Source organism: Pseudorca crassidens, chromosome 5 (genome assembly GCF_039906515.1).
Source record: "Pseudorca crassidens isolate mPseCra1 chromosome 5, mPseCra1.hap1, whole genome shotgun sequence".
Lineage (NCBI taxonomy): Eukaryota > Metazoa > Chordata > Mammalia > Artiodactyla > Delphinidae > Pseudorca > Pseudorca crassidens.
In genome coordinates this window covers 97,394,079-97,538,257 of record NC_090300.1, presented here as the reverse complement: position 1 = coordinate 97,538,257, position 144,179 = coordinate 97,394,079, and the positions used below count along the sequence as shown (strand labels likewise).

At 36.4% G+C, this 144,179-nt stretch overlaps 1 pseudogene; it reads left to right on the top strand.

The window, feature by feature from the left end:
• The first annotated feature begins 28,900 nt into the window (after window positions 1–28,900).
• Window positions 28,901–93,232, top strand: LOC137224302 (large ribosomal subunit protein eL18-like; annotated as a pseudogene).
• The last annotated feature ends 50,947 nt before the right edge of the window (window positions 93,233–144,179 follow it).

The window sequence follows — 144,179 nt, the reverse complement described above, 5'->3', positions numbered from 1 at the left end:
CTGAAGAGAAGAATGGAGGCACACAGTGAGAACTTCAACAAAGGGTTAAAAAATATAAAAATCAATCAGAGCTGAAGAATATGGTAGCTGAAATGAAAAATACACTAGATGGAATCAATAGCAGATTAGATGATACAGAAAAATGCATAAGAAATCTGAAAGAGAGAATAGTGGTATTCACCCAAACAGAAAAGCAAAAGGAAATTTTAAAAAATGAAGATAGTTTAAAGGACTTCTGAGACAACATCATACTAACATTCGCATTATAGGGATCCTAGAAATGACCAGAGAGATAAAGGGGCGGAAAATTTATTTGAAGAAATATGGCTGAAAACTATCCTAGCCTAGGCAAGGAAATAGATATTAAGGTCCCAGAATCAAAGAGAATCCCAATCAGAATGAACCCAAAGAGATCCACACCCAGACATGTCACAACTGAAATGGCAAAAGTGAAAGATAAAGAGTAAGTTTTAAGGCAGAAAAAGAAAAAAACTAGTCACATACAAGAGAACCCACATAAGGCTATCAGATGATTTTTCAGAAGAATCTTTGCAGGCCAGAAGAGAGTGGAATGATATATTTAAAGTGCTAAAAGGAAAAACTTATAATCAAGAATACTATACCCAGCAAGATTACCATTCAGAATTGAGGAAGTGTGAGAATTTCCAGAGGAGCAAAAACTAAAAAATTTGTTACCACAAAACCATCCTTACAAGAAATATTAAAATGTCTTCTTTAAGCAGAAAAAAAAAGGCCATAACTAGATATAAGAAAATATATGAAAGAAAAAAATCTCACTGGTAAAGACAAATATATAGAAAAGCAGTGGATCACCCATTTGAAAAGCCAGTATGAAGGTTAAGACAAAAGTCATAAAATCAACTTTAACTACAATAAGAACACAAAATTTAAAAATGTAAAATATGTCAAAAACATTAAACATGATGGAGGGGAGTAGATATACAGCATTTTTACAACGCATTGGAACTTGAGTGACTATCAGCTTAAAATAAACTGATATATATATAGGACAATATATATGAACCTCAAGGTAACCAAAAAACCTACAATAGATACACAAAAAATAAAGAGAAATGAACCCAAACATAACATTTAAAAAATATCAAACTACAAGGGAAGAAACCAAGAAGAAAGGAACAGAGAACCAAAAAACAACCAGAAGACAATTGACAAAATGACAATAAGTACATACCTATCAGTAATCACTTTAAATGTAAATGGTCTAAATGTCATAATCAAAAGACATAGGGTGGGGCTTCCCTGGTGGTGCAGTGGTTGAGAGTCCGCCTGCCGATGCAGGGGACACGGGTTCATGCCCAGGTCCGGGGAGATCCCGCGTGCCACAGAGCGGCTGGGCCCATGGGCCATGGCCGCTGAGCCTGCGCATCCGGAGCCTGTGCTCTGCAATGGGAGAGGCCACAACAGTGAGAGGTCCGCGTACCGCAAAAAAAAAGAAAAAAAAAAAAGACATAGGGTGACTGCATGGATAAAAATACAAGACCCACCTATAGGTAACCTACAAGAGATTCACTTCAGCTCTAAAGACAGACAGACTGAAAGTGAAAGGATAGAAAAAGATATTCCATGAAAATGAAAGGAAAGCTGAGGTACTAATACTCATATCAGACAAAGTATATTTAAAAGTATATTTATATTTAAAGTATATAAATATATTTATTTATATTTATAATTTATTTATATTTAAAGTATATAAAAAACTCTATAAAAAACAACAAAGAAGGGCATTAAAAATGGCAAAGGGATCATCCAAGAAAAGGATATAACATTCATAAATATTTATATACCCAACATAGGAGCACCTAGATATATAAAGCAAATATTAGCAGACATAAAGGGAGAAACTGACATTAATACAATAATATCAGGGGACTTTAATATGCCACTTACATCAATGGATGGATCACCCAAACAGAAAATCAATAAGGAAACATTGCCCTCAAATAACACATTACAGCAGATTAAATTAATAGATATGTACAGAACATTCCTTCCAAAAACTACAAACACACATTCTTTTCAAGTGCACAAGGAACATTCTCTAGAATAGAGCACGTGCTAGGCCACAAAACAAATATAAATAAACAAGACTGAAATCATATCAAGCATTTTTGTGGGACCACAGTGATGTGAAACTAGAAATCTTTTACAGGAAGAAAACTGGAAAAACACAAATACATGGAAGTTAAACAACACGGGTCAATGAAGAAATCAAAGAGGAAATCAAAAAATACCTTGAAACAAATGAAATGGAAACACTACTTTCCAAAATCTATGGGACACAGCAAAAGCAGTTCTACACAGGAAGTTCATAGCGATACAGGCCAATTTCAAGAAACAAACAAACAAGAAAAAAACTCTCAAAGAATCTAACTTTACAACTAAAGTAACTAGAAAAATAGGAACAAAGTACAAAGTTAGGAGAAAGAAGGAAATCATAAAGATCAGAGTGGAAATAAATGAAATAGACACTCAAAAAGAAAAATAGAAAAGATCAATGAAACTAAGAGCTGGTTCTTTGAAAAGATAAACAAAATTCATAAACCTTTATCCAGACTCATCAAGAAAAAAAGAAAGAGCTCAAAAAAAATAGAATCAGATATGAGAGAGAAGTTACAACCTAAACCACAGAAATACAAATAATCATAAGAGACTATTACAAATAATTTTATGCCAACAAATTGGACAACCCAGATGAAGTGGATAAATTCATAAAAATATACAGTTTTCCAAGAGTGAATTAGGAAGAAACAGAAAACCTGAACAGACCAATTACTAGTAATGAATATGAATCAGTAATCAAAAAACCTCCCCCCCAAAAAAGTCCGGGACTATACAGATTCACAGGGGAATTCTACCAAACATTTAAAGAAGAGGTAATACCTATCCTTCTCAAAATATTCCAGAAAATTAAAGAGGAAGAAATGCTTCCACCTCATTCTATGAGGCCAGCATTACCCTAATATGAATATCAGACAGACCGTGAAAAAAGAAAGTTACGAGCCAATAATTTCTAATGAAGAGAGATGCAAAAATTCTCCATAAATTATTAACAAACTGAATTCAACAATACTTTAAAGGGATCATACACCATGACCAAGTGAGATTTATTCCAGGGATGCAAGAATTGTTCAGTATCTGCAAATCAATTGATGTGATACACCACATTAACAAAATGAAGGATAAAAATCACCATAAAGCTCCTAGAAGAAAATATAGGCAGTACACTCTTTGACATCAGTCTTAATAATATTTTTTTGGATTTGTCTCCTCAAGCCAGGGCAACAAAGGCAAAAATAAACAAATGGGACTACATCAAACTAAAAAGCCTGTGCACATCAAAGGAAATGATCGACAAAATAAACAGGTAACCTACTAAATGGGAGAATATATTTGTAAATGACACGTCCAATAAGAAGTTAATATCCAAAATATATAAAGAACTCATATAATTCATTGTCAAAAGAAATCCAATTAAAAAATGTGAAGACCTGATAGACATTTTTCCAAAGAAGACATGCCAATGCCCAACAGTCACATGAACAGATGCTCAACATCATTCATCATCAGAGAAATGTAAATCAAAATCACAGTGAGATATCTCCTTGCACCTGTCAGAATGGCTATTATGAAAAAGACAAAAGATAATGCGTGTTGGTGAATCCTTGTGCACTGTTGAAAGATTTACTGGGAATGTAAATTGATAGAGCCACTATGGAAAACAATATGGAGGTTCCTCAAAAAATTAAAAATAGAACTATCATACGATCCAGCAATTCCACTCCTGGGTTATTTACCTAAAGAAAAAGAAAAGACAAATTTGAAAAGATATATGCACTCCAATGTTCACTGCAGCATTATTTACAATAGCTGAGATATGGAAGCAACCTGTCTAATAGATGAATGGATAAAAGAACATGTGCTGTATATATGTATTTGTGATATACATGCATAAATATATATATATGTACATATATTTGTGATACACACACAGGAATATTACTCAGCCATAAAAAATTAAATCTTGCCATTTGGGACAAGATGAATGGACCTAGAATACACTGTTCTAAGTAAAATAAGTCAGACTGAAAAATATAAATATGGTATGATTTTTTTTTTTTTTTTGCGGTATGCGGGCCTCTCACTGCTGTGGCCTCTCCCATTGCGGAGCACAGGCTCCGGACACACAGGCTCAGTGGCCATGGCTCACGGGTCCAGCCGCTCCGCGGCATGTGGGATCTTCCCGGACCGGGGCACGAACCCGCGTCCCCTGCATCGGCAGGCGGACTCTCAACCACTGCACCACCAGGGAAACACAATATGGTATGATTTTAATTATACATGGAACTAAAAAAACAAATGAACAAACATAACAAACCAGAAGCAAACTCATAGATACAGAGAACAAATTACTGGTTGTCAGAGGGATTGGAGGTGGGGGGACTGGTGAAATAGATGAAGAGGATTAAGAGGTATAAACTTCCAGTTTTAAAATCAGTAAGTCACAGAGATGTAAAGTACAGCATAGAAATATAGTCAATAATATTGTAATACTTCCTATGGTGACAGAGGGCAACTAGACTTATAGTGATGATCATTTTGTAATATATATAAATGTGGAATCACTACGTTGTACCCCTGAAACTGATATAATATTGTAAGTCAACTACACTTCAATAAAAAATTATATCCATATGATTGAATACTACTCAATAATAAATAAGAACAAAATACTGAAACCTGCAACAACAGAGATGAATCTCAAATTATGCCAAATGACATAAGCTAGTCTCAAATAGCTAGATACAGTATGATTCCTTTTCAATGACATTCTGGGGACAGAAAACAGATTCCTCAATTGTCAGGTGCTTGAAGTAGGGAGATGAGTTTGACTACAAAGAGACAGATAGCAATGTTTTGGGTGAGGAAACTATTCAATATCTTGATTGCAGTGGTGATTATATCACTATAAACATTTTTCAAAATTCTGTGTATAAATAATACTAAAGGGGAAAGAAAAGAGGATGAAGAATAGGAGGAGGAAAGGGAAGAGGAGGAAGGGAGGAGGGCTACAGAAATGTGTGAGCCTGGTTTCAAGATTATTTCCAAGTGATCTAGGCCCCTGGTATTTTACCCTGTGCAGATCACTCCAATGAATTGGGGCTTACCATGTATGAACCAACAAAAATATAGTAGAGGATATTACTTAGTTGCAAGATTTTTGAGGCCAAGTCGTAAAAGACCTTGCTTTCTAGCAACAGTCATTCAGAGAGCCCTGAACTGCAATGTAAGAAGTTTAACTACCTTGAAACTACCATTGTGGACAAAATACACAGGGAAATATACTTTAGAAATTCAAACTAGGAAAGGAGAGAGGGCTGCCTGCTCAGCCACATCGTAGGTATTGTAGTCATCCTGGAAATTGTAGACCAGAGACCATTTGTCCTGCTGAAGCCTGAACAAATTGAAGATTTATGAAAAAAAGAAATGGTTGTTGTTTTAAGACACTAAGTTTTGGCATGATTTTTTATGAAATAATAGATAAATGGAAGAGAAAATTGTAAACTAAAATAATAATCATTAAAGGGGTGTAAGCAATCAGGATAAATGCTCATACCTCAGAAGCAAAGAAAATTTTATAGAACAGAATGATCAAGAAGATAATTCCTCCCATTTGGGGAAATTTTCCCCCACCTTTCTTTTTCTAAAACTCCTTGAAACATCTGTTAATGGGGATCACGAGATTAAAAAAAAAATTGCTTAAATTTAACCTTAATGGAATCAAGCCTTCTTACATTCAAAGGGAGATCAACCAACAGTTTAGATATGGTATTCCTGAATTCTGATATATACATTATGATTCACAATACAAACACTCTTAAACATCATGCCAAATCCAGTCTTGAAGTCTAGGAAATATAGTTAAGCATTTGTATTATAAACTGCGGGATAATCTGCAAATTGCCGATATATTTGCCATCATCCTATTTTGCCCAACGAAGTTAAACCCATTTCTTTGCTGGGCCCAACTGTCAGGATTTGGTTATGAAAATACGATAGTCATTGACCAGTTTTAAAAAATGGCTTTTAAGGAAAATGTAAAAACCTCTTAGAGGGGGTCTGTATATCTTTAGTCTTACTTTTTTTTACATGGTACACATACAAAATTAATTCTATCTGCCAAATAATAGGAATTTTTCTAGATGATAAATAGCAACATACAGAGGAGCACAGATAAAATTTGAGGGACAATAGATGCCAGCATTGAGATTTCTGATAAAAGAGGCCAAGCTGACTTACTGTGGGCACTGCTAGGCCTAACTATTGGGGCCACACCAGAGTATGACCATATACAGCCAAATGACATTCCATAGTAGAATGTCAAGTCAAGATGGCCCCAGGTAGAACAATGAATCAGATATTAATATATTGAAAGTAACATCTTGACAATTTAGAAGACAAAATGACTTTAGTTCAAATAAAGACTGATTCTTCTCCACCTTAAATAAAAGATCACATTCTTCCCTAATTTTCCAATCCATTTTATCTTACCATCTTTCCCCTTTAGCCATCATTTTGTGATAGAATGCACTTTCTCAAATTTCTATATCTTCTTCAGCATAAAACCTTTCACAGTGAGTTAGAATAGAGATTCATAATAAATTTACTGCACTGACATTTACTAACCTCCTGGTAATTGCTGTCCCCTTAAGAAGACAAGAGTCTAACTCAGAATGTAAAAGAATAATTACAATAAGTTGTAGTAAATGCAACAGAAGGCTGTACAAGGCACAGATGTAGCATCAATGCATAACTGATTCTTCCAGGCTACAGCAGGCTTGCTGGACACATCAGATGGACATTTATTAGACATTTATATGAGTTTGCCAAGAGGACAAGTGGTGAGCAGAATGTTCCAAGCAGAGGGGAATAGCAGGTGCGAAGCCAGGAGGCTAAAAACTGCATGATGCTTGGTATTTGATAAATCCTAAGTATGATTAGGGGAGTAGCAGGAGATAAGAAAGGGACCAAATCAAAAAGGGCCTTGTATTTTGTAGCAAGGCAAGAGGGAGAGAGTGAAGTTCTTTAACTGGAAGAAAAATGTGATTAAATAAACATTTTTTAAAGATCACATTAGCAATAAAGTGAAGTATGGCTACAATGGAGGATATTTAAAAACAAAGAGGCTATTTAGGTCACAATTTGTCTCATCATAAGATGAAAAAAAGCCTGAAAAGTGGCAATAAAAGTGGCAAAGGCATAGAGGGGAGAGGCTAGTTTTGAGAATATTTAGAAAGAGTACAGTTTGATAACTAATTAGATGTAGACATTGAGGTCAGCTCGGGTTCTGGAATAACTCTTAGATTTTTCCTAAGGTAGTGAATAACTAGTGAGTCATCATCCAATACGGGTATAGAGAAGGAACACATTTGGGTGGAAAGGCGAGTTGAACTTTTGAAATTCTGAGGTTAAAATGACCATAGAAAATACAGGTAGAAATGAAGATAGGCAAAGAATAGTTGCGACTCCCTCTAGCATTTGGGACTCCTACCTAATCAATGACATTTTCAGATTTCATTATCTATTAAGGCATATTTTCTATGAGCAGCTGCATGAAAATATCATAGGTTAAGAGCACAGACTCTGAGGCCAAACTGCCAGGATTCCTATACTTGCTCTGTTACTTTGGGGCTGCATGAACTCCAGCAATTGCTTAAGCTTTCTAGGCCTCAGTTTCTTAATCTGTAAAATGGAGATAATAATGATATTGTTTTCATAGGAATATTATGAGAATTCAATGAGATATTACCACTGCACTAGTGCACTATGTGCCTGGCACACAGTGAGGACACTGTGGTTGCTAAATAAGATAAATAAGGCAAAGAGAAACCATTCATTTCAATATCATATTATTTTGATCTGGTATAGAGACATACCATGACTAAATTTTATATTGATTGCATACCATAAAAGCAAAAAAGGGTTTTTTGTTTCTGCTTTTTTAAGTATTTTCTTAAGAGTTGATAAAGCATTGAATTATATGCTTCTGAAAAATAAGGAAGAGGGCTTAACATTTATTAATTTGTTTTTCTGTTGATTGCAGTGTGGTTTACAGGAGACACAAATCTCATTAAGGCTGTTCTGATTTGAAATTTAGCATTTAAACAGCTTACTATTTTTCACAGAGGTCTTCAAATATGGAAAATAATTTTTCATAATTTAAACTTGGTCTAATTTAACATTGAGGCAGAGGAAAAGAATACCCTTGCTTTAGGCCAATAATTTTCTGATGGGAAGAATATAATTTTTAATTCAGTGGAAATGTACCAGGGTTTTTTCCAGAAAAAAGTGAATGTTTCACAGTCTTACTCTATTGTATAACCCAGAAGAATGGTTCATGAACTTTTCTTTCTGTCAAGATGCCTTTTCATCATCTTATTAAAGTTCAGTGATTCCTTTCAGCATCCCTCTGAACTCCCACACTGCTCACTCTTGCCATCTCATTAACTAACTTCTGCACCTTGCCCACCAGTCTGTGGTTTTTGCCTTTTGCTGTTCTGTCTCCCAATGCCTTCAGGAGTTAAACATCTTACTCCTCTACAGACACTGCATAAAGCTGGAAAATTAGGAGAAAAATTCCCTTTTAGAACAACGTCACTGTAAATACTACAGTTATAAAGATGACTCTGAACATAGGTCAGAATTACAAAATTGGAACTGATTTTGTCTGAATTAACGGCACTTTGCGGGAAAAGAATCATGGAACTGGTGAACTTTTCACCTCAACTCATTTCTAGAATATTATCTGAGTTTAGCTAGGAGTGATTAGGTTAGAGGAATCATTCTCTTGGTACTGGAGGTAAGGAGAAGCAGAGATCAGCAAATAAGGAGGAAAATTAGTCTTTTGGATACAGTCTCAACTGTTTAGTAGTTTCACCTTTACATAAAATTCATTTTCTTAAATAACTTCATGTTTTCTTATGGAATAAGAAACTTGGCACTACACTCTTGACTAATTCTCAATGCAAGATAAAACAATGGATACAATGAACAAAATGTCAGTTCCAAAACCTTCCTATTTTAAAATAATACAGCAGTGACATCCTTGCTAGATACTGGCTACAAAGAAAGCCCCAATGTTAAAGCATAGACAGGGTGATTAAAACCTCCATTCTCATATCATAACTTTAAAATAGAATTGTTGCTTATATTAAGAAAGAAATTTGTTTCCATTATAAAAATTTAGCAGGCTGTTGGAGAAAAATTTTCTTGGCCCAGGTCTCTTTTAAAAAGCTATCCAAAGGAACATGAAATTATGCCATCATTTTATACATTTCCCCGTAGCAAGCAGAGCATTCAAAATCATTTCATTTGTTCAGACTTTGAGTACTCTAAAGTGACTTAGACCTTTACTGCAATCACAGCACCTGCAGAATTTATTCTGGGGCTCAGCACACACCTGTGAGCCTTCATCCAACCACATCAGAAAGACTGCTTAAAACCAGGGCAGAGGGATTATCAACTCCATCATGGGATTTGCTGCCGTATTTCCACTGCACACACGATTGAGAGATCCGCCCACGCATTCAGGTTCTTATCTTCTAGTCCCAATACATTCGTCACCTTTTCCTTCATAATTGCTTAAGTCCCGAACTCTGTCCTTACACACTGTTGCAGCTTCAGCTCTCCCTCTGTCCTAGACTGCCTGACAAGGACCTCAGCCTTCACACATAACATCATGGATTCTACCTGCGGATGTTTAGTTTGAAAATTTGGCAAGTACATTTATTTTTTTTTTAAATTATTTGCCCTCGGAAATATGCTTGATGATGCTAATTTAAAAAGTTCTTTTATATACGCTGTTTAACTTGAAAATCATAACCATCCAGTGTGATAGAATGTCAGCCTTTGTCACAGCCCTTGCATTTATCTTTCTCTTCCTGGCTTCCAGGGCTGAGTACACTTCTGGTCCCCACTTACAGATCAAGACTGAGTTTAGTTCCTGAGCCAACCAGCAGTGGTGGAAAGCAAAAGTCCATTTTAATGGAGGTTGTAATTAAGTTATGTATATTAGACTCAGTGATTCAGCCAAGATGTCTGGGTTTCCTGGTGTTCCAAGACTCGTTCGTACATTGATGGAGCTTTTAGTTGGAGAAAAACCCAACATACCCTTGTCCTTACAAAGCTGCAGCCAAGAGTTGGCCCTGTTCACAAGTGTGTGCACATGATGGGGTTCTCCTCTATAATTTCTTTCTGTTTACTTGGTGCTCTACTTTATGACCCCAGAATCAGGGTCCTGCCTTACACCCCAGACGTTGATAGACTGCCTACCTCCTGTCAGATCGCCTCCCAAGAAGCCAGCTTCTTTTCACTGTGTGTCCCCTCATGTGGTCCCCGACTAGATCCCTGAAGAACATAGATTGACTTCTTGAAGCTAACGGATCCCTCCTGAATTCCTAGCTGTAGCTATGACTGAAATTCCTTGCCAACTTTACACCAGCCACCCCCACCAAGTGCACCTAGACTATTGCAATAATGATGATGATGATGTAATAATAATAAAAAATTCTTGAAGTTTTTATGTTTGCCAGCCACTATTTTAAGCTGTTTATATGTAGTAATTATTCAATCTTCAAAATAACTCTATGAGATAGAAAATGTTATTCTCTTCATTTTATAGATGAGGAAATTGAGGCACAGATGAGCTTAATCAAATAGTCAGGAAATTGTGAGCTAGATTTTAACCCCAAAGTTGTTTGGCTTCTAGAATCCATGCTCTTAACCATGATTCAGTAAATTCTGCATGGGCATGGACTTTGGATGTTGCAACTTGAATCGCCGGGTTTCTTTTGCAGGGGAGGTTACTATCATCTCAGCACCATCCTATGTCCAAGTCCCAGCTTTAGCACTCTCCTGCTTTGGTAGACTATTTTCAAATATGATCATAATAATATCTTCCATATTATATACCTTCTGCAACAAGACTTCACCACTCCTCTTATCCAGTGGTGGCGCTGACTTTTTCTCCCCTTGAACGTGGGCTGGCTTTGTGACTTGCTTTGCCTATAAAACATGGTGGAAGGGACCCTGTAGGACTTCCAACATTATCCTTTAGGAGCTTCGTAGCATCTATTCTTGCATTCTTAATATCCTCCCTATTGGAACACTGCTTGAGATCAGGAGGCAGTGAGAAAGCCCAATCTAGCTCCATGGAAAGGCCCTATGGAGGAAAACAGTCTCCCAGGCTAACAGCCCAGCTGAGCCCTGCCCCTAGTCAATCCCAGAGCTCGAGGCAACATGAATGATCTAGGTCAGATCAGCAATAAACTCACTCAGTCAACCCACACAATCATGAAAAATAAATTGTATTGTTAGAGGACAGTAAGTTTTGGGGTGATTTGTTATGCAGAAATAAATAACTGAAACATATTCCCAGTCTTGGGGTGCCTGGATTCCAACATATCTCATACCTGAGTTGCCTGAAATAGCACAGGTATGAATTTTAGAAAAGATGAAACTGAAGCTCAGAGGGATTTAGTGAACTGTTCTAGGTTATATTTGTGAGATACAAAGCCTAGACTTCAACCCTAGCCTTCTAGATTTTAAGTGCCATAGATTCTTAAACCCACTGACCTCCCTATAACAATATACCATCTTTATCACTCCATCCTTAAAAACAACAGGAAACCACATTCTAGTAGCCATGAAACATCTCTAACCAGCTTATGTTTAGGCCTTTGAATTTTACCTGATATGTTTCCCAGACATAGTGCCTCCTGGAATGCCCAGTGAGATGACTGATACCCCTAATCTTATAATACTTCTCTAAGAGCTAAAGTGAATGCTTTTTGATGAAAAACAGGAAAATGCTTCTCCCATGGACAACCACTGGTAAAGTAAGAGATTAATACAACATTTTTCACTTTTACATTCTCCTAAGTCCTCACTTTATTCAAAAGAACAAGTGAAACTATTTAGCACCAATTCATGAAAAGTTAAGACTTACTAATTGATTATTATTGCCTTTGTAGAAATCCTATTTTATCACTTGTTCACAGAACAATGTGTTCTATCCTATTTTATCACTTGTTCACAGAACAATGTCTTTGAGAGGCCAGAGAAAAATAAAAATTTCGTCTTTTGCATAGAATTTTAAGTCAACTTCTGAGAAGAATTTTGTGTTCTGGCCATTCAAGAGTTGTTGGTTTGGAATAGTCAAAATCCTGTGAGGAATGGGTTCTAATTAATTAAACATCATAAGATAAATAACACTGGTGAAACTAGAAGACTTACTATGTAACCATGCAAATCTGAAAGGAATAATTAAATTTTATTGAGTGCTTTTGGTGGGAGTTTGGATTCTGTGCTACAAGATTACATTCTAAAATGTTTTGATTTTCTAAGAAAACAATTTGGAAGAAAGTAATATTAGATTGTCCTCATTATTTTTCTAAATTAACTTTCTTCTTGCTGTCACAATTAAAAAACTTTATTACAATCGACAGCAGTCACTTGTCTTATATATTCTTTTTTCATGTGATTCTTTTGTAAATGAGATTCATTAATATAAAGCTAAATGTGATATAGGTTTTCTAACTTTGCAGTAAGTTTCATATTTTTTTTAAATAATAAAAATTTAGTGTAGGCCAGGTCACACAATGACATTTTTTATTAAGAAAATGTTGGAATCATGCATATATCATTCTGTCCTCATGTTCCAACAAAAACAAATTTAGGAAAAATAGATGTACCCTATACTCCTAAGGCTTAAATAGATTAAGATTATTCTTCTGTCCAGGGTTATATTCTTGGAAGCAACACTATAAGGGAAGCATGAAGAATTCTCTGCTATAAAGAAACACCATATGTGTTATTTCCCTATTTGAACAATAATATATTGTCATGCTTCATTCTCCCTTATTGACTTATAATAGAAAAGCCATCTCAGCAAATGACTTTAAATATTATCAGAAATTTTTAAAATTGCATGCTCAACTACAAACATAGTGATGGAATTGCCATAAATGACTCATACATTTTAAGCCATGTAAATTAAAGCTAATAAAGATAAAAATGTACCTTTCACACAGACATCTCTGATGTAACTATGGATAAATTACTTTATCTATTTGTAGCTCAGTTCTCAAACTTAAGTTTTCTTCTCCAGGGTACTTGCTTATAAAGTACCGTACACTCATGCATACTTGCTATGTGCAATATTAATGATTCCTCTGTAGATGATAATGAAAGTAACAGGTGTTCTCCATGTATACAGGCTAAAAATAAAAATTGTAATTGTGAAAGGGCTGTGTGCACTGTAGAGAGCTCTGAGAACGCTTTAATTATTTAATTTACTTAGGACAAAGTAATAGCAGCATCAGTCAGACATTCAAGCATTTATCAGTAATTTAAATGCAAAGACAGCTGTTGGTCAGTTCTGTGCATCTCATCACCCTTTCTGACTGAAGTACCACAGTTAAAAGTAGAGTCTAATTTTAACAAGTCAGGAAGCAGATGATTTTTCTTTCTGCACCTTCAGCTTTTCAGGACTACTTTGCCCTCCAACTTCCACTTTCTGATACCCATGCCATGTCCTGCTCCTACAGGATTGAACGTCTACTGGCTTTCCACCATGGGATTAACCGATATTGTCTAAGGTTTTCTAAGATAACTTGCAATTTAATAGCTGCACTTTTGAAAACTAAAAACTTTTCACACCAAAGGAGTGAATCTAGAATGGCAAGGACAAGGTGTTGGGACTTATATTAGTACAATGATTTCTACCTGCAACTCCATCAACTCCTAAAACATAGTTCAGCCCCCATTCTGCTTTGAGGTCAGCTCTGACAAGGCTTCCGTAATGCCTCTTCCCAGTGATCACATTTCTCACAGGAGAAGGATTTCTCCTCTTTTATTACTAAGAGGAGAAGCAATTAAAAATTTGAGCAAGCTCACATACAACTTTTAAAAATAAATATGGATAAATTATACCAACATGCTAAGTAATGAAAAGCTGAGCAACTCTGTCAAAGTTCTATCACCCTGAAAAAGTATGCACTTAACTTGAAGTTTCCTTCCATCAGGTATGGCATTTCTTACCTGCCAGGTGGCAATTAATTTCCTATTAAACAAAACCTGTGTGGGCAGAAGGCAAAATGTGATGACTCTGGGCGAAAGTTAATGATTCAGAAGTCAAATAAGGCTTAACTTCAAAAAGGTCTTTGAGGTTCATATCAGATCATATCCAATATGAACAAGAGCAGATGGCACGTCAGCAGCAGACAGGGCACCAGCACTGTGGGATTATCTTGGCAACTCTGTAAGTATTCAGAAATGGGGATTAAAAACTTCCAGGTTGGCAGATACTTTCCCTGCTCTAACACTTTAAATGTCATACAACTTCATCCCGGCTAAACATAACAGATGATGTTTCAATTCCCCTTGGATTTTGCCTTGCATTATCATTGCAAGAAATGTGGCAACAATCAAGGTATCTTACCTTTCAATATCAGCTTGATCTAGAGCTGAAAGAAATATAAAAATGACTTGGAGCCAAAATATCCATAAAGAGAAATTTGACAGCCCTCTTTGGGCTTACCCTTTGGAAGTTACTCTTTGCATACTCTCTACATGCATCTCTCAGCCGTGAACATAAACCCTGGAATGTGTGCTTAGGAATGAGAAGGAACCTGTGCGGGTCAAATGAAAACCAGACAAAGAACAAAATGAAAACCAGACTATGAGCCTAACTGACAGAGGAACTCTGTCTTTCTAGTCTCTTTTCATTTTACTTTCATGGTCTCTTTGGAAAGTATCAGTGCATCTGCTGCTGCCAGAAGTTTGTTGCATGATAAAAGAAGATGGAAGTAGCCAAGGAGGAGGAAAGTATCTGGGAATAACTGCCGGACAGTCAAATGCAAATGTTGAGAATCAGGTGGAAATCAGTCACTCAGATTACTTTTTAAAATGTTTTGCAAACTAGACCCAAACCTTAATGTGAGAGGAGGAAAAGGAAAGGAAGCAATAAATAAATAAAGATAAATTGAATTAATTAACCAAAAAAGGAAAAATAAAACAAGGATCAATGTGACAACCCCTCGGTCATATTAAAAAGCCCACATAGCTCTGTTACTTTTCAAAACCTGAGCTGCTATTCTACTCCATTGCCCAAGTATAAAACCGCTAGTGTTGTGAGCAGCGACACATTAGATGTAGCCACTTAAAAGAGAGAACTTCACAGCATAGAGGGTCTCTCAGAAGACAGAGACATTCAAAAGGAAAGTTATTGTAGTGATTTTCCTTGAAATAAAACCTGGCATCATTATTTGATGTTCTCATTCATTTCTAGGCTGTGCTCAGCATTTCTGTGGCAAAGAAAAAAACAAAGAAAAAAGACCCATGTTCAGGAAAGAGGGTTGCTTTCAATAATGGAAGCTCGATATTGAGAGGGCAATCCCACCACTGTTTTGTGCATAGGAAACGAAGTATAAGGTTTGATACACTCCTTTAAAACTGCATTCAAAGGTTTCAACTTTGAGCTGCAGGTGGTGAAAGAATCCCCTGAAACAGAATGCTGAATGCACATGTAACTTTTGGGGAGAAAGAGTGTCCACTGCCTTATATCAGAATACAAAGGGATCTATGATCCCAACAAATGTAAGAGCTACTAAACCAGAAAATCTATGAAGTTCTCCCTAATTCTATGATTCTGAATTTTAAACTCTTTATGTCAAAATAAAATAAGTTGATATTTTCTGCAAAGTATGATTATAAATTATAATAGTACAAAAATGAATTTTTTTTTTAGTATTTATAGTAAGCTGGGCAGTTGGCTTTCTAAACACTATCTCATTTAATATGCAAAACAGGCCTATAAAGCAGACATTTTTATTGTCATTTACAATAGGAAATAGGGACTCAGGAAAGATAGATGATTTTCCAAAGATCAGACAACTGGGAAGTAGAAGAACCTGTCATAAAACCTACACAAGTCTGACTCCAAAGATGGTGCTTTCATGACTACACTTTATAACATTTCATAAAGATGTGATCATGTAGCCTCTTTCAAGAAACAAACAGAAATGAGAATTTTCCTTGAAGGTCCAGAGCCATACATGGGACGCAGAATAGGGAAAGGGAAAAAACTCATTTTGCCTGCCAGTGTTTTAATTCATGTATAGTAGGACGAAAATAAGTAACAAATGGTAAAAGAAAGAAAGAAGAAAACACAGAACAGTGTATGTGGATTTGGTGTATGGGCTAGACAGTCAGAGCCAAAACAAGATCATCATGTGTTTGGGGAACCAGCTCACAGATAACATCAACAGTGCATTCTCCAAGCCTCCCAGGATCCCATCTTTCCTCTAAAATGCAATGGAGGTACATGCTTATTCTACCTTAGGGACAACCCTGCTACTGATCTTTGGGAGACTGCAGAGTCAAAGGGGGTGACCTTTGCAGAACCAGCTTTACAGTGTGAGACCTGAGACCATGCTCAGAAGGATTCTGCAATTTTAACACTCTGTTGTGCCATCTTGAAAATTTTAATAATTTTTGGAAAAGGGGCTCTACATTTTTACTTTACAATGTGCACTGAAAATTCTGTAGCCAGTCTTGGGTCTCGGTTTGAAGTTCATGTATTACCTATTTTTTTTTCTTCATTTAAATTGAATTATTAAGTTTTATTTACATTACATATTCCAGCTTAGTGATGGGGGTAGCAATAGAGAGTAAGAAGGGGGACCCTTTGCTGTCCATACGGTACCATTCACTGTCCAGCCATCCATACGGCTTACTACAACCCATTTCATCCCTTTAATCCAATGCATGCTAAAGGTGAGAAAATGCCTTAATCTTCATCAAACTGATACTTCCATTTTTATGGAAAATTGATTCACTTCAGTGAGGCTGATTCAAGCCATGAAAAAAGAAGATTCAACTAAGCTGTTTCCCTTCTGGTCCTGAAGACTGCCTGTCACACACAGAAACACAATCTGATGAGAGAGGCTTCATGCTTGATAGGTTATCTTCTGCAGGTGGCCAAGGCCTACTAATTGTATCTGAACATGCCAAAGCTGCTTAATCCACCTACTTGTGTTTCACAGTCCCTGAAGTGCTGAAATAAAACACTATATGCCCAACTAAACATCTATTTCCTGGATATTATTAATTTAGGGGGCATTGGAAACTTTATGCTAATTCAGTTTTTCTTAAACTTTCCAATACAAGAACCACTTCAGTAAATGAAACAGAGTCTGCATTTTCTTGCATACACCACCTAAATAGTCATGGAACATTTATTCTCACAACAATTGTAATTTAATTTAACTACAGATTAAAATACATTTAACCCATTTTCTCTGGGTTAAATTAAGGAAATCTATTTTTATTTGTATTTTTGTACATGCCATCTGACGATCTTAAGAATCTTAAGAGAAATTCATAGAACTCTCGTAGAGAACGACTAATTAAACATCTTTCATATATGATATCTGGATGGAAAGAATACATTTTGAATACCTTGAAAGTTGTGGAGAGTAATAAAACATTGATTGCTCTTCTAAGAGTAATTATTTTTATTTCCTTTCCCAGAAAAATGCATTTGTAAGAAATGTCAACTTAGACACTGAACAGCTTATTTAAAGTCATGTAATTATTTTGTATGTTGTAACATAAGCTCTGCATTGAACAATAAAAAGGATGAAGCTGGAGACCTTCAAGATGGCAGAGGAGTAAGACGTGGAGATCAACTTCCTCCCCACAAATACATCAGAAATACATCTACATGTGGAACAACTACAGAACACCTACTGAACGCTGCCAGAAGACCTCAGACCTCCCAAAAGAGCCGTGTGGCTGACAGGGTCTTGGTGCTCTGGCCGGGTGTCAAGCCTGTGCCTCTGAGGTAGGAGAGCCGAGTTCAGGACATTGGTCCACCAGAGACCTCCCAGCTCCACATAATATCAAATGGCAAAAGCTCTTCCAGAGATCTCCATCTCAATGCTAAGACCCAGCTCCACTCAACAACCAGCAATCTACAGTGCTGGACACCCTATGCCAAACAACTAGCAAGACAGGAGCACAACCTCACCCATTAGCAGAGAGGCTGGCTAAAATAATAATAAGGCCACAGAAATCCTAAAACACACCACCAGATGTGGTCCTGCCCACCAGAAAGATAAGATCCAGCCCCACCCACCAGAACACAGGCAACAGTCCCCTACACCAGGAAGCCTACAAAAGCCACTGAACCAACCTTAGCCACTGGGGTCAGACACCAAAAACAACAGGAACTAGAAATATGCATCATGTGAAAAGGATGCCCCAAACACAGTAAGTTAAGCAAAATGAGAGGACAGAGAAACACACAGAAGATGAAGGAGCAAGGTAAAAACCCACCAGACAATAAAAATGAAGAGGAAACAGGCAGTCTACCTGAAAAAGAATTCAGTAAAGATCATCCAAAATCTTGGGAATAGAATGGAGAAAATACAAGAAGGATTTACCAAAGACCTAGAAGAACTAAAGAGCAAAAACAATGATGAACAATACAATAAATGCAATTAAAAATCCTCTAGAAGGAATCAACAGCAGAATAACTGAGGCAGAAGAATGGATAAGTGACCTGGAAGATAAAATTGTGGAAATAACTACTGTAGAGCAGAATAAAGAAAAAAGAATGAAAAAAATTGAGGACAGTCTCAGAGACCTCTGGGAAACATTAAATGCACCAACATTCAAATTACAGGGGTCCCAGAAGAAGAAGAGAAAAAGAAAGGGACTGAGAAAATATTTGAAGAAATTATAGTTGAAAACTTCCCTAAGATGGTAAACGAAATAGTCAATCAAGTCCAGGAAGGGCAGAGAGTCCCATACAGGATAAATCCAGGGAGAAATGCACCAAAACACATATTAATCAAACTATCAAAAATTAAATACAGGGCTTCCCTGGTGGCACAATGGTTGAGAGTCTGCCTGCTGATGCAGGGGACATGGGTTCGTGCCCCGGTCCGGGAAGATCCCACATGTTGCGGAACGGCTAGGCCCATGAGCCATTGCCACTGAGCCTGTGTGTTCAGAGCCTGTGCTCTGCAATGGGAGAGCTCACAACAGTGAGAGGCTCGCATACCACACACAAAAAAATAAAAATTAAATACAAAAAATATATTAAAAGCAGCAAGGGAAAAACAACAAATAACATACAAGGGAATCCCCATAAGGTTAACAGCTGGTCTTTCAACAGAAACTCTGCAAGCCAGAAGGGAGTAAGTAGCAAGACATATTTAAAGTGATGAAAGGGAAAAACCTACAACCAAGATTACTCTACCCAGCAAGGATCTCATTCAGATCCGACGGAGAAATTAAAACCTTCAAAGACAAGGAAAAGCTAAGAGAATTCAGCAATACCAAACCAGCTTGAAAACAAATGCTAAAGGAATGTCTCTAGGCAGGAAACACAAGAGAAGGAAAAGACCTACAATAACAAACCCAAAATAATTAAGAAAATGGTAATACGAACATAGGTATAAAGAATTATCTTAAATGTAAATGGATTAAATGCTCCAACCAAAAGACATAGACTGGCTGAATGGATACAAAAACAAGACCCATATATATGCTGTCTACAAGAGACCCACTTCAAACCTAGGGACACATACAGACTGAAAGTGAGGGGATGGAAAAAGATATTTCATGCAAATGCAAATCAAAAGAAAGATGGAGTAGCAATTCTCTTATCAGACAGAATAAACTTTAAAATAAAGACTATTACAACAGATAAAGAAGGACACTACATAATGATCAAGGGTTCAATCCAAGAAGAAGACATAACAATTGGAAATATTTATGCACCCAACATAGGAGCACCTCAGTATATAAGGCAAATGCTAACAGCCATAAAAGGGGAAATTGACAGTAACACAAGCATAGTAGGGGACTTCAACACCCCGCTTTCACCAATGGACAGACCACCAAAATGAAAATAAATAAGGAAATATAAGCTTTAAATAATACATTAACCAGCATGGACTTAATTGATATTTATAGGACATTCCATCCAAAAACAACAGAATACTCTTTCTTCTCAAGTGTTCATGGAACATTCTCCAGGATAGATCATATCTTGGGTCACAAATCAAGCCTTGGAAAATTTAAGAAAGCTGAAATTGTACCAAGTATCTTTTCTGACCACAGTGCTATGAGACTTGATATCAATTACAGGAAAAATATCTGTAAAAAACACAAACACATGGAGGCTAAACAATATACTACTTAATAACCAAGAGATCAGTGAACAAATCAAAGAGGAAATCAAAAACTACCTAGAAACAAATGACAATGAAAACACGACGACCCAAACCCTACGGGATGCAGCAAAAGCAGGTCTAAAAGGGAAATTTATAGCAATACAGTCCTATCTCAAGAAACAAGAAACATCTCAAAGAAACAACCTAACCTTACACTGAAAGCAATTAGAGAAAGAAAAAAAAAAAACCTTCAAAATTAGTAGAATGAAAGAAATCATAAATATCAGATCAGAAAGAAATGAAGGAAACGATAGCAAAGATCAGTAAAACTAAAAGCTTGTTCTTTGTGAACATAAAGAAAATTGATAAACCATTAGCCAGACTGTAATTAAGGAAACACTCCCATTTACCATTGCAACAAAAAGCATAAAATACCTAGGAATAAACCTACCTAAGGAGACAAAAGACCTGTATCCAGAAAGCTATGAGACACTGATGAAAGAAATTAAAGATGATACAAGCAGATGGAGAGATATACCATGTTCTTGGATTGGAAGAATCAACATGGTGAAAATGACTATACTACCCAAAGCAATCTAGAGATTAAATGCAATCCCTATCAAGCTACCACTGGAATTCTTCATAGAACTAGAACAAAATTTTTCACAATTTGTATGGAAACACAAAAGACCCCGAATAACCAAAGCAATCTTGAGAAAGAAAAATGGAGCTGGAAGAATCAGTCTCCAGGACTTCAGACTACACTACAAAGTTACAGTAATCAAGACAGTATGGTACTAGCACGAAAACAGAAATATAGATCAGTGGGACAGGATAGAAAGCCCAGAGATAAACCCATGCACATATGGTCACCTTAGTTTTGATAAAGGAGGCAAGAATATACATTGGAGAAAAGACAGCCTCTTCAATAAGTGGTTCTGGGAAAACTGGACAGCTACATGTAAAAGAATGAAATTAGATCACTCCCTAACACCATACACAAAAATAAACTCAAAATGGATTAAAGACCTAAATGTAAGGCCATACACTATAAACTCTTAGAGGAAAACATAGGCAGAACACTCTATGACATAAATCACAGCAAGATCCTTTTTGACCCACCTCTTAGAGAAATGGAAATAAAAACAGAAACTAACAAATGGGACTTAATGGAATTTGAAAGCTTTTGCATAGCAAAGAAACCATCAACAAGACAAAAAGACAACCCTCAGAATGGGAGAAAATATTTGCAAATGAAGCAACTGACAAAGGATTAATCTCCAAAATTCACAAGCAGCTCATGCAGCTCAATATAAAAAAAAAAACAACCCAATCCAAAAATGGGCAGAAGACCTAAATAGACATTACTCCAAAGAAGATACACAGATAGCCAACAAACACATGAAAGGATGCTCAACATCACTAATCATTAGAGAAATGCAAATCAAAATTACAATGAGGTATCACCTCACACTGGTCAGAATGGCCATCATCAAAAAACCTACAAACAATAAACGCTGGAGAAGGTGTGGAGAAAAGGGAACACTCTTGCACTGTTGGTGGGAATGTAAATTGATATAGCCACTATGGAGAACAGTATGGAGGTTCCTTAAAAAACTAAAAATAGAACTACCATATGACCCACCAATCCCACTACCAGGCATATACCCTCAGAAAACCATAACTCAAAAACAGTCATGTACCACAATGTTCATTGCAGGTCTATTTATAATAGCCCGGACATGCAACCTAAGTGTCCATCGACAGATGAATGGATAAAGAAGATGTGGCACATATATAAATGGAATATTACTCAGCCATAAAAAGAAACGAAATTGAGTTATTTGTAGTCAGGTGGATGGACCTAGAGACTGTCATACAGAGTGAAGTAAGTCAGAAAGAGAAAAATAAATACCGTATGCTAACACACATATATGGAATCTAAAAAAAAAAAATGTTTCTGATGAACCTAGGGGCAGGATGGGAATAAAGACACGGATGTAGAGAATGGACTTGAGGACACGAGGAGGGGGCAGGGTAAGCTGGGACGAAGTGAGTGAGTGGCATGGGCTTATATATACTACCAAAAGTAAAATAGATAGCTAGTGGGAAGCAGCCACATAGAACAGGGAGATCATCTCGGTGCTTTGTGTCCACTCAGAGGGGTGGGATAGGGAGGTTGGTAGGGAGACACAAGAGTGAGGAGATATGGGGGTATATGTGTACATATAGCTGATTCACTTTTTTATAAAGCAGAAACTATCACACCATTGTAAAGCAATTATACTCCAATAAAGATGTTAAAAAAAAAAGGATGAAGTTTCCTATTGTTTGAGAGTTGTGGTAAGGTCTCCTTGTGATGAAGATTCTGTCCCACAGGTTATGTACCATACCTAAAACATTATCACAAGGAACACAATTTTTATAGCTCAGAAGTCCCGGAATGACTTACCTGACTCCTCAACACAGATTCTCACAAGGCTGCAATCCAGTGAGACTGAGCTGCATTCTCATCTGAAGGCTCAACTAGGAAAAGACATGTTTCAAAGCTTGCTCCGTCTCTTCTTGCTTGCCTTTATCTGTGTACAAACACTGAATCTATTAGTGTCTACTAGGAGAGGTAACACATTAAGGAATATGTTGAATTAGTTTAAGCTTTTCAATAGCTAGGTAAGTGCAAAGCCCAGGAGTAGGGAGTGGCATAGGGATGAAACAAAGTTTATTGTTAGTTTGATATACTAGACTATTTTTCTAAGGGGAATGGACACAAGGAAAATGTTTAAGAGGGTCCCAGAGTATAAAGAGAATGGCATAATGCCCCTAAATGCTGACGAGAGATATATAGATATATTATCAAGGTGGGTGTTAAGGGAGGAGGTCAGGAGCAGAAAGGAGAAATACTTTGCCATTATTCCCTCTTCATAGTTTTTTAAAAATTTTTTTAGTGAGAGTCACTCCAGACTGAGATATTAACATAAATTCATCATAAGGAACACGTGTAACACCTGTCAAGATAGGTACGGTATATTTGCTGGTTCCTCTGGGTTGAGTCTAGGAGACAAGGCAGGGTCAGAAGATCTGTTACTACCTCAGAAGAACCTTTCTTTACTAGACATGTCAGTAGAACACAGTAATGGTTCCTATATAAGCAGAACATGTATGGACCAAGATCTTCATGTCTATAAACTCTTTTAGTCCTCAGAGAGCTGTGTGGATATTACCATCTGTGACAGACACACTCAAAGGTGACCCCCAATGAGTCATGTACTTGTATAATCCCCTTCCACTAAGTACAGCTGAAATCTATGACTGGCTTCTCACCAATAAAATGCAGCAAAAGTGATGGATGTCACTCTCTTGATTAGGTTACGTTAGATGTCACTTCTATAATTATGTTATATACGATTCTGTTTCAGTAGAATAGACCTAGAGTATCTCCTTGCTTACTCGATGAAGGAAACAACCATGTTGAGGGGGTCCCTGTGGTAAGAACTCATGGGCAGTCCCTAGGAACTACAGGACCTGAGGACAGTTAACAGCCAATAGTCAACAGAAATCCATGGTCTTCATTCAAACAACCTAAAGAAAATCAATTCTGCTACCAACCCCAGTCAGCCTCCAGATGAGAATGCAGCCCAGCCAGCACCTTAATTGCAGACTTGTATGACCCTGAACAAGGGATCCTGCTAAGTTGGGCCCAGACTCCTGATTTACAGAAATTGTGAGATGATAAACGAGTGCTTTTGTAAGTCACTAAGTTATGATTTTTTTAATGCATTAATAAAAAGATAATACAACATACTATTTTGTAATGGGACTTAAATATCAGATAAGTTATGAATCCTCATCCATCTAGAAATAGGGATCAAATCTACATCTGTCCAGTATCCAAGTCTGTGTTTCTTCAATTCTTATCTACACAAACATCGGCAGTAAACACTTGCACTTTTCCCTGAAACCCCGATTTCAGAGTTTCCTACAACTATCTTGCTTTTTCTCCAGCTTCTCAAATTTCAGTTGTACTTTACAAGACATTACCCTCCACCTCTACTCTCCATAACTGTCTGTTGAGCCCAGGCCTGGGATTAAGCTTTGGGTGCTTTTGGTTTGGCTAAAATCTGAAACTATTACAGATGGTTTTTTATGGCTTACCCTTTGTACTTAGAACAATCACAGAACATAAATTTGAAAGATTATTAACTCGTTTTGTTCTAAGATGCAAAATGTACCATAACTATTTATAAAGTTTTTGTCCTGGAAAGGAGCAATTTTCAAAGCTAGAGTTTCTTTCAAGTTTTGGACAGAATTAATGCCTTTTACTGTTACATTTTTTCACTTTTAAGGAAAGAACTGACTTTTTTTTACTTTTTATTTTATATTGGAGTATAGTTGATTAACAATGTTGTGTTAGTTTCAGGTGTACAGTAAAGTGATTCAGTTATACATATACATGTGCCTATTATTTTTCAAATTATTTTCCCATTTAGGTTGTTACATAAGATTGAGCAGAGTTCCTTGTGCTATACAGTAGGTCCTTGTTGGTTATCCCTTTTAAATATAGCAGTGTGTACATGTCAATCATTAACTCCCAATCTATCCCTTCCCCCCACCCTTCCCCCTCAGTAACCATAAGTTCAAGGAACTGAATATTTGACAAAATATATTGTACATTGTTATTGACTTAATGTTTGGTTCTCCCCATAAGTCGTATGTTGAAGCCCCAATGCCCAGTGTGGCTGTATTTGTAGATGGTGCTTCTAGTAATTAAGGTTGAATGAGATCATGAATAGGGCTCTGATTTAATAGGATTAGTGTCCATATAAGAGACACCAGGGAATTCACTCACTCTCTCCTTGCATGTGCAAGAAGGAAAGGCCATGTGAGGACATAATGAGAAGGTGGCTGTCTGCAAGCCATAAAGAGAGTCTTCACAAGAAACTGAACCCTACTGCTATCTTGCTCTTGGACTCTCTAGCCTCTAGAACTGTGAGAAAATAAATTTACATGTTTAAGACACCCAGTTTGTGGTATTTTGTTATGGCAGCCTGAGAAGACTAATACATATACCTTTCATGAAAATAAAAACACTTCAGAATTAGTGTACAAGAAATTATTTCTGCTTCAACATTAAGGCAGATACAGTCAAAGCTTATCATGTCAAACTAACTGAAAATCTTCTGTAAAATAAAGTTCCCATTTATTCTGATTTAATAAATCTTGGGTGGGATCCAGGTATCTATATGTTAAGAAATATGAAGACCAAAGTATACTGGGTGATTCAATACTGGGTGATTCATTGCTGAGATGCTTGAATCATACATTAAGAAGTATTACTCTAAGTATTCTGAGAACACTAAGAATATCTAAGTATGTATCTCTAATGGACTGTGATAATAAAATAGGGAAATGCTCCATGTAATTCAAATGCATACTTATTTTTCAGGATGAAAAAAGATATTTATTTAGAGCTAATAACTTTCTGAATATATGTATATATAGGCATCTATGTTCAAATTTAATAACTGAAATTCTTTCTCATACAATAAAACAAAAATGTTGTTTAAATTAATTTTTCTATTCCATTTGCCATGTTTATTTTTATTCCCACATAAAATATACATGAGAATATTATTTTTCATGATTATTTTACAAAGTTAATATACATTTAGCATTACAGAAAAGAATCCCAGATCTAGGAAACTGAATAAGAAACAGATGTTGGGAAATTAGTGAGATATAAAATGCAGCCTACCTTCATTTCTATTATAAAGAGACCCACATCAGGACCCCTGTTGTGGCTGTATGCTCTTAACAGAAGTTTCATTTGGATTTTTTTCCAGTAATGAAACCCAAGTCAAGAAGTTTGCAAGCTGCTGATACTCCTACAAAGACTATAGATTCTTTTAGGCAAGTGTTATTTTGAAAATACCTGTCCCATTCGAAAGATTGCTTCAGGGCACCAAATCAATAGAAATTTTTCAAGCCCTGCTGCCCCTATCACACCCCTTCTGGTGCCCAGCATGATATTCTGTAAGCAAATACATGAGCTATTTGCTAAAGAAGTGCTCATTTTAAAAACTTATTATTTACTAAATCTGGGGGTTTCTCAGAACATTACCTACACATGCCCTTCAAATCTTCAGCCTGTGGATTCTTATCTGAGATGACAACTATGGGTATATTAAGAAAGACCTACTTTACTAAGACTCCACTGAGTGGATCCTTGTTCTGAAAGAGGTAGCTACCTGATCAAAATGAAACCACAGGTCATAATTTTTATGCATTAATTTCCAGCTGGGGTTAAGAACCATACTATTCTGGTGTCTTGATTTTCTAAAAGAAATTTCTAGTTTAAGGCAATTAATGATATAATCAGTCAGGAGCCCAAGCAAGGTGAAAGAATACAGCAGACATACCAAACATTAAAGATTATTTCCCCACATTCCGAAAAAAAATTGTTTTTAAAAATAGTTTTTAAAAATGCAGGCCTAGACAAAATAAAGTTGAGGATTAAAACAGCTAACATTCTCTTACTATTCTGTATACTTTTTTACAACGTCAGGAACTAGTTTTTTCTTTTACCCTTTGTTTTTGATGTATTTTTCCTCCTCTCTTTTAATTGTGATTGGTACTTTTCTTAGATTGCAGACTTTTATGATTTAAATGTAGTTCTGGCTTTATTTCTTTCTTTTCTTTTTTTAATCAGTTTGAACTCCCCTTTTTTCCACTGGTCAAATCTCCTATACACAACCACCCCTACACATTTTACTACTGTCCTACTATGCTACATCAATACTCCAATGCCAATTCCATAGATGAGTTAACAAAAGTCACCTACCCACCTTCTGTAAAAATAATGTCCTCTCAAATTTGCATGCTGATTATTTTAAATATAATTTTTATTAACTTACTTGTGAATTTAGGAAATTTCTCCATGCAATAAGAACAACAATAAAGAAGAACAAATAAACTGGGCCCTAACGGTGAGAAACTGATTTAGATGTTCTCTCTATAGTCCATAATGTTGTGGTTAATGCTTCTAAATAACTATATATCATCTCTCTGGAGCTATAGCTCCACATCATTTTTCTCAAAAACTTGTTTGATGAAACAATACTTTCACAATATGCTAATTGGTATTAAGGAAAGAAAGAAACATGAGAAATACTGTTACAGTGAAACAAAATTTATCAGATTTATATATTTTAAAATTTATCTTGGAATAGGTAAGACATATAGAAATATGCAGTGCTTCAATGTTCAGTGCTTCAAAATTATGTGCCATGCCTATACAAGGACTATGCTATTATTCTGTTCCTTTGCACGTTTTAGGTATATGTGCTGAGTAAGCACAACTGATATACTTTTTGTAAGGCATTGTAGATCACTGAATACACTAATATATTTTCTAATTTCCAGTGGGAGGAAGAGAATGCAGCCAAATATATTTGACCACAATTCCCCCTCATTCTCCCATGTGTTGCCCTTACCCCCTAACCCCTAGAAAGCTTTCTTAGAAAAAAACTCTTTTGTACACAGCTAAGAAAATCTACTCTAGACTGAACATTCAGAGTGTGATATGCCAAAGAAAACACCATAAGCACAAGGCAGCACAGTGGAACTTCGGAGTCAAACAGAATTGGTTTTGAATTCATTTCTCAATTATACAACTTACTTGCTGAATTACCTGAGGATGTTTTTTAAATCTCTCAAAGAGATTTAACTTCCAAATCTATGAAATGGAGGAGACAATGAAATGCATCTCGTTGAGTTGACACAATTTTCATAAGGTAACTTGTGTAAAAAAAGTCCTTGTATATAATCATGGCATTCATAGAACACCTACTAAATGCTGTAGTCAGCTTAGAGCATATTAGTAAGTATAACAGTAAGTCAGAAAATTAGATTACAGGTTATTGGTTGTGAAATTTTGCTGGATTTCAGCAAATGCTCACTTCTTTATAGTAAATTTGTGATCATTTTTAATCAGGGTTTTTTTTTTTTCTGAGTTTCAAGCTCCTTTAAAACAGAGGTCACATTTCATTCATCTTTTCATGTACTTGAAAACTAGTAGCTAATCAATTCTGGTAAAATTAATTGAAAAATGTAATATTACCATGTCAAAATGTCATCAAATTTTCAGAAATGAACAATTGTCACAAATGATCACTAACTATAAGTCCCTGAAAGTGTCACCATTTACAAATCAACAAGCATGGATTTCACATGATCGATGATGTTTGTGTATTCAGTGTCTACAAACCATACCTAAGTGAACTACCGACAGGAGGGTAAAATGATGCCCAGGAAGACAGTGAAAAATAGAATTTAAGTGCTTATAGAGAGAAATTTGAATACTACAGTCTATTTTTCAACTCTGAGGTCTAGGCATTCTCAGAGCCTTCAGATTAAGGTTCAAAGATTTCAGTACACTGGGACCTAAGATTACATGGTGATAACATGAATTCCATACGAAGAGATAGAGCTGGCAACAGAACATGTAATTTGTGCAGTCGTTCAAGGGTCCTGCATTTGGTTCAATGTTCTGCTCTTACTGTCTTGAAATTCATAACTTTAACCTTAAACTTGTGTTGTAAGTCAAGTCCAATGGGACCATGGAGCATGCACATGAGCAGAGGAGATACACTAAGTGTAAACACAGGCTCAGGGCAGAGAGTCTGGTGGGCAGCATGCACACCAAGCAGGTGATCTGGCCACATGGTGTTCATGTCTGGGCCAGTCCGTGGCACTACAGAGCTCCAAGGGAGCCACTTGGACTGGGTCCTGGATCCAGATTGGTGGCAACAATAGCAGCAATGGCGGCTGAAGCAGCAACGGTGGCAGCAGTGATGGAACACCAGCTTTTCCATGCACTCCCACAGCCCGTCCCTGCCACATCTGCACAAATCACAAATATTAACTCTCTAGCCTAGGTCCTGAGACAAGAACTGCCAGTGCTCATGCTGTAAACTTTGTCAGTAAATTGTAACAATTTACAACTCTACACACGAACATTGCAATAAAGCATATCAGAAAACTATTAGAATTCTTCAAAGGGTTTAGACTCAGGCTGTGAAAACTGCTATAACATTGCAAAGCAAATATCCATAGGCATAGAAATTGTATTTAAAGGTTGTCACATTTGATGAAAAAGAACACTATTTTCATGTGAAGCTTCAAATGAACCAATTATTTACAAGGAAGATAATTCTAAATTAATTTTTCTTGTAATTGAAGACACAGTAATAGAAAGCATAAACAGGCATTTTGAATTATAAACAAAGCATGAAGTTGCTTTTGTTTTTTTGGGTAACTTCCACAAGTTACAGGAAATGTCAAAGATACATTAAACAGCCATTTTACAAATTGCAGTTAAAATTAGACTTACATGAAATCGATTCTCATGAAGAGTTAAATATTTTTAGGAAAATTATTTTTCAGGAATCATCAGCTCTAGATATAGTAAAGTTTTTATTTTAAAATAATTATTTGAAAGTTATTCCAGCTCTAGTAACAGTTGTATCAGCAAAAAGATTCTTCTAAAAAATAAAAATTATCAAAAATTACTTGATGACTATTTATAACTGATATTACTTTCATTTATATAGATTAAAAATGAAGTTGCTAAAAGTACAAATTTGATGACCTAATAAAGTTTAGAAAAGCAGGTCAGAAAAATTAAGCTACAACATTAATAAAATATTATCAATATTTATCACATATAATAAAGTCTCATTATATATATCTCATTATCATAAGCTGTAAGACAACTTATTTTTTCTGTAATTTTTAAGTTTGTTATTACTTATGTATCTCTACTACATTTTAGCTATTACATTTATAAGCAATAAAAATTTTTTTAAAACAAAAAAGGTTTATATTTTAGCATTCTACTGAACTTTTCCTTTTCAGCTTTTTGAATAAGGGTCTCTGAATTTCATTTTGTATGGGGCCTACAAATTGTGTATTCAGCCCTGTATACAGATATTTTAATTCATTTCCACCTATTCTTGCTATCTCATTTATTTCACTAACTTCTAAATTCTCCTCATCAAAAATTGTGGAGTTTTTAACCTGGCATGGTTACCCCTAAGATAAAATAATGATGGATATTATAAACTAACTTTAAGCAAGGCACATGATATTTTCAAAATCTTAATTTCTTCACCTATAAAGTTGGTTGGTGAATTATACATTGTAACCTTTAGTGTTCCACAAAATACAGGTACCTTGAATGGTAAAATATATTTTGTATCTTTGAAAATACCCTCAGTATATTGTTTTGGAAAGTTGTTATGCACATCAGCACATCTAAACCTCTGTGGAGTCCTGTAGAAACTTTAATCCAGGATCTGCACAAGTATCTGTCCATGGCCCTTTTTCATATAACACTGTCAACTCTCTATGGGCTGGTGTTTCCTGAACATTCTCTGACAAACATGTATAAACACAAGGGTTCCTTCAGTTTTAAATTTAGCTTTAAAAAAAAAGTCAAGGGCTTCCCTGGTGGCGCAGTGGTTGAGAGTCCGCCTGCCGATGCAGGGGACGCGGGTTCATGCCCCAGTCTGGGAAGATCCCACATGCCGCGGAGCGGCTGGGCCTGTGAGCCATGGCCGCTGAGCCTGCGCATCCGGAGCCTGTGCTCCGCAACAGGAGAGGCCACAACAGTGAGAGGCCCGCGTACCACAAAAAAAAAAAAAAAAAAAAAAGTCAAAATGCTTCAGAATATAGGCTAATTTTTATATTGTTCAGGTAGGATGGGTGTTTGTTTTTGGTAATTTCTAATAAATCAAACTTGAAAGACATTTATGCATATATGAATTTCCAACCACTAAACTATACCAAAAATAATTTTTTTCCTGTCATGAACACTTCAACTTTCAGGGAAGAAACACAAGAAAGAAAACCTTACCAGTCACTCAGTTATTTTTCTTTATAGGATATATACTAAAAACGTAACCTTTTAACCAAAGGTTACAATACATAAATTGTCCATCTACTATAAATAAGGAGCATGTAAATATGTATAAGAATAACTGTATCTTTTTAAAAATTTATAAACATTTTGAGAACTTACATAATTTTTAAAATGATCAGTAAATCATATTTACAGTTCTCTCTGATTATGCACAAGGGTTATTCTTTCATAAATAGTTTTTCTAAAATAATCAATCCTCCAGTACTGATGTGGAAAAGGGTAGGGTTAATGTAGCTTAGGAGTGCTAAGGGTGAAGTCATGTTTTAGCTTGGCTAGATAACTTTGCTGCCAAGTTATATGGGGAAATTTATTTTAAGGTAATTTATTTATATATAATGTGAAGATTAAAATAGTTCCTATCTCTTAAAATTGCTTTGAAAATTAAGCTGAAACATAAAAACACAAATGAGATCAAAATGAAAAGAATAAAAGCAGGAAGAAATTGAGATAAAACAAGGAATAGATAAAAACCTAATGTAGTATAAAAACCTAGCAGATTAAAAATCTTTTAACTATGGACAAAGAGGTAAAAGAAAATATAATATCCATGAAACATATATGGAATGCTATGTTTTAAAAATATATGTAATGTACATATTTTATTCTTTTATTGTATATACAAATACAATACATACATGTACAATGAAAGAATAAAATATCTTGTAAGAATTTCAATAATGAAAGCAGAAATAAAAAGAAAATGAATAAAAGAGTTTTAAGATAAACCTGACAACACCACTGAAAAAGTAAAAGAAAAGAGGAAAAAAGAAAATAGAAAGGATAATTAAAATCAAGAACAATCTGGGAGGTGCAACATATAAATAAGTTGATTTTCAGAAAAAGCAAGTAGAGACAATGGAGTAAAGAAGTAAAGAAAGACATAATTCAAGAAAATTCCCCAGAATTCTCAAGAAGGAGATAATCTTTTAGTTTTAAAGTGCATGTTAGAACAATAAATGAAAAGAGACTCACACCAAGTCACATTATCAAAATGTTTCAGAAATGGTGGTTGAGTGAAGAACCAAAAACTTTGAAGTAGAAAAGCATATAATCTATACAGGATATGGAATAAATTGCAGCAATATAGCATGAGAGAAGAAAGAAGCATTTTTGTCTATCCAAGTTTTCAAAAAATGTACTTCTACTGCCTGCAGCTACTAGATTCACCCATCTGGAAGTTATAAGATGATTCAAGGAACAAAAAAGTGAAACAAACAAACAAAGTCATCTTGAAAACAGAGGGCCCAAAGAAAGAAGGAGGGGAATAGAATTCCCAGGATGGTGGTGAAATGAAGTCCTCAGAAAATATCTGTTCATCTATCCTAGAGGATAGAAAGTCCAGATCTAGGCAGACAGAAGTCTTCAGGAGGAATCTCTTTAACAGAATATATATGGAACTGATAGAATCCTCATGATATTGGACTATTAAGTTGTGTTTCAGGTTTTTTTCTGGGGAATTTGGGATAAATTAGTAATAGGCATAAAAGAACAACAAGAAACGATGAAAAAAGAGGGGATTACTATCCCCCTAAAAATGATGCACAATAACATAATGTAATTGTTGAAAATTCCATGGATAAGAAAGGAACAATATTCTTATAGTTATAAATGTAAACACTGAATGTTAATTTAACAAAAATTGTGATATGTTTTGGGAGTATGGGGTAAGGGGACAGCAGGAAGTGGTCAGGAGGGTGATACAAGCAAAGTAAAATCTCAGTGTCAATTTAAAGTCAAAATATAATATCAAAGTTTGAAAAAGCAAGATATATATGTACGTGTGTGTGTGTATATATATACACATACATACATACTACAGAACAAAAATGATTTAAAATGGTACCCTCTGAAAAGTAGAATTTGAGAGTTGGAAGAGATAGGGTAAAGGAGTCCTGTTTATCTTTATAGGACTAGTAGGACTATCTGACTTTGTTTAAACTGTGGACATATATTATCTGGATAAAATTAAATTAGAAAAAAGACCCAGCAGTGTCATGCAAAACCTTTAGTACAACTGTGCCCAACTGAGGTTACTTTTTTTTTTTTAATCTATTTTGAACATCCCTCTGTAAGAAAATCTTAAACCTAGGGGATTTTTTTCATGCCATTCATAATATGAGACACATTTCTTTTAATCCAGCAGTATTTAATCAAGGAATACAGATCATTTAACTAACACAAAAGAGCATTTTATACACTGCAGAGTCAATAAAATGAATATTATAATATCTTCTCTTTTACATTACCTATATGAATGTTTTTTTAAATTCATTGTGTACATAAATTACCAGGGGATCTTGTTAAAATGCAGATTCTGATTCTGAAGGTCTGAGGTAGAGCCTAAGTTCCTGTACTATAAACAAATGCTCAGATGATATTGATTCTGATGGTCCCAGGACTATACTTAAACTACCAATACCACTGTATACCATTTTGCCTCTCCACACTGAAAATAAAAGTTGAATGTGTTTACTCCATTTCCAAAGGACTTAATAATCAAATTTTAGAAATTTTAGGTTAAACATTAACTTCAGGATTTTCAAAGATGCTAATGGAGATTATGAGTCTCCAAGTTAGGGATAGAGGAGAAGACAGTTTCTATATTTTTTTGGCCACTGTTAAAGAAAAAATTATTCATGACACTTGTTAAAGAATACTAAGGCAGACTTATTCACTGGTACTACTACAGCAGGATTTTACAGTTGGGGAGAGAGATTGAGCTCAATTCCAAATACAATAATAAGAAGTAGGGATTTAGAGCCAAGGAGCAGGGTAAAGGGTCAGTGGGTGGAAAACTTAGTAAGAGGTAGGGTAATTTTCTGCTAAACAACTTAATAGGATTCTTGCTGAAGTCAGGCCAGGGCCACTATACACCGAGGGTGGAGGATTTTCCCTAAACTGGCTCATCAGGATTCTCCAAAAATCTAGAAAAACTGGGCCAGCGACAGAGCTCAAGGTTGAGGCCTAGTCAGAAAGAGGACTCAGAGGAATCTGACTAGAATTAGGTCAAGGAGAGAGTCTTTGTCATAATATAATCCGTTTTTTGTAAAAAATTTCTTGGTTTTTTGGCCGCACCGTGCAGCTTGCGGGATCTTAGTTCCTCGACCAGGGATTGAACCTGGGCACTAGGCAGTAAAAGCATGGAGTGCTAACCACTGGACCACCAGGGAATTCCCATAACCCATTTTTTTTTAAACAATGATGTATTAGCTTTTGATATTACTTATATTCCCAAGAAACTTAAAGAGTGTTAAATATCTTTGTACTTTATTTTACTTGAAGAATATACAGAATAAAAGTAAAAATCTTTCAGATACAATATCTTAGATGAAGAAACAAAAGCATAAAAAATTAACTCTTTCTATAATTTAAGCCTTCAATTAACAAATACTAATTGAATACTTCCTGTTTTTCAAGTGAGTTATACCTAAATATTACACAAAAGAAATTAAACCCAGTCTTAGTAACAAGAATCGTAAACTGTTTTGGAAAAATCTTGGAAACTTGACAGGCCATGATTTTCAGTTTCAGTTTTCACTATAGCAGGAAATATGAAAAGATTTCCTCCCTTCCACAAGCTCTGCCTTTCAGGAAACTATTGTCTCAGGTGGCCTGCTTACAAGCTCTTTGACCCTAAATTGAGCCACTTGTTCCTGTACATACTTATGCATCTGAATCACTTGGAAGAGATTTAATAAAGTATAAATTGCTGGGCCCCAATTTACTTCAGAATCACTAGCTACTACTTACTTTTAGCATGCATACTGGTTACCACTGAAGTAGCCAGCATGGGAGTACTCCTTGGGCCAGCATTTGATTAGCAGTAATTAAACTTACTGAATAGCTAGAGGTATAGTGTCACAGTGCCTGAAACTCACCCTGAAATGGTTTAAAAGTGTGGGTATGTGGAGAGAGTGTGTGAGAGAGACATAGAACACTAGATAGAGAGAAAAATTTAACAATCGGTGACTCTATGTGAAGGATATATATACTTTCCATACAACTATTTTTGAAGTTTTAAAATCCTTTAAAACAAAATGTTGAGAAAAATTCACAACTTCCCTCTCCACCACCACCAGCATCACCAGCAGCCCCCACTACTCTCCATCCCCTTTATCCTACTCTATTTCTTCCTTCCACAGCATTTATCATCTTCTAATAAACTATTTTACTAAGTAATTTACTTATTCATGATTTTTTTGCCTGTTGTCTGTCTTACCCCACTAAGAAATAGACTCCATGAGGGCAAAGATTTTCTTCTCTTTTGTTTACTGATATTTTCCCAAAGCCTTGATCAGAGCCTGGCACATGGTAGCCACTGAGCACAAATTTTCTCATCTCCAATATTAAAAAATATATATTATTGCAAAGGTATAACATGCCTATCAGTATTTACCTTCAAGATTTTTATGTATTGTCATAACTCCTTTACAAGTTACTTAATATTTTAATCAATTTTAGATTAACTCATTTTTATTTGCTTGGCCTCATTATAAGCAAAAATATACGTGAGATTGTGATTTTTATGTTCTAGCTATACTTCTAATAAATATTAAAATTTAAAATATTAAAATAGTAACTACCAGAATAGTTTCTAAAATTACCTCACATTTTACCAGTGGTGCTGGAAACGCAGAGCTTTGTGAGAGCACTGAACACAGTGACTAGTTCATGATAAACTCTCAATAAACATTTAAATCTAACTGAAATCCTTTTTAATAAATACCTTTTCATTACAAATAAATATATAACAGGACAATCACCAGAAAAATTAAAAATGTGCAAAACTCAATGTGAAAAATGGAACAAAGAAAACTTGCTCAATCAGAGAGAAGGAAAAAAGGAGAAATAATAGAAAATAGAAAATCATTAAAATACAGTAAGCATAAAACAAATGTATTCATCATAATAAAAATATGAGTGAAATATATTTTATATTAAAAGACTCTCAAATTAAGTGTTTGTTTTACTTCTTTTTAAAAAAATCATCAGTATACTGTTCATAGGGGAAAAATATGACACAGAACGGTTTAAAATAAAGAGGTGGTACAAAAGATTTAACAGATCAATGCCAGCCAGTAGAAATTAAGTGCAACACAGCTAATATCAGATGAAGTGGAACAAAAACAGAAAATCTTAAATAGGATAAGAAGTCAAGCAAAATTAAAAATAAAAACTGTCATGGCCCAATATTCATCAAACAATATAACTTGCAGTAATATATACAAGACTGGTAAAACAAATTAAAAATTGACACACAACGTGAGATTTTAATACACATCTCTGAAAATCCAGAGCTCAATGAAACAAACAGGATAAAAATAACTAATACTATAGACAATTTGGGTAACACCATTAAATGTATTTGCACACAGATAACTTTTACAGTCCTATGGAACAGCCAAAATCTCAATAAATTCCACATGGCAGAAAATAATTATGTCACTTTTATTTAACACAATGCAATATCATTAGAATTCTATTTACAAGTAATATTTAGTCAAAAAATCAACTTTCAAATCAGAAATTTATAACATTTCTAGACAACTCTGGAAAAAAAAGTAATTAGTGGAAATGACAGATTATATATAAGTGAAGATCAATTAGTTTTACATAAAAATCCTACAGGATATAGACAAAGAGCTATTCGGAAAAATAATAAAGCTATATATAAACTACACACACATCCATATACCAAGAGGGGGCAGTTTGAATGTAAATTAATAATGCCTTTAAAATTCATTAATCCAGAAAGAAAAAGGTATTTTTAAAAAACGGTTTTGCATCCTTGGCTCTTCTGAAAGGTTTAGCCATAGATATCTTCTCCAAACCTTCCTCTAACCCACCTTTCAGTCTTGCTCCTTTCAAATCCCAAGCCTTCTAGAATATTATTATCCACCACTCATGAATAAGGTGGTTCCTGTGTCCCAGATGAGTGATCACTGAGAAGCCACCAGTAATGAGTGAAGCTTACGCACAGGCTCAGCGGCCATGGCTCACGGGCCCAGCCGCTCCGCGGCATGTGGGATCTCCCTGGACCGGGGCACGAACCCATGTCCCCTGCATCGGCAGGCGGACTCCCAACCACTGTGCCACAAGGGAAGCCCCCAGTTTCCCCTATGAACCTTTTAATAACCAAATCAACAAGGTGAATAAGCCAATTCTTTCCCCTAGCCACACCAGTACGTGCTCAGTTAACTAATGGTGAAAGTAGCCCTGTGGCAGAAAATACGCCTATGCAAAAACTTAACACAGAGAATCTCCCTCCATAAAGATGACTTGGCTATCACCTCTCCAGAGAACCAAATAGTTCAGCATTAGCAACCAACCTCAAGGTTCTATCTCAGTACCAATTATTAGGCTTTTGGGAGCAGATAGAGTTGATCCGACAGGGTGGCATATTGAACACCTTGAATCTAGGAAAAAGAACGAACTAAACTCATTGAAGTACACAATATTCCGAAATGTCATGGCTGAGGATTTATTCCAGGAATTCAAGAGTGTTTTATTATTAATCTATTAACAATTCATTACATACATAGGTCAAAGGACCCACATACTTCATTTTCCCAATATATGCCCCAAATTTATCAAACAAATTCATCAGATATTTCCACTAAATGTAATAGGTGAAAATATAATCAGAGGAAACTATCTAAAATAAAATATAATTTCCCCAAAATTTCTGTTAGGATTTAAAAAATGGGACAAGAGTCCACAATATCTCCACTCATTTAAAGTATTTCTGTAAATGCTAGCACCCATGTAATTAAAAATAGTAAAATAAAATAGGATGAGTAAATACTATGTGGGTCATTTAAACAAAAAGAAAATATACATGGAAAACAGGAAAATTAACTGAAAAAATTAGAACAATTCGAGAGGTTAGTATGGAAGCAAGTGAAAAAATTAACAGAAAAATGTCACAGCTGAACAGATAAATTCAAGAGCAAAGAATAATATTCAAGTTATAAGAATAAATATTTCTAAAATGGTATCAGTCTGTTTGAAATGCACAAAGACATGACAAGGGAATCCTTCATAAACATATACAAACACATAAACATATAGATTCCTGGACAGGAATCAAAGGAGGAGCTTCAGCATAAGCTCCAAGAAAGAGCACTGATTATACTTAACTGTAGAACTTCAACAAAAAGATGAATAAGGGCGATCGAATAGGACATACACTGACTATGTTTTTTTAAACATATAAAAATGCCATTACTAACAAGGAACTGGAAGAAGAAAGGGAAGAAAAAGTGACAAATAAACTAAACTTTCTGACTTCCTGCTAAGTCATAGCCGAGAAAGTAAGGAAAGTTTTTGAAGTTGATAAATTAACTGGCAAGAGTTTAAAAGGAATCACTTTTACCGGAACTGTTTCAAAATTCACTGCAAAATGCACCTCCCATATCCATAAATGAGTTTTGTTAACAGGGTAGTACATTCCTGATATTGACCATTCTGGGTACTAGAGTTGTCAATGTGATTCACAGACTCTTATTGCTGTTGCTGGCAATACCAGAGAGAAAATGTATCTGCAGACTTTATGGAGACAACCGAAAATTCATTATGGATGCACTTTTAATAATTATAATCAAACTCTAAGTCATAAAGTTTTTGTTATTATTATCATTAATTTCTAATTCCTCCTGCGTAGAATTAGTGAAAACCCACTAGAAGATTTGGAGAACTCCCCATGTCTAAGACAGCCTGACTTTCTTAGTCATCTGTGATCTATTGTTTCTCTTGAAAATGCTCCATGAAATTCTTCCTGGAATTATTTAAAGCTTGTATCAAGACTCTCATTACCAATCACAGAAACTTCTGGATCCTTATTCTTGTCAGTAGCATAAAGTTTGTTGTCTTGGAAGGCTCCCTAATAAATGCCGGCCACCTCTTACCAATGACCTTGAGGATGACCTCTCTGTGGGTCAAACTGAAGCCCTGCTAAATCCTTGCAACTGAGTGCATGCTGTTTTCTGGCCTCTGCCTCTTTTCAAAGATCTGTCCTCACCAGCCTGAAGCAATGTGAGGGTATGTGTGTCTACACTGATCATTTTTTTGTTGGGAAGAATAACAAATTTTCCCATTGGGCAGGAATATAGGCATCGGGAGACAGAGTGATGAACATTTATCCCTCTCCTTAACTTACCCTGCAGTGTAAGAGATTAAGAACTTGCTTTTTTAACTATTTTATGTCCTCTTCTGTGTGAGCTTGAGGCTAACTGGTGACATTCACCCAATGTTATATAATTTTAATATAGCTAGGTAACATTAATTCCTTGAGAAAAGAAAGGATGTTCTCTTTATTGCTTCCTATTATAGCATCACAAACCACTCATTGCTTTTAATAGAAGAAGTATATATCAGAGGAAGAAAAGGAAATTAATTCACACCATCACAGACATTATTAAATCAGTGATTTTCCAATTTTCAAGTGTGTAAGAATCATCTAGGGATCTTGTTAAAATTCAAATTATAATTCAGTGTGTCTGGAGTAGGGTCTAAGATTCTGCATTTCTAACAATTTCCCCAGTGATGCTAACGGTTTCTATCTTTGGCCCATACATTGATTTACAAGGATTGAGTAGCCTTTCAAAAACCTTTCTGCTGACCCACCACCAGTCCCTCCCATCAGGAAACTTGCACAAGCCTGACCTAAGAAAACATTGGTAAGATTTATGTCAGAGAATGTTTTTTCTATGTTCTCTTCTAGGAGTTTTACGGTGTCATGTCTTATATTTAAGTCTCTAAGCCATTTTGAGTTTATTTTTGTGTATGGTGTGAGGAAGTCTTCTAACTTCATTGATTTATATGCGGCTGTCCAACTTTCTCAACACCACTTGCTGAAGAGACTGTCTTTTCTCCATTGTATATTCTTGCTTCCTCTGTCGCAGATTAGTTGGTATAGGTGTGTTGGTTTATTTCTGGGCTCTCTAATCTGTTCCACTGATCCATATGTCTGTTGTTTTGCTGGTACCATGCTATTTTTATTTTTTATTTTTTTGCGGTACGCGGGCCTCTCACTGTTGTGGCCTCTCCCGTTGCGAAGCACAGGCTCCAGACGCGCAGGCTCAGTGGCCATGGCTCACGGGCCCAGCCGCTCTGCGGCATGTAGGATCTTCCCGGACCGGGACACGAACCCGTGTCCCCTGCATCGGCAGGCGGGCTCTCAACCACTGCGCCACCAGGGAAGCTCTACCATGCTATTTTGATGGCTGTAGCTTTTTAGTCTGAAATCTGGGAGGGCTATGCCTCCAGTATGCAAAGCACTTTAAATAAATTATTTAATACTTAAAACCTCCCTTTGAGACAAGTATTAGTAGTAGCAGTCCCATCAGTAGTCCTCATCCCTCAGATGAGAATACTGAGTCTCAGAGAAATTATATGTTTTCCAAGGTTATACAGCTAGTAAGTGGTAAAGCCAGGATTCTAACCTAGGTCAGTATGATTCTAAATGATGAACTTTTAAAATATGTTGTACCATTTCCAAAAGTCATTCTGTATTGATTCTCAAAGTTTGTTCCCCATAATAAAAAACATCAGCATTATCTGGGAACTTGTTAAAATGCAAACTCTTGGGCCTGTCTCTGACTTTTTGGAACAGAAAATCTAGGAACAGTCTCCAGCAATCTGTGTTTTAACATCCTCCAGGTAATTCTGATGCATATTATAAAATTACAACCAGTGGTATTAAGGGGTTTCGCACCCAATTTCACTATGGTGGCAGTGGGAGAGAGAGAGTTTCCCCATACCACCAAACAATTCTCCGACAATCCAATTTAATTCTGATACTATTTACCTGGAGATAGAATCAGATTCCACAGGCTAAGCGCTCAGCCCCACAAGACTGCCCCCTCCCCTTCAGATGTCAATCGCAAGTCCAGCTTTGTTACCTGTGCTTCTGACTGACTGGCTATAAATCTGAAGTTCTCAGGACTCTTTTCTTTGGTTCAATTAGTTTGCTAAACCAGTTCATAGAACTCAGGAAACCCGTTTACCAACTAGATTACTAATTTATTACAAAGGATATAAATCAACAGATAGATGAAGAGATACAGAGAGCAAGGTATGGGGAAAGGATGTGGAGATTCCACGCCCTCTAGAAGCCACTCTCCCCCAATCTCCATGTGTTCACTTACTTACTTGGAAGCTCTCCACACCCATCCTTTTGGGTTTTTATGGAGGCTTCATTATATAGGCATGGTTGATTTAATCATTGGCAATTGGATATTGAACTCAGTCTCCAGCCCCTTTTCCCTTTGGCGGGGAAGAAGTGGTTGGGGGAGGTAGGGGTGAAAGTTCCAACCCTCCAATCACAGGATTGGTTCCCCTGGCAACTAGCTCTCTTTTTTAGGTGAGTATTCCAAAAGTCACCTAGTTAACATAACAAAAGACACTTGTTGCTCTCCTCACTTAGGAAATGCCAAGTGTTTTAGGAGCTCTCTGCCAGAAATTGGGATGAAAACCAAATATATATTTATTATAAATCACAATACAATAGCACATATTAACATTAAGATCAGATTTAGTAATTTGATTTTCCTTAAATGTGGCATGATTAGAGATATATATTTGGACAAAGCAGAAAAATGCCTAAATGGAATGATATTAAAGATTCTGGGGAGCTGTACCTACACAAAAGAATTTCTTCTGGCTCAAGGTTAAACTTCTTTTAAAAAGAAAAATTTATTTCATACAATTAAAATTAAGGCACAAATTTTACATTCTTACATTGCCTAGAACCCACATTCCATGCTGCTACTTATAATTGATATTTTTTGTACTTTTTGTTTCTTACTTTTTAAGAACTGAAGTCTCCTAAAGTGTCATTTAATTAGATACACTTATTGTAACATTAACTGTCAATGAAAGTGTGCCTTCTGTCAAGAACCATGAAGGGTCTGAGAATATACCCTACTTTTAGACTAACAAATTAGTCTGCAACTCTGTGAGACGAGTTACAAGACAAAGGACCTTACTACTCACAGCAATAACAATAGCCAGAGAATTAGCTTTTTCTTTTGCAGGTTCCTCAAGCCCCAGTTCCCACAGGGTGATGCAGAGAGCCAGGTGATACTTGCACACACAGTGAATTGCATTACCTGAGAGGAGCACTGAGCTTAGAGAAAATGTGAACCTTTCATTATGGGCAGTAAACATGCTTGCTCTTCACTCCAGAAGGAGCCACTATTTCTACCTTTCAAAGTTGTAAGCCAATCTGCCTTTTTTTTTTCTCTCTGGAGGGAGACATTTCTCTACCTTCTAAAATTATTTGTTATACAAGCATCCTTGAAAAGAGAGGCTGGATAAAATGCTTTCAGTGTCTCTGCTTACAAGACATGCAGAAACACCAGAGACCAATAGAGAATTGTCTCCACACACCTTCATTCCATAAATGTTTGGCAGGAATGTCCCTCTCCATGAAAATGCCAACAGGACATAGCTAATAGTTGCACAACAATAAAATATTAGATTTGTTTGTAATGCAATTGCTTATTAAACTTTTAGAAGATGACAGATGCTATGCACTTTAAAGTCTTTTGTAACTTGAAAGAAAACACATCTTGATTAGGAAATTTTCTAGATTGTATGAAACAAGTTCTGCTTCATATAATTTAAAGATATCATGTATACATACATGTCATTTAATATTAAATTAAGATTGAGATTTTTTAAATCCACCACTAAAATCTCAGAATTCAGCTCTTCTCACAGTGTGATGTTGCTTAGCAGCAAGGCCTAGCAGCACATTGCTTCTAGAGAGGAGCCAAAGTATCAAATTGGAGTGTCCCAACAAGAGGCATTAAGAAAAATAGCAATTATTTGCAGTGCAAGATATTAATGTCTGATACAGTTAAGAGCAACACTTATTTCCCATCTTGGAATCAATTCTCTGACTTAAATGTTCACAACTTCTGCCTGAATCAGGGGGGAAAAAAAGGGTAAAAGCTGGCTTCGGAAGTAAATCGGGTGAATTAGTATGGCTCCATTTATATTTCTTCCTTTGTAAACAAGATCTCTTTAATTCAGGCCTATAACCTATGAATAACTACCCTGGATGTGTTTTAGATTTTGATATCAGGTGATAACTATTGTTTCTGCCTTTCGTTTCCTGTTCTAATTTAATTAACATGCTCTCTCAGTTGCTTTCTAAAGAGACATTTATTTACTAATAAGATTAATTGTAATATCCTATCACTCTTCAAATACCTCTCAGAACAAAGAGTAAATAAATTGAAATGGTAGAAGGACAGTGAGAAAGGGAGGTGGGAGAGAAGGAATCAGAAAATAAAGAGAAAATAATTTAAAACAATTTAAAATACATAACTATTTCTTCAATGATTAAGATGAACATTGAAAGAGACATATTAAAAGAAAAGAATTTTTTTCAAGTTAAAAACATTTGTTTGGGATTTTGGCAACACTTTATCGTAGAAACAATAGTTTAAACAACAAAATTTATCTACTGCACAGTAGTGCTTAAAGCTTGCTAACAGAAACTTCAAATAACCTTGTGGCTTCTTAGTCTTCCTGAGAACAAATTCTTATTTTCCTTAATATTACATTAGTACACCAAGCTTTCCTTTCTCCAGGTCCATGTCAAAACTCATCCTTCAGAATTACCTCTCTGATAAATTCTTTTGCTTTTCTTCATCACTTTCTAATGTTGTCTTCGGTGTATATGTCCATGTATGTGTGCAGAGTAAAACATAAATTATTTTATAGATTCTTAAGTACCCTTAATTATAGAACTGGATTATTGTATCAGTGTATAAGGACAAAAACTCTTCTGATTATTTCCTGTTGTAAAGCCCAAGAAAGTGAGAGGTGTGTATTCACACGCCACCTGCAGATAGTACTCAATACATATCGCTACTTATTGCACCAGCATGACAGTAATTTTAAGTAAAAATCAAGGTAAGATTGTTGCTCAAGGAACCACATGAAGGAGATTCAGTAAATACTACGAATGTTGTTGAATCATGTATTGTGTAACAAACCACCACAGAATGTGGCTTAAAACAATAACTATTTTATTGGGTCATAATTCTGTTGGGCTAGGTGCTCACCTGGGCAGGTCTTCTGCTGGTCTATTCTACCGTCATTCAAATGGATGAAGTCATCTGGTGGCACAATGAGGGCTGGAAGACATAAGATAGCCTCAGTCACATTTCTGATGGTTGCTGTTAGCTGGTTGGTCTTGAACACGTCTACTGTGATGGCTTATCTCTACTCCACGTGGCCTTTCATCTTACAGTAGGCTAGACACACATGATGGTAGAAACATTCCAAGAGAGAAAGGGTGGAAACTGCAAGGTCTGTTTGGAACCAGACTCAGACATTGCACAATGTCACTTTTGCCATATTCAAAGCAAGTCATAGATGAGCCCAGATTCCAGGGGTGGGGAAAGAGATTCACCTTTCAATAGGAAAAGTGCTTAAGTCACATTGCAAGGGGGCATGCACAGAAAGGTAAGGAGAATTGTTGCAGAAATCATTACAGGTAATCTACCACAGGACTGATTAAAAGTTTATCCTAATATTTATAACATGCTTAAAAATTAGAAACAGACTAATCACACACACACACGCAGAGACACACAATGCGCTTCCAAATTTAGGGAACTAACTATGAGAGTCTCCATTTCTTTTTTATTTCATGCTCTAAGAGAAAGCACAGGCCAATATTATGGAGACATTTTGAATCCATCTTTAACCTCTGACATACATACTTGGTGACATGACACCAAGTGATATGCATAGGATGGATCACCAAATATTTTCAAGATCAAGTTTTAAATGGAGAATCCAGAATTTTGACTAAATATACATAAGTACACATCTTTGCATTGATGCATGGTCCTCTCTGATGTGAAAAGATTTTTACTTTTTGAAAATCTATGTCTAAGGCAGTTCAATAAATTTGTTCTCTCACCACCAACACAACCCTGCCCTCAGAGTTCCCTGCCCCTATTTCTTTTTTTTTTTTTTTTTTTTGCAGTACGCAGGCCTCTCACTGTTGTGGCCTCTCCTGTTGCGGAGCACAGGCTCCGGACACGCAGGCTCAGCAACCATGGCTCACGGGCCTAGACGCTCCGCGGCATGTGGGATCTTCCCGGACCGGGGCACAAACCCGTGTCCCCTGCATCGGCAGGTGGACTCTCAACCACGGTGCCACCAGAGAAGCCCCCTGCCCCTATTTCTTAAAGTAAATCCCTGAAGACAATGCTTTGATCATAAAATATGATTATACACATTTGTGGAATGAAGTCTTGACCACTGTCCTAACCTACCTATACCACTCAGAGGAACTTACACCATTTACCCAGTCAACCGCTGATGAGTAAAGCTATCAGACAAGACAATTCACCTATTTTTAGTGGATGTACAACACAGACTTCTTCATAAAAACAACAGAAATTAGAAACTCAAGATTTCAGTTCAGGAAGCATCCTGTCAAGGTATCTATTACTATATTTTTACTATATTTTTTTTTTGTTTGTGATGACCTCTTAAGAGTCTGAAGTTAAAATGCATATTCTTAAGAACGTTCACTCTGGACAATGCTAGAAATAGTTAAAGCAGAAAATCTAAAACATTTTATTATGAGAGCTCTTCCTTTATTTCTCTATTACTGTAGTAATTTTAAATTGAACGTTGCTTTTTTACTTTCACAATCTGGCATCTCTTTTTTCCTAAATCCAGGAATAAGCATCTTTTTATAAAATGTCTACTAAAATGAGAAGAATCCAAGTTCCAAATTCTGTATTCATTTCCTAAATATTCCTTCTCAAGATAGGAAACACAGAACTTAGAGCTCACCTGGTCTCAGCACAAGATTGAATTTGAAAGTCAAATTTTTAGTGATGACCTTAAAAGGAGGCACATATGAAGGCAAATAGGCCTTGACACCTCCACCCAAATGTAATAACTCCAGTCAAGTGGTAATATTATCTATTAAATATTAGCCTGTTCTTTAATGCCATGCAGTACACAAGAGAGATCAGTCCTTGACCCAGGGCATATGCTTCTAATTATGCAAGTGAATCCATTTGAGTACAAATTTGAGTACAAATTTCTTCCCTATTATGTTGTATTGCAATATTTTCCTCTGTTGATATGTTTGGTAAAATAAACATTTTTTTCCAGGATCTACAGGTTGAAAACATAATATGAAGAAACTAAGAGGTTTTTGTTATTAAAAATTTTTACAGGGGTTTTCCACAACTAAAAATATTGACTTGGAAAAATAAAGTCAGAGGTTTTACATCCATTAATAAAATAAAAGATTGACAAAATTCGAAGGCTTTACTGAAATTCTAGAGTCAATGTAAAAGAATAGAAAATAAGATGTGGAATTATCATGGATTCTAAATGGAAGAATTCACTTTGTTTCGTGGAATTCTCCTACTTTCTCTTTTTGTCAAGACTTCAACCCTACTTCCTTTTAGAAGAGGAACCTAGGCAGGTTTCCACATTTTTTGTTCTGCCGGTAAAGTGTTACCCCTGCTACATACCCAAGAATGAGATGGAGCCAGCAGGTCTCTTAGAGACCAAGAACTTTTTAAAGTCCTTTGTGGTAAATGTTCTGGTAACAGAGGAAGAGCAGTCATATGACAGGAGGTATGAAGACTAGAAAGTAAACTCTTCTGTCCTTTCATGATCTAAAATAATTCACTAAATTAGCCCTAGATATCTTCTAATACCAAGAGGGAAATACCGTCCAAAGGTTGAGGTAGAGGTGGATGTGACAGAGTTATCTGAAGTAGTATGTGCTACTTGCTAACGTCTCATTATATAGAAGTCTCCCACATTTTGCACATAATTTGATTTTAAACCACTGGAATACAATTTTTTTTTATTTCAATTTTGAATGATTTCTCCCGTAGACCCCTGTGAAGGGTAATCTATATGCTAACACTGATGTTTGTTTTGGATCTATATTATCTGGTAAGGTAACCAAGGAGAAGATCCATTCAGGCAATAATTTATAAAAAATGCTGGGCCACACAAGGGGGACTAGAAAAGTCTAGAGAGTCCATCAGTTTCTGTATCTCTCCCTAACAATGATAAACTCTTTTTCTCTTGCAGTAAAATAAATATGGCAAAATAATCAGTTTCTTATAATTGACTCATTATGGTATTATCGACAGGCAATTTACCAAGCAGCAGTTATATCAATAGGTATGTTAAAGCTACATACTATTTTTGGGGTCTTTTAATCATCTAATGCCTACTACTCATTTTTATCTTTGATTTTTTTTCAGTTTGAATATGATATGCTTAGGTGTAGTTTTTTTGTTTTCTTATTTTTTGAGGTGGGGGTTGCATTTCTGCTTCTTGGTGTTCTCTGTGCTTCTTGGATCTGTGGTTTGGTATCTGATGTTTATCTGGGAAAATTCTCAGTCATTATTGTTTCAAGTATTTTTTTCTTTTCCTTCCTTTCTTACTTCTCCTTCTGATATTCCCATTACACATATATTACACTTTTTGTAGTTGTCCCACAGTTCTTGGATATTCTCTTCTATTTTCCTCAGTCTGTTTTCTGGTTCCTTTTTAGTTTTGGAGTTTTCTAATGCGATATTTTCAAGCACAGAGATTCTTCCCTCAGCTGTGTCCAGCTTACTAATAATAAGCCCATCAAAGGCATTCTTCATTTCTGTCACAGTGTTCTTGACCTCTACCATTTCATTTTGGTTCTTTTTTCAGAATTTTCATCTCTCTGCTTACGTTGCTCACCTACATGCTGTGTACTTCATCTATTAGATCCCTTAGCATATTAATCATAGTAGTTTTAAATTGCTGGTCTGATAATGTTCACATCTGCCATATTAGCATCTGGTTCCAATACTTGCTTTGTCTCTTAAAACTGTCTTTTTTGCCTTTAAGTATGCCTTGTAATATTTTCTTTATAGCTGGATGTGATGCACTAGATAAAAGGAACTGTGGCGGTGAGGTGTGGGGGAGGGGAAACACTCTACAGACCTATGATTAGGTCTCAGTTCTGTAGTGGGTATATGCCTCTGGACTGTGGACTTCACAAGTGCTTTTTAGTTTTTATTTTTAATTCCCCCCCTCTTGGTGGGACAGGATTACTCAACTGGACTGGAATTGAGCTGTTCTTTTTCCCAGGTCAGTTGGGGCCTGATAAAATCCCAGCGAGTTAGGCTTTGGTTAAATGGTTTCTCCTGAGGGCAGACCTTGTTAAGAGGAACAAAGTGCTCAGGCATGGTTCCTTTTCCCCTCCCCTTGCCAGAAGCATGAGGGTATATATATATATACTCACTTTGAGAACCTGGGTCCTGATAGAACTCCTGGAGATAAGAGTCATGAAAATGGCAGGGGCCATGGGATTTGACTGGGTCTCCTGAACTTTTTTTTTCTTTTGTATTTTGGTGGCATGCAGGATGGTTCCCCAACCCGGGATTGAACCCAGGCCTCTGCAGTGAAATTGCTAAATCCTAACCACTAGGCCACCAGAAACTCCCCCACTGAACTTTTTAATTCTCAGAGTTGTCCACACCGAGCCTCCAGCAATTCATCAATTACAGTTCAGGTTTTCCTCTCCCTGTACTGGTTCCCACTAATGTTTCTACTTGTGGGTTTCTGCTCCAGTAAGTACTGATTTACTATATTTGCCTGCCAGCCTCTCCAATTTTGAAGGCAGTGATTTGTCCTGTGACCTCATTTCCCTTACAGATCTAAGAAGAGTTGTTGATTTTCCAATTTGTTCAGATTTTAACTTGTTAGGACAGAGTGGCAACTTCCAGGCTTCTTACATACCAGACTAGCCTACTACTCTCTATTAAGCAATTCATATATTTTATCTCATAAAACTCTCACAACAATCTGTTAAGAAGTATCATTAGTCCCATATTAAAGATAAGGAGTCGAAGCTTTCAACAGTTAATTATCTTGACCAAGATATCCCAGGTAGTTCCTGACAGAGCTATCATCAAACCCAGGAATGTCTAATACCCAAGCTGCTACACCATATCTCTGCACCCTGTTCTATCCTGCATTATCTTCTGATTTCTTTCTGAAAGTAGTCCATGACTCAAGCTTTAGAGTCAGAAAACCTTAATATAATGTAGAGCAATATACAACTTTAGGACTCATTTAAGTTACTTACTCATTTAAGTTACTTAAGCCCCAATTTTCTTATATATAAAATGAGAAAAATAATCATCATGGAGAGGCATTATAAAGATTAGAGGGAACATGCAGAGATAGAGATAGCAGTATATCCATTAGATGATTCATATATTTATTTATCTATATATCTATATTCATATGTATGTGTATTAGGCACTTAACACATCTGTTAGCCAGTATACCTTAAACACTGCCTACTTACCCTAAATCCATATTGTTTCAAACCAGAAGAGTCACCTCTGTCCTTCAAGCTTTTCATCAACGCAAAGTAGTTCTGCTATCATCCACTTCAGTAAGTCCCTATCTTACTGAGTTCCATAGCTTTAAGTGAAAAAAGTACCTTCTAGACTGAATGCTAACTAGAAGACCATCCTTTATTTAATAAAAATACAGTTGCTGACTGTCTTTAAAAACCAGAACAGTATCTCACTGCCCAACCCATAGCTGCAGAGAATCATTTTATTATTAATAATAATACTATGCTTAGGTAACTGCTGCCACTTACTGTTGACAAATAGAATACTCCACACTGAGCGAATATTATTTTGCATAATTTATCCAGGTTACTTCTTGACTGATGGAGATGTTGCTATATAATCATTTCATGCTCACGTATGCTTGAGTTGTAGTAGAAAATTAAAGATGAGGAATAAAAGTAGATAGTGAACATTTGAACTCTCATTAAAGAATCTTGGATCTGGAGTTTTAAGCAAGGGACTTCTGCATCTACCCACTGGTAAATGAGATTCTCCATAGGGCCCTCCTTTTCCAAAATACCAGATCCCAAGTACATTAGAATAAGCACATGTGGATTTTGGTTCCTGAAAAGACACCTAATTGGGAAACATGAAACTGTTCTCGGACAACCACACACGAGAGCTGTTTACAACTGGTCTTCACGATTGCATCCTGCAATTGGCATTGGGCTTATTTGTTTTCTTTTTGGTTCACTGATATTCGAAAAAGGGACTTGGGTTTTATTTTCCTTACCACCCTGCCACCAGGTCTGGGATTACACTTCACAAGTCTGAAGTGACAAACTTGATTATGTGTCATCATGATGTGTCTCTTGCCGTTTTGGAGGCTGCGTATTTCAAACATTGTCAGAGCTTTTATTAAAGGCATTTGCCAAATCGTAATCTTCTTTTCACAGCACCGTGTGATTGTTGGACTTAGGTCCCTAATATAGCTTTGTTAATTCAAGCTGAACTGTGCTGTTCATACTTGATTACCAAAAAATAACCTATAAATCCTTAAACAGGAAGAGAATTAAAGTCACATTTTTGAATGATAGGATAGCCCCTGGCTTAAACAGAAATAAATCTCCTGAAAGGGTGATACATTAAATAATTAGCTCTTCCCAAGTAGTTTGAATTTGTGAATCAGATTCAACAGAGCCATTGATGGGGGAAAGGAGGGAAAAGGAAGAAAAAGTTACAGAGTATGCCAAGGAAAGATAAAAATAAGGAGTTAAAATGTTGGACCTCTGAATACAGTGGACTGGCAATGTCAAAATAAAGGGAAGCACTAATACAACATCCACAAGAATAATTCTAAATATTTCAAAATTTTGCCTAAGGTTAACCCTGAAAGACAAGAACGTATCTCAGAAAAGCTGTCAACAGTATAGGAGAATTTCTACCTAATGGAAGCAAGTAAAAGGAGGTGTGCTGAGCTGCATTTGAGGTATATTTTCTTCCTCTAGTGTTTGTGAATGTATCAAACACATGCTAAATTTTTTCTAACTTCTTTCTAAATATGTCTAAATACCGCCTGTTTAGGAGTCTTAAAGATTTCAGTCTTTTCATGCACGAGCTATCTTGCTCTTATTAAGTTAGTACCTTCAGAAAACTAGAAAAAAAATGGAAAAAGAAAGTGTTCATCCACACCTTAAAGGTGAAGAGGTTGAGATAATTGAAATAATTAAGTTCAACTTTTGACAGTGTTGTAGTATTTGTGGCTGTACATCCTGTTGCTTTCAAATCCAAATACTGGAAGAGTATGGAAGCGAGGTATATTTTAAGATCAGAGGATTGTTAGGGGATCCTTTGGCTCCTCTGTGTTTACACTAACCTCAAATTACATATCTGTACATTCTGTCACATTAATTTAAATCTTCACTCAACTTACTTTGTTAAAAGGAATAGACAACTTGTTCTCAAGGTAAACCAGTGATGAAGAAAACAGAAAAAATCAGAGACCTACTGATTCTCTAGACTGATTCCTTACTGCTTTGGAGACAAACTTCAAATTATAAAAAATTATTTTGAGCCATGTTAGAAATCATAATCACTCTCACGTTTGGTAATCTGAAGCAGTTTTAATTTTTTAAACCAATGGCATTGCTAGAAATTACCTGACCCCTAAATTTTAAAATGTGTTCATTTATTCAAAAATTATCTATTTGTGACTACAATGTACCTGGAACTCTTTTAAGTTCTGGGTGTACAGCAATAAAGAAGAAAGTCTACATGCAAGGAATTTTCTAGTGGGGTGAGGCGTGTGTGTGTGCATGTGTATAGGAGTTACAGAACATGTACTATAAATAAACAAATAGGAAAAACACTAATTTGTGAAAAGTACTGAGAGAATGATTGAATCACCAGTTAAGATTTGACAGACAGGAAACTTGGGTGATATTTAAACCAAGATCTAAACGACAAATGGAGCCAATGAAGCACAGATTAAGAGGAAGAGTTGGCACATGGGTTTTTGGGTGGGAATGAGGAAGGAGTATCCAGTTTAGCTCGATTGTAGTGGAAGAGAGAAAAAGTTGTACAAGAAATATCATGAGTTGGCCAGAGGGTAAGTCATATAGGATTTTCTAGCTAAGATAAGAAATTTGGATTCATCCTCATTGTGATGGAAGTCATGAAGGGTTTTAAGGGTTAATATGACTTTAAATTATATATTTTTAAAATATTTATTTATTTATTTCGTTGCACTGGGTCTTAGTTGCAGCAGGCAGGCTCCTTAGTTGTGGCCTGTAAACTGTTAGTTGCAGCATGCATGTGGGATCTAGTTCCCTGACCAGGGATCGAACCCAGGCCCCCTGCATTGGGAGCATGGAATCCTAACCACTGTGTCACCCATTTAAAACAGCCCATTGGTTTCTGTGTGAATTGTTAGTTTAAGGATAAGGAAAAGTGTATTGTTGCTTCTTCAAAGTGGTCATTCTCTTTTGTTCATTTTCAAAATATGAGTGCCAGTTTGGGGACAAACACTGTACTCCTTGCTAGAGATACAATGTGAGCTAATATGGGTCCTTATTTTCATGGGTCTTACTGACTGAGAAGGGACATAGTTATTAATTAAATAATCACACTAAGGATATATAAATACCATCTGCAAAAGTGCTCTGAAGAAACGGAATAGGGTTATATCTGAGCATGCAACAAAGGATACAAATCTGACTGGGAAGTCATAGAAACCTTTCCATGAGCTGTGATCAAAAGAATGAGTAGAAGTAAATTGATTTTTACCTTAAGTAAGATGAAGATTTTAAGCAGGATGATGTGATTCAGTGTGAGTTTTAAAGTGATCATTCACTCTGACTTCTGTTGAAGAATAGATTGGAGGGAGAACAAAATGAATGTAGAGGGACATGTTAAGGAGGATCTCCTGAGAGATAATCATAGCTAAGAACAGAGTGAAGGTAACAAGGAAGAGAAAAACAGATTCCACAGACACTGAGATGACAAGACAATTGGTCTTGGTGACAGATTAGATAGGAGGAGTGAGGGATACAAAAGGGAATGGCCTGAGCTAGTGAATAAATGATGATGCCATTTACTGTGAGAAGGAATAGTGAAAGAGGACAAGGTTTGAAGAGAAAGACCACGAATCTGGTCATGTACATCGTAAATTTGTGATATCTTCAAACTATCCAAGTGATATGTCAAGTCAGTAGTTGGATATACTGATATACCAGAGAAGAGTTCTGGGCTACAGAAATAAATTTGGGCATCCCCACGATAACTAGAACTGTGGATTTGTTGAAATTTCCTGGTGAGACACTATTAAAAAGGACTCTTTCTGACCTTTAAGAAACTCCAGAATTTGATAACCCAGTAGAAAAGGAACTGCTTGCAAAGGAAATCTGAAAGGCATGGCCACAATGGTAACACTTGAAGAAACTCCAATAATGTCAAATGATTATGAAGAGCTATGAAGAGTCTGAGAGTTTTCTCTATGTGCAAGCTAAGAAGCTAGTCTGTTTCTGCTTTATGAATGCTGGCAGAAGACATTTATTATTCACAGCAAAAATAGTAGCATGATGCCCTTGCTGGTTCCCCATGTGTCCTAAGTCCCATGGAGTGATGTGAAGTACCCACAATGGATACCTGCACATGTAGTGGGTTGCATTATAGGAGAGGAACACTGAGCATGGAAGATTAACCATTTTTATATAAGGTGGAAGCAAGCATGCTCTTTATCTGGAAGAAAGTGTTACCTTATTCCTCAGGGTTGCTTGCTAGAAACACAATCCTGAGAAATGGCCCAAGTAAAGAATAGTCAGAAACTTGGTTGCTTAGCACAGCCAGGAAGAACATACAGGCACGTCTAAGGTCTGTTGGAAATTGCAACTTCCAACAATGGCCCTGAAAAGACAAACAAATAGCGGGCAGAAAAAAAATTCTCAAATGGATTTAGCAAAATGGAGATCATCTTCAACCTTATTAGGAGCTATTTCATCAGTATGGTGTAATGTAAAAACATATTGTGGGGTGAATGTGGGGTATGGAAATGAAGATCACAAACAGAATAGTTTTTTTTAAAGAGGTTCAAATATAAGAAGAGAAAAATAAAAATTGTAGCTAGAGGTGGTATATTAAAATGTGGAAAGAAGTTGTTTTTTTTTTTTTTTAATAGGTCTGGTCTTGAGTATGTTTAAATACTGACAGAAATAAACAAATGAAATGTTCTACAAATATGAGAATATAAGATACCATTAAGTTTACATTAATCCTGTTTAGGACATTGTTATGGGTTTAATTGTGTCCTCCCCTAAAATATATTGAAATCCTAGCCATCAGTATTTCTGAATGTGACCTTATTTGGACATAAGGTTTTTGTAGATGATCAAGTTAAGATGAGATCATTAGGGTGGGCCTAATCCAATACGACTGCATCTTTTTGAAAAGGGGAACTTTGGGCAACATTCATAGAGGGAAGCTGGTGTGAACACATAGGGAGAATATCGTCTTCAAGCCAAAGAACCCCTGAGGTTACCAGAAGTTAGGAGAGAGGCATGGAACAAATTCTCCTCACAGCCTGCAGAAGGAACTAATTCCACCTACAGCTTGATTTCAGACTTCTAGCCTCCAGAACTGTGAAAATAAATATCTGTTGGTTAAGCTACCCAGTTTTCAGTACTTTGTTACAGCAGCCCTAGGAAACTAATACAAGCATCATTTTCAGAAAGACTGAATTATGATGATAAGAAACGAAAAGCAAAAATTAAAACCTTATGAACATTTTATTTCACTGAATTTCAACAGAAAAATGGTCATAGCATATGTCTTTTTTCAGGACCATATCATGTTAAGAGCACTACTAAAATGTTCATTCTTGGAAAAATCTCAAAAAAAGGAAGTAAAAGAAGAGGGAACAAAAACTCTTGCGAAAATTTTCCCCTAAAAAAATGAGAATTAAATGAGAATTCAATGTAAGTTAGCTTATTTATTGGATATTCAATTATCAAATTCTTTGTATTTGTTAATATAATTTTTTAAAAGACAATGGGGAATACAATTTCTTTTAAGTATACATTAAAAATAACTGTGATCATTGAGGAAGTGGTTTTCTGAAATGGTCTAAGCCCATCTATAGGAACAGGAAGCTTAAGCAATGACTCCTCCAGACAAAAATAAAATCACTTAACCGCTATGGTTTTATGTTTCCTTGTCTGTACATAAAGAATTATATTAGATCACCCCCCAGAATGATTATGGGAATTACTTCAAAACATATGTTTTTAGTATAAGTGCCTTTTCTTGCACAGATTAAACACATAACTAAGGCTGAAACCATTCCTGATTATCTACTAGTAACCTTTGTTCTTGTATGCAATTCACTTGTTATCTATGTTTTTTTCTTATTCCAGTTTCCCTTAGAATGCCTTTCTGGGGTTTGCTTTGGACTCCATCTGGGGCTTTCTTTAATTCTTTCAGAGAGAATGCTCATCCATTCACATGGGTCCAGCTACACCTAGTTAAAGGAAGCACACATCTGCACCTACAGCTGGACAAGGGCTCTCCAGTGCGCCAACTATGGTCGATCTTCCACAAGTTTAATATAAATCAGTTTCTACAGCCCCAGCTCTAAAAAGTTTTTTTTCCTATTTTATAATTATTATTATTTCTTTGAAGAAGGTAAAATATCTCATATTTCCTCTAGCTAAACAGTCTTTGAGACATTTCCATTGCCTCCAGATGTCACATGGGTTTCTCTTTACAGCAGAACTGAAATGTAAGTTAATGTCTCTCACCACATGATCAGAGAAATACTCCAACAAAATCAAATGTAAAGATAATGTTCATGGACAACCCAGAGGGACACATATCCATTTGAGCAAACGGAGGAAAAAAATTGGTCCAAGTTGTTGAAGTCATTTCAGATTATTGCCAGCTCCTCAGCATGTACACTTCTGTGATGAAAACAAAACCAAATACCCATAGGAAATTTACAATTAGCTATCTTGTTTCCCTAGCTCTTTAAAAAAACATTCCAGGGTGGGCAAGGAAAGCTACACCCTCATTGTTCAGGTCAGTGCTTATCAAATCAAAAGTGGTTCAATCATCCGAAAAAAATCTTCATACAAAAAGCAAATAGCAGACATACCAGCCTATCCTTGCACACTGGCTATGTGCGCAGCATAACTTCAAAACAGCCTCTGGTCATAATAGTGCCGGAAATACGTTGTGGTGTTTTCAAGACAAATAAAACATGAAAAGTCCGTTTATTTATAAAAATAAACCCATCTTAACTTTTCATTTATACAAGTATGCTTTTGTACAATGGCTTGCTCTTCAAATAAATATAGCTTACATTTAAGAATGCTGTAATATCAAGGTCTAAGTTCCTAAGAGTTAGTTTTATCTTTATTATTATTATTTAAAAGCTATTTGGTTTATTAGGCACTAGAGATGTAATTACACACATACACACACTTCAGTATAATTTTAAAGGCCATATTAAATTGTTTTAATTACATGCATTTGGGTGTAACTAAAATCCTAGAAATTAATCTAGTATTTTTCTCCATATAACAGTAGGTAGGCTTTGGGGGAAGAGAGAGAGGAGAGTGATATACTATATAAAAATAATTTAAATATTTTGGGAACAAGTTCTTCCAATTCAGTACCCTAGAGTTCACATTTAATGGTCTTTCTTAAATTTAATTCTCTGTATATTAAATTCAGATAATAAAGTACTATGTCCATTATCAGTTATTTTCCAGTAGCTCAGCACATTCTCAAGAGAAAAACATACTATTAAAATTATACAGGATATTTGTTACATTTATTAAAAGAAATAGTTAATTTTTTTTAAATGCATGGATTTTATTATTTAATTGTAGTTACTTGTACTTGAACATACAATTCTAAGTATACTGAAAGAATATAATATAATTCTGTCTTAAATATTTCAAAATATAACTGAGGAATATCCCAGGGCTTCTTTGGTATAATTAAGAATATTATATCATCCTGGCTATTACTTTTTTTTCTGAATTGTGATCTCACATTGTTCTTATTGACAAATAGATTGAAAATAAGGAATGGGGGCCATTAAAATCAATATGTATTTTCTTAAGCTTCCCATATGAAAAGGAATCAGAGATGACTGCCCTTATACAGCATCATGAACACATTTCCTTTGGAATGATTCAACAATTATCTGAAAATGTAAAACCATTTAAGAGGATAAAGGGGCTGTGACAGATTTGAATGTTATCCAAATAACAGGGAAATTAAAACTGTGGAAAAGGAAGAAGAACTCTAAGGAAGACATCATAGAAGAAAATCATTGGGCCAATGTGCAAAGCTTGGGAAATGTCACCTGAGTCATGCATATGTCAGAATATGTATGAAATTTTTGATATTTCAGATAAATTTTCAGGGACCAGGCTTCCATGAGAAGTCACAGTACAATAAGCCTATGAGGAAGATTAAGGAAAATTGTCACTTTTACCTTTTTAAAAAAGTGCAGATGTATCATTGATTCTATTATAGATTTTTACATATAAATGCTACTTTGGGTTTTTTGGACAATGTCTAGTAACCATACAAGAACTGAACTTACTAAAATTATAGTATTGCTCTTTTTAACATGCCAGAAGTGTGGATTCCAGCTCTACAGTTCTCCTTCAATATAATTATATTCATAGACAACACGTACATTCCAGCCACACTGCTAGGACTCAAAATACACTTAAAATGTCTTCCAAGCCTATAACATAATCTTCTGAATACTTTGAGTAGTGATAAACTTCCTTTTGGAGGTATGCTTTATCTTTTGAGACAATGATGTAAACACAGTTTGTAGTTTAAAACTATATACACAAAATAATTTAAAAATATTAATTAGTAGTTCCTCACCATTTCGTCTTCATTTCCTCTCTCATCTTTGCCTTTCCCCATTCAAATACCTAACCAGATGTTCAAAGCTGACTACACTAAAGTGCTTTTAAAAAATAGTTTTGCCTGCAATACACCTCTGGGGGTGGGGCTCACACACTGGTATTTTTCAAAAGTTCCCAGAGATGATGCTTTTGTGCAGTCTATGTTGAGAAAAACTGATTTGGGTGATTTTATACTTATTATCTCAAGAAGGTGATATGGCAGAACTGAAAAAAAAAAATCTTGAGTCTCTTTCTAATCTTTGTATTTCCGTAGTCTACATCCTTAAGGAAAAGTTGGAAGGTTTAAAAAAGGCAACTCCTCCCCTTGCACTGGGAAATGATAAGAGAGATGAAAGGGTTCCTGGAAGAGAAGGTTAAGAAAAAAGAGGACAAGGCACAGCCAAAGGACAATGTAAGGAGTACTGACCCAGCATTAGGGGACTGTACAGTCACTTAAGTCAGACTAGATAAAGGGTCACAGCTCCACATAAGTGAACCCCTTAATCACTCACACCAGGGCTTACATTAGCTGTTTTGTCCTATCACATCCATTGGCAACTTCCCTTCTGTAGCACCTCACACTTTTCCTGGATAAAGCCTGTCTAGACCTTGAGAGTTTGGGTCTGCCCTTTCTCTTTCAAACTAAACCTGCAACTTCTACTTGTAAACCCTAGAGAATGAATGTGATAGTCTTTTCCTTCAGAATAACTTATGTCAAATTTTCAGAAGGAGGAGACAGGAAAAAAAAGAAAATTTCAATTTGAGAACATATTGGCTTCCTCTGTTTATTTCCTCTGTCTTTAAAATGTATGGGCAATGAAATATTTTCTAATTATTTAGTGCTTATATTACAATAGGTTTACCTCATTTTATAGATAAGAAATATAGAGAGAATAATCAGGAATCATCCTTAGTCACAGAATAAAACAAGCCCTGAACCTATCCTTTAGCCTATGAAATCTCTCTCATTTGGGAACTGAATTTTATGCCATCTGGCTCCAAAACTAGAGTTTGCAATGTCAGGCAGTACTTGGAGGAAACAGCTGCCTACAGATCACTCTGAAACCCTCATAAAAATATACAGTACTATCATTTTTTTCTTTTAAAACATGTTTTATGGGATTCCCCATAGTATCTTTTGCTAGTCTTGCTGTAAAAATAATGTTTATGGTGATTGAATATACTTTCAGTAAATAGCTTCCGTGGCTATCAAATGACTGTTTTTCTTCTGCATTTAATCACCTAGGAGGAAAAAAATGATGGCAAACAGATTTCACTGCCTTAAACAATATTTGTTAAAGAAAGACTTTTGCCCTGGAGCATCTTACTCAGAAAGTAATTTCCTGCTTTGAAGCCATTGCCTTATTATTTAGGATTTTCTTTCTTCAGCATGAATCAGCTCTTTTTTTTTTTGTCCTTGTCTGGCCACTATCTACATAGTCCTAAAATGACATCACAGGCTTTAAACATCACAGTGAGTGAATAACATTCCCAATTTGTCTGAGGCTCACCAGACTCAGATATTCCTGTGCTAATGATGCTGTATCTTATTTTGTATTCTTAAGAGTCCAGTGACCTTTGAGTAAACTGTAGATTCACATGGATCTATGTGGATCAACTTAATTGTGTGGCTTTCAAAATAAGATCCATCCTGAGCAGTCTTAGAAATGTGTCACCCAGAATTAAAACGTGACCTTCCTCTGAAATTAATTTATTAAGTGAATTAACACTAAAAGTTAAATAATCCATTTTTCAGTCATTTTAATATATAAGATTTCATGTAGATTTCAGATCTTCTCACAAGGTCTGGTAATAATATTAACGATGACAGTAATAAAACTACAACAAGTATTTTGTGATTTTATACAAAGTAGATTAGATATCAACACTGAATGGCAAAAACTGAGTTATACCAAAATAATTCCAAGGGGGAACCAAACATTAGCTAAATAAAATATAAAATAAATTATAGTTTTCTGAGAACTAACCCAGCCTCGTAAAGAATGCTGCTAATATGCAATGGTATTTAAATGAAAAAAAGAATATCACTAGTAAATCCAATCCTTACAATGCTAATATTTTGATTATTTTGGATATTACCATCATTCTTCTGTACCAACTGCTCTGTAAATACATTCTCAGGATGAGTTAAAATTCTGCCTTTAAAAAAAGCAAGAAAATTATTTTTATAGTAATTTTTGTGTAACAGCTGGTTGAGGAGAAACTTCGTCATGATTTTAGAGACTGGATGATTCTGATCTTGGCTTCTCCTATCTGCTACCCAGCTATAAAAACTACATCCTTATCTTTGACTAATTTCTTTCTCACCAAAAAATATGGGTTCACTCTTACTCTTTATGAGTTTGTTCAAATTAAGAGTAAAATTCTACCAATTGCTTCAACTTGAGAACATCTATTACTTTTTCTTTTAACATCTTTATTGGAGTATAATTGTTTACAATGGTGTGTTAGTTTCTGCTGTATAACAAAGTGAATCAGCTATATGTATACATATATCTCCATATCCCCTCCCTCTTGCGTCTCCCTCCCACCCTCCCTATCCCACCCCTCTAGGTGGTTACAAAGCACCAACTTGATCTCCCTGTGCTATGCAGCTGCTTCCCACTAGCTTTGAGAACATTTATCACTTTTAAGAACACTTGTAACAATGCAATAATATGTAAGGCAGAGTTGGATCCATGGCTATTATGGCCTCTGAAGAATGCAAAGATTTTACCCAACATCTCACATTTTTGCCATTGCTGCACCATTTCAGTCTGAACATTTTGCCTTCAGGATATAGCAAAGAGCTGGTTCTCTGTAGTGGTGACCCTAGCAGCTCTTGCCAGTCATATGGCTTCTGCACAACAACTAGGCTGTACTAAATAGAGTCTCCTGTCACATATTCACTGGTGTGGTATATTTGCTCCTCTAATCTGTAGCAAGCAAAGAAAGGTGTCAAGGTCACCTCTGCAAGGGAGTAAGGAAAGTCAAGGATTTGCTAATTAAAATATTGATTGGGTCACAAACAGACCTGGAAAGTAAGGAGTTAGAATTAACAGGAAACAGAGTTTAAGGGAAAATAGATCCTTGTTCTTTATATTTTCTGATAAAGATAAAGAAGGTGGTCTGAGAACCAGGTCCATTTCCCAAGTTCCAAAAGCATAATCTTTAATGACACAAAGGGCACAATATTTGTATCTTTGTAGTCTTCTTTCTTTTTTTTTTTTTTAACATTTATATCATAGCATTTTACAATAAGTGCCCAGCATATATGGGCACGTGTGTATGTGTATGTATGTCTGCATTTAAAATAGATAGGCTTGATAAACCCACGCACCTATGGCCACCTAATTTATGACAAAGGAGGCAAAAATATACAATGGAGAAAAGAAAGTCTCTTCAATAAGCGGTGCTGGGAAAACTGGACAGCTACATGTAAAAGAATGAAATTAGAACACTCTCTAACACCATACACAAAAATAAACTCAGAATGGATTAAAAACCTAAGGTAATACCAGATACTATAAAACTGTTAGAGTAGAACATAGGCAGAACACACTTTGACATAAATCACAGCAACATCTTTCTTGACTCACCTCCTAGAGTAATGAAAATTAAAACAAAAATAAGCAAATGGGACCTAATTAAACTTAAAAACTTTTGTATAGCAAAGGAAATCATAAATAAGATGAAAAGACAACCCTCAGAATGGGAGAAAACATTCACAAATGAAGCAACTGACAAAGGATTAACCTGCAAAATATACAAACAGCTCATATAACTCAATATCAAAAAAACAAACAACCCAATCAAAAAATGGGTGGAAGACCTAAATAGATATTTCTCCAAAGAAGACATACAGATAGCCAAGAGGCACATGGAAAGATGCTCAACATCACTAATTATCCAATCAAAACTGCAATAAGGTATCACCTCACACTGGTCAGAATGGCCATCATCAAAAAATCTACAAACAGTAAATGCTGGAGAGGGTGTGGAGAAAAGGGAATCCTCATACACTGTTGGTGGGAATGTAAATTGATAGATCCACTATGGAACACAGCATGGAGGTTCCTTAAAAAACTAAAAATAGAACTACCATATGACCCAACAATTCCACTACTGGGCATGTACCCAGAGAAAACCATGATTCAAAGAAACACATGCACCCCAATGTTCATAGCGGCACTATTTACAATAGCCAGGACATGGAAGCAACCTAAATGTCCATCGACAGACAAATGGATAAAGAAGATGTGGTACATATATACAATGGACTATTACTCAGCCACAGAAAGGAATGAAATTGGGTGATTTGTAGCGATGTGGAGGGACACAGAGAGTGTTATACAGAGTGAAGTAAGTCAGAAAGAGAAAAGCAAATATCATATAATAATACACATATGTGGAATCTAGAAAAATGGTATAGATGATCTTATTTGCAAGGCAGAAATAGAGACATAGATGTAGAGAACAAATGTATGGATACAAAGGGGGAGAGGGGTGGGGTGGGAGGAATTGGAAGACTGGCATTGACACATATATACTATTGATACTATGTATAAAATAGACAACTGATGGGAACGTACTGTATAGCACAGGAAACTCTACCTAATGCACTGTGGTAACCTATATGGGAGGGAAGTCCAAAAGGGAGGGGATATCTGTGTGTGTATGGCTGATTCATTTTGTTGTGCAGTGGAGGCTAACACAACATTGTAAAGCAACCATACGCCAATAAAAATTAATTAAAATAAATAAATAAAATAGATATGCTTGACAGATTATTATACTGACCAAGTATTACCACTTTAAAAACTTTATTTATTAGTCAAGTTACTGACAAATATTTTGATACAAAATAAAAGTAAGACTTTAGGATCCTGCTGTGTTTATACAACACAGTCAACATTATCTTATTTAGTTCCAAAATAATCATTTGTGAGGGCAAAACAATGCCAATTATCAATCTGTTCCCAAGTCAATGTTTCAGTGTCCAAAGTATACTCTGGGGGAGAGTGAGTATTTTCAGAAGAATGTGTTTTCAAGCTGTACTTAATGATGACTGTGTTATGGTTTTTTACACTTCAAGATTAAACAATATCTACTAAAAATAGAGGTGTGAATAAAGCTAGCTGTTGAAAGAACACACAGCTCATGTCGAAAGCAGTCAGCGCTGATACACTGACACTTAACATCACCAATACGGATAATGACAAGCATGCTATGAAACACACAAATGAGCTATGTTTTCCATTTCCACCCCAACATCTAACTTCTCATATAGAATTCTATCCTCTAAGGTTATCAAATAATGATATCCAACCAGTAAAGAATTCATACTAAGGTTAATGCTCGTAAAGCTCAAAATATTTTTCTGTAGTTTAAAAACAGAAAATGTAAACTACTAAAAACAAACTTCAGTTTTGTAATACTTCTGTATATATTAACAGTTAAGGACGACTGGCCCCCAATAAGCATGTCTTTTTCTTTAATATTTTATGTTTGCCAAGATCACAGACAATGGTGTATACAAATTATCATCAGCCAGTGTTGCTAGAGGGCCCACTGGCTGTGTGTTTAGATGGTTTTGAGGTGAATACAGAATGGAGTTTAATAAATTTCTACAGGAAAGGGCAATTTAAATTAAGGATTAGGTAATGAAGTATCTTATAGCTCACTTTAATTGTCTCAGAGATGTTATTAAAAGTTATGTATATTTGTAAAGCACTTTCTAGCTTTCTATTGTTGTATTTTATCCTCATAAAATTCTGTAAGGTAGGCAAGGCAGAAAGTGTTATCCCTAATGCACAGGTGAGCAGATTGAGGTTAGAGAGGTCTGATGATTTGCTTCAGGTCTGCAGATTTTTCAGTGTTGTAGTCAGCATTTGAATCCAGGTCATAATAACATAACAGCATGAACTTGCAAAAATCATAACAGGGTAACAGTTATTATCCTTGCCCTGCCTATCATCCCAAGACTACTGGGGATTGCAAATATACATTCTATTAGGTATAATCATTAATAGACTGATCCAGATTTCCTGCCCCAAGAAAATATCTCAGTGTATAAATAAGAGCCTATCATGAGTCAGAAATTCTACCAGGTGCTCTCAAAACACTGATGGTTTAATAAACAATTATAATACAAAAAAGTACATGGGAACCATAAAAAGACAAGGAGAATTCTTGAAATAATTTTGCTGTGAGCTTGCATGACTTATTCGCCCCCTTCCCAAACTTATATTTCTACTTTCAAAAACCCACTGGACACTTGAACACCTCACAAAGAGAAACTGCTATGCAGCAAAAATTTGTCTGGAACATCCAGAACAAGCTTCATCAGCCAAAGGAAACAGCCTCTTCTTCCCGGCAAAACTAGAAGTGTCCAATTGCTGGTGTTCTCCAAGATGTAAAAGAAGAATGAGAACAGAGAATAAGAAAGGTTGTGAGGGAGAAGAAAATTATAAAAACTTATAACTAAGTGTCCTCTAGCATCCCCCAGTATTGGCCTCATAATCAAGGCAAAATTGTTTCTATTTTATCTGGGTCAAATCACCTATTTCTGCCTCCATGTCTTTCTCTCTCACCATTATCTCTGATTAAATGTCTTCATGGTCATCTTTAGGGATGAAAATGTGCAACAGATATGCCACCGATCCTTCACCCCACACCTATAGCAGACACAATGGAACTCATTCCTCTTTCTGCATTCTTACCTAGGCTGATAAAATAGCACAAGAAGTGCTGGAAATTTTCCATCTTTATATACACCATCTTGAGAATAAAAGGAAAAATTTGGTTGTTTTTTCCAATCCCCTTGTTTACTCGTTCCCATAGCAGAGGAATAACTTAGTGAGACTGAGGTACAGGGCACTACTCATGCATGGTCAATCATACTGACTCTTGCTATCCCTCCGGAATTCACCTGCCTATAAAGAGAGTATGCTCCTTTCCTATTCTTGCCCTCTAGGTCCACATGAAAGTAGAACATATTCTTTGCCCACTTTTGCTCTCTTTTTATTTCTTTTTTTAATTAATTTATTTTTTTAATTGAAGTATATTTGATTTACAATGTCATGTTAGTTTCAGGTGTACAGCACAGTGATGCAGTTATATGTATATAAAGATATATATATATATATATCTTTTTCAGATTCTTTTTACTTATAGGTTATTATTAAATATTGAATATATTTCCCCATGCTATACAGTAGTTCCCTGTTGGTTATCTATTTTATATATAGTAGTGTGTATATGTTATTTATTTATCCCACATCAACTGGTTGTGAAGCATCCTGAGGTTTTCCAAGCAACTGGTTAGAAAAGGATCTGTTCTGTTCACTCACATATCTCCATAGGCAAATCCCAACGCTTAATTTTTTTTTTTTTTTTTTTTTTTTTTTTTTGCGGTACGCGGGCCTCTCACTGTTGTGGCCTCTCCCGTTGCGGAGCACAGGCTCTGGACACGCAAGCTCAGCGGCCATGGCTCACGGGCCCAGCCGCTCCACGGCATAGTGGGATCTTCCCGGACCGGGGCACGAACCCGTGTCCCCTGCATCAGCAGGCGGACTCTCAACCACTGCGCCACCAGGGAAGCCCCCCAAGGCTTAATTTTTAAGAGGAAAGTCATAGGAAATCAAATTTTGGCCTTGAATAAGAGATATACTCTGCAAACCAATTTTCTGATCAATAAAGGTGATATTTTGATACATTGAATTGGTCTCATAATCTTTAACATTGATCTGGGGAGCCATTACCTATTAATTGGAATTCTCACTTAACTAGAAATCACATTCTTTTCCTTTGAAAACCAGCTTATTTCTAAATTTTTAATGAAACTTCCCTCCCGATTACTTCAACTTATTTTAACCTCCCACTACTAAATTCCAGTGTCCTTCACTGACTTTACCACTTATTTAGTACTTAGCACATCCTACCTCATTATGTGAGCTATATTTTCAAATATATCTTCTCATTCGGTAAATGAATCATAAGCCCAACCAAGGGAAGCCCTGCTTCTCATGCTCTTTACACCTCTGGAGTCTGACATTCAATGTTCAATTAATACTCCCTGACATTAATGATGAGATTCTAAGGAAATTACCATGACAGACAATGGTAATAAATGATTTGTATATTAAATTGCCCTTGATTCATTTTATACATATCAGCCTGAACTTCCAACCTTCTAGACAGATTAAGTAAAGCAACATAAGGAACACTTCTTTAGAGAAGTCTCCATTGTAAGGATGGTTAGAAGTTTATTCTGTCTAAAATAGAAGAGGCAAATATAACTTGCTTAAATATTCAGAGGCCACACATTGGTTCCTTTGAAATTAAGGAATTAGAATTTGACTTTCATTCTGGCATCTCTGGAAAATGCTAAGGAATATGTTTTCCTGAGTGTGTGGAGATTAAAATGGAGAAAATATTGTTAAATATCGCTATATAGTTCTAAAATCTCTAGATAATATTTTTCCATGTTTGGGAAAATTATAAAGGAATAAAAGTAAAATTTGGTATGAGCTACACTAAGTATACCTGAATGAACCCTTTTCTCTCAGTGACCTTCTCAAGCAAAATGTCTTTTCAACTCTGGTGGTCACTGACTTTGCCAACCCAATTCACCAATTCTCCCACCAATTCATTATATGTATAACCTTGAGCAAGTCACTCTACCTCAAGTTCATTCCTGTTCTCTAGCTGTAACATGAAAATATTAATGCTTCCCATTTTCTGGATTTCATGGAAATGATATGGAGCTCAGGTGACTTTCAGAAATACTTTGTGTTCTTCAAAAGAAAGATGTTTAAATAGTCACAAATCTTTGCTTTCAACTAAAAGATTTAGAGAATAACACTACCAACGAGATACTAATATGTGAGCTAATTGCTCAGTGGATTTAACATGTTTTAGAAATTTTAAAATTTAGTAAATATAAGTTTATCATTGTTATAACTTATTCCTCAGTGGTTGTCTTTGTAAATAGACCTATTGAATTCATTTGAACACCTTTATAAGTTTTCTGTGGAAGAAAGAATTTACTCTGTAATTTGCATTAGAATAGGATAGAAATTTGTGTAATAAAAGCAAAGTGGAGAGCATTTTTACATGTTGACAGAACATGTTTCTGCATCTAGAATCTAGATAATATTTAATATGTAAAGTTAGCAGCAAACATAAGTAAAGATAGTTATCTACCATGTGTCACCCTTGGTATAATTAACTTGTGTATTTACCATCCTCCTAGTGACATAAATTCTTCTTGTGCAAACATTCAATAAATACTGCCCAAGGTTAACTCTAAAGCTCACAAGCCAGCAGAATAAACTCACAGTATCTTAATCCTAAAATAAGCTAAATTTTAATGTGATATCAGAAGGAAACAATACCAACAGCAACAACAATAAAAACACTGTAAAGCACTGCTGAAAAATTTCAGAAACTTTTCCCTAGGTCCATATAACCTAAATACTTTGGGGACATGAGCATATGTACCCACAAAAACATATAAGCAGAATGGAGAAAAACTCTACCCTTTAAAATTACATTAGAAAGGTCAGAGTAGAGAACCTAGAATCAAATCAAGGAAATTTTATAGAGAGATACAAATAATTTTTTCACTTATTGATTTATGAACTGCTTACATTTGAGACTAGCATTCACTTCCCTCTGAGGTGTTACCTTGTGCCCCTTTGTCTTCTTTTCACTAGCTATTAAATTAATCCCTCACCATTAATCTTCCTAACTAGACTTCATCCTTCTGAACACGAACAAAAGGATGCTAATTTCATTCAAAATGTCGATAGTTAAAATGTTTTCAACCTGTCCCCTGTCCTTCTTCCTTTTCTTCCCCCACTTTCAATGCAATTATCATTTATAGCTTTAATTTACTTCCATGGAGGACCAACTATGCGTCAAATACTCAGAGAGCTTCACACTTACTTGCACACTGCAATCACATATGCAATTATATATGTACACAATCACATACATGTGAACCACATATGCATAGATATACATACATGTATACATAACCATATGCACACCTTCACATACACAATTACATACAGTCCACAATCACATAAGCAAGCACTTATACATAATCACACACACAATTATGCACATCAAATTACACAATCATATAATAACATTCATATACAACTACACACATGTATACAATTTAATCCTCTTAAAATATGAGTTTGGGTTCTATTATTATCATCCTCATTTTTCAGATGAGGAAGTGAGATACAGAGAGTTGTGCAACATTACACAGCTTGCAAGTGATGCCTGTATTTGAAACATAAGCAATTTGACTCAGAGTCCACATTATTAACCAAAATTCTTTATGGTTTTGTACCAACAAAATGTCTGTAGCTCTTAATTCTAATAACTGATTTCCCTGTCACTACTTTGTGTTTAGTCTGTAATTATTCATTTCCTAACCACATTGTTAGTCCCAAATCATGACCTCTCAGATGGCTGTACCAGTTTTTATATAACTCCTTTTATAAAACACATTTCCCTGCATTGGTAAATATTTAATAAAGTATATTTTGACCATTATTATAAATTTAGGTAAGTGAATCATCATCTCTGAATGTTAAATATTTTCAAAATAATATTTTACTAAATTTGAAATATTTAATGATACCTATGTGTATCCATGTATTGTTTCTTCCATAATATTCCAACTTCACCTATTTTCTTTACTCATGTGTAGTATTCTCCGCCCTTTTTTAGTTCTCTCTTTTCTATATTCTCTCCCATTCATTTTATTTAAGCACAGGAACATGGGAAACAAATAACATTGTCTCACCAGGATCATGTCCACCCTGAATCTTTGGACTCTGTGTCTGGACAGTATTAGAAAAGCACTATTAGAAAAAACAGCCAAAGCAGTCACTGGAATATATGATCCATTTATTAAAGTTTTAATTTACTAAATTGATTCTAGTAATTTTGGCTTCTTTTATTTTTTTTTTTACAACACTTGAAGATTTTTAATTGTTTCATCTATTGACACAGGTTTTCTTTTGAACAATAAATACCCCCCCCAAAAAATCTAGGGATATAATACATTTATCAAGTCATTTTGCAAAAGGAAAACAAAGACAAAAAGAAAATACAAAACTTTTTTAGAACATTTTACCTCTTTAACAATATGGTAAAAGTAGTTCTTAAAAAGATCATGTTTATCAATTAATTTCCTTGTCTAAATCTTACTTATTTATAAATTTACCAATTATTAGAACATTACATAGGCAATGCTTTAAAATTTTGTTTTCTAGCAATAACAATCTTAATTATATCAATAAAAAAGCTCTCTGCCTTTCCATTTGGGAAGGAAAATGTATATTTCATGAGAGCAAGAAGCTGTCAGATAACCAATTTGTAAACTTAGAGAACTATGAAAAAAGGATAAATTCATGCTCAGTTTAAACTATCCCTCAGAAATTTATAATCCTGTAAAAATAGACAATAAGCTCAAGTAATATTATTCAGTTCCCTCTCCAGCCCTCCTCCTTGTCAAGCCCCATTTTATAGACCAAGAAATCAATGTGCAGAATATTGTATACCACTTATTAATTTAAAAAAATAGTGCATCTATCCCAAATTTCCATGTCTTTATAGACTAAATTTCTTCCATGTTTCTTACAAAGCAAATTTTGCCTTAAAATAATTCTCAAGACTCCCTTTCTCAAAAAAAGGGTCCCTATATAGCTTATTGCAAAAAAGATACATATATACACATATGTATAATCAATATTATATTCAAACTACAAAATCTGTATGGAAGTCCATATACTCAGAAATATCAGCAATGATCTTAATACAAATTTTAATATAAATTACTAATTCATGACATTAAATTACCAACAATAGGGGCTTCCCTGGTGGTGCAGTGGTTGAGAGTCCACCTGCCGATGCAGGGGACACGGGTTCGTGCCCCGGTCTGGGAAGATCCCACATGCCACGGAGCGGCTGGGCCCATGAGCCATGGCCGCTGAGGCTGCACGTCCGGAGCCTGTGCTCCGCAATGGGAGAGGCCACAGAAGTGGGAGGCCCACATATTGCAAAAAAAAAAAAAATTACCAACAATAAATGCACCTTACCAAGGACACACTACAATTTTAACTGCTGCATTTATTGATAGACATTTTCTTTTAAAGAATAAATGCACAAAACTCCAGGATTTTAATATATTTTCAAATTATTTTACAAAAAAGTAATAGGAAAAAAAATCAAAAATCTTCAGACATTTACCTCTTTAGCTAAGTAGCAGTGTGTTTCATGTAAAAATGTCAGCAATGGGTTGTTTAATGAAAATAAAGATCTTGTTTAGGATCTTCTTGTGTCATGGAAACCACTCAGGTTTCTAAGCTTGATGGAAATTCTGATCTATTCATGTGCAAATGATATTCTCTACCACCTACTCTTATCTGGTATTTTGGGTGTTTTCTCCCAGTCACTCCATCTGACAACTGTTTAGGAAATATTTTCTTCACAAGCATATGTCTAGTTTAGGAAATGTCATTTCCTCTGTAGTTGAGGTCATGAACTTTCATAAAGGAAAAACCATTCTCGGGTCACTTAAGTGTGAGTGCATAAATGTTAACACTACTGAGCATCAAAACAGTGGTTAATTCAGTGATATAATAACTAAACTGGTATTTTGGTACTGTTTTTAAAATATTGAATATTGTCTGAAGTTTACGTTTATTGCCCAGATGGGTTTAGCAGAGAATTAAAGAGGTATACATTAATTATTTATTTCCAAGACTTATTTTAAAAATTTAAACGTATAATTTTTGTTAATCAAATTAATACTATTCTAATGGGTTAAAAACATTGAAATTACTGAAAAGGAAAGGTAATAGAATAAAATCATCCATCTTCCCCCACTAAGAAGGTTTGTACTACCCTGTAAGCAGATTTCCTTTGTAATATGCACATGACATGATAAACCTTCTAAAGTAGAAGCAACAATGCAAAAGCTAGGAGATTGAGTAAAAGAGCAAAACAACAACAACAAAAATCTATGCAACTACAGCAAGTTTCCATATATATATCTATTATATATATATAAAATTTGGGTACTTGGAACACAACATCAACAAAATACCTCATTTAATCATTAATTTCAACTGTCAACTGTCTTCTTCATCAAATTTTTGAAGAACTTTCTGAAGAAAAAGTGGTAAGAAATAGAGAAACTTTTGTAAGTCAAGCAAAGGGAAATTAAAGAAAATGACTTTGATGAAGCCAGAATAGTCCACAAACTAAGTAAGCAACCTCTAAATGTTAAAAAAGAGACAATATTTATCTTCTAGTAATGAATATGACTTATTTAAGTTTAAAGAACTCCCTGATATTTAAATCTTACATCCAGTTTTCTCTTAATGGCAATAATTTCTAAAATGTTCATTGCACAGTAGCTAATGGTAAAATCTAGAATAAAATTTCATTATACTGAAATTTCTAAGTGCTACAATTTTGAGGTTACATGAATATATTTCAAATATAGTTCATTGTTGACCTTTCAAGAAGAGGCTCTTACTTTACATTCATTTCTCAATCCCTTCAACTGTTTTAAACCAGAAAGACATTCAATTATTGATTGCACTACAGCTGCATGGCCCTGCAGTAAGCAATAGGACAGGAGAGCAGTGAGTAGGTAACATATACATCACGGTCCTGGTCCAAAGTGACTGGCACTTTGTACGTGCTCAGTAAATTTAGTTCTCTTCCTTTCGTTCATAAAATAGATTTGCTCTCTGTTGACAAGGCCTGCCTTTCTTGTCTGCTGCTTTTTTCTCTCCACCTAGCCCAATGCTTGGCACAAAGTAAGAAATCAAAATACATAAGTAAACAAATCAATGAAATAAGAGGGTCATCTATGGATTTAGCTTTAGAAAGCTTCGTTATGTAGTCTTTTTCATGGATCTTCAAAATCATGATAATTAGCATTTTGTCACTTAACAAATTGGTAGTTATTTTGAACAGAAAAGTATTTTTAATTTATTGCCATGATACAAATTGACTGTCTAGGTATTCCCAGAATACCACCACACATATCTCAGGGTGCAGATGTTACCCTGAGTTGGAAGATATCTGACAGGCTTTTAATAGAGTTAATGAAAGATTATTACTTGCTAACCTTTAAATAATGCCAAAATAATCCCAATTTTAAAAATCTATCTTTGTTATTTAATAAGAAATGATTATTTAAGGGACATATATTTACCAACCCAAAATGAATATAGGACCTTCAATGATAAAATACAACTTTTATGATATTTTGAAGGCCATGCTTCACTCTGACTGTTGTTTACATGGAGACATTGACAGGGTATCTCCAAAATTCATGATGGGAACCTAAAGTCTACTGTTATAAATTTGAAGGATTACAGCAATTTATTCACAGGCATCTTTAACACCACTGCATTCACCTAATAATTTCACAACAGATAAAAAACAACCTGTTAACACCATATTTCAATGAGTTTTTACTGAAAAACTCCCCTTCCTGCCACAAGCGTCAGTAGATTCTATACGATGATTTGACTCTAAGCCAAACCAGTGTTCTCAAGGAATGGAGGTAATGCGTACTTTGGGAAAATCCAACTGCCATAACAGAGTGATCGCCTAAATCTCAGTAGCAGTCATGCCCTATCCTTCTTCGAAAACTTCAGTGACTTCCTTCATCTAACAAATAAGGCGAAGCTTATAGTATATGTTAGGATAGAGTTCAGGAGCATATATTCAGAGACCAAACTACCATGGATTAACCAAACAGACATTTTATTTTTCTAATATACCATGAAGTCTAGAAGTAAGTAAAGGGAATGTAGAGTGTCTCCAAAATGACAGAACAGATTAAAGGTTCTTTCCATTTACTCACGTGAAACTTTTGTCCTCATAATTCTTGTACCATGATTGCAAGATTGCTACTGTGCCCTCATCACTGCATCCTTAAGCCATGTAGGAAAGAGTGGAAGGGAGCCTTCCTGCTTCCCATCAATCTTTCCTAGTTCACTCATTTCCCCACTGTCCAACAAGGCCTAGTTCATACTTTCTCCTCTACTTAAGCCTCCATATCTCCATAGCACATCTTCACGTTCAGCTCATGACCTTCCTGCATATTTCCCTGAGAAACCTGAAGCAAGCAATAGAAAATTTCCATAAGCTTCCATCACCACATCTTCTTATCTACCAGCTCCAAGACTAGATATTTTTCCAAAACTTTCTCTTGTATACAGGATCTCCGTTTATTTCATCCACCAGAGAATAGTGCTCTCTGTCACTTATTATTTCCAGTAAGCAAATAAACATGCTTATTTCTCATTTCTCCATCTTAGTTTCAAAACAATCTCAGGTTTACAGCCCCCTTGACTTTTATAGCACAGTTCCTTGAAGAAATGACTTATGCATCACAACTGTTTCCAATACTTCTCTTCTCATTTTCTCTTGCCCTCAATTAAACCAGATCTTAACTTCCACTACTCTACTCAAATGTCTTGCTAAGCTCACCAACAATCTCCACATTGCCAAATTCAATGGCCATTTTCCATTCTCTTCTAGCTTGTACTGTAGCATGCACTTGAAATAATCTCTCTATCCACTCTGAGACTTTCTTGACATACAGAACACCCCACTCTCTTGGTTTTCTTCCTACTTCACTGGCTGCTCCTTCTACATCTCCTTTGCTAATGCCCCTCCCCACTCAAACTCTTTGCAAGGGAATGCCCCAGGACTCAGCTCTTCCCTTCACACTCTCTGTATACATTCAGTCCTTTGATGACCTTTTGTAGACTCAATGCTTTAACACTGCCTTTATGCTGACAGGATCCAAATAAGTATCTCTCAACAAGATTTCTCCCCTGCCTAAATCCAAGTGTCACTTTGACAGCTCTATGCAAATGTTAATAGGCCTTTCAAATTTTGTAAGTCCCAAACCAAATCCCTGATGTCTACACCTTAGAAAAATAAATAACAAAAACAGAACAACAATAACAACAGCAACAAAAACTCTGTTTCTCCCAAATCTTTCCCATCTGGGTTTCTCAATTAATAGTCATAACATCCTACTATTAGTTTAGGATAAACTCTCGCAATTTTCTTCAACTCCTACGTTATTCTCACACTCATATGCTCTCAGCAAACTCCCTATCTTCAAAATACAAAGTACACAGACTCTGACCACTTCTCTTCGTCTTCCCTACTACCATCCTGGTCTGAGCCACTAATATGTCTCATTGATGATTCTAATAACCTCGTAACTTTCCTCTCTGCCTTTAACCTTGATCTCTTACAGTCTACTATCAACACAAGAGCCAGAGAGATCCTGTTAAAAGCCAAGTCAGAGACTGCCATTTCTCTGCTCAAAGTTTCCAACGGCTTCCAATCTCACGCAGAGTGAAGTGCCTACAGAATTCTAGAGTATCTACCCTCTGAATTCCTCTCTGACCTTCTTTCCTACTATTCTTTATTTTCCTTGAACCCCCTAGGCACATTGCTGACTCAGGGTATCAGTACTTCCTGTTCCTCTGCCTTGAATTTTCTCTCCCCAGAAATCAACAAGGAGTGCTTCCTCACCTCTAAATTTTTGCTTCAATAATGGGGCTCTCTATGACCATCCTATTTGAAAATAAAACACTTTTCTTGTTTTTTTCCCCATAGTATTTGTGTAGCATACTATATTTTACATTTCGGAGGGGGTTGTGTTGAATGTCCTCCCTTTCCCCCATTAGAATTAAGTTCATCCAGATTAGAGATTGTCTGTTTTATTTGTTTGTTTTTTTAATTACTGTATTTCCAGTGCCTAGAACAGTGCCTGGCTTAGAGCAGATACCAATAAATAACTGTTCAAATAAATAAAACACATGAAAAATTGTGTAATCTGACCTTGCCCAGAAGCCTTGGAAATGTACATTTTCTTGTGTATATCATTGTTGTGAAAAAACTAGGGTTCCATTTGTAAGGAAAACAGGTTGCAATGAATATTGTGTATGTAGCCAACAGTTTTTCACACAAAGTCTTCTAAGATATGACCCAAGCCAATATTTTTTCGTCTCCTCTACTCGCACTTACACAACAGGACTATTTAGATGCATCAGCCCTTCTTCAAGCACAAGTGATTTTATTTTTCTGAACTTTTGCTCAAGTTCTTTTCTTTCCTGAAATTCACTCTCTATATGTCGATTTAGAGAAATCTTTGAACTTGCATGACATTCTCTACTTCCGCTTCTGAAGTACTCATATTCAAATCTGAAGACACAGTTCAAGTTCACTTGTCCTCTTCTGGAAAGCCTGTCCATTCTCTATTTGGGCGTTGATGAAACTCCCTTTTGCACGCTTCTATTACCGCATCCACAGTGCTATATCTGTTATTTCTGACTTCTTAACTGACAAATTAGTAAGTTCCATATATACAGGAACTTCTCTCTTATTAATTTCTTAATTTATATTATACTAAAATTTATTCTATATGTGCCCTCATTTTTTCCCTAAATAAGTGAATGAATGTGAATTTTGAAAGAGTAAATTTTTAAAAAAATATTTCACTTAGGGTAATTCTATCTCTAACACAGAGTTTGAATATAGATTTTTCTTTTCAGGGTGATTTAAGGCTTTAAAGTCAGAGACAATTTTTTTTTTTTCACCTTTGTACCATGTCAAAATTTTAACTTTTCTCTTCTTGGGTCCTCTGCATGTTTTCCTTGTTCTTCCCCCTTGGTTTTCATTATCACACTCACCTCCACTTCTGCACTGCTTAAATCTTCGACTCATAGGCAAGAACTTGAAAAGAATCTGATTTGCTAGACTAAGATAGACTGGACTATGTAGAGTTTTAAAAAGAACCCTGAGTTAATTGGGGATGAAACCCATTGTCCCAATACCATTCAACTAGTACAGTGCCTGGTACATAGTAATAGCTAGTAAGTATTTGTTGCATGAATGACACAATGAATGATTAAATGAAATTAATATAAAACAAGAAACACAGCTAAGTACCTCGGGAAATACAGGATATGGTAACAGTGGCATTTCAAGACAACAGTCACTGAATGGTGTTAGGGCAAATGAGGAAGAATGTTAAAAAGAAATATTGAAGCCAATCTCATAATTTATTTCAAATTTCATTTAACCCATACATGGATTTAAAAATTAAGGTAAACAACAAAATCTTGAAATTAGGAGGAAAAATATAGGTGGATTTATATTGTTTTGATACTTTCTAGAAGAGGAGAAAGAATAAACAAAAAATTAAGTATTTTTATTAGACGGTGGTAAGTACTACAAAGAAAAATGAAAGAAGGAAAGGAAATTGGAATTAGTGGATTATCCTTGGAAGAATAGTAAAAAAAAATGTTTAACAATGGCTATCTATCTATATGGTATGGGTGGTTTCTCTTTTATACCTTTATACATTACCAATTTTTATAATGCATTATTCATACAAGAAATTGTTTCATTTCCTTTTTTATAAGGAAAAATACAGATATAGAATATAAAAGCAAATAAAATTTTAAAATTTCAGGGTCACAATTTTCTCGGATTGATGTTATCCTAAAACAAGATAATTTTCTGAGAATGGGAGGAGTTTCACTGACCTGAAGAAAGTTAAGGAAAGAAATCAAGGCAACAGATTAGTGTGAAAGAGTGGCAGAAGAAGCAGATCTTCCCAAACCATCGATTTTGTCATGTTATTTTCTAACTGAAATTACTAGCTTCAGTATTTTTAGTTTCTATTCATTACAATAGTTCCACACTATGATGGTGCTAAGTAGCAGCTTTTAATCTTACAAATATTTTAGCTTCATTTTGCTATCTCTTACTTGAACCTAGAAACAAGCACCACCTTTGAAGCTGAACATCCAATGTAGTGATTTGCTTATAAATGTTTAGTAACTGGTTCTGTGTCGGTGCTTACTGGAAGAGGGAGAGCCCTAATTTGTACCACTTTCCTATTTCTACAGTGTAAATACTCTCATCATAGTTGATTTCCCAAAGGTGGGAAGAGATAGGCTCCCAGCAACCTGTTCAAACCAGTTCTAACGAACATTAAGCCAAGTCTTCCGTCATCCATCCACTTCACACGTTTAACTTCCTCTTCTGCTATTCCACGTAGGAACTCTCTGCTGAAGCTAAATCAGAACATCTATAACATGCTGACCTTGTTCCCTGTGTCCATGCTGCTCCCCTCACTGGGATCACAGGACAACCAGCTCTCTATCTAGATACTCCCCACAGTTCCATATGTTACCGATAGTTCTACACTGTATTCAGATTCACATGATAAAGTTTTCTTTACTCCCCTATTTCTCAGTGATGTTTCCTTCTTCAGAACTCCTCCAATTCATATTTCTTAAGCACTTTTGAGTTAGGCACTAAGATCAGAGTCCACATATAGCACACCAAACATCTACAGACCATGCCCTTATAAAGCATACTTTTGAGACATTAACCAAGTCCTCACAGCAATGAATATGAGAAACTGACACATTGAGTGCTAAGAGAACACTACATAACAGATGATTTGATTTCTTCAGAGGGATCTTATGTTCTGCCACTGTGTGATATGTATCTTATTTCTGAAAGTGTATTGTGTTCCTCACGTTCAAGGTATATGTCTATTACATCTGGCCAGAGCAGTAATTTGGGTTGAAGCAGAGAAGACAGGGTAGAACTGCCCATGGAGCTGACAGCCAGGAAGCAGTTAATCAAGATTGAAGAACACTGACAGCAGCTCACCTAAGATCAGATTAAGAAGGCTCTCCACCTCTCGTATAACCAGCTTTCCAAATTCAAAAGTCTAAGGTAGGGCTTCCCTAGTGGCGCAGTGGTTAAGAATCCACCTGCCAATGCAGGAGACATGGGTTCGCCCTGGTCTGGGAAGATTCCACATGCCGCAGAGCAACTAAACCCGTGCGCCACAACTACTGAGCCTGCATGCCATAACTACTGAAACCCACGCACCTAGAGCTGGTGCTGTGCAACAAGAGGAGCCACCACAATGAGAAGCCTGAGCACCACAATGAAGAGTAGCCTGCGCTCGCCGCAACTAGAGAAAAGCCCATGCATAGCAACGAAGACCCAATGCAGCCAAAAAGTAATTAATTAATTAATTTTTTAAAAAAAAGTCTTAAGTGATGACTTTCATTTCTTTTCACAAAATCAGCATCCTCGAAAAACTGGATATTAACAAACTTACATCATTCCATTAATGATAATAAATCAAAAGGATTAGGGGCAATAGTCGGGTTTTAAACAATCAATAGGTGACTTCATATTTGTAGGCATCCTTCTCACAAAGATCTATTGATTGGCTAAGGCAAGCCTTCCAACCTCCCCAGCACTCACAGTCTTACTTTTAATATCTTGTATGGCTTTGTTTAGAAGAACATAAAGGTTGAAGTATTTGGAGAAAAACACAAATGGGTCTAATTATACATTATAGGTAGAAAAGTCCTGATAGCTTACAAAAGAGAGAAAAAGAAATCAGTTTGAAACTATTAAGCTTCCCTTCCTCCTCCATTTGCACAGAAACACATGATATTAAAGTTTAGCTGATAGGTAATATTTTCCACCTATGTTGGATAGAAATATGAATATTATAGATGAAATAACAGCACAAATCACTAAGACTTATTCTTAAAGACCAATCATATTAGATTAAACATAATCTAAGAATTACGTTCTTTATGGATGTCCTTTTAAATGGATGTTAGGAGAATGTGCGATGGTAAGGAACATAAACAGCTCAATATAAGACATTCAGGTAATTCTGACAAACTCACCACTTTACCCTTGATCACTTCAAAACAACTACTTTGAGAACCACTGGTATACAGCCATAAATGTTCAAACCAAGCCTTGGACACATTTGCCAGTATCATTCTTCTTCCATGTTAGTATCAGAAAAACTGTTCAAACTACCACAACTATAAAAAATAATTGTATCCAGCACTAAATTAGCTTTATTTTATAATTTCTCTTCCCTGAAAGTTATCTCCACTACAAAAAAATGTACTTCCAGTATAAAGTATATAAAATTTTAATATCTTTGTAATGAAACAAATCCTTCTAGCTTCTTTAATTTCCTTAATCTCAAAGAACTAAATTAAACCTGAAGACCATCATTATTTTAATACCAAATCAAACTTTTATTTATAAAAACAAATGCTTAACATAAGTAGCACTCTCAGATGACCATACTCTTTTGACACATGATAAATCTTTTAGCGTGCCCCCTTTCTTTGCTTTTATTTGTACACAGAACAAATTATTAGATTCCTGATACCAACATTTCAGCAGCAACCGTATTTTCCTTAATGACCTAATGCTTGGCTATGAAAACTTTAAACTTCTGACTTCTTTCAACATTTTCAGTGATAAACTAAAGTTAGAATAAGAAGTCCAAGTGGGCTTAACACAAAGTCTCTTGTCCCCTTGAGGAAATATCAAAAACTGTACATCCAACACAGCATAAATTCTGCTGTCAAGTCTGAGATGGTTTGACTTTCAAGAGTTTATCTTATTTACTTATTTTTCTTTTAGTTTATACCAGTGGTTCTCAAATTTTAGCATACACCAAAATTATGTGTAGAGCTTATTAAGACACAGACGGCTGGGCCTCAACCCGAGTTTCTGATTGGGTACACCTTGATGTAGGACCCAGGCACTGGCTTTCTAATAAGTTTCCAGGTGATGGTGCTTCAGGTCAAGGACCACAGTTTGAAAGCCACGGACTTAGATAATCACAGAATTCTACTTTAGGGTAACCTTTGCCTTCAGCTAGCTGCAGTTGATCAAATGATTCTTAGGAAAAGTTCACAGCAATAATCAAAATTCCAATTTGAGAAGAAACTTTCATCCATTTTTCAGTCTTCTTTCAACAGTACTGCTGGGAGGATATTAAAAATATTCAGCCCAGTCACGAACACAAACACATCAAGGAACTTAATACTTGAATAAACGAGGAATCAGTGTGTGCACAATATATTGGTTAAAGGTTAACAGCCAGAGGACAGCTATTACCACCTTTCTGCAATAAAGAAATACAAGTACTAATAGCTTAAGGGACCTACCCAAGTCATTTAAAAAATTTCAAGTGGTGTTTAGAAGAGGACCTGATCAGCATTCCTAACTGCTTATTTGTTATAATCACAGGGTAATGCTGCCTGCTCTTGGATGACAACAAAATCTTCCTATTTCTTCATGTTGATACTTAAAAGACACTGTTTTAGAAAAATTGTATTTTTAAATTACAATGTAAAAGAGAAATTAATTAACAGAAAATAAAAATATTTATAAATGTTGGTCATGCACATTATAAACAGATAATAAATGAAATTGTTGAGATAAAGCACTTGCTTGCGTGGGACCTACAAATACACGAGGACTTAAAATAAACAAAAGAATGAGAACAAATTCATCTTTACAGGGTGTTAGCTAAGGAACTGCCCAAGACTACAAAGGCCTCACACCTCACTCCCAACCATGTCTCCAAGGAGCTTTTATGAAAGTCAGACCACCTCTCTGGACATAAGAATCCTCGTCTGTAAAAAGAAGAGTATTGGACTAGATGAGCGCTAAATTCATTCAAGCTCTAAAGTTTATAGTTCACATAGCAGTTTAGCAAAAACTTATTTGTTTTGCTTTTTATTTTTCTCTTTTAATTGAAGATCGCAATTAGTCTCAGATGCAAAGCAAATTTTTAAAAATGTTTTACTCTGACCACATACCTTAAAAACAGAGATTCACTGCTGCAGTGAAATGACTGGTCCCAAATTGAATCTTGCATAAAACCAAGAAACACGTACATCTGTTAAAGTTATTGCAAACTATATGAATGATAAAGAATAAATGTATAATAATTTTTAAAACGCTGCATGAGTTGTTTATTGCTGTTTGTTAACATTAATGGGCAAGTTTACTTTTTTGCCTAGTAAACCATCAAATGCTATTTTAAAATATGGCCTTGCTTTTCCTCTCTCTCTGTCTCTCTCCCACACACATGTGCTCTTTGTTTTCCTCCATTACATCAACTTCAAAATAATTATGCAAAAATAGTTAAACCGAAATTACAGTCAAGGTCTGATTGCAACTCCAGAAAAAAAACTCCAATTGCTAAATTTAGACATCTGGGTAAACTTCAATAAAAGATGCTCACCAGGAGTCAAATAGCTCAAGTGTTTATTAAGGATGTAATATCACCATTATATAAATATAGAGCATTGTCTCAAAACAATAATTTCAAATATGTTTCATGAAAACCATCAAATTGTCCCATCATCTAAATAGACACGTGAACATTTCATTTAACTTTTACTTTCAAAGTAGCTTATCTATTTGTGCACTCTAAGGCCAGAAATAATCACTAATCTTCTCACATAAAAAGACTTTTCAAATCTAAAAATTAGTCACAGACCTTTTTATTATGAGATATTAAAATATGCAAAATAGATGACTTCAAAATAGTCACCAGCCTCCATTGTTTTGTACCATGTCGATGCCTGTTGGCCAACACGATTACACTACTGGAAATAATAAACCCAGCTAGAGAATTCAGCCTACCATTATTACTAGGGAAAAAATAAAACCATCTTACCCATAGTACTTCTTTTTTTAAAAAATAAATTTATTTATTTATTTATTTATTTTTGGCTGTGTTGGGTCTTCGTTGCTGCACATGGGCTTTCTCTAGTTGCGGCGAGCGGTGCTCGGGCTTCTAATTGCAGTGGCTTCTCTTGTTGTGGCGCACCAGCTCTAGGCACGCAGGCTTCAGTAGTTGTGGCATGTGGGCTCAGTAGCTGTGGCCCACAGGCTCTAGAGCGCAGGCTCAGTAGTTGTGGCGCATGGGCTTAGTGGCTCTGCGGCATGTAGGATCTTCCCGGACCAGGGCTCGAACCCATGTGCCCTGTGTTGGCAGGCGGATTCTTAACCACTGCGCCACCAGAGAAGTCCCTACCCATAGTACTTTTTTTTTTTTTTTTTTTGCCGTACGCGGGCCTCTCAGTGTTGTGGCCTCTCCCGTTGAGGAGCACAGGCTCCGGACGCGCAGGCTCAGCGGCCATGGCTCACGGGCCTAGCCGCTCCACGGCATGTGGGATCTTTCCGGACCAGGGCACGAACCCGTGTTCCCTGCATTGGCAGGTGGACTCTCAACCACCGCGCCACCAGGGAAGCCCCCATAGTACTTTTAAATCATGTTTTTTTTAAAAAAAAAAAAAAAGTAGTGAGAAAAAAAAAATACAATCATAAAAGAAATGACCTCTGGAGGGACCAGTAGAAGCAAAGGGCCAAGTCCTTAGTCTCATATTCATGTAGAATTTGTATGCCATGACTTTTAGAGGTCAACAGAAGGTCTGAACAAGCAAGGAATAAGTATGTGTGAGGTGAATTGAGTTTAAGAACTGAGAATCATCAAGATGGACACAGAAATATAAGGCAGAAGTGAAAGAGAAAGCAGAAAAGGTGATATCTTCCAAAACATTCGTGATGTCCTAGATATTAAATTTATATCACCAATTTAAGTATTAATGTAAATAAAATGATGATAGTGGACACAAAGTGAATGATTATAATTATGATTTCATAGGAAGCTATTACTTGAAATAAGAGATATTAAAACCTCTATTTGATAAAGATATTGCTTGTTCACTTTTCGTAGCTCTTCAGTTTATTTTAAAATAATTAAATGGAATTACAAGAGCCACTTACTGATCTCCTTCAGTTTGCCTATTCACTAATGAATTTTACATAAGAATAAAACCTTTTTACCAGACAAATCTTCTATCTAAAATATATCAATTATTAGAAATTCTATTTTTTTTAAAGGTATGAGTTATTCCAAGTTTTCTGAAATGTTCTGATACTCAATCCCCACCCCCACATCCAGTGATTAGAGGCAAGATATCTACATGAAATACAGGATAGCACAACCACTTATGAAGATGACGAAATTATAATGCCCCTATCTCTATGCCCAGAAGTTTTAAAATATATGTTTGATTAAAATGCAACAGAAATTTGTTTGAATAAACTTAATGGATTTAAATATGTCCTAATCTCTCTTGCAAATGGGGGAGAGTGGTGAATTAACATTAAAAAAATAAATGGTCTAGATTATCACAAACTGTGTTATCAAAGAAATATACCCATGAAGATATGCGAAAGATAGGCATCTATTAAACTTCTAATGGTTATCAGAATTCATAGACCAATTCAGCCAAGATTTATTAAAATCCCATATGCTAACTATTCAAGGTATTTCACCATCTTACCCCACTAGACTATGGCCTTATTTCCTGTCACCCATCATTCTAGGAAGTGGAATAGAAGGTTTCTGACAAATTAAAATCTAAAACAAGTTTGGGATTCTTGTATAAAAATAATATTCCCATAAGTGAAAAAGTAAAACCGTAAGTGTGTGTTTTGGAAATTGAGCTTTTAGAGGTAACTATACAAAGCTTATTCTAGAAGATAGCAGGTTTAGTAACTATGTCGGAGTTAAATTAACTTTAAAGTTTAAACATGTTCACATGATCCTGTTTCCTATGAAAATTTAGACACAAGTACAAAGAGTGTACAGAGAAAACCAGCTTCTGATTTCAACCAATTCTGCTTGGTGATAATAACCACAATGATGAGGGCTTAGGTTTAGCCAAAGTTATAATTCTGATTTCAAATTTGCTACTTGCCTGAACATCTCTGGAGAGGAAGAACTACGTCTGTCTAAATCATCACTCCATCTGTAGCTACAAGCACAGTGCTCAATAAATATTTTCTAAGTTAATTCACTTATTTCAATTCAATTCACACTCACGGAACATTGACTCTGTGATAGAAAATGGTGATACAAAAACAGACAAAACATGGATCTCAGCATTCTTAAAGTTGTTTTGACCTCAGTTTCCATAACTCAATAAAATAATAATGTACTGAATCATTTCTTTTTGTTTTTTTAATTTAATTTTATTTATTTTTTATACAGCAGGTTCTTATTAGTTATCTATTTTATACATATTAGTGTATATATGTCAATCCCAATTTCCCAATTCATCCCACCACCCCACCTCACCCCCACTTTCCCCCCTTGGTGTCCATACATTTGTTCTCTGCATCTGTGTCTCTGTTTCTGCCTTGCAAACCGGTTCATCTGTACCATTTTTCTAGATTCCACATATATGCGTTAATATACGATACTTGTTTTTCTCTTTCTGACTTACTTCACTCTGTATGACAGTCTAGGTCCAGCCACGTCTCTACAAATGACCCAATTTCATTCCTTTTTATGGCTGAGTAATATTCCATTGTATATATGTAGCACATCTTCTTTATCCATTCGTCTGTCGATGGGTATTTAGGTTGCTTCCATGATATTGCATCATTTCTAATGTTCTTTCCCACCCTCAAATTCTATGATTCTACTACCTGAAGTATTATTATTTATCTTTAAAATTATGCCAAGCCACATTATTATCAATTTTAATTTATCCCTGTTAATGGTAAGGAGCAGTGGTAGTACAGGGTAGTGGTCTAAAAGCATGGAAATAGAGATCAGACAGTCTTGAGTTTAATCAGGAGAAACCACACAATAATTTGAAATGGGAAAATTTAATATAGTGAATTATTAGCTATAATGAGGGATTGGAATAAGGAGGTATTCGCTAGTAAACAGTAAAGAGAACTCTAAAAATTATAGGAATAGCAGATATAAGAAGCAGTCACTACCCTTAGAACTGAGAGAGAACACCCTAAAGAATGCCCGCCCCTGCCAAGACTAAGAAATAGACATTAAAGGAGAGGGCACAGCCATGACTGGCTGAATGGCGGAGACTTTGCTGTGGTGCCTAGCTGGCAGAACTTGCTGGAAGTATGTGCTCTAATGTGGTTGTGAAAGCTGTTCACAGGGAGGTGCCTGTCACTGCAAAACCACCCACGTGGAAGCTGCTGATCACTAGATGCTGCTGGGATGCACTGCAGAAGCTGGGACTAATGAAGCAGTTGCCCTCTTCAGGGGCTGCAGAAGCCAAGCAATGAAGAAGGCATCCATGCTATCGGAGGCTGCTGATCAAGCACTCCAAAACCAGAAAACAAAGCCCTTCCTCTGCATTATTTCTCCATCCCTCTGTACTGACAAAGCTTAACATCGTGCCAGTTGTCAAAGGGCCAAGGTCCCTTTTCACAGAGCAGGCAAAAGGTGTTCATTTGGAGCCCATAGGCAATAAATAGATAAGGAGTACAGTCCACTCCTTTGTCTCTCAACTTCCACATGGTCCCTGCTGCTCACATTTTAACTCCCATACAGCAAAACACCTGTATATCACTACATAACAATGTATAGTATGCTTCTTAAAAGAGATTTTATTCCTTCCCCTAAATGAGAAACAGTCCAAAAAGTCACTGTATCCATCACTGGCTATATTAATTTCTCCTCAAATTCAGTAAGAGGCCCACTGAATATTCTGTCACCTAAAGACTAAATTATAAATTTAACTACCAATAGCATGTATGTGACACAAAGAGAAGAAGGCAAGATATGAAGAAAATTGTATGCGCGCGTGCGCACACACACACACACACACACACACACACACACACACATATGTATATATGGTATATCTCTGAAAGGTAGAATATGTCCAAAATGGGATAGAGTGAGATTTTTTTTTTCATCATACACTTCTGTAGTATTGCAACTTGTTACTACAAGTATGCATGATTTTGTCCTAGTCCTATGTCTGCAAATTTCTAGATTTATTACCCAGAGCACTTAACCTATCTGGAGTTCTTTTCTTATCTGCAAAATAAGGGAATTAGAATAGATGCTCTAAATTTCTTCCAACTCTAGCATATATGATTCTATTTTTACAACTTAAGAGCCCTGTCCAAGTATACTCCACATATGCTGAATAGATGTATCTTTAAGTTATATAAAAAACACAATCTTTGGACTAGAAAAATATCAGCTCAGATGCCACCATTTACTAGATACGTAACTTTGAGTGAGTTGCTTAACCTTTGGACCTAAATTTCCTCATTTGTAAAATAGAAAAAAAAAATAAGACCTCATGTGCGTTAACATACAATAGTTCAACTAATTGTAGTTATGCTCTTTAATCAAATAAAAGTTTACCTTGATTCTAAGATATATCTTCACTATGTTATGAAGAAGGAAGGAATGGAGGTAGGAAGGAAGGAAGAAGAGTCTATAATTAAATCATGGTATGCCATTATTGTAGATGCTTTCCAATAACAGAGATGTTAAAATGTGGGTGGAGGGAGATGGTGAAGTACTTTTTAAATCTGTGAAATAAGACATTACTGGTATTGTTATTCACTGAACATACACCACTGTGGTTGAAAAGGCAACTCAGCGATCATTTTTCATCTCCAATTCCAGTAATTAAAAAATATTAAATCAATATTACACAATGTGGAAAGTAAAAAGCAAGTACTATGTGCCCTTTATGAAAGGGCAGAATGCATGCATTTTATAATGGGTTGATTATTGACTGTCTACTATGTGACAGACAGGATGTTAGATGCTTGAGATAAAACAGTGAGGTAAAAGAGAATCCCTGTTCATATTGGAACAGACAGCCTAGAAGGGAAGAAAAGCACTGATAGAATTTAGTGAAGATAAAGAGTAAAGGAAGTATTTGATAAAACAAAATGGAGAAAAATACTATGTTATTTTTTTCTTAAAATAGAATATTAAACCCTAAAAAATGTGAACACTTTTCAGTACCCATTCTGGAAATTTTTATATGTATAAAATGAAAACATAGTATCTTAGGTTGAATGAATATGAAGCAAATGATTCAGTGACCGGGGCAAGGTGACACGAGGATTAGAATAAGAGGCATTATAAGAAAAGAAGTAGAAAGTTAAAATATCCATTTCCCAAGCCTTATTGTCTTCAAGAATCTAGGGTTTTGATTCCTGATGTACACAAACAAAAATGTTGGAAAGAAAATAGACTTGCTTGTCCAAAAACAAAAGGGGGTGGAAGGTGAAGCCATAGAACATGTTTCCAATCTGGAAACAAAAATGACATGCTTTAATGTTTTACTGTCATCTCAGTCAGGAACAAGCAGGCATTCTCTAACTAGCTGACAGTGCTTATGGTAATACTGGACTAGCAACAGAGTGAGAAGGCATTTAGTAATCTTTTATTTACTTAAATGCATACCTGAATATATTTGTTTTTTCTTCTACCTGTATGACTCGTTTTGTTTTATTTTAAAGCTATCATAGGATAGATAGGCATTTTACTTAGTGTTTTTCATAACAAAGCAAGTCATTGAAAAATTTAAATGACAAATATATATATATATTTTTGAGGTTTCTGGGGATTTGTTTTCTGTAGTTTTCTAGTATTTCTTTCAGTTCACACTTTAGGGAAACAGTTTATGTGCCAGAGAAGTAGATATCTATCCCTTTAGAAAGTTCTACAGTTTAACCCATCACTATGGCTGCAAGATGTATTTCTATCAAACCAGACTGACTTCATTCTATTTACCACAGTGTATTCTGTTTGTAATCTTTGTTTGTATTCTGTTTGCACCACAGAGAAAGGAAAGTTGAAATGACAAATACATTAAAGAGACTTCCATAGGTAATTTTGTGAACTCTTTTCCCTCCAGAGAACTTCACAAGAATAGGGATGTCAGCATAAAATTGTATAAACGTCTACAGGAAGGAATTCTTCATTACAAGTAATCCATTTGGTATTTCTACATTTGGCAAATGCCCTTACTTGTGTTACATGGACATTAGAAACAGAATATGCAATATACTCTGTCTACTGGTCTCATTTAGATTAACTTCTTAAGGAAGCACTCTGTTAGGTATGAAGTTCTGGATTTCACTGGTGACTTTGTACCAACATATATCATTTAGCAATAATTTTCCCATAGCTTATTTTGAAAGAAAAAAAAGAGTCAGGTTTTATATGGTATACAATAGAATTAAATAAATACAAACCTCCAGTAATTTTACATCAGAGGATAATTTCACTACCCTGTTATTTTTCTTCTGTTTTTCTTTCTGTGTATCTCTATGCCTGATAAATCCTTATTTCCTAATCTTTCCACATTCTTGTTTTCCTTCTATCTTCAATGTTTAATACATGCTAAACACTTACAATTTGTTTTTAGGTAGAAAGGAAAATATGGGGATAGAATGCCTTATGTGCTTATGTGTATAACTAATAAAACACTAGTTACATAAATATTATTAAACACATATTTATAATCTTTTTTTTCTTTTTTTTTTTTTTTTGCGGTACGTGGGCCTCTCACTGCTGTGGCCTCTCCCATTGTGGAGCACAGGCTCCAGACGCGCAGGCTCAGCGGCCATGGCTCACGGGCCCAGCCACTCCGCGGCATGTGGGATCTTCCCGGACCGGGGCACGAACCCTTGTCCCCCGCATCGGCAGGCCGACTCTCAACCACTGCGCCACCAGGGAAGCCCTAACTCATATTTATAATCTTAAAATAAATTATATTAGAAAGGAAATAAAATTTCTAAGAGAAAAAAGAGGTATTTTTGAACATAGATATGGTGGTAGAGTAGCTTCAGGAGCACAGATTCAGTAAATGTACTCAGCCAAGTTACAGAGTACAGAACTAGACTTTGGAATGTAAGCAACACAATTTATAACCTTTTGATTATATTGGTCTTGCCCATGGAAAGTGAGTTAAAGGTGAAGTATATAAGATAAAATAATATCAGCACATTTTTAATACTGAGTACAGTAAGAGAGGGAAAGCAGAAAAATATACAATCCTAGAATAAACCAGTTCTAGTAAGTGCCAATCTATGAAGAGCAGATATATGAAAAAGCCCAGGGAGAGTTAATAAAATTCAGAATTTCCATTCCACTATAGGCTTTATTATCCAAACTGTCCATGGAAGGATTGTTTAGCACCTGATTTTTGCTTCTGAAAGAAATGTACCTAGAATCTTCTGGTTAAGCATTGTGAATGTAATACATGCATTTATTTCTATTCCATCTAAAACACTCAAAATGCAGGGAGACAGCAGCACCTGCCTCCTTAGAGCAGTAGGCAGGGCGTCAATCTCACAAAATAGGATAGACTCACAACGCCAAAGAAAAATAGAACAACATAGAGATGTTAACTAAATTTTAGAAACCAGAAGCCAAAAAGGCAGTTATTACTGATTTAGGATACCTGAACGGAAGATGCTTCCATGTGAGGAGAAGGAGAGATTAACAACAAGACTCTAGCAGTTTCACACTGCAGGAGCCTGAGGAACTGGAGGTCTCAGTTACTTCAGTGAAGACTCAAGGCAGAGCAGAAAGCTGGATAAGTAGCTGAGTCTTTAATAAGAGCTGCTATATCCTCTTCTCTCATCCCTAACAGTCCAGTAATTATCTCTCTCCTACCTGTGCTAAAGATGAAGGGTTTATCCTCTGGAAAGTTGAATAATAGAGCATCTCATCTAAGAATATAAGGCACAGGTGAGGGGAAGAGGTAATTAAGGTACTAAAAATGAAATTTAAGTGATAACTCGATTACTAAACATTGAGTTCACCAGCCTCTTCTCCCTCCTGCTGCCTAGACTACTAACACCCAGGTTTAAATATCCAGGCAGGAAATGAAAGGAAAATAACAGATCAAAAGAAAAAAATCCCAACAATCTGACAATAGGGGATCCCCTGAAACATAATGAAAAAACTGAGTCCTCCCATGGGTAAAACTCACCAATAAAGCAGCCTCACCTGAGAAAACAGAGCTCCTTACTCTTAATGTAAATGGGAGGTCAAGGACCAGCAACCAATTATGGAAAGTCCCTAATACAAATAAAGATGAAAACATACAGGAAAAAAAGCAACCAAGGCAATTTAAGAGGCAAAATTTAATATTTTTAAATATTTTATTGTCCTTAAAGACATAAGTGAACTATTATACCTAAGAATCCAAATCAGAATGCTACCAAAAAAAGACTATTTCAGACCAATGGCAATTTTTGCAGATCTAGAACAAAAAATCTTAAAATCTGTACGGAAACACAAAAAAAACCCCCAAATAGCCAAACAACCTTGAGAAAGAAGAATGCAGCTGGAGGAATTAGACTTCCTGACTTCAGACTACACTATAAAGCTACAGTACAGTATGGTACTGGCACAAAGACAGACCTATAGATCAATGGAACAGTAATAGAAAGCCCAGAAATAAACCTACACTCCTATGGTCAGTTAAACTACAACAAAGGAGGCAAGAATATACAATGGAGAAAAGACAGTCTCTTTGATAAGTGGTGCTGGTAAAACTGGACAGCTACATGTAAAAGAATGAAATTAGAACATTTTCTAACACCATACACAAAAATAAACTCAAAATGGATTAAAGACCTAAATGTAAGACCAGATACTATAAAACTCCAAGAGGAAAACATAGACAGAACAGTCTTTGACATAAATTGAAGCAATTTTTTTGGATATGTCTCCTAAAGCAAAGGAAATACAAGCAAAAATAAACAAATGGGACCTTATTAAACTTAAAAGCTTTTGCACAGCAAAGTAAACCATCAACAAAATGAAAAACACCTACTGAATGGGAGAATATATTTGCAAATGATACAACCAATAAGGGATTAATATCCAACATATATAAACAGCTCATACAACTCAACATCAAAAAAAATCAGATTAAAAATGGGCAGAAGAACTAAAAAGACATTTTTCCAAAGAGGACATGTAGATGGCCAATAGGCACGTGAAAAGATGCTCAACATCGTTAACCATCAGGGAAATGAAAATCAAAACCACAATGAGATATCACCTCCCACCTATCAGAACGGCTGTCATCAAAAGGAACACAAATAACAAATGTTGACAAGGATGTGGAGAAAAGGGAACCCTCATACACTGTTGGTGGGGATATAAATTGGTGCAGCCACTGTGGAAAACAGTATGGAGGTTTCACAAAAAACTAAAAATAGAACTACCATGTGACCCAGGAACTTCACTCCTGGGTATTTATCAAAAAAAAACAAACAAAAACACTAATTCGAAAAGATACATACACCCCAATGTTGATAGCAGCATTAGTTACAATTGTTAATGTATGAAAACAACCTAAGTGTCCATCAACAGATGAATGGATAAAGAAGGTGTTATATATATATATATATATATATATATATATATATATATATATATATATGAAAAAAAATGTATATAAAAAAATACACACACACACACACACACACACACACACTAGAATACTATTGAGCCATAAAAAAGAATGAAAATTTGCCATTTGCAACAACAGATGGACTTGGAGGGTGTTATGCTAAGTGAAATAAGTCAGACAGAGAAAGACAAATACTATATTATATCACTTATATGTGGAACCTAAAAACTACAATAAACTAGTGAATTTAACAAAAAAGCAGACTCATAGATTTAGAGAACAAACTAGTGGTTACCAGTGGGGAGAGGGAAGTGGGGAGGAGCAAGATAGCGGTAGTGGAGTAAGAGATACAAACTATTACATATAAAATAAGCTACAAGGATATACTGTATGACATGGAGAATATAGCCAATATTTTATAATAACTATAATGGAGCACAATCTTTAAAAATTGTGAATCACTATATTGTACACCTGTAATATATAATATTGTATAGCAACTATACTTCAATAAAAAATAATAAAATTAAAATATATGAATATAATATAATAGCAAAAAAGTAAAAATGAGAGAAAGATTGGAAAATAAAGTTGAGAATATCTCCCAGAAAATTAAAAAAGCAAATACAAATAGGGCAGAAAATATAAGAAACAAAGAAACAAGATTGATTCAGGAAGCCCAACATTTATATAATAGAAATTCCAAATAAGGCAGAGAAAATGGGAGGGAAAAAATTATCAAAGAAATAAAACAAGAAAAATTCCCCAAATTCAACTGATAGACATGGATCTCCACAGTGAAAAAAGTGTACAGTACACAACAGAAATATATAAACAAAACAAAACAAAATAAACTCACATCAAAATCCATCAATCCATCACTGCAAATGTCACCTGAAGAATGAAGGAGGATCCTGAAAATTTACAGAGAGAAAGAGATTAAATTAACATGCTAAGGACCATGTAAAATAGTACCATCAGCCTTCTCAACAGCAATGATGAAACCATAAAACAAGGTAAACATGCTTTTAAAATTATGAAGCATGATTTGCTACATAAAACTTTAAGTCCAAACTATATCGACTGTGAGAATAGAAAAACATTTTCCAATATACATGCTCTCAAACAATTACTCCCTCCACAGAATCACTTGAAACTGCTGGAGAATGTTCTCCAGCAAAACAAGGGAGTAAATAAGAAAGGAAGACGCAATATGTCTTTGAGCTCTCTATCAATCAGAGTTCCTAGTTTCAAACAACTAAAGAGAATTCTAGGTGATTATGTAGATGCAGAGCATATCTGGAAGATATGGGTCATTTGTAGAATCATTGGAAGGGCTAGAAAAACAAGCCATGCCACTGCACTGTCCCCAAAGAAATGTGACTTTTTACATCTCTCAAGGAGTGGTGGGGATGGGGGTGGGGCAGGGGCCGGTAGGAACCATCATGGGTCGCCACAAGCACTGAAAGGTTCAGCGCAAGAAACCCAAGATCCAGGACATCTACTGAAGGCTGTTGGTCAAACTGTACAGATTTCCGGCCAGAGCACCAACACCATCTTCAACCAAGTTGTGCTGAAGAGATCGTTCAAGAGTCATACCAACTGGCCCGCCCACTGTCCCTTTCCCTGATGATCCGTAAAATGAAGCATCCTGGCCTGGAAGACAAAACAGCTGTGGTTGTAGGGACTAGAGCCGACGACAACGTGCATGTCCAGGAGGTGCCCAAACTGAAGGTATGCAATGCGCATGAGCATCCGCATGTAGAACCGCGTCCTCAAGGCCGCGGGGCAAGATCGTCACCTTCAACCAGCAGACCCTGGACTCCCCCAAGGGCTGTAACACCGTCCTGCTCTCCAGTCCTCGCAAAGGCGGAGAAGTGTATGGGCATTTCCGCCCGGGGAACAGCACAGCCACACTAAACCCTTCGTGGGACCAGAGAGGTTCGAGCATGCCAACAGCCAACGGGCCAGACACAGCTACAAAAACTAACCCAAGATCCTGCCTTGTTATTAAAGATTTTGGATGTAAGTAATTAAGAAAGTAAAATGAAACGAAGTGAAATGAGATGATTTTAAAAAGGGATTATTGAGGCCTTTCTATTTTGTACACAAAACCACTGGGCATCATGCCTGTGGACACCTCGGAGATCGCAACGTATATACACATGGCTCCAGCCACTTGGTGGGCAGTGAGGTGAGAAAAACAATGGTTTGGGTGAATCACGTGATTACAGAGCTAGGGTTCCAGATGGTCATGATTGGCCTCCATAACAGCTCTAAGGAAGTAGTGAGAACAGGGATGGGAGAGGGCAGTTAACTACCAGAGGCCCCTCCAAGTATTGGCTGAGGGCCTTAAGCTGCCTCTGCCTATATGAAGAACTTCACCTTACAAACAGTGTTACTTCTGTGACCACCAGAGGAGAGCACTCCCTGTCCCTTCCTTTATCCATCATGAGCCAAGTTAAAGTCAGCCATGGACATATTTGACTGAGACATCCTAGCTCACATGTTTGTGTCCTGGATGAAACAGTATCAGGGAAAATGAGAATCTAGCATTTTCAGCTACTATACCATAAGTCACTCTTTACTTCCCTACAGTGTCCATAAGAGTGAGGATTTTCCCAATCACAAAAAGGTTTCAGATGCTGGGTATACAAAAAAAACAACAAATGTTTGGTTTTGTTTTTGTATTTTTTTTCTTTTTTTATATACTATCCATGAAATAGTGGCTCCAGCACTAGCAAGAGGTGAAGGGCATTTCCTAAAGGACAACATGGAGTGTGAGGATGGTGGTTATTCATTGAGCCTAGAGAACAACCAGACAGACAGAAGCTGAACACTTAAGAATTAAAGTTCTGGGAGGGATTTCCTAAAATTAAATTAAAAGTATTCCAAGGCTTCCCTGGTGGCGCAGTGGTTGAGAGTCCGCCTGCCGATGCAGGGGACACTGGTTCGTGCCCTGGTCTGGGAAGATCCCACATGCCGTGGAGCGACTAGGCCCGTGAGCCATGGCCGCTGAGCCTGCGCGTCCGGAGCCTGTGCTCCGCAACGGGAGAAGCCACAACGGTGAGAGGCCTGCGTACTGCAAAAAAAAAAAAAAAAAAGTATTCCAAGAAATTGACAACTTTGACTTAGTGGAAAAATGGGACTGAGAAGTGTTAAAGAGCATGGAAAATTTAGCCAGAGATTATAAGAAAACTAAATAACAGCAATAATAATAAAGGGCAATTAACTCCACAAATGAAAACAAGTTGTGCAAGAAAAGAATTTTAATAATAGAGCTCAATTTTGCTCTGAATTAAACAATATACATAAAGCCATAATAACTAAAATCTCTGAACCAAGATTCAATTTAAATGCTAAAAACTGGGTTTGTTAGATGGGAAGAGGAGATATACATATCCGTGAGAGGAACATCAGGGTGTGAGAGGAGTTTAACAGAGCTAAATCTTCAGTTTCCATAGTAGAACTCAATACACAATATCCAAAATTTAGGAAGATATTCAAAATGAGTTATTTTGGAACCTAGCTAGATACCAAAGAAAATGACTAAAAACCTTAAAGGTGGCATCGGCTGGGGAATGGAGAACTGTTGTTGGAAGGGATGGACAGGAGACTGCAGTTTACATCTTATTACATTTTGATTTTTAAACCATTTCCAAGAATTACTTTGAGATAAAGGCACACTTAATCTGTAAATTTAAAATCTGTAACTAGGAAGAATTAAGTACTAATTGATGGTGGCATTAAAGTTGCATTATTAGAAAAAGTGTATGTCAAAATATAGCAAAAACTATAAAAATTTTTATATGTTATGACTCAGTAATTCCAATCATGACAATTTATCATGAAGAAACAATTCAATAAAGCAAAATGCTATTTATTGTAGCATTAGATTTGTGTATCAAAAAAAATTAAAACTGTAATGGATTGATGACAAGCAAGTATGTTAAAATCCACAAGTTCAAAACTATATTTAAAAATATATTAATCGCTTTAGATGATGACAGATAACTAATTCATTATTTAGAAAGTAGTAAATAAAGGGAAACAACCAAGCATTTAACATGTCTCTCCCACATAAAACAAATGCACAAGTTAACAAAATACTTGACTGATAACCTCAAAAGAGAGACAACCAGATATTATGTGACTGCTGATGAAAGATACACCACCACATATAAGGTGTTTTTGCCAGAAGTAACAAGCCTGAATCAGATCAAGCCATACAAATAATCTGTTTTTTAACAGTTAAACTGTAGGAATAAAAATTAGTAGGAAGGGTAACCTATAGGTTAAAAGATACTAAGGAGATACATCAAAATAAATACAGCGTTTTGACCTTATTTGTATACTGATCTAAACAAACCCATTGTAAACAAGCTATTATATAACTGGGAAAATTTGCACATGGACTTGATATCTGATAATATTAATGGGTTATTTCTAATTTTTTTAGATATGATAATATTGTAGCTATGTTTAAAAGGGAATCCTTACCTTTTAGCAATATATACTGATATATTTACAGCATATTCTTGGAATATATTTATAATATTCTTGGAATATTTTCAATGTAAAAAAAATTGAAATGAAATGTAGGATTTGTCTTTCATTTATAATATTAAAAATTAATTGTACAATCCAAGGAGAATTTCAGATATTTTACCAAATATCATCCAATTAACGGTTCAGACTAAATGAAATTTTATCTCTCTCATTCTTTCCTCTCTTATTCACTTTTCTCTCTCTCTTTTTTATACTTATTCTCTATGTTCATATTTTATCTTCTACTCTTTTTTCATATTATTTACCTTATTGCTCCCCATTTCTTTCTCAAATAAATTTACTAATAAAGGACCTTTATTGTGGAAGTGCATTATGGATGTCCAAGGTGAGTATCAAACTTCAGAAAATTGGACCTGTTAACAAATTTCAACTGTAACAGTAAGTCTGCAGTATAGTTTTTTCCATAGTTATCTACTGGTATATGTATAAAGACTTAATCACAGTAACACCAGAGTAACACCAGAGTTCTCACATGGTCCAACTGTTAAATAACTCAGCATAATAAATTTAGCTGTTTTCACATGAACCACTGATGCGCGAAAATAATTTCCTGCTAATCAGTAATAATGACTATATACCCAGTGAGTCACCGTTACACTTTAAGAAGAAGACTGTGCTAATGCGTGAATAATTATTGACCTGATTAAGTGTCCAATCTTGCTCTTCGAAAAAAAAAAAGTGCACATCATTTAACAATTCAGCTGTATATTGTCTGTGAGATAAAAGCAAGAGGTAATTTGGATAACTAATGCACCAGCTAAATTCTGTTAGGCAGTTCCTAAAGTAGATGATTTTCATCTCCCTTAAACATTCAGGAACCTACATTTTTCTCTGCTTTGTGTCCTTAATGTGCTGCCAACTATTTTCTAAATTTTTTTCCCTAGAGGCAAGAGGAAAAAAGAATTAGAGAAAATGAAGTAAATGATAGGGTTTTATCTGTCTCTCAGCTAAGAGGGCTTGGAGTTCAGAGAAAAAGCTATTACTAGTTAGTGCCACAGAACATTCCTCTGCAAGGCCACTTTTCAATGCTATTAGAAAGGTAAGCCTTTTTGAGAAAAGAGAAATGCACAGGATTCTAGATATTTAGCAAAGACCAAGTTGGAGTGTGATAAAGGGCTAGGAGCTATTAGCTGTCGTGTTATAGTTGTCTCTGATCAAATTGTTACTTCTGTTTGTTTCCCTAAGATTATCTCCCATTAAGTACAAAGGGAGAGCAGTTTTGCTCTCCAGAAATGTCTTGACATTGTAAATCAGATCAGAGGTATAAAGAGGGAAAGAGGATTGCAATCTGTAAAGGATACAATGCTTCTTCATTTGTGAATGAGTGTGTGAGATCTGAATGCTATGTTATTAACCGCTGAATAAATATACTGTGTTAGAAGAACTGTGAAAAATTACAATTAGAAATAGTTTGGATTCTGCAGCAAATCTGTTGGGGAAGCATCATAACAAGTTTCACTAGTGTACACAACTATTTAAATTTTTCAGTTCTACTGGGAGGAGAGAAATTCATCTAGCAAAGCAATGTCCTTTCCTTCAAAGGAGCCATTTGTTTATTACCCATTATGAAATTGTCTGTTTATCACCCAAACTACACTGGAGCTAAATAACATAGGAAGCATTCCCACAACTAACATTTAACCAAAACAACTTTAATGATCCTGACGAGCAATACAGGGACCTTCCAAGAATAACTGAAAAATAACTGCAACTCTGAGAAGGGCAGAATATTTTCACTGAATGCCACATTTGGACATAATCAAAGATGGAAAATAATAGAAAAGCTAAAGCTATCTTTTGGGGAGGGAATTTTGTTTGTGTAGCAGTTATGCCCACTTCAAACCATTCACTTCCATTTTAAGGGGAAGTGTGAAGCTACCTCAGAGGCACTTTGAATCAACAGAGTAATACTGAGTTTTGGTTTCATAAGGCAAGTATTTCTAAAAGTTGTTTGCGCCTCAATATTAACTCCAGGCTTTAATGATTTAACCTTTCAACTTCTTCCTTACGGAATGGTATTCTCTCACTTCATGCCATGAGAATACTGAGTTCCCCTTTGTACTGTATTAATGAGTCACTGAGAAGATTCTGCTCACTTCAGACTGTAAATAATACTTCTATGTTATAACATCAAATAATAATTATTCTTCATTCTGATGACTCTTGGTCATTAATAAAATGAGTATATAATGATCATTATGCTCTGTTTAGAGAGGCAATCATTATATAATACACTTTAGAATAACTTCCACCCCAAATGTTTAAAATATAAAGCTGCAATGAATAAGAATAATTTGGGTTATCAAGAAAATTTACTGGCTTGAAATCATTTGTATTCCATTATATTGTATAAATTACTGCTGAATCAGCATAATAACGCTTATCATAATGTCCATTCCAATATAGGTTTTTCTATCTCTAAAGAGACTCCATATGGTATTTCTTCTTCTGAAATAGACTCATCCATATTTGACTGGTTTGAATCAGGCAAAAGGGATTCTGAATGGTGCAAACATAATGTTAGATGAAGATACTATAATGTTTCTGCTCCCAGAGGTGAAGTTTGTGTTTCTCCAGGATTGATTCAATACTGCAGAATGGGAGTTACTCATGAGCTGTGAGGATTTCACCAGTCTTCCCCTGTCTCCCCTTCTCTGAACCCCTCTCTTCAAGGTTGCATGTCAAGAGAACGGAAGTACGTATCCTGCTCTCCTGCCCAGTTGAGTCTCTGGATTCAGACAGTTCATAAAATGCATATTTTTTAATCTCATCTCTGAAATAAAACTATATCTCCCTTAATGGCATTGCATTAATGTTTTCATTGCTCCCCTTCAGCTGGAATCACTAACTTGATGAAGTTTGTCCTCATGGTGCTACACAGAAAGAGGAGGTTACTTCCTACCTCCCCTTCTAAAGAGCAGAGTAACTATGGGACTCCAGTACAGTTACACATTCTCAGGGGATAGCAACATTTAGTGCATGGCCTAGAGCAGGAAAGTAGGGAACATATGTTAATTTTAAAAAAATAAAAAACCTTCCAGTGTACTTTTATTTAGAATGGGGTATTTGCTTGTAATGATAGGTCAAGATCTTTAAAAAATTAATACCATTTGTTTCACCTACTTTGAAAAAAGTTTTATCAAATTTAAAATTAGAGAAATAGTGAAATTAAAAATATGTTTTAAAAAAACTGACCCGAAAAACTGACTTGGGTAAATGAGAAGTGGAGAAATAAAAATATCGTGCCATAAAACCTAAGCTCAGTACAAGTCCTGTGGCAGTTTGAAACTTCCTGTCTACCAAGAGAAAGGATGGAAAATATAGTTCTCATCACCAAAATTTGGTATGCTTATCTGACGAGAGACTACATTTCCCTATACAGGAGAACTGAAAGGAACCAGTAGTTGAATAATTCATTCTCTGGATAAACACAGGGTTTTTCTGAGAATCCAGAACAGGGGCAGAGAGAAGCACAGGAGTGTGGGTTTCTCAGATATACTAAGACAGACATCTTACGGTCTTTGCTGTAATCCAAATGACCACATTTCTTTAATATGAGCTATTGCCAAATATCTCTTTAGCTTCTGCTGTTGTCTCCTGGGCTGTGTGTATATATTTCTCCATGGAAAGCAAATTTAGCACAATTAGAGATTCAAATTAATGAGAATAATTTCACTGATCTAATATCTAAAATTTTCCCTTCTTCTATTACACACTGTTGTCCTTTGGTCATTCTTATTGACACTTTGGTTTTATAAGAAATAAAAAAATGTTAGTTTTTATAACTTTATTGAAACTCTCCTCAAAGATTTAGTGGGCAAGAAGAAACACAGGCCTAATTGAGCTTTACTATACACTGTAGATTTCTGTTTTCCATTCTCTCCATGGTCTCTTACAAGCCAATTCAATTCAGCAAATATTTATTGAGCACCAACACATGATGGGTTCAGACAGTGCTAGGAGTTACAGGGGTTGAAAAAGATATATATGGAAGAGTTTCTTCCCTAGAGAACTTTTAAATCCTTATTAGAGGAGGAACACATAAAGACTTTCTTTTTTTAAGTGGGAAACTTTTAACATTAAATGATTAAGAGCACAAGCAAAAAATACAAAAGATAAGATTAGAAGAGAATAATTCAGAGAAGACGAAGGACTTGGACCGGACCTTGAAATAAAATTGGTGAATTCAGGCCAGGGAAGTAACGTCAGCCAAGACATGGAGAAAAGAAAGAATAAATATCAGACTTTTATTGGAGATTGAGAACTGTATGCTGGGAGAACTGGAGAGCTGACAGCAGGAGATAAACATGGATAGTTAGGAGGGCAAAGAAGGAAGTACACAAGTTTCCCTAGATTAGTAAGAGTACATAATTTATATATTAAATGTCATCACGTAAATTCTTACACTGTAAACTAAGACATTGTTTTGTTTCCACATCTATGCAGAAATTGCATAGATTTCTGCAGAAATTGCAGAGGTAAATTTTATTTCCTCTCTTCACTAACCGGCAGAGTGAGTCAGAAACACTGGCAAGCTCTGAGGGCAAGACATATTTTACTTTTGCTTGGAAACATTAGCAGCTATTAAAATAATTCTCTTCATTTCATCTGTTATACAATAGACAGGAAACGCATGGGAGAAAAACAGATATACCAGGATCCATTAGTCCTTTCACAGCTGAGGAGAAATGAAACCTTGCTTTGTCAAAGTAATTGGGTTATTATATGAGACTAACTTCACTCCAGACCCCTTTTCTCTCTGTGGAGAATATGTAAGCAGTCAGCGTTTTGTATTCCCACCTCACTACAGCCCTTTTAAGAATATTTATTTTATACCTCATTAGATAAAATATATATTTTGCAGCTTAAACTTATAAGTTCATTATTCATTCAATTATTATATGAGTGCCCACTGTATGTCAGGTATTCTTATAAAGTGCAAGAAACACAATGATAAACATGGAGACTAAGGTCCCAGACGTTGCGGAACATATACACTTCAGTAAAGGAAGACAGCAACAAGAAGGAAAAGGTGGACATGATGAGTTCACTCTGTGGTCAGTGCTATAATGGAAATAAACAGGGTCATACGACAGAGGATGATGGGGAGAGAATAAGACCTTCCCTTGAATAGGGCAGTCATGTAGATGATTCCTGAAAAGGTACCCTTGAGTTTAGCTGGAAGAATGTAAGCAAGAACTAGATAGAAAAGTCAGAGGAAGAGCATTCTAGGCAAACAGAACTGTAAATGCAAAAGTCCTAAAGTCTCTGCAAAGAACCATGTGTTTAGGGAATAGAAAGGATATGACGGATAATAGCTTGGCTGCAGGAAAAGGGAGAATGGGTGGCATGAGCTTGGAAGTTGGGAAGGAACCCCACTGAAGAGTTTGGTTAGATGGGGAATTGGGAAGAAAAGAGTGGATCAGGCAAGTGGTTGAGAACTATAGGGGGAAAAGGAAAATGGTCCTTTCACAAGGTTAAAAAATCTTCTAAAATCTTCTTTTCTTGTCAGACACCATTCTCTTTAGTTTACCAGTTTCTTAAGTAGGGAATTTTATTTATTTACTTACTTATTTATTTATTTATTTATTTTTGTGGTACGCGGGCCTCTCACTGCTGCGGCCTCTCCCGTCGCGGAGCACAGGCTCCGGACGCGCAGGCTCAGTGGCCATGGCTCACGGGCCCAGCCGCTCCACGGCATGTGGGATCCTCCCGGACCAGGGCACGAACCCGCGTCCCCTGCATTGGCAGGCGGACTCCCAACCACTGCGCCACCAGGGAAGCCCGAGAATTTTAATTAGCTATTTTAAGCTGTAAAAAGTCAAAGACAAAGTGAATTGCAGTTTTATTTTCCCTTCATCTTGGACTTTTTCCAAGAATGTGTATACAAAGGAAGCTAGATAGAAAACTTCCAAACTGTCAACTAAATTAAGACAAGTGTTTATCAATCACTCACTGTCTGCTTTACTATTTACAGGCACTGTAAAATTACAAAAGAAGGCAGAAGGCATGGTTCCTACCCTCAGGGAACTTATAACCTATTTGAGAAGACCTGTATAAATGCAAAAACTAGAGAGCAATGCTACCACAAATCTCTAAATCAGCAGAAGGAATTGGAGCACAAGTTGTATGTTTATTTTTTTTTTAAGTTGTGGAATGATATAGGAACAACTGTGGGGTGGATTCCTCCAAAAATGTTGTGTGAAGTAGTTGAGGCAAAGCCCAGTTATAAAAGAAGGGAGCTAGATTTCTAAACAAGGGATAACATTCACAAGGTTGGGGTTGGGTATCGGGTTTTTTAGAAGAAAGGACGCTGCAGCTGAGTGTTTACCTGGAGCTGAGGAAAAAGATTAAGAATAATTAGACAAGGAAAGATGATATAATAGCAGGTCTATACAACCAGACTAAAAAATTTGTATCCAATAGTTGGCAGAAAACTACTAGACTTTTAATCAGTCAGTATAAAAGTAGGATTTTTTTTTTGTATAGCACACAACAAAACAGCAAACACATGTAATTCTTCTCACATGAGAAATACTTTAAAGAAGTGTCCTTAAAATCCTTATAGAAACTCTCTGAGATAGATCATTAACTTCAGGTGAAAGGTTAAGAAACTGGGGCACATAGGGTTACTTAACTTGATCATCGTCACCATATAATCTCTCATAAAAACAGATTAATAAAACCCACAGGATGTCTCTTGCTGCCCAAACTTTTAACATCATCAAATATTAGATGTGCCTATTCTATGAGCAAATGTGATACAACGAAAAGGGACTAGAGATGAACACCAGGCAGAAGGGTTTGGTACCTGTGAGTTAGAAGCCTACAACTCAGTGCTAACAGTGAGATTGGGGAGGAATAAGTCTAAAAGTTCTTATAAAGGATGATTATCCAGGCTTTGGAAAATATGCATGTAATGAGTGAAAGAAGGAATAACGTCAAAATAGTTGACTTAGGAAATGGGGAGGATAATAGTGTAGTTGGCACAAATGTAGAACTTGGAGAGAAGGGTTAATTAGTGGTGAAAAATGATAGTTGTCTGGACACAGAGTTTAGGAAGATGTAAGAACTTTGCCGGGAAGGTATTCATAGGCAGCTGTAAAGCAGATAGAGAATTAATTTAAAACTTCATGCCAAGTAGACCTTAAGTCAGAGTAACTTTTCTATCCCTGTCTTTGCTTTAAATTTGACTGCAAACATTGAGATCCAGAAGAGATTCTGGTTGAACTTCAGATGAATAACTCTAGCAGCTGTGTCTAAGACGAGTCATTCTCGGAGGTGATGGGGTCAAGCTCCACAGCTAGCTTGACATTTTGTTCAAACTGAGCTGTCCATCTGCTCTTCTGGACTGATAATGTTGCTGCTCACACACACAAAAAGATATCTTGGTCACCTATGACTAGATTTGGGAAGCAGACCTGCAAGAAATGATGGATGGCTTTACTTTAGCCGAGTGTGGAGTAGGAGTAGGGGAGGGCAAAGGTGGGAGAGTGAGGAAAGTTTACCGGAGACTGAGAAAAAGGCCAGATTTCCCTTAATTAATCTTTCGGTCCTTTACTATTTCACCTTCTTGTCTTGTGGCTTAAGCCCACCGAGACCGTCCATCTCACGCTGATTTTAATTCTGATATACCACCGTAATGATGCATAAGGTAACCACATGCTAAATTTTGTTATTCTCTCTCAGAAGACCCATGGCAGTAGTTGCCAATTGGTACTAATATGGTCTACCCCCAAATCACAGGAATGGTCATTCATTTTTCAAGGTAGCTAATTTGCTTATAATCCTCTTCTCACCATCTTTATTCTCCTTCACACAGGGAGAAAAAAATGGGGTATTACAGAAACTTAGTTGGACACTAGCCCTGAAAATAAATCATTTTAAACCTCCTTGATCTGGCAAGATTTCCATAGAAAAGATATTACAAAAGATATTACAAGATTACAAGATTTCCATAGAAAAGATATTACAAGATTTCCATAGAAAAGATATTACAAGATTTCCATAGAAAAGATATTACAAAAGTCAGAGGAAAGTATCCTTCCCTCTCAAGCCAGAGGCCATATTTTCCACAGTTCATGAAGAAAACCAAGCAGAATAAATCTTGAACACCCATTCTACTTTCATTTAGCAATCATCAATTTACAAACAATCATGTGAATAAAGGTTCACGGTACAAACCTAGAAAGATTTCATTTAATTGATGTAGCCTGCAGTAACGCAGATACTTTGGGGCCTACACTGAATTTGTTAACTGATTTTTTTTCAAGATATGCATTATATGAGAGAAAAAGCGAATCTTGCCCTACCTGGGATATAGGTAACAATTTACTTGTTTGCCTAATAATAATATATCCGTTTGTATAATGCAAATGAAATCTATAAAACTGTGGACTTGTAGGTTGTTTTTTAAACCCTATTGCGAGAAGGAAAATAACTTGCATTAACTACTATCCACAATTCTCAAATCACTTCATTTTTAAATTTATTTGTGTGTTTATTTGTTTGCTTATTTGTTTGTTTTCAGTCATCCAATAGAAGAATGTTTGAAAACCTGCGGTTTCACAAAGCCTTATTTGATTTTCTATTGGCTCCACAGATAACCAGCCATCAAGATAAAATGTACAAAAACATCAAGCTATTATTTTATACCTGAAAAGACTACTAACTATTCAGTTCTGTGAAACATATTCAAAAGACAAGTGTTTCCTTTTGTACTGACTTGCAATACATTTGGCATTTCCTTTCTGAAAGAGCTTTCAGGTTTTTCAAAATGGTTGTAATTTGAAGTCACAAACGGTTTATTTATGTCTTTAGAAAAGGTTCACAAAGACCCAGTCATATGACTGTGCTATTCATAAAGGCAGAACATAGTATTTCTAAAATATAATATTCTCGAGTGTCAGTCTTTGACAAATTCATGCACTTAGCACCTGGTTTAAGCTAAATAATACTATAAAAACAATACCAGAGTCCTTTCCACTTTAAGGAGGCTGAAAGAAACTTGGTCTTCAGGATGCCTGATAGCTGTACAGTCACCCAGTCAGTATTAAGGATGCTGAGCCACTTTATTATCGTGTCCTTATCTTCTAAGTCCATGTGAAAATAACACATTCAGGTCAGCTGAGTCTCTAAGTCTCGTACAGAAAATTTACTTTCCTGCAATAGAGTGCGTGCATGTGTGTATGTGGAGAGTGTATTAATAATACCCTCTGAGCAATTTCCAGACAATTTTTGTTGTTGTTTTGCTGTCAAATGATGCTAACAGATCCACTCAGATATATTAACTTTCTTAACTAGATTGCTTCACTTGTTGGGAACAGCATAAAAAAAGCTTACTGCAATAAACTTCCCATCAAATATATAAATGATTATTATTTTATCATTTTGTTCTCATATTAACGAGCATTAAAACATGGTCAGGTTTATTTTTTTCTTTCTTTTCACAGAAATATTCATTATCCTGCCTTCTAGTATATACTGGTGCATAAAAGGGTAAAAAGTCTTGTGGTTTTATCCCAGGTCATATATGGATATAAAAACTGGCTGGTGATTTGTGGTGTTGTTTTAAGGATAATATTGAGAAGACTTGAATAAAGTTAGATGTGTTATAAAATGTTTTTTTTCTTTTTTAATCTTTTAAAATTCAGGTGAAACTGGCCCTGTCCCCAACTCCAGGGATAAATCTTGATTGGACTAAGCCAATCATGAAACCCCCATTCCCCTTTCAATAGCTGGTTTAAGTAAGGGCATTTGACACAATTCTGGCCAATAAAACATGAAGGAAAGTCTGCTGGGGACTTCTGAGGAAAGTTTCTTTACTGATATAAATGAGGACATATATGTTGACCTTGTAATATCTGTATCTAAGGCCTGGAATCACAGCAGTCATCATGTAATCATAAAAGAGACCAGGTGAGGAAAAGCCAAATACAGTCCCCAGCCCTTCCCAAAGGGTCCTCCTACTTTTTATTCAGTAAATATAACTGGATAAAGAAGAATACCCAATTTCCTATGGAAGATTGTTGGATTTTCAAAGATCCAAAGCTCCATCATGACCCATCTGTTAGGGTGAGGGTATATAGGGTTATGTAATAAAAGGAGCCCTGACCCAAGACTATTTTACACAGACTTATAATTGCTTTCTAGTTTCTGACTGGGAAGTCAGAATGGGTATGCCATTAGTTGATGAAACTTACACTGGAATCCAGGATAACTGAGCACTCCCAAATTGTACAAAGTCATAAATTGGCATAAGCCAAAAAGAAATACATCCTAAAACAGAAATAGTACATCTAGGACTGAGCTTAAGCAGGTCTGAAGAGCTTAAGTTAGTTGCACAAATAAGTGGTCCAGATCTCCATGTCGCCTACTAATTTTACCTCTCTGTCTCTTCCTTAGCTCATACCTATAGCTTCATAGAGAGTTCCCTATGATCACGTCTCAGAGGAAGAAAAAACACAAGCTTCATTCGTGGACTGAGTCTTCTGGACATACAAGTCCAAGCTGAATGATGACTGCTACTGTACTGTAGCCCCAGTGAGGAGTAACCCTGAAAGACAAATCAAGGCACAGAGCTTCCGTCTGTGTACCCGATCAGCTATTTTTGTAAAAGTAAAACTGTCCCATGGTAAGGACTTGCATAGATTCATGGGCAGTGCCTCATTACTTGACTGGTTGGTCTGGGATCTGAAGGAGAAAGATGGGAATATTGGATATAAGTGGATTAGGGGAAATGGCACATGGAGGGATTACACATCAAATACCATTCCTAAGTGGCTGGCCAGAAAGAGTGATGAAGTGGACTCTTAGAGTTGCAGGTAATATATTAGCTTAGAAATAACACCCTGCAAGGATAGAGAAATATCCTTCAGGATGCATAACCCAATGGTCACCGTATGGTACAGTATCCCGTTAGATAGAATGCATGGGTTCATGAACCAAGATGGGGAATTAGGAGTGACATCACTCATCTTACTCATATTTAGCCTCAACAACCAATTTGGAATTGATGCTTTCCATCCTCTCAAATTTGGTTTTTTTAAAGCTAGAAGCCCTGGTTTCTAGAGGAATAATCTTCCACCAGAGCATACAGTAGGAATCCAGCTTAAAAAAAGCCATGTCTGCTACCAGGCTTAGGACACTTATTCTAGTAGATCAGCAGTCAAAGAAAGAAGTTATCATACCAGAAGCAAGTGACTCTGGTCATAAATAGGAGATAATATTGCTATATAATGAGGTCTGGGAGGAATGTGTTGGCATTAGGGTGTCTACACTAAGTCGAACAGCTTTGTGAGCTGGGAATAGAAAGTAACTACCTGAGCAAGTGGGAGCAGAATTGCTTCCCCAGAATGGACCACACTGGTACAGGCAATGAAGATCACAGTGGCAATCAAAATATATAGAAAACTAGAAGTCTTTTCCCAAATTTTTTGGACTAGGTAAATCTCTCAGAGCTCATGAATAATCCTGGAAAAGGAACAGTACCCACCAACAGACATGACTGAGATTTTATTTCCTATAAAAACAAAAAATGGGGAATCTAGTCAGTTTATTTTTAATTTAGAAAAACATCAAGATATAAGATATTTATTCTTTCTACATATTATCATGTTACAGAGTATATTCCTACCAGGTATCTGTCTAAATATGATATATAGTGTTATTTTCCCTGGTACTAATGGTATTAGACTACTAGATCTACTAGAGTCTCACTTGCTAAAATGCATGTAAAATATTAAAATACTTTTACTTCTTTAGATTTCTTTAAGTGATTTGTATTCATACACATTATACACATTTAATATAAAGTGATACGTTATTTCATTTTTCAATCGGGTATTCAAAATTCAATGATTTAGAATTTTGTTAGTATTTTCCTTTAATAATTTCTAACATGTTGAAACTAATTTTGGTTTTTGTGTTTTCACATTTTCAACTATAGCAGATGCTTAGAAAGAATTGGACCTCTGTTTGAAAGCTAGCTTGCTTATGATTTTTCCAGCTATGTGACCTTGGGCAAGTTACTTAAACTCTTTAACCCTCAGTTTTCTTTCTTTTTCTTTTCCTTTTTTTTTTTGCTGCTCCACGCATCATGCAGGATCTTAGCTCCATGTCCCCTGCAGTGGAAGTCCAACCACTGGACCGCCAGTGAAGTTCTAACCCTCAGTTTCCTTTACTAATACTAAGTCCTATCTTATAGGGATTATAAATATTAGATGAAATAGCTTATGCAAAACACCTAGCAGGTGGTAGCACTAGGTTGATTTTATTCTGTTAAAAGAGAAAAGAATTACCAAACACTATCAGTTGAATACTTAAAAGCCTTTGACTAACTGTTCCCAGAATTACATCATATAGAACGCGTACATATTTTATAGTGTTTCTCTGTTCTTTGTCAAGCACAAGCAACTATTGTGAGGCTGCCCAGGTTCCACCCTCATAGGTATAGCATGCAGTCATTCATTGCTGCCTTAGAAAGAATGCAGGTTCCATCTGCTCCCCCTTGAGTTCCTAGCTGTAGAAAATATCTCTGGGGTCTGTGTGAGAAGTGCCTGCTCTCCCTGCTTGTTTCCCATTACCCTCCTCCCCCCACACACCCCTGTATCAGTTAGGAATAGGCTAAGCTGTGGATAACAGAAACCCAAAATGACAGTGGTTAAGTAAAAGTACAAGCTCTCTCATGCAAAAGTCAGAAGTGGGCTGTCCAGGAGTGATAAAGGCGCATCTGCTACACTGAATCTTTCTATCATGTTGTCCCATCGTCCATAGCCACCATCACCATTGCCATAGTCTGAGATGGCTGCACGGGCTTCAGCCTTCAGGGCCACATTCCAAGTGTCAGGAAGACAGAAGAGACAAGATAAATGAGGCAATACACAGACCTACTGTGAAGGAAAGAGGCCCAAATATGGGGTATGACACTCTAGCTTAGACAAAATTTCTTTGCATGTCCACACCTGGTTTGCAAATAAGGCTAGGAAGTAGTTATTTTGGAGGGCAGAAATATCTAGAACTAAAAGTGGAACTCTTGCTGTGGAAGAAGGAAAAAAGAGATATTGGGGAGAATTAATAGTATCTGATATGACCCAAGACCTAGTCTGAAAAGTATCTAAGTATTCCTCAAGGCTTTGACTTAATGGAACATAAAAATCAGAAAGGTATGTAGACGATTTCTACCTCCTGCCCTTCTTCCTATCTCCTCTGAGGCACTAAACAGGAACAAAGCATCCTCCACTAATAGATATAGAAGAAAATTCAGGAAGAAATGAAGCTTAAGTTAGCGTCTTATGGAATTATATATGTCAAGTAGCTGACTTAATAAGTACCCAATAATAAGTATTCATTATAAATTATTATACTGATTAGTCTAGGGTATTATACAAAGGGACAGAATATTTTTTGGAATCCATATAATGATATCGCATTACCCTCCTCAGATTCTCCTTGGTATACTGTTACTATTATTCTATATTTAACTTTAGAGGGGAGAAAATAAATGGATGAATATATAACTGAACTTAAAATTCCCTTTTACAGGCATATCTACATATCACCTATGGAACATCAGAACATAACATTATTTTTTGTTCATTGTATTTAGATATCAATACAATCCACACATGTATTAATGTTAATGACAACATGATGCAGTAAAAAGAATCCTAGATTAGGAATCATAAATTAGTGACTAAAAGAAAATAGTCATATTGCTTTTAGTTATTAGTTTTCTGACCTTGGCCAAGTAATTTTTTAAAATTTCCTCTATTTTATAGTAAAAGTAATATGTGGTAAGAAAATTTACAGAAATGTATATTGTTTGTTTGTTTGTTTTGTTTTTTTCGGTACACAGGCCTCTCTCTGTTGTGGCCTCTCCCGTTGCGGAGCATAGGCTCCAGACGCACAGGCTCAGCAGCCATGGATCACGGGTCCAGCCGCTCCGCAGCATGTGGGATCTTCCCAGACCGGAGCACGAACCCATGTCCCCTGCATCGACAGGCGGACTTTCAACCACTGTGCCACCAGGGAAGCCCGAAATGTATATGTTTTTTAAACTTAATAATCTTTCCTCACCTACGCCATTCTCACTGTTCAGAGGCAAATGATATTAATATCTTCATGCATATCTGTCCATGCTTTTCTTCATAGTTATACAAATATGTACTAATATATAAACAACATTGGCAGAAATTGTGTTATTTCTACTTAAAATAAAAGAAAGAATTGATTGTATTTGCTTATCTCACAAATACACTTTAGTCAACCTTCCAGAAATATATACAGTAGATTCTCATTATTCACGGTAGTTACATTCTATAATGTCGCTCTGAATGTTGCTTTAGCTAATACTGAATCATTGTCCTAGGTGCAATACAAGTTAGGTTACTGAAAGCCTCTAATCTCAAAATTTTCATCAACCAATCAATATATAACCCTTCTTTATGTGTGTTTCTGTTTAAAGACCACTTATTTAATATACATATATTAGTGACTCATTAGCACTGAACTCACAGACAACAGCACTGTAACTCATGCCTGAAAGAAGCCTATCTAACACAGGTACTTTCTCCATAAGGTACATTTCAAACTTCTTGCACCTGGGAACACTACACAGCACTTCTACACTACACTTGGGGGCCATTTAAAGATCGAAACCAATATACAGCACAAATACACGACTGTCAAAAACATGGCTCTAAATAGAGCACAAAAAAGACACTTGTTTACAGTATGAGCTTAAACAATAAGGCAGAACTATCCTCTTATTCAGTATCCACTAGAAACATGTGCTTTGGGCAATTCAAATTTTTTACTGCTCTTCACATGCATGTGTCCACAAATGACTATGAAAGTGCTGTGAGTATTGATTTGAGTGTTCTAAATACATTTTAACAAGGAGGAGAATTCACAAATACTGAGTTGATTATATATAGTCGATCCTCATTATTCACGGATTTTACATTTTATATACACACAGGCGGAGCTAACTAACTCACATTTTAACAAGAGTTTAATATTCCATAGTATGAATACACCACATTCAAGTGTAGTTGAATACATATTTGCACTATGTCGATACTCCCTTTTAAACATTCAGGTTATTCCAATTATTTTACCACTATAATCAATACTGCAATAAATATTCATGTACATTTATCCTCAAAATATTCATATTTATAGATTCATGGAAAGTGGCATTGCTTGATAAAAGATTTGATGTATTATTTTATTTGAATAGATAGTTCTTTAAAAAGACCTTTCCAAAAAGGCTGTAGCAATTGAGTCTCCAACTGAAAATATAAAAGCATCAATTCAGAGAAAAGTTACTAACTCTAATTTTTCATGTTTCATCTGTAAAAATAAAAGGACATCAATTTTGTGGAATTGTAATAAATATAGAAAATAATATATGTAAAAATATCATATATGTTTAAGACCTGCCTGTTTACTCACTTGAAATTGCACCACGAGTATTCCATTAAAATGATTAACCAGTACTTGACCATTTTTTAATAGGCCATCAGATTATTTACATTTATTAGTATATCCTTCTGGATCTTTTCTATAAGAGGAGATTACTAACTTTTCCTTTATATATTTTAAATTTTATTTTATAAAAGAATAAAGTTTCCCTAGAAACAACTCTAATAGTAAAATAATGATCAAACACATATTTGAACATATCACAATATATTTACATTCCTCTATTATTAGACATTTAATTTTTTCCCAAAGATTATTTTCAGTTAAACTACTGCTGTATAATTTTTATACAATAACCTGAATTCATTTAAAGAGTACCATTCAGTGAATTTTGAAAGTTATATACACTTATAAAACCATTACCACAATCAAAATACAGAACATTTCCTTTTCTTAAAAGCATTTTCTCATTTTCAGTCAACTCCTTCCTTCACCCAGTACTCCAGAATAACAATGATCTGCTTATTGTCACTATAAATCAGTTTATATTTTCCAGAATTTTGTATAAATGAAATTATATAGTACATATATTTATCTGTCTGGGTCTTTACTGAGCATAATATTTTTGAGATTTATACATGTTTGTGTATCGGTAGCCTGGTACTTTTTTATTGCCGATAGTATTCCATTGCTTCAATATAGTACTATCATTTGAGTGTTTTTCATTTGGGGGCTACTTTGAATAAGGCTGCTGCAGACATTGATATACAAGTCTTTGTGTGGTCATATCATATGCTTTCACTATGGAACTGCAGGATGGTATGATATGCATATGTTTAACTTTATAAGGAAACTATAAAATAGTTTTCCAAAGTGCTTGTGCCATTTCCCATTCCCACAAGAAGTATATGAGAGTTCCAGTTCGTCCATATCTTCACCAACCTTACTATTGTTAGGGTTTTTAGTTACAGCTCTGTTAATATGTATATAATAGTATTTCATTATGGCTTTAATTTGTATTTTCCAAATGACTAAAGATGATAAGCATATTTTCATGTGCTTTTTGGCCATTTCTGTATCTTCTTTTGTGAAATGTTCATTTAAATAACTTGCCTACTTTTTATTAGGTTGCTTTCTTAGGTTTGAGCTTTGAGAATTCTTTACATATTCTTTACACAAGTTCTTTGCCAGATAAATATAACAGGAATATTTTCTCTCCTTCTGTGGCTAGTCTTTTCACTTTCATAATTATGTCTTTTGAAAGCCAATTTTCTTTTATCTTTTATAAAAAAAAACTTTCGATTCAAAATTTCAATTTTCTTCAATTTACTGAGGCTTGATTTGTGACCCAAGATATGATCTATTGTAGAAAATGTTCCATGAGCACTTGAGAAGAAAGTGTATTCTGTTGTTTTTGGATGCAATGTCCTATAAATATCAAGTCCATCTTGTTTAATGTGTCATTTAAACCTCGTGTTTCCTTGTTTATTTTCACTTTGGATGATCTGTCCATTGATGAAAGTGGGGTGTTCAGGCCCCTACTATGATTGTGTTACTGTTGATTTCCCCTTTTATGACTATTAGCATTTGTCTTATGTATTGAGGTACTCTTATATTGGGAGCATGAATATTTACAAGTGTTATATCTTCTTCTTGGACTGATCCCTTGATCATTATGTAGTGTCCTTCTTGTCTCTTGTAATGGTCCTTACTTTAAAGTCTATTTTGTCTGATATCAGTATTGCTACTCCTGCTTTCTTTTGATTTCCATTTGCATAGAATATCTTTTGCCATCCCCTCACTTTCAGTCTGTATGTGTCCCTAGGTCTGAAGTGGGTCTCTTGTAGACAGCATATACACAGGTCTTGTTTTTGTATCCATTCAGCCAGTCTGTGTCCTTTGGTTGGAGCATTTAGTTCATTTACATTCAAGGTAATTATCAATATGTATGTTTCTATTACCATTTTCTTAATTGTCTTGAGTTCGTTTTTGTAGGTCTTTTCCTTCTCTTGTGTTTCCCACCTAGAGAAGTTCCTTTAGCATTTGTTGTAAAGCTGGTTTGGTGGTGCTGAATTCTCTTAGCTTTTGCTTGTCTGTAAAGGTTTTAATTTCTCCGTCGAATCTGAATGAGCTCCTTGCTGGGTAGAGTAATCTTGGTTGCAGGTTTTTCCCTTTCATCTCTTTAAATATGTCCTACCAGTCCCTTCTGGCTTGCAGAGGTTCTGCTGAAAAATCAGCTGTTAACCTTATGGGGATTCCCTGGTATGTTATTTGTTGTTTTTCCCTTGCTGCTTTTAATATTTTTTCTTTGTATTTAATTTTTGATAGTTTGATTAATATGTGTCTTGGAGTGTTTCTCCTTTTATTTATCCTGTATGGGACTCTCTGTGCTTCCTGGACTTGAATGGCTATTTCCTTTCCCATGTTAGGGAAGTTTTCAAGTATAATCTCTTCAAATATTTTCTCAGACCCTTTCTTTTTCTGTTCTTCTTCTGGGTCCCTTATAGTTAGAATATTTGTGTGTTTACTGTTGTCCCAGAGTCTCTGAGACTGTCCTCAATTCTTTTCATTCTTTTTTCTTTATTCTGCTCTGTGGCAGTTATTTACACTATTTTATCTTCCAGGTCACTTATCCGTTCTTCTGCCTCAGTTATTCTGCTACTGATTCCTTCTAGACTATTTTTAATTTCAGTTACTGCGTTGTTCATCATTGTTCGTTTGCTCTTTAGTTCTTCTAGGTCCTTGTTAAACGTTTCTTGTATTTTCTCCATTCTGTTTCCTAGATTTTAGATCATCTTTGCTATCATTACTCTGAATTCTTTTTCAGGTAGACTATTTCCTCTTCATTTGTTTGGTCTGGTGGATTTTTACCTTGCTCTTTCATCTACTGCATATTTCTCTGTCTTTTCATTTTGCTTATCTTACTGTGTTTGTGTTCTCCTTTTCACAGGCTGCAGGTTCATAGTTCCCATTGTTTTTGGTGTTTGCCCCCAGTGGGTGAGGTTGGTTCAGTGGCTTATGTAGGCTTCTTGGTGGAGGGGACTGGTGCCTGTGTCCTAGTGGGTGGGGCTGGATCTTGTCCTTCTGTTGGGGAGGGCCATGTCCAGTGGTGCATTTTGGGGTGTCTGTGAACTTAGTATGATTTTAGGCAGCCTATCTGGTAATGGTGTGGTTTTGTTCCTGTCTTGCTAGTTGTTTGGCATGGGGCATTCAGCACTGGAGCTTGCTGGCCGTTGGGTGGAGCTGGGTCTTGGTGTTGAGATGGAAATCTTCTGGGAGAGCTCTTCTGATTGATATTACGTGGGGCCAGGAGGTCTCTGGTGGTCCAATGTCCTTGATTCAGCTCACCCACCTCAGAGGCTCAGGCTTGACACTCAGCCGGAGCACCAAGACCCTGCCAGCACATGCTCAGAGGTAAAATAAGAAAATAGAGAAAAACAGAAAAAAAACCAAAGATAGAATCCCAAACCAAATGGGAAAAGCAAAACTAAACAGAAAAAAATCACAGAAAGAAACATACACACACACTTATAAAAAGAAAATAAACAACAATAAAATGAACAGTCAGAACCCTAGGACCAATGGTAAAAGCAAACCTAAACAGACAAAACCACACAAAGAAGCATACACATACACACTCACAAAAAGAGAAAAAGGAATAAAAATTTTTTTAATTAAAAAATAAAAAGTAAATAATAAAATAAATAATTTAAAATGTTTTTAATTTTAAAAAAGGAAGAGAGCAACCAAACCAATACAAATCCACCAATGATAACAAGCACTAAAAACTAAACTAAGATAAACATAAAAACCAGAAACAAAACAGATGCAGAAATCAAACCGCAAGTCTACAGTTGCTCCCAAAGTCCACCACCTCAATTTTGGGAACATTTGTTGTGCATTCAGGTATTCCACAGACGTAGGGTTCATCAAGTTGACTGTGGGGATTTAATCCACTTTCCTGAGGCTGCACGGAGAAATTTCCCTTTCTCTTCTTTGTTCACATAGCTCCCAGGGTTCACCATTGGTTTTGGCCCTGCCTCTGCATGTAGGCCACCCTCAGGCATCTGTTCCCTGCCCAGACAGGAGGGAGTTAAAGCAGCAGCTGATTACTGCTCTCTTGCTCACTCAGGCCGGGGAGAGGGAGGAGTACAGTAGTCATAACTGGAATGCAGGTCAAGCCTGTGGAGGCAGAGGCCAGCATGACATCGCAACAGTGTGAGGCACACCGCGTGTTCTCCCAGGGAAATTGTCCCTGGATCATGGGACCCTGGCAGTGGGGGGGCTGCAGAGGCTCCAGGGGGTGAGGGGGTGGGGGGGTGGGTTAGTGACCTGTGCTTGCACACAGGATTCTTGGTGGCAGCAGTGGCAGTGTTAGTAGTTCATGCCCATCTCTGGGGTCTGGCTGATAGCCATGGTTCATGCCTGTCTCAGGAGCTTGCTTAGGCAGTGCTCTGCCTTCTGTGGGTACACAGAGCAGGAATCCCCTCTCCTCATGCACCCCAAAACAATGGTCTCTTGCCTCTTCGGCAGGTCCACACTTTTTCCCTGACTCCCTCCCAGCTAGCTGTGGTGCACTAGCCCCCTTCAGGCTGTGTTCACGCAGCCAACCCCAGTCCTCTCCCTGGGATCTGACCTCCGAAGCCAGAGCCTCAGCTCCCAGACCCCGCCTGCCCCGGCGGGTGAGCAGACAAGCCTCTCGGGCTGGTGAGTGCCGGTCGGCCCCGATCCTCTCTGCGGGAATCTCTCCACTTTGCCTTCTGCACCCCTGTTGCTGTGCTCTCCTCTGTGGCTCCAAAGCTTCCCCCCTCTGCCACCCGCAGTCTCTGCCCACGAAGGGGCTTCCTAGTGTGTGGAAACCTTTCCTCCTTCACAGCTCCCTCCCACTGGTACAGGTCCCATCCCTATTCTTTTGTCTCTGTTTTTTCTTTTTTCTTTTGCCATACCCAGGTACGTGGGGAGTTTCTTGCCTTTTGGGAAGTCTGAGGTCTTCTGCCAGCGTTCAGTAGGTGTTCTGTAGGAGTTATTCCACATGTAGATGTATTTTTGATGTATTTGTGGGGAGGAAGGTGATCTCCATGTCTTATTCCTCTGCTATCTTGAAGATCTCCTCTGTATGAGTTCTTTATTGTGGGTATTATCCCTTTATCAGATTTATGTTTTGCAAATATTTTCTTTCATTCCAAAAATGCCAGGATATTGGGTGTAAGTTCCACTTCTTTCCTTCCTCTTTAAGGAGAAGATGCTGGGTTATATGCTTTTCCGTACCCTGGAGAGCTGTGCTGTCTGCTCAGAGCCACCCAGGCCTTTTTCCTAGGGCAATACACTAAAATGCCATTATACTGGGAGCTAGCTTCATTTCTCTCCCTGCTTCCTGAAAGAGGCATCTCAGGATTGTGCATCTTCTCTTAACCCCACAGAATCGTGCTGGTTGCTGAAAGTTCATCACTCTCTTTCCCTAGGGGAGTGCATTGAAATTGTGGGGAGCTGGGTGTGAGCTGCATCTCTCTTCCTTCTTCCTGAAGGAGAAGTCTCAGAATGGCACTCCTATTCTAAGTCCTGCAAAGCTGTGCTGTCTGCTGAGTTCCACCCACTCCTCTTCTCTGGGGGAGTGAACTGGAATGTGGGAGGCTGCATGCAAGTTCCACTCTCTCTCTCCTTCCTAATGGAGAAGTCTCAAGATTGCACACCTTCTCTCAATCCTGCAGCACCATGCTGGCTGCTGAGAACCACTCACCATTTTTCACTAAGGCACTGGGCTGGAATGCCAGCAGGCTGGGTGCCAGTTCCACTTTTCTCCTAGTCTCTTGAAAGAGAAATCTCATAATTGTGCACCTTCTCTCAATCCCACAGGGCCTTGCAGGCTACCAGGGAGCCGCCCACCCCTTTTCTTTGTTCTCAGCTGCCTTCAGGCATTCTAACTGCTGGTTGCCTCAGCAGCAGTCTGTATGAGAGGTCATACAGAAGTAGATTTCTTGGGCAGCATCCCAAAAGGCAGGGGATATCAAATGCATGCCTAACTCACTCTTCTCCCCAAGGGAGAAATCTCGGGCCAAGTGGATCTCTCTTGGCACTGAACTCTGCGTACTCGGGGGAGGGACTGACATGGGTAAAGTGAAACTGCTCTCCTTACCTGTTTCAAAGTGGTTTTTCTGGTTTTTTGTGCAGTCTAGGGTGTTGCAAATTCTTAACTGGTCTCTGGAGTTCTCAGAAAAGTATTTTGGCTCAAATAGCATTGTTTTATGTGTGTTTATAAGGGGGGACAATGCCTGGGACATCTTATTCTGCCATCTTACTGATGTCACTGTTCAATATCTTTTAATATACAGGCACACCATGGAGATATTGCAGGTTTGGTTCCAGACCACCACAATAAAGCAAATACCACAATAAAAGTGAGTCATATGAATATTTTGGTTTCCCAGTACAGGTGAAAGTTACTTTTGTACTATACTGTAGTCTATTAAGTATGCAATAGCATTATGTCTAAAAAAAAAACCAATGTACATACTTTAATTAAAAAATACCTTATTGCTAAAAAATGCTAGCCATCACCTGAGCCTTCAGTGAGTCCTAATCTTTTTGCTAATGGAAGGTCTTGCCTCAGTGTTGATGGCTGCTGACTGATCAGTGTGGTGTTTGCTGAAGGTTAGGGTAGCTATGGTAATTTCTTAAAATAAAACAACAATGAAGTTCACCAAATCAATTCACTTCCATTCACAAAAGATCTCTCTGTGCCATGAAATGCTTTTCGATAGCATTTACCTGAGAGTATTTAGAACATTACAGCATCTAGCATTTTAGAACTTCTTTCAAAATTGGAGTCAGTCCTCTCAAACCCTGCTGCTGCTTTATCGACTGAGTTTATGTAATATTCTAAGTCCTTTAGTGTCATTTCAACAATCTTCACAGCATCTTCACCAGGAGTAGATTCCATCTCAAGAAACCACTTTCGATACTCATGCACAAAAAGCAACTCCTCATTCATTAAAGTTTATCATGAGATTGCAGCAGTTCTGTCACATCTTCAGGCTCCATTTCTAATTCTAGGTCTCTTGCTATTTCCACCACAACTGTAATTATTTCCTCTACTGAAGTTTTGAACCCCTCAAAGTCATCCATGAGGGTAGGAATCAACTTCTTCCAAACTCCTGATATTTTGACCTCTTCCATGAATTACAAATGTTCTTAATGACATCTAGAATGGTGAATCCTTTCCAGAAGATGTTCAATTTACTTTACCTACATCCATCAGAGGAATCACTACCTGTGGCAGCTATAGGCTTACAAAATGTATTTCTTAAATAATAAGACTTGAAAGTTGACATCCATGGGAAGCAGAATGGATGTGTTAATAGGAATGAAAGCAACATTAATCTCCCTGCACATCTCCATCAGAGCTCGTGGGCGACCAGACGCATTGTCAATGAGCAGTAATATTTTGAAATGAATCTTTTTTCCTGAGTAGTAGTTCTCAACAATGGGCTCAAAATATTCAGTAAGCCACATTGTAAGCAGATATGCCATCATCCAGGCTTTGTTTTTCCATTTATAAAGCACAGGAAGAGTTGATTTTGGATAATCCTTTTTTTTGTAATTAATTTATTTTTTAAATTTAATTATATTTATTTTTTTATACAGCAGGTTCTTATTATGTCATCAATTTTATACACATCAGTGTATACATGTCAATCCCAATCTCCAAATTCAGCACATCACCACCCCCACCCCCACCGCTTTCCCCCCTTGGTGTCCATACGTTTGTTCTCTACATCTGTGTCTCTATTTCTGCCCTGCAAACCGGATCATCTGTACCATTTTCTAGGTTCCACATATATGTGTTAATATACTACACTTGTTGCTCTCTTTCTGACTTATTTCACTCTGTATGACAGTCTCTAGATGCATCCACGTCTCTACAAATAACCCAATTTCATTCCTTTTTATGCTGAGTAATATCCCATTGTATATATGTACCACATCTTATTTATCCATTCATCTGTTGATGGGCATTTATGTTGCTTCCATGATTTGGCTATTGTAAAGAGTGCTGCAATGAACATTGGGGTGCATGTGTCTTTTTGAATTATGGCTTTCTGGGTATATGCCCAGTAGTGGGATTGCTGGGTCATACAGTAATTCAATTTTTAGTTTTTTAAGGAACCTCCATACTGTTCTCCATAGTGGCTGTATCAATTTACATTCCCACCAACAGTGCAAGAGGGTACCCTTTTCTCCACACCCTCTCCAGCATTTGTTGTATGTAGATTTTCTAATGATACCCATTCTGACCAGTGTGAGGTGATACCTCATTGTAGTTTTGATTTGCATTTCTCTAATAATTAGTGATGTTGAGCAGCTTTTCATATGCTTCTTGGCCCTTGGTATGTCTTCTTTGGAGAAATGTCTATTTAGGTCTTCTGTCCATTTTTGGATTGGGTTGTTTGCTTTTTTAATATTGAGCTGCATGAGCTGTTTATATATTTTGGAGATTAATCCTTTGTCCGTTGATTTATTTGCAAATATTTTCTCCCATTCTGAGGGTTGTCTTTGTGTGTGCCCTCCAAGATCGGAGTCTCTTTTTCCCCCAGTCCTGTAGAAGTCCTGCAATCAAATCCCAGTAGCTTTCAAAGTCTGATTCTCGAGGAATTCCTCCTCCCATTGCCAGACCCCCAGGTTGGGAAGCCTGATGTGGGACTCAGAACCTTCACTCACGTAGGTGGACTTCTGTGGTATAACTGTTCTCCAGTTTTTGAGTCCCCCACCCAGCAGTTATGGGATTTGATTTTATTGTAATTGTGCCCCTCCTACCATCTCATTGTGGTTTCTTCTTTGTCTTTGGATGTGGGGTATCATTTTTGATGATTTCCAGTGTCTTCCTGTCGATGATTGTTCAGCAGTTAGTTGTGATTCTGGTGTTCTCGAAAGAGGAAGTGAGAGCACGTCCTTCTACTCTGCTGTCTTGAACCAATCTCCCCTGACTGTGCATAATTCTTAAAGGCCCTAAGATTTCCAGAATGGTGCACAGCCCATATCAAGAGAGTCAGGCTGTCCTTTTAAGTTTTGAAGCCAGGCTTTGATTTCTCCTCTCTAGCTATGAAAGTCCTAGATGGAATCTTCTTCCCATATAAGGCTATTTCACCCACACTGAAAAGCTGTTGTTTAATGTAGCCACCTTCATTAAGTAGGTTAACTAGATCTCCTGGATAACTTGCTGCAGTTTCTACATCAGCACATGCTGTTTCACAGCGTACTTTGTTGTATGGAGATGGCTTGTTTCCTTAAACCTCATGAACCAACCTCTGCTAGCTTCAAACTTTTCTTCTGCAGCTTCCTCAGCTCTCTCAGCCTTCATAGACTTGAAGAGAGTTAGAGTCTTCTTCTGGATTAGGCTTTGCCTTAAGTGAATGTTGTGGCTGCTTTGATCTATTCAGAACAATATAACTTTCTCCATATCTTCAATAAGGTTGTTTTGCTTTCTTATCATTCATGTGTTCGCAGGCGTAGCGCTATTAATTTCCTTCAAGAACTTTTCCTTTGCATTCACAACTTGGCTAACTGTTTGGCACAAAAGGCCTGGTTTTCAGCCTATCACAGCTTTCGACATGCCTTTCTCACTAAGCTTGATCATTTCTGTTTTGATTTAAAGTGAGAAACTTGCAACTCTTCCTTTCACTTGAACTCTTAGAGGCCATTGTATTAGGATTATTAATAGGCCTAATTTCAATATTTCTGTGTCTCAGGGAACAGGGAAGCCCAATTTTAAAATTGCTGTGTCTTCCCAATAGGGAAGGGAATAGGGAAGCCAAGAGAGGGAGAGAGATGGGAACGGCTGGTCAGTAGAGCAGTCTGAACACACATAATATTTTATTGTTTGCCATCCTCTTTACACATGGTTCATGGTGCTCCAAAATAATTACAATAGGAACATCAAAGGTCACTGATCACAGATCACCATAACAAATACAATGATGAGAAAGTTTGAAATATTTTGAGAATTATCAAAATGTGCCACAGAGACACGAAGTTAGCAAATGCTGTTGGAAAAATGGCTCTGATAGCCTTGCTTAACATAGGGTTGCTGCAAACATTCAATTTGTAAACAAAAACAAAACAAACAAATAAAAAACAATATCTGCAAAGCACAAGAAAATGAGGCATGCCTGTATTAAAAATTGATGCACACAAAAAGCATATGTTTGGAAGAATACTTACAAACACAAATATACAAATTAAACAAACTAGAACAACTGCCTAGGGGAAGAGATATAAAAGAAAATGTAAAATAATACATGGTAATGACCCTATAAACACGAATTTCTTATCCAACCTTAAGGTAGTTGGGTATTGAAGAAAATGAGCAGCCTATAAAAGGCTAGTAGTGGACTTCCCTGGTGGCGCAGTGGTTGAGAGTCCGCCTGCCGATGCAGGGGACACGGGTTCATGCCCTGGTCTGGGAAGATCCCGCATGCCGTGGAGCGGCTGGGCCCGTGAGCCATGGCCGCTGAGCCTGCGTGTCCGGAGCCTGTGCTCCGCAACGGGAGAGGCCACAACAGTGAGAGGCCCACTTACCACAAAAAAAAAATAAATAAATAAAAAAAAATAAAGGCTAGTAGCGATTTCCTCAGAGGACATAAAGATTTAATAAGGAAAAATGTTTGTAGATATAGGTAAACCTGTTTGTATACAGGGAAAATTTCACAGGGCACTGTGAGAAAGTTTGGGAGGATACAGAGAGATAGAAAGTTAAGAGAAAGGCTTCTCTAGGCATTTGAGATATACATGTAGGAATCAGCTAGATGCCTGAAAGAATTCTTATTTTGGGTGATGCCCAAGGATAAAAAGAAGTTAAGCATGATGAATTTGGCCTTAACAGTATCCTGCAGATAGGAAGCAATCCACATTTATAGAATTCAACTCTAGGCTGGAATAAAAGGACAGTTGGCTCTAATGTAGGGTCAGATTTTTTTCCCTTTGTCTATGGGGAGGAGTGCAGCAAGGATCAGCTAGGGAGCAGGGTTTAACAGCATATTATGGGAGTTGTTTGTAGCATTCTATCCTTCAGAAGGTAGAATACTGCAACAGTAGGATGTAATCCTCATGTTGGCATTCCTTATCAAGTTGGAGCCCAAAGAGAACAGCATGATCAACACAGCAACCCAAAATACAAGCCCCATGGGAAAAGGCACCACATCTACTATGCTCATCAACCTGTCCACAGAACCTAAGACATCAATTAATGAAATAATTATCTACTGAATGAATGAATTAGATAATAGTGAAAACCTAGAAACAGAAAGCCAAAACAAGGAGATTAGTCAAATACAGTATGGTATATCTTTACAATGGAATTTGAAATAAATGAAAATTATAATTTGAAAGGATACTATTAATATGGAAAATATGTGTAGTATATAATTAAATACTAAGAGATTACAAATATTGTTTAATCTTATTTTGGTAAATAAATATGAATAGAAAAAAGTTGAGAAGAATGTACCTTAAAATATCAACTATAGTTATTTCTGGATGTTATAAGTGATGTTTGCACTAATATAAGTTTCTGAATATTTCAAAAGTTAACATGAATTATGGTAAAATTTTTAAAGTACAAAATGTACGTGGATTTTAAGAATTGATACCTGCAATTTGAATGAATTAGTTTTTAAAAAATCGTCTATACTAAGGATTTATATTTAGCTTTAATTATACCAATTTAGTAGGTATACAATGGTTTAAGAGTTTTCTAATTTGCATTTCTTTACCATATGTTTATATGGTTAGCAGCTGCAAGCTCCTTGAGGGCAGTGATAATATTTTTATAAGTATCCTGAGAACCTAGGAGCTCAATAAATATCTGTTGAACTAAGTAACTATTTTTAAATATCCTCTAATTATTTGCTCTGTTGTTGAAAATTTTCTTAAAATGCTAAATGAAGATTTTATATTGGACTTATTTAAAATGTTTTCACGTTCTCTGAAACTGCTTCTGCATTTGTTCTTTTAATTTAGCTGCAATCTTTCCTTTGTACAGAAGCTAAAAATTATAGTGTAATCTGTGGCTCTTTTCCATTTTGATATTTCCTATCACCTCTGCTTACAAAGTGACCACTCCAAAGCTCTAGTCACTAGTCATTTTTTTCTTATTTTCTGTAACATGAATTTTTACATTTAAATTTCTAATATATTTGAAGTTTATTCATTTTGTTTTATTTCCACAAAAAGTAAACCTTGTTTCTATTTTTATCATTTTACTCTGGACTTTAATACACGTGAGTTAATAACTCAATTCTCTTTTTCAGAAAAATCTTTGCTATTCTGACCTATTAAATTCTCTCAGGTGCATTCTTAGAAATTTTTTTTGTTCAACTTATAAGAATATCATGTTGATGCTTTAACTGAGACTATATCAAAGCTGTAAGGGAAGTTGGGAACATGTGACATTTTGGAATATTATTGTCTTCATATTCAGAAATACAGTTTGCTTCTTCCTTTATTTCAGTATTCTCTCAATAAACGTTGGTAGTTTATGCATCCTTTTGGGCTCTTGAAGTTATTCCTAACTATTTAATGTTTGCTTTATTGTGAACTATATTCCTTTCCTTTTACTGTTCCCACATATTTCTACTTATTTCCTTTTTTCCTATTTTCTTTTGGCATGATGTTTATTCTTTTCCTAAACACTTTAGGTAGAGAGTTAGTTCATTGTTTTTCCCTTTTCCTCCATTAAAAAAGAGGTATTTTAAGTGATAAATTTTCTCCTAAGTGCTATTTTGGCAACATTCCATACTTTTTTATATATTGTATGTATATTTTCATTGCATTTTCTTGCTATTACATTCTGGATTCCTTCCCTGACCTAGGCACTTTTAAAAACCACTTTTTTTGAAGTTTTTATGCATTTGGCACATTTTAATTCCATTCTCATTATTTGTTTCTATTTTTCATGTATTGTAGCCTAAAAGGTAATCTGTAGGAGATCAGCTTTTAAAAATTTCTTGCATACATTTTTTTTTGTTCCAGCAAGTGATCCTTTTGAAAACAATCCTAGTACACTTGAAAAGGAAGAGCATTTTCATATTCTGCCTCTATGTTCTCTCCAAATAATGGTTAATTCTATTCTACTTATCATGTTATTCAGGCAGAATTTTTTAAATTATTTGCTTTTCTTTTATCAGTCTAATTAGGAGAATCTTATTATGGCAGTTTCGCTTATTTTTCTATCTCTGAGAACTATTACTGACTAACTTGACAGTCCTCTACTGGCTTGTCAGTGGCCTCGAACAAGATAATCATATGATTTATCATCCAAACTGGGAAAATTTTAATAGTGAGAAAAGATGCTGCTAATAATTATGCTGGATCAATAAGCTTGAACAAAAACTATCTGAGCAAATCTGAGATAAATTCACCCTACCTGAAGGTAACCTGACAGGAGAGCTCTATCCATTACGGGTGTTCTACACACATTCATGAAACATCATCAATTGAATTAGCCTGAATGTATATCTGTGACTTGAAATTTGAAGGAATCTAACAACATTCTCTATCTGTAAGACTTACCATATAAGAGAGGCCCAGCGGATGTCAGCTACATGCATTCATAATATTCATAAAATAAAGTTATCAACAGGCAGCCCACTAGAGTCAGACTGCCACATCGTTTACTAGACTTGCAACAGTTAGGCTTACATTCACTTTCTTTCTCCTTTGATAAAATGAAGATAACAGTGATGCCTGCCCCATAAGGTTGTTCTGAGTATTACACGAGATAATGCTAAGTAAAGCACTTAGACCAGTGCCAGGTATGGCATAAGTGCACAGAGCACTAGCTATTACCTGAGTGCAAGCAAGAGAGCAGCAAAGGAAACAGTAGCACTAAGAAAAAAAATTAAGATTGACATAAACACAGAAAAACAATCCTCAAACTGTGCCTGCCTTCCTTCACTCCATTAAACCTTAGTCCTCAGCAGGATTCTGATTATTCTGCCAACCCATAGGACATGTTTAAGTTCAGAGAGAAGCCTTCCTTTCTGAAGTGTCCCACTTCCCTGTCCCCCATTTCCCAGGCTACAGAGATCCTGCGGCCTGCTCTACTCCAAACTGCCAGCCAGATGTTTTGCCCCTTGAGATTTATCCCTTACCACAGAAAGGAAAGCAACATCCTGCTGACTGTAGAGTTGTAACATTTTATCCAAATGATATAGAAAGGGTTGCTGCATGTAGCATGCATTAGTTTCCTTCTTTTTTAGCAACAAGCCAAGTGGAAAAATGTATGAGAAAATATGCTGGAAAATAATTCAAAAGGAAAAAAAATATCTGGTGAATGTACAGAGTTTGGGAGCAAGGAATGCAAAAATGAAGAGGACATTTAGGTTAATGTTAATATCAATTTGCAGTATTCTACTTATATATTTTTTGCAAGTATTATGTTGTTAATGCTACACCTTAGATATTACACATTAAAGCATGTTATAAAGATAACCTGTTTTCCTTAAATTCTCTAGACTGAACTACACAAAGATACAGCCCCTGCAGGGTTTGGTTCCCAAGCCGGAGCTCAGGCCTGAGCTCCTGTGGTGGAGGCAACGTCAAAACCTTCTACAGCAAAAGCTACGAGAATTCAGCACCACCAAACCAGCTTTACAACAAATACTAAAGGAACTTCTCTAAGCGGGAAACACAAGAGAAGAAAAAGACCCACAAAAACAAACCCAAATCAATTAAGAATATGGTAATAGTAACATACATATAGATAATCACCTTGAATGTAAATGGACTAAATGCTCCAACTAAAGGACACAGACTGGCTGAATGGATACAAAAACAAGACCTTTATATATGCTGTCTACAAAAAGCCCACTTCAGACATAGGACACATACAGACTGAAAGTGAGGGGATGGAAAAAGGTATGGCATGCAAATGCAAATCAAAAGAAAGCTGGAGTAGCAATATTCATATCAGATATGAGTCTTAAAATAAAGTCTTAAAACAGCCTTAAAATAAAGATTGTTACAAGACATAAAGAAGGACACTGCATAATGATCAAGGGATCAATCCAAGAAGAAAACATAACAATTCTAAATACTAATGCACCCAACATAAGAGCACCTCAATACATAAGGCAAATGCTAACAGCCATAAAAGAAGAAATCAACAGTAACACAATAATAGGGGGGACATTTAACACCCCATTTACACCAATAGATCAGCCAGACAGAAAATAAATAAGGAAAGACAAGCTTTAAATGACACAATAGACCAGATAGATTTAATTGATACTTTTAGGACATTCCACCCCAAAACAGAAGAATACACTTTCTTCTCAAGTGCACATGGCACACACGTTCTCCAGAATAGATCACATCTTGGGTCAGAAGTGAAGCCTTGAAAATTTTTTAAAAATTGAAATTGTATCGAGCATCTTTTCTGACCACAATGATAGGAAATTAGAAATCAATTACCGGAAAAAAAACCCCATAAAAATCACAAATACATGGAGGCTAAACACTGAACTGTTAAATAAACAAGAGATCACTGAAGAAATCAAAGAAGAAATTTAGAAACACCTAGGTAGAAATGAAAATGAAAACACGACAATCCAAAACCTATGGGATGCAGCAAAAGCAGTTCTAAGAGGGAGGTTTATGGCAATTCAAGCTCACTTCAAGAAACAAAAAGAAACTCAAATAAATAACCTAACCTTACACCTAAAGCAGCTAGATAGAGAAGAACAAAGAAAACCCCAAGTTAGTAGAAGGAAAGAAATCATAGAAATGAGAGCAGAAATAAATGATATAGAAACGAAGAAAACAATAGAAAAGATCAATAAAACTAGAAGTCGGTTCTTTGAGCAGATAAATAAAATTGATAAACCTTTAGCCAGACTCACCAAGAAAAAAAGGGAGAAGACTCAAATCAACAGAATTAGAAATGAGAAGTTACCACTGACACCACAGAAATATGAAAGATCATAAGAGCTTAATACAAGCAACTATATGCCAATAAAATGGACAATGTGAAAGAAATGGACAAATTCTTGGAAAGGTACAATTTTCCAAGACTGAACCAGGAAGAATTAGAAAATATAGACAGACCAATCACAGGTAATGAAATTGAGACTGTGATTAAAAATCTTCCAACAGGGCTTCCCTGGTGGCGCAGTGGTTTGAGAGTCCACCTGCTGATGCAGGGGACATGGGTTCGTGCCCCAGTCCGGGAGGATCCCGCATGCTGCAGAGCTGCTGGGCCTGTGAGCCAGGGCACGTCCAGAGCCTGTGCTCTGCAGCAGGAGAGGTCACAACAGTGAGAGGCCCACGTACCACAAAAAAAAAAAAAAAAAAAAAATCTTCCAACAAACAAAAACCCAGGACCAGATGGCTTCACAGGCAAATTCTATCAAACATTTAGAGAAGAGCTAACACCTATCCTTCTCAAACTCTTCCAAAATATAGCAGAGGGAGGAACACTCCCAAACTCATTCTATGAGGCCACCATCACCCTGATACCAAAACCAGACACAAAAAAAGAAAACTACAGGCCAATATCACTAATGAACATAGACGCAAACATCATCAACAAAATACTAGCAAACAGAATCCAACAACACCTTAAAAAGATCATACACCATGATTGAGTGGGATTTATCCCAGGGATGCAAGGATTTTTCAATATAGGCAAAATAATCAATGTGATACACATACTAACAAATTAAAGAATAAAAACCATATGATCATATTAATAGATGCAGAAAAAGCTTTTGACAAAATTCAACACCCATTTATGATAAAAACTCCAAAAAGTGGGCATAAAGGGAACCTACCTCAACACAATAAAGCCATATATGACAAATCTACAGCAAACATCATTCTCAATGGTGAAAAACTGAAAACATTTCCTCTAAGATCAGGAACAAGACAAGGATGTCCATTCTTGCCACTCTTATTCAACACAGTATTGGAAGTCCTAGCCACAGCAATCAGAGAAGAAAAAGAAATAAAAGGAATACAAATTGAAAAAGAAGAAGTAAAACTGTCACTGTTTGCTGATGACATGATACTATACATAGAAAATCCTAAAGATGCCACCAGAAAACTACTAGAACTAATCAATGAATGTGGTAAGGTTGCAGGATGCAAAATTAATGCCCAGAAATCTCTTGAATTCCTATACACTAACAACAAAAGAACAGAAAGAGAAATTAAGGAAAAAATCCCATTTACCATCGCAACAAAAAGAATAAAATATCTAGGAATAAACCTACCTAAGGAGACAAAAGACCTCTACTAAGAAAACTATAAAACACTGATGAAAGAAATCAAAGATGACATGAACAGATGGAGAGATATACCATGCTCCTGAATTGGAAGAATCAATATTGTGAAAATGACTATAGTACCCAAAGAAATCTACAGATTCAGTGCAATCCCGATCAAACTACTGATGGCATTTTTCACAGAACTAGAAAATTTTACAATTTGCATGAAAACACAGAAGACCCCAAAGAGCCAAAGCAATCGTAAGAAAGAAAAATGGAGCTGGAGGAATCAGGGTCCCTGACTTGAGACTATACTACAAATCTACAGTAATCAAGACAGTATGGTACTGGCACAAAAACAGAAATATAGATCAATGGATCAGAATAGAAAGCCCAGAGATAAACCCACACACATATGGCCACCTTATCTATGACAAAGGAGGCAAGAATATACAATGGATTAAAGACAGACTCTTCAATAAGTGGTGCTAGGAAAAATGGACAGATACGTGTAAAAGAATGAAATTAGAACACTCCCTAACACCATATACAAAAATAAACTCAAAATGTATTAAAGACCTAAATGTGAGGCCAGACACTATAAAACTCTTAGAGGAAAACATAGGAAGAACACTCTTTGACATAAATCATAGCAAGATCCTTTCTGATCCACCTCTTAGAGTAAGGGAAATAAAAACAAAAATAAGTAAATGGGACCTAATGAAACCTAAAAGCTTTTGCACAGCAAAAGGAAACCATAAGCAGGATGAAAAGACAACCCTGAGAATGGGAGAAAATATTTGCAAATGAATCAATGGACAAAGAATTAATCTCCAAAATATACAAGTAGCTCATGCAGCTCAATATCAAAAAAACAAACAATCCAATCCAAAAATGGGCAGAAGACCTAAATAGACAATTCTCCAAAGAAGACATATAGATGGGCAACAAATACATTCAAAGATGTTCAACATCACTAATCATTAGAGAAATGCAAATCAAAACCAAAATGAGGTATCATCTCATACCGGTCAGAAGCGCCATCATCAAAAAAACTAGAAACAATAAATTCTGGAGAGGGTGTGGAGAAAAGGGAACCTTCCTGTATTGTTGGTGGGAATGTAAATTGATATAGCCACTATGGGGAACAGTACGGAGGTTCCTTAAAATACTAAAAATAGAACTACCATATGACGCAGCAATCCCACTACTGGGCATATACCCTGAGAAAACCATAATTCTAAAAGAGACATGTATGACAATGTTCACTGCAGCACTATTTACAATAGCCAGGACACGGAAGCAACCTAAATTTACATCGACAGATGAATGGATAAAGAAGATGTGGCACATATATACAATGGAATATTACTTAGCCATAAAAAGGAATGAAATTGAGTTATTGTAGTGAGGTGGATGGACCTAGAATCTGTCATACAGAGTGAAGTAATGTAGGAAAACAAATGCATATATATGGAATCTAAAAAAAAACGGTACTGATGAACCTAGTGGCAGGGAAGGAATGAAGATGCAGATGCAGAGAATGGACTTGAGGACACAGCGGGGAAGTGGAAGCAGGGATGAAGTGAGAGAGTAGTATTGTCATATATAAACTACGAAATGTAAAATGGATGGCCTGTGGGAAGCTGCTGCATAGCACAAGGAGATCAATTTGATGCTTTGTGATGACCTAGAGAGATGGGATAGGGAGGGTTGGGGGAAGGCTCAAGCGGGAGTGGAAAGAGGATACATGTATACATATGGCTGGTTCAGTTTGCTGTACAGCAGAAGCTGGCACAGCATTGTGAAGCAATTATACTCCAATAAAGATGTGGAAAAAAAAAAAACTTAGCTTGGAATTAATAAACAATGCCCTCTTGATCTGCGATTTAAAAAAAAAAACCTACGTACATCAGCTCCCTTATTTTCTGACTAACTTGGGTCAGCATCTACCATTTAACCAAAAATACAAAGAACCCACCTTGTAACAAGAACTGTGCTAAGCATCTTGTTTAAAGAATAATTAAGTTATGGTCTTGCATTTCTGCTTTGCCTTTGCATTGTTAGAGCTTAATTGTTTGGTTCAGGACAACTACTTCAGATATCTGGCTCTTGTAGTAGTTACAGTAGTGCTAGCTTCTAGAGTCAATGATCGCCACATCCTTGGAGGCTTAATTCAGTAGAAGTTTATTTCTCACATAATGTTCAAAATGAATATTCTTGATCAGTGGGTGGCTCCCTCCAGTTATGTGTTCATATACCATATTTCCTTTCATCTTGAGATCTGTCATGTTCAACATGGGCTTTACAAAGTCACCGTTGAGTTTGTCCCCATCCTATACAGCCTGAAGTGGAGAAGGAGGTGAAGGATTATGCATGGGAGTCTTTTGTGTCCCACCTGGATGTGATTCACATAACTTCTATTTGCATAACTTTGTCTAGAACTCAGTCTCATGTCCACACCTACTTGCAAAGAATGCTTGCAAATATGGTCTAGCTGTGTGCCCAGGAGAAGAGAAAATGAGTTTGATAAATATACAATCGGAAATATCTGTCAACTCCTTATATTGCAACTGCAGAACAGAGGCAGTACTTCCCACATTCCCCTAGACATCTGAGATACAACACACCACCTGGGCCCATAGAGCTAGGCCTGCCCCTTAACCTCATCTATCCCTGGGCTAAAATAAGGCAACTTTCCTTCAGTGTTTCTCAGTATTTTCTCATAAAAATTATGCTGTATAATAGACCATAAAATGACTCCAAAAGTTCCCCATCTCCAGCTATGTATGCCCTGTGTAATTCCTTCCCTTTGAGTGTGTATTGGACCTAGTGACTAACTTCTATAAAAAGAAAATGGCAGAGTGATGGAATGTCACTTTCAGGAGTAAGTTATAAAAAGACTGATTTCCCCGGGCCCTCACTTGCTCTCATGCTCTGAGGGAAGTCAACTGCCATGTTGTGCCCTGCCCTATGAAAAGACCCACGGATCAAGGAACCAAGGGAGGTCTCTGGCCAACTGCTGGGAAGATCTAAGGTTTTCATCCAACAAGCAGTGAGGAATTGATTTTGCCAACAACCCTGTGAGTCATCTTGGAAGCAAATGAGTTGAGCTTTCAGGTGAGACCACAGTCTCAGCCAGCACCTTTACTGAAATCTCCTGAAAAGTCTTGAGCCAGAAGCCCCCAGATTCCTTATCCCCAGAAACTGTGATATATGTATTGTTTTAAGTCATTAAGTTTGGGGGCAATTTGTTTTACAATAATAAACTTGTGACATTGCCAGCTTGGCCTTCCATCATCCCTTTATCCCCCCTTGCAAAATATCCATACTCACATGACTGCAGGATTATGTCTCTACATACACATATATTTTTATTGAATTTATACATGTACGCTAACATATATAATTCCATAAAATCCAAATTTATGCAACTTAATTTTATTTTTAATAACACTAATTTGTTCACTTTTTAAATTGGATGTGTCTTTTGTAAAACGCAAGAAAAATTTGTGGTTATCTTTTGTCTAATTGGCTGTAAAATGTGATCATGCTATGACATATTAACTTTTAAGCATGAAATGCCTATATGAGGAGTATATTGCCCAATTTAGGTTTAAATGAAAAGAAGATATAGACAATAGATAGCCAAATCCTTGAGGGCAATAATCCTAATGTATTCATCACTGTATTGCCCACAACATCTAGCACAGACCATCACATTGGAGCAAAAAATAAAAGTTAGGTTGATTTAATGTGGATCTTCTCCCAGAATCTAACAAATGCCTGATGTGAAAAGAAGAAAATTCCTAGGGCCTTGTCTTTTCCTCTGCAAAATATAGAATTCAGTGTTTATTCTTCTAGCTCCTTAAGGATACTGTGAGAAATAATGTAATAAAATGCTGAGAATAAAACTTTAGAGCAATATCTTCAGGACCTTTTTTTAAAATTTAACATTTCTGGAGAGTTTGCAAATAGAAAATGCCTAAGAGGCAGCTTTATACTGTTGAAATAACACAGGTTTTGAGAATAGAATATGTTGTATCCCAGTTCTGGCATTTATCTATGAACTCCAAGTTCAATTTTTTTGAACTGATTTCCCCATCTGTAAAATGGGGATCATAATATAACAAAATAGCTCACAGTGATGTTGTGAGGCTCCAATGAATTTATGTACACGTGATAGCTTTCTAAACTGTAAAACACTATACAAATGTCAGTTATAACAGTTATCATTAAACACAAGTATACCTGCATAGGCTAATATGTGAGCTCATGTTTCTACATCATTTCGTTTTTCCAATTAATAGTAATTATGTATCTGTGGGTCAGATACTGTCCTAAGGGCTTTACATGTATTGATTTTAGAGTTAAGGAAAATGAGGATCAGAGATGTTAAATAACTACTGAAAGCTACACAACTTCTAATTATTGGTGGAGCCTGGATTTGAACACTGGAAATAAGCTCTAGAGTCTGCTCTTAATGACTGTACAGTATTACATTCCCCCCAAATTTCGTTACAATTGCAAGGATGTGTTCACACACATGTACAAACAATCCATAATATACATATATTTTTAAACTAAAGTCCATACTTTATTCAGCTTATCTGAGTTTTTCATAGTGTCCTTCCTCTCTTCCAGGACACAACATACATTTAGTAGTCATGTCTCCTTACGTTCTCTTGGTTGTGACAGTTTCTCAGACTTTCCATATTTTTTATGATCCTGACAGTTTTGAAGATTACTAGCCCAGTGTTTTGGAAAATATCCCTCAATTGGGATTTTTCTGATGTTTTCTCATAGTTAGACAGGAAAAATGTGTTTTGGGGAGGAAGATCATAGAGGTAAATTGCCATTCTCACCACATCATATCAAGGGTCCAAACTATCAATAGGATTTATCACTGTTGAAATTAACCTTGATTGTCTGACTTGAAAGAGTATTTGTCAGGTTCCTCTACTGTAAAGTCACCATTTTCTCCCAACTTGCCAAATTTACTGCACTCTGGAAGGAAGTCACTATGCATAGCCCACACTTAAGGAGTAGCGAGATATTGTCTATCTCCTCAAGAGCAGAGCATGTACATAAATTATTCGGAATTCTTTTGTATGGAATATTTGTCTATTCTTCCCAATTTATTTATGTATTCAATCATTTATTTAGTCTGTATGGGACTTGTGGATATTTATTTTATACTTTGGGTTATAATCCAATACTCATTTATTTTGTTGCTAAAATAGTTTCATTTTGGCCATTGGAAGCTATTTCACTTGGCTTCTGTGTCCCTTTGACACACAGCCATCATTGTGAGATTTGTTTTATTTTTGTTTGTTTTCTTTTGAACACTTTCTTACTTCTGGCACAATGTTTTTAAATTTCTATTAAAGTAATGATATCTCCCATTAAGTCATTATTTTAAATGTATTTATTTATCTATTTTTGTCTGCGTTGGGTCTTCGTTGCTGCACGTGGGCTTTCTCTAGTTGCGGTGAGCAGGGGCTTCTCATTGTGGTGGCTTCTCTTGCTGCGAAGCATGGGCTCTAGGTGCACAGGCTTCAGTAGTTGGGGCATGCGGTCTCAGTAGTTGTAGCTAACAGGCTCTAGAACGCAGGCTCAATAGTTGCGGCGCACAGGCTTAGTTGCTCCGCAGCATGTGGGATCTTCCCGGAGCAGAGCTCAAACCAGTGTCTCCTGCGTTAGCAGGCAGATTCTTAACCACTGTGCCACCAGGGAAGTCCCAAGTCATTATTTTAAATACTTGCATATCCCGGAAAGGAGGTAGGAAGTGTATGCTGCCTACAGTTCCCTCCAACCTTTTCTGCAAGTTTCTCTCAGGACTTGCACAAGTATAGTTTCTCTTACACTTCCCTTCCTTAGGGCAACTGTTTGGGGTCATAAACTCCTTTGAAAATCTGATTTAAAAAAAAAAAAACAACACCAAAGCCCTGTGATCTCCAGAAAATATATACAAGAACTCGTCCATTAAATTTGCACAAAATCTCCTAGGTTCACAAACGACCTGAAGCTTAGCATGTACTCTGTGTTAGGGCTGGCCCCTCAGAGGAAACCTGTAAGCAAGCACCTATCCTGGAGAAACATTTACCAACTCCAGAAGTAGAAGAAATATAATCAGTCCTTACTTAAAATCTTAGAATTTTAAGCCTAAGAACCCTGAGAGATCGTGCTAGTACATTCCTATAGATAAGAAAGGGAGCTTGCATAAATAAATTGACCTGCCCCACTCTGTTCCCATATAGCCAGCCTTGGCCTCACTTCCAATTCCAAGTTCATTGCTAATTCCATTGCATTATAGGACAAGTTGATCTTACTTATGTTATGTAGGGTAACACAGCTTTTAATCTCTTTGCTTTTCCCAAGCTGCTGAATGAAAAACCCCTTTTGAAGAATGTTATTATTTACCAACACCTTTCTCCCAAATCACTTCAAGCAGGAAACTATGGAAGGAAATAAACCACTGTCCTTAAAAAGGCAGAGAGCCCTATTCTGAGAGTCTTCTAATCTCTCTGATGTTTACATTTTCTTTCTCTCTTAGTCTCGCTCTCCTCCAACAATATATATAGTTTCCTTTCTCGAGGAAGTTCAAAGAGTTGCAACAGCTCAGAAGGAAATGAAGGTTTGAGCACACCTTCTCTTGGGAAGCATTTAAATGAATAAGCTTCATATTCCTTTTCAAATTCATGCGTCGCCCCCTTTCCACTGTGAAGAAAAACTCCAGCCTGGGATTTGAAGATTCATGTTGCTATGCCTGGGGCTAGAATTAGAAAAATCATGTTGGCTGTCCTAGGATTGGGAGAAAAGGGGTACATAATGGATTTATCATCAAACTCTCCCTTGAAGTGTCCTGCCATCACAGATCTAAAAATCTCCCTAAAAGAACATAATTAACCAGAAATACTATTATGAAGAAAAAGATCTTCAAAAGGTAGTCTCGGGCTTCCCTGGTAGCGCAGTGGTTGAGGGTCCGCCTGCCGATGCAGGGGACGCGGGTTCGTGCCCCGAACCGGGAGGATCCCAATGCTGTGGAGCAGCTGGGCCCGTGAGCCATGGCCGCTGAGCCTGCGTGTCCGGAGCCTGTGCTCCTCAACAGGAGAGGCCACAGCAGTGAGAGGCCCGCGTACCGCTAGCTAGCTAAATAAATAAATAAATAAATAAAGTCTCAACCAAAATGTACTGTAGGGAAGCTCCCATGTGCACTCTTCAGCTAACAGATAAGGACTATAAATGGCCATGTACTTGAATGCACAGAGCAATTTGGACCTACGCTAATAGACTTTTCTATAAGGTTGACCTGTATACAGCAGTAAAGAAACAGAATGATAACATGAATGCATTGCGCTGTCAGGGTCAGGAATTTTATCAGGAATAAGAATCTGGAATTTTCCAGCTATTACTAAATGCAACTCTGTATTATCTGGACACAAATCAGGGCCATCTTTTAACCACCACTCTCATTTCTACCCTCCAGTTAAACTTGGGCTTCCAATGATCCAGTGTTACCCATGGACACTGAAGGAGGTAGCATTTGCTACCTCCCCAACTGACAATGAAATAGCAAGTACAAGAACCCAGCAGATTTAACACAACTGATCTCCAGTTTTGTCACTTCAGTTTAAACTGAAACACATAAGGAAAAGAGGCTGCCTTAGTGGAATAGAAACAAAGTTACAGCTAACATTAAATAAGTCTTAGAAGTGTTATTTGTTCCTTTGATGAGATTAAATGATGAAAAATTCAGTAGTTTCACTCCGAGGTATAACATTTTTTATCTAATGAGGATCACTGCAAGAAATCACCTCAACCCAGAAAACAGATTATTTAGCCCCCCAAAACAGATTCGCTTAAGTTAAAATTAGAGAAGATGGCTGTCAAGACATTTTTCAAATAAATATATGCAGGTTAGCCTGCCTTTCCAGACTTGTATTAACAAATACTAAATGGAACTATGATGAAAAGGAGAGATAACGTTCTGCAGGTTTTGGCCATGCAGTCCAAAAATAACTAAAATGTTTGAGGTTCTGACACCTTCCAGCCAACAGGTAAAGTTCGAGGTCTTCATAAGAAGCTGAAGTATTGACCTGTTAAAACCATGTTCCTTGGGAGGGAGACGCAAGAGGGAAGGGATATGGGGACATATGTATATGTATAGCTGATTCACTTTGTTATACAGCAGAAACTAACACACCATTGTACAGCAATTATACTCTAATAAAGATGTTTAAAAAAAAAAGGGAAAAGGAAAAAAAAACTAGAATAATTCTAATCCATGCACTTTATCCACCTTTCCTGGTTATTATAAACATTTAATCCTAATATTACAGATGGCAAACAAATAACAATGGTAGATGTAGTAGTCATAATGATAAAAAAAAAAAAAAATGTTCCTCACAGTGTGCTCTAAGGATCTTTTTAAAAGGTAACGGCTTGGGCTTCCCTGGTGGCGCAGCGGTTGAGAGTCCGCCTGCCGATGCAGGGGACGCAGGTTCGTGCTCTGGTCTGGGAAGATCCCACATGCCGCGGAGCGGCTGGGCCTGTGAACCATGGCCACTGGGCCTGCGCGTCCGGAGCCTGTGCTCCACAACCATGGCCGCTGGGCCTGCGCGTCCGGAGCCTGTGCTCCACAACAGGAGAGGCCACAACAGTGAGAGGCCCGTGTACCGCAAAAAAAAAAAAAAAGTAGCGGCTTTAGAATGACGTGGGGGAGGGGGGAATGACTAATGCAGATTCCTGAATCTACTGCAGATCAACTGAATCTGAATCTGCGGGGCTGTGGTCTCCCCAAGTGATTCTCCTACACCCTCAATGTGGGAAGCCCCTGCCTTAAAAACAAGGGAAAATGCCATTTAACTGATAGTGTGCATTCTTAGACAAAATTGGTTTTGAATTTATGATATGGCCTAGTTCAATTTGATCAGCCACAACACATCATAACTTTTTAAAACAAAAAGATTTTTGTTAAGACAAGAAACCACTGGGACAGTTGAGGAGTTTTATATCTGGAGACTAGAATATTTATGTAAAACTGGCAGTTATACTCTTGGCAAAATGTTCACTTAAAGTTTTTTAATTTTCTAAGGGCTTATCTACCCAAAATATAGAGAAGATTCAGAGAAGGTTAAACAACATCTTCCTTAATTACATTTCTATGCCCCTTTCAGAAAATATCCTTAAATGCACACTGGCTTGGGATTGGGTTTTGTGGATTCAGCAAACTCAAATGTGGTTAAAAATTATTTCACACGTTGGAGTTCTTAGTTTTTCAACTTGCAAGGCGGGTGATATCCCATGCACCCAAACACACTCTAAAAATTGTTCTGTGGCATTTTGAACCATGTAAGAAGTTACATCATTTTCAAGCAGTGAATGGAAATAAAGAAGCTCTGAAAGTACAAACAAATCTTGTTAAGGTTACTACTAGGTTCTGAATCTTTAAAACATATTTGTAGGAGCAAAATATTTTGTGCTCCAGAAACCACTGCTTGTAGGATTGAACAGCAAGCCTTTGAGAGAGAGCCAAGAGCCACTGACCCAATCTAAGCCTGAGTTCTGCTCTTAAGATGCAGGTAACCAAGGTGAGAAAGTATACCTGCTCTTTGCATCTTAAGAAATACATTTTATGGGCTTTTGCACCTTATTTAAAGATTACCATAAAGTGAGAATTTCATATTGCAAAACCTCTAAACACTAAACCTTTAATACAGCCTGTCATGCTTTGCAAAGGCTTCTAGGAAACAGTGTTGTCTGAATGTCTCCCACAGCATTGAAAATATCAAAGTTAAAATTCCGCATTTTGAAATTAAGAATTATTTTGCAATGAGCAAAGCCCTCCCAGACAAAGCATATTTACATTGAGCCCGTCAGCATATTTTCCTGTTTTTTTGTTAAACATATTGATTTTAATAACTATTAAATTTTATTATACCATTGGTTAGTGAATTTCAAGGCAGATTTGATTTACTGCAGCTTTGGGGATGACACTTTGCTTATCAAGTATAAAAAGGAGGAATCAGTGTAGCCCGAGAGATTCAGTGTTACATATATTTGTTGTGTTAGCACCTTAATTGATCTGTAGAAACAATAAATGCGTTTGGTAATCAAGTAGTGTTACAGCTCATTAGAAAGACCTCACAGAGAAGTGCCCCACATAAAAGACAATGTCACGTGCCGGCCACTTATTAATACAGTCATCTTTTAGCTGCTGCTTAAGAGACTATACTTCCAATTTGCTTAATTGTTACTGAAAGAGACAGATGAAAAGGTACAAAGGTTGTTTGTTTGTTTTTTTAATCCCTGATAACACACAAAGTAAACGAGTCCCCTCTTGAACAATAAACCAAAATCTTAAAGATTCTGAATCTAGTCGACAAACCCAGTCCAAGGACAAATTTACCTGTGAGAAATGGGGTGAAGTCAGAGAGGAAAAGAGAACCATGTTTCCTCAATGGAAAAAACTCCATCCTGGGCAGATAAAAGGGGCAGATCACAGGGCTTTGAGCAGCTCAGATCTCATGAAATCATCTAATGGAATAAAGACCTTAACAAAGAATTAAAACAAAGATGGAAGACTTTAACTGAAAATTTGGTCAATTAGCAGAGAGGCCATAAGACAGTGACAGTAGAGCATGAAATTTGATTAAACGGAACCATACGTCCCACTTCATTTCCAGTGATGGAGTGAAACAGATAACTTTGGAAAGAGAAGATGTTTGGCAAATATGAAATAGCCCGGGATGATGGTTAAAACATAGTTCTGATGGGAAGTTTCGTGCATAAGAAAGCTTTAAATTAAAATTCACATTCATATTCAAAGGAGAAAGTACAGAGAAGTAAATTTGGATAATTGACATATAATCCAAATTTATGATACTATATCAGGGCAGACAGGATGCAGAGAATGGTTTCATTTCATAAATGTGAAGATGTGAGCTTATCATGGTTTGCTGACTAGTCAAATTCTCTCTCAGTTTGGCCCTATTTTTGTGCATTCCTTAATGGCAGCATGAAGTCCAAATTACAGGCCTGAGCCCAGTTAGAACAAAAGTGTTTGATAAACCCCTCCCAAAAATCGCCTTTGTAGTGATGCTCAGCTTATTCTTTAGAAAGAAGGTTGTTAGCAAGGAGAACTAGCCCTAGAATATTCTTTTATCTCTGCTACAATGTAAGAGCACTCTATGTTCTGTCCATTGACAAGAATGGCAGCAGAAGTAGGCATGCAAATCTTTACACATTCAGATATGAAAGAGTTAATGTTGGGAACACATACCAATTTTTGTAGCCTCTTTTTCCCTCAGCTAAGATGACAAATATCCCTGCCCCTTTTCATTACTTGTCTCTTCACCTCATTTCATTTCTAATATCATTTTGTCTTCCTTCCTTCCATACAATGCCCTCCTACCACCTCCCCCAGGGCTTGTACCTGAAGATAAGAGTGAGATTTTGTTATTGCCTTCTGCATATATATGTAAATGGTCTCATTATTGGGAAAGAAGTGACCCAAGAGACTTTGGAAATGTGAACAAAACATTAAATCTGTAGAAACAGAATATCTTCGAGGAGGTAGCAGAGAATTTTCCTTCTCTTTTTCTTCAAAAACTACTAAGCACTGTAAGAAATCTGTTTCTTGCAAATCTAAAGGTGTTCAACTTGGATGGAGAATAGATATACTCAACCAGCCTGGTCTGCAGAGGAGACAGAGATTAAACAAACAAAATCACTCAGGTTGTTTTCTCTGTAAGAGCACCTCCTCCCTCCCACCTACCATTTCACACTCACTAGGTGCTATAGAAGTAGCAGTGACTCACGCTGTCACTAAGGGGAATAATGGCTTTGCCAGCTAGTATTAAAATATATCTGCAGTCTCAGATGTACATACTCTGCTCTTAAACCCATTACTGTCTCCAAAACAAAATAATGTATCTTCTCTGTTCCCTCTCACTTCAGCTGCCTTCCCTTCAATCTCTCCTTCTGGGATTCTATCCACAGTTCATTGTTTTCCCATAAGTTTGCCTGTACAAAAATATTCAAGCACAGGGATAGAGCAGCCTATACTACCCAGCCTATACCCTACCTCTGAATATTACACTAAGTACGAGATCAGAATACTGAGTAAGCATCCTCAAATTTTAACAGCTCATGCTTTTCTGAGTAATGAGGATACAGACCAAAATCTCCAAGTCTCACAAGTGAATTCAATTCTACTTTGGAATCTCTTAGAGACTTACCTGCTTAGTCTTCATTCTAGGGATAAATGTGGGCTCTTAATTTGGGTAATAAATCTTAAGGTGAATTCTGTACTTTCTCCCACAGTGATTCTTAAGTTTTAATGTGCAGATGCATTACCTGAGGATCTTGGTAAAAGGCTGAATCTGAAGTAGTAAATCTGAGGTGAGGCCTGAGATTCTGCATTTCTAGAAGCTTCCAGCTGAGACTGATACTACTGATCTAAGTACCCAAGTCCTAATATCTCCTATATTTTGGCATGTGGTAGATATTTGGAAAAACAAAAAACGAGTCTGGAGTGTTTTCCAACACCAACAACAAATTATCTGATCCTCTGGATACCAACCATCCTACAATTCAATTCTAACACTGAGCACAAGGAGTTAGTGCAGACCCCATAGGTTAAGGGCTCAGTCCCACAAGACTGCCCCCCTTCAGACGCCAGTTGCAAGTCCCAGGGTGTCACCTGTATCTCTGATCAACTGGCTGTAAGTGGAGGGCTGCCTTGACTTCTTCCCAAGGTTTGATAATTGACTAGAATGGCTCACTGAACCGAGGAAGTCACTCTACTTACTTTTATCAGTTTATTGTAAAGGACAGAACTCAGGAACAGCCAAATGGAAGAGATGCATAGCGAAAGGCACGGGGATGGGGGAGGTGGTGTGTGGAGCTCCCATGCCCTTTCCAGCTGTATCACCATCCAGCACCTCAATGTGTTCACCAACCTAGAAGCTCATCAAGTTTTGTTGTTCAAAGGGTTTTTTTGTTTGGTTTTTTTAGGGTTTTTTTTGCGGTACGCGGGCCTCTCACTGTTGTGGCCTCTCCCGTTGCGGAGCACAGGCTCCGGACGCGCAGGCTCAGCGGCCATGGCTCACGGGCCCAGCCACTCCGCGGCATGTGGGATCTTCCGGGACCGGGGCACGAACCCGTGTCCCCTGCATCGGCAGGCGGACTCTCTACCACTGCGCCACCAGGGAAGCCCTCAAAGGTTTTTACAGAGTTTAATCTCCAGTTGTCTCTTCCCATTCCCAGAGGTCAGTGAGTGAGGCAACTAGCCCTGTTTTGAGGCTATCAAGGGAACCTACGCTAAGCTAACTCATTAGCATAAAATCAGGAATAATCAAAAAGGGACTCCTTGTGTACAACAAAGGGCACTCCTATCACTCAAGGAATTCCAAGGGTTTTAGAAGACTTGTTCCAAGAACAGGGGAAAGACCAACTATATTTCTTATTATGCCATACTACAACTGGTTACTAGGATGTTGCTATAGATATTTTTATAACTTCTATTATGAAGTTTTCTCTAAGCTCAAGTGAGCTCCTAGGATCAATTCCTACTACCTGTGCCTTGACCCCTAGCCTCAAGCATGTCATTTCCCCCTGGAGACTGGCCCAATGAATGCTAAAGACTGCCAACATGATGAAAAGAGTTCACTAGAATAAAAGCTGCAAGCCTGATGGGAAACAGGCAGCTCTATTTTGCATAATGAAAGCTGTCTCCCTTCAGATGCTGCCAACAGATACCACACATTCTCATTCCCAAGTGGTACCACTGACAATTTCCATTAAACAACATCTAGATCAAATGGAAAACCTTTTTTCACTTCCTAGAAGTCTTGTGCTATTCCGCATCCTTTCCTTGCATATAGAGAGCTATGTAAGTAAGGTACAGCCAGATGAATTACTTTCCATTTTTTTTCTTCAGAATTTTGCTTGCCTTTTGATCCTATGCAGTAAATATTCAGCCTACCTAAAAGCTTCTTTGTTGTCTACCTAAAAGCTTCTTTGTGTCTCTCTCAGGCATCTGTTGTCACCCACCCCTCACCTTGTATATTTAAAAGTTCTCTACCATGGTGATCATTTTGTAACATACAGAAACATAGAATCACTATGTTGTGTAACAGGAACTAACATAGTGCTGTAGGTCAACTAGACTTCAAAAAACAAACAACAACAAACATGGGAAAAGAGATCAGATCTGTGGTTACTGGAGGTATTGGGCGGGGGGAAGGGTGTTGGATGAACGTGGTCAAAATGTACACACTTCCAGTCACAAGATAAATGAGTACTAGGGGTGTCATGTACAACATGATAAAGATAATTAACACTGCTGTATGTTATACAAGAAAGTTGATGAGAGAGTAAATCCTAGGGACTCTCATCACAAGGAAAATATGTTTTTTTCTTTTACTTTGTATTTAATATATGAGGTGACGGATGTTCACTAAACTTATTGCGGTAACATTTCATGAGGTATGTAAATTAAATCATTATGCTACACACCTTAAACAGTGCTGTATGTCAATTATATCTCAATAAAACTGGAAGAAAAAAAGTTCTCTATCTGCTATGCACTAATAGCGCTTGAAATACATCACACCAAGAGAAGTGTGCACCTTCCAAAACTAACAGCAACCACACTGTCACAGAAACCCATCCATAAAATTAATAAATGTGGTATACTCAATGGTAGAGCAGTTTGTGAGTGCCATCAGCGTAAACAAAGGAAAATCAGTGTCTTGGAAAAAAGTAAAACAACATAAGCAAAAGATAGGGGTAATTTTCATGTGTATTCAATTGCTGGGCTCACAGGATGAGGAAATTTTTAATGCGTGTGGGGTTTTTTAGACAACTTATAAGCTAACCGAATTAAAAGATTCAGAGTGCAAGAAAGCGAGAAAGCGACTTTGTGAAGGTGCCAATCTAACTACAGTTCACTACGTCCCTCCCGGCTCACTGGGAGCTGCATCATCCCTTATGTATGTCACCTTAAACAAGTTAACTGTGATTTTGCCACTGTCTTTAAGGGAAAATAAGGTTGCTTTAAAATGTTTGCTCCTTTGGTGATAGTTACTTTTTAAAGTTTCCGGGATCCCTTTTCTTCAGTTTTCACAATGATCATAACAAAACATAATTAAAATTAAAGGTCTCTATAATGTCCAATATAGTTTTTCTTTTTCTCCACCCACTTGTCCTTATTTCTCTCTAGTCTTCATTCTTATTTTCAACTGAGATTTGGTTCTAGAAGTTATCTCTCTCCTTACAATTTTTTTCCACTCTTCACCTTCTCTCCACTATCGCTTTCACATTGACACCTTTCTCTATCTTGGAAAATTCAAAAACATTTCCAGTAAAAATTGTTTTTCATCTTCAAGCTGATTGCATGCAGTATCTTTTATATCTGCTTACTGATACATACACTATGCTTCCTGCCTTCACTTTCCTCTCAGAATTTGACTTTCATGCCTGTTGCTTTGACATTAAGACCCTCTCTTGGCATTGCAGTATTCTGCTTCTTCCTTACAAAGTACCAAAACAAACATACCCTAGTCCAACAGCCATTCTATGTAACCACAGGCATTAATATCTTCAAAGGTATAGAGTTTCATTTAAAATCCTGTAACATTCTAGAAGTTGGTTTCTAAATTCGCTTTTATTAAATAT